General features: G+C 40.2%; 8 protein-coding genes across 10 annotated transcripts in view; 2 read left to right on the forward strand and 6 right to left on the reverse strand.

Moving 5' to 3' along the window:
• Positions 1-2,292: 2,292 nt before the first annotated feature.
• tex36 (testis expressed 36) lies at positions 2,293-3,313 on the reverse strand. The gene is made up of 4 exons (XM_041050386.1): positions 3,263-3,313; positions 3,019-3,159; positions 2,727-2,801; positions 2,293-2,613 (listed from the first exon to the last, which is right to left on the reverse strand). The coding sequence occupies exons 1-4, from the start codon at positions 3,311-3,313 to the stop codon at positions 2,293-2,295; spliced, it is 588 nt and encodes a 195-aa protein (XP_040906320.1).
• Positions 3,314-3,754: 441 nt separating this feature from the next.
• On the reverse strand, positions 3,755-7,049 carry si:ch1073-143l10.2 (uncharacterized protein LOC565165 homolog). Of its 2 annotated transcripts, XM_041050255.1 has the most exons (7): positions 6,844-7,049; positions 6,690-6,753; positions 6,499-6,583; positions 6,070-6,143; positions 5,336-5,587; positions 5,083-5,204; positions 3,755-4,334 (listed from the first exon to the last, which is right to left on the reverse strand). In XM_041050255.1, exons 1-6 carry the CDS (start codon positions 6,929-6,931, stop codon positions 5,120-5,122), a joined length of 648 nt encoding a protein of 215 aa, XP_040906189.1. In that variant the 5' UTR covers positions 6,932-7,049; the 3' UTR covers positions 3,755-4,334; positions 5,083-5,119. The 2 variants fall into 2 exon arrangements, with proteins under 2 accessions (XP_040906189.1, XP_040906188.1); XM_041050254.1 differs by having other exon boundaries at positions 3,755-5,204.
• A 928-nt stretch (positions 7,050-7,977) lies between these two features.
• On the forward strand, positions 7,978-18,181 carry edrf1 (erythroid differentiation regulatory factor 1). Of its 2 annotated transcripts, XM_041049577.1 has the most exons (25): positions 7,978-8,489; positions 9,071-9,279; positions 9,491-9,557; positions 9,651-9,776; positions 9,917-10,041; positions 10,183-10,330; positions 10,525-10,626; positions 10,717-10,838; positions 11,230-11,341; positions 11,439-11,586; positions 11,688-11,799; positions 12,243-12,354; positions 12,713-12,988; positions 13,110-13,181; positions 13,291-13,438; positions 13,635-13,826; positions 14,048-14,248; positions 14,477-14,695; positions 14,913-15,139; positions 15,324-15,482; positions 15,590-15,739; positions 16,018-16,171; positions 16,753-16,868; positions 17,000-17,172; positions 17,272-18,181. In XM_041049577.1, exons 1-25 carry the CDS (start codon positions 8,391-8,393, stop codon positions 17,429-17,431), a joined length of 3,729 nt encoding a protein of 1,242 aa, XP_040905511.1. In that variant the 5' UTR covers positions 7,978-8,390; the 3' UTR covers positions 17,432-18,181. The 2 variants fall into 2 exon arrangements, with proteins under 2 accessions (XP_040905511.1, XP_040905512.1); XM_041049578.1 differs by lacking the exons at positions 7,978-8,489; positions 9,071-9,279 and having other exon boundaries at positions 9,683-9,776.
• Positions 18,158-24,673, reverse strand: dhx32b (DEAH (Asp-Glu-Ala-His) box polypeptide 32b). The gene is made up of 11 exons (XM_041049580.1): positions 24,197-24,673; positions 23,855-24,048; positions 22,882-23,257; positions 22,558-22,794; positions 22,270-22,363; positions 22,044-22,193; positions 21,009-21,200; positions 20,764-20,904; positions 20,431-20,621; positions 19,786-19,976; positions 18,158-19,156 (listed from the first exon to the last, which is right to left on the reverse strand). The coding sequence occupies exons 1-11, from the start codon at positions 24,476-24,478 to the stop codon at positions 18,994-18,996; spliced, it is 2,211 nt and encodes a 736-aa protein (XP_040905514.1). The 5' UTR covers positions 24,479-24,673; the 3' UTR covers positions 18,158-18,993.
• Positions 24,674-26,295: 1,622 nt separating this feature from the next.
• adam12b (ADAM metallopeptidase domain 12b) lies at positions 26,296-98,342 on the reverse strand. The gene is made up of 23 exons (XM_041049579.1): positions 97,885-98,342; positions 85,115-85,236; positions 82,501-82,574; positions 66,123-66,201; positions 63,650-63,726; positions 62,659-62,848; positions 61,604-61,669; positions 60,731-60,802; positions 60,135-60,304; positions 59,567-59,651; positions 56,753-56,901; positions 46,232-46,409; positions 42,994-43,083; positions 41,605-41,800; positions 41,384-41,492; positions 40,680-40,878; positions 39,079-39,156; positions 36,953-37,061; positions 36,396-36,534; positions 35,345-35,453; positions 34,068-34,319; positions 29,080-29,255; positions 26,296-28,206 (listed from the first exon to the last, which is right to left on the reverse strand). Exons 1-23 carry the CDS (start codon positions 97,997-97,999, stop codon positions 28,155-28,157), a joined length of 2,886 nt encoding a protein of 961 aa, XP_040905513.1. The 5' UTR covers positions 98,000-98,342; the 3' UTR covers positions 26,296-28,154.
• Positions 98,343-100,506: 2,164 nt separating this feature from the next.
• Positions 100,507-109,027, reverse strand: LOC121189760 ((E2-independent) E3 ubiquitin-conjugating enzyme FATS-like). Its single transcript, XM_041050193.1, has 6 exons — positions 108,944-109,027; positions 108,281-108,453; positions 106,855-107,035; positions 104,825-104,888; positions 104,152-104,251; positions 100,507-101,839 (listed from the first exon to the last, which is right to left on the reverse strand). The coding sequence occupies exons 1-6, from the start codon at positions 109,014-109,016 to the stop codon at positions 101,810-101,812; spliced, it is 621 nt and encodes a 206-aa protein (XP_040906127.1). The 5' UTR covers positions 109,017-109,027; the 3' UTR covers positions 100,507-101,809.
• Positions 109,028-136,032: 27,005 nt separating this feature from the next.
• LOC121190068 (indoleamine 2,3-dioxygenase 2-like) lies at positions 136,033-140,313 on the forward strand. Its single transcript, XM_041050634.1, has 10 exons — positions 136,033-136,220; positions 136,888-136,983; positions 137,138-137,257; positions 137,591-137,709; positions 137,898-137,912; positions 138,038-138,137; positions 138,312-138,429; positions 138,535-138,586; positions 138,834-138,982; positions 139,146-140,313. Exons 1-10 carry the CDS (start codon positions 136,131-136,133, stop codon positions 139,511-139,513), a joined length of 1,227 nt encoding a protein of 408 aa, XP_040906568.1. The 5' UTR covers positions 136,033-136,130; the 3' UTR covers positions 139,514-140,313.
• A 2,068-nt stretch (positions 140,314-142,381) lies between these two features.
• The window catches only part of insyn2ab (inhibitory synaptic factor 2Ab), a 13,543-nt gene continuing 11,745 nt past the window's right edge, over positions 142,382-144,179 (reverse strand). Inside the window, exon 3 of the mRNA XM_041050313.1 lies at positions 142,382-142,679. Coding sequence (XP_040906247.1) covers positions 142,496-142,679 — 184 coding nt within the window. The 3' untranslated portion in view covers positions 142,382-142,495. The remainder of the gene's footprint in view (positions 142,680-144,179) is intronic.

Raw genomic sequence — 144,179 nt, forward strand, 5'->3', positions numbered from 1 at the left:
AGATTTTGTTTGACAAAAAGTGATTTCGCTGTGCTCATAACAGAGTATGTCAAAACAGCAAGGCAGCCTTTCTGAGAAGAAAACACACACACGCATACACAGTGTACCATAGCAACACAAATCTTCCTTCCGTTGCTGTTATTTTGACTGTCTGGCAAATCCACCTCTTGTTTTCAAAGCATTTTTTTCTCTAACAGGTGCAAAACCTCTCAACTCCACACATCAAAGAGACACATGCACCTGCGAATAAATCACAGCAAATGGTAAGAATCCAGACTAGGGCCTCCTAACACCAAAGAGGTAGGATTCAAAGTGTCTGATTTAATATTCATGAAGTGCAAGGCTTTGGTGGTTGAATGCTTGTTTACTGGGATGTGTCTTTTGTCCTTGGGAGAAGATTTGATATTCCACCAAGAAACTGTATTTACATATACTCGCCTCTACATGATACAACACACACATCTCACTTAATGTGGCATGTACATACAGTACACACCACCACATACTGACTAATGACTGACACACCGTTTCTGTAACCTCTTCTAAGAGTTAAAGCCTTGCTTCTATTCTGACAGAGCTAATGAGAGTTTCAGATTATGGAGTGTTTGTGGCTTCTGTGCGGAGGAGTTGTTCAAGTTGTGGCGAGTCCAAAATAAAGTGTAGTCTGCAAACTGCACCCACAGGGACAGAGGTGGCAGACAACCGGTCGGCGCCAGACAGAATCAACCAAACACAAGCACAGGTGTTTTCCAGTAATAAACACTTCCTCCCCTCTCGTCAACACCACCTCACCTTTTTAAAAAGTGTTTTAGATTAATTAAGGTATGATCTGACCACCAAAAATGTTTACCAGCTACACACAGTAGGCTTCTGTTTCAGTGACATGGCAAGGAAAGGGTTAAAATAGAGCTGGTAACCCTCTTTTTTCATCTGTGCACCTGTTTTTTTTTCTCTCTGTTTTATCAAAGATACGGTCATTATAAAACCCTGCGCCTTGTAGCTTGGTGTCATTCGTGCACCTGCATCCAAGGATCAGTTTTTTTGGCAGCGATGTGTGAGATAATCTCACAGTGAAATCACAAAGGGCGGCTGTTCCAGACAAATGTCTCTCAGCTTTCTTGTCTTGCTATATAGAAACTGTGAGATCTACTTCGGCATTTTAAAAGTGAAACAACTCCTACAAGGTCGGCGCTGTATGTGGATCAGCTAATTACTACAGCTGAAAGAAAGCTTGTGAGAAAAACCCATCTCCCCAATGAGTACTTAAAGAAAGAAAGCAGCTGGTCAGAGCATACTCTGGAGAAAACATCAGCTATTGGAGAGAGCGGTTGGGGATACTTTTCACTTAAGTGCTTTTCTCCGAGCAGTGCTCTCTGTCATTCGCTCCCACGCTTCCTCCTCTCTTGCATGGGCGACACACACACATGTATCCATCCCTTTCATCCCCAGGGGTGAAACAAACCCATGCATTATGACTCAAATCAAGCTTAATTTATTTCACATGCTCTAATTTAATGTCTTCATGTTGATATGCATTGAATAAAAATAGCTGGATTATTTTTCTAATTATTTCCCCCCACATTTTCCCTCCCAGAGCATGCACATTACACAGGGGTTTTGGTTATTACATTTCTCACACAACTTGGCTGTTGAACAGCTCAGTGGATCCTCAGGCCAACTGATAACTCAGCAAATGATGCAGACCTGCTGCCCTCTGCTGGCTAAACTGTGAACCCCTAACAGTCTTCACAGGGATCCCACTGTAGGTTCTGTTATAAATAAAACCATGACAGTCCATAGGCCGATTGTTTTTAGGTACCCATTTTTACCCTACTTTGTACTTATGCTAGACTTTTTGAAGAAGGTCTATCAAAGGATACATTTGAGCTGCATTATGGGAAATGTAGGCTCTATTGATTAAAAAGTCTGTATACCTCAGCCTCTGCTGCTTTGTCTTTGTTTTGTGCATCTCCCAAGTGTGATGCCCAATCAGTGGAGCGCTCTGTTAGATATGTTAATAACATAACTGAAAGAGTAATTTGATTGCACCGAAAGTTACATTTGTATTATAAGCAGATTATTAACAGTCCACTTTCTAGTCTAATTAGGGTTGTTGTGGAATAAAACCTTGTTTGGAAGGTTTCTCTGTCTGGAATACAGCTGTCAAAAAACTCTCAAAACTAGACAAAATGCCATCTGATGTTTCTAATTCAGTTCTTTATTTGAAAGCCAGATCCAGCTGTACTATGTCCTCTCAGTGATGCCATCTAGTGCCTTAAATGTAGGAGTACCTTAGGGCCTGGAAGATGCTGAGCTGTTGGTAGCTGCCAGCACTTGCAGGGTCTCCGGGAGGTCAGAGTCGTGTCGTCCAAACCACATCAATTGCTCCCCTGCCTGTCCTAAAGCTGCCTCTGCAGACTTCTGCTTGTGGTTGCGGGGGAACCTTCTGGTGCTGTTTGGAACATTAACAGCCTGCTTCGCCATAAAGTCAGTCTGGTAGGCTGTGAGGTTCCCCCCACTCTCTGCAGTGCTGCTGTCAGCTCCATCCTGGCACAGGCAGAAGTGGGAGTTGTGCTGTCTGCGATCATCAAGACATTTCCTGCGTCCCACACCCTGCAGTACACCAACATGACACGGATACAGAGGAGATATGGTTTCCTTTCAAGCTGTAATATGGTGATAGATCTTAAAGTTTCATTATGCCCTGAATTTCTCTTCGAACTCACATGAGTAAAGACAGAGATGTTGTCTTTTAAGGAATGCTTGTTGTCATGGTCTGAGAATGGATACTCTCTGGATTTCTGTGAAGAAAGCTATAAAGCTATAAACTCCTGTTGTGAGGACAGTCTAACACAGCTGAATACAGATAAGATGAGGAGGCAGTTTCTTTCTTAGCAGAGGTGCTTTGATAGGACGTGCATTGAAATCTTCCAAAGCCCCTTGGCCATGACAGTACTGTGGTGGGAAAAAAAGAAAACAGTCATGCCAAACACCCCATTTTCTACTGTACATACACACCTGCTGAGGTTTCCATTTAGGATAGCGCTCAAAGTTCAGAGCCTCAGGCAATGATGATTTAACCTGAGTCAGCATGATCCCAGTGCTTGTACAAGTCCCACGATTCCTTGTCTCATTTTCTGGTAAAACTGAATGAGCAAACTGTGAAGAAAATACAAGCTAATTACACTTTGCAGGTTTGAGTGTTACAATTTGTAATACTCTGTTCTAATTATGTGATTTAAAAAAATCAAGAATTTCTTACCCATTTGCCATCATTGCTCATTGAAGAATATCGCTTTCCACCTTTTACCATTTTGATACACTTTAAGATCTTGAGCACTTTCACCACTACACCACACACATACACAGACATGCAGTCCAACTTAACAACTAGGTAAATGCAAACACTGGTGACTATGGAAACATGCTACAAACAACCAACCTGAAATCTGAAACCTGAAAGCTCAATTTGCCATGGAGATGAGGAACTAGAATTCTGCCAAAAAACAAAACAAAACAAAAAAAACCAAAAAAAAAAAAAAAAACCAAAAAGAAAAAAATTTGCAGCCAAAATGCCGTTAAACTGATGTGCTCCACCAATGTGGTCATGTGTTTGAGAGTTACAAGGAGAAAATCTTCCTCTGATGGATGACAGAGGTAATTCACTTAAAAAACAAACAGGATTAGCTTACAAGTGACTTTATTTTTCAAAACAATAGAACAACATATTCATCAGGGATAGAGTTTGGTTTTTCAATTTTTAATAAGAGATGTTATTTTAAAACACATTAAAATGTAAGCTTAGGTAAGGTTATTAAATTCTTTTCGGATACACTTCTTGACCTAGCAAGTGTAAGTGAATCACAAGATTTTCTGTGCAATTAAACATAGTTAAAAGTTGAAAATGAGCACACAGACACTAATAGCAAGGCTTGACTGAAAAACAGATTAAAAATTCTTTACTGAGGGGAGTCAATCAAGACAAAGTGAAAGTAAAGGGTGACTTTAGTTAAAGAAGTAAATGTAAAATTACGTACTCTAACAAAATCTACATTTAACAATATTATTAGAGGATATGGTGGATCTTTAAATCACTTTAGGTAAGTTAAAAAAAGACAGATGAGAAAACATTTCTCCTTGCACTTCTAGTTTCAAACAGTCACTCCTTGGTCATAGTCCTAGCATTACATACTGAATGGGCAATTAGTACTTCAACGTCAAGCACTGTGGAAATGTCGCCTCCAGAATCCCATGGGAATGTTAAACATTTGCCACAGTTGAGACCTTGTTGTGGTCTGAGTAGCCCTGGTGTATATCTGTTGTATTATTGATCCCTGAGGACAAGATAAGCATGACAAAAAGGCTGCATTACATGCTTTAGGTTACATTCCACACAGAGGTAAGAAGGTTTCCATCCATTCCTTCTACACAATATTATTTTGAGGATCCTGACAAGGGCACTAGGCAGTGTTTTAGAGATACTGAGGCCATCAATTTGAAGGTGTCATTTAATCTGCATTTTATGCCGTAATGAAAATAGTCATTAGTTGCAGCCTTATATAAAATAATTAAAAACTAGCTCCACCTCAAACAGCTGCGACAGGAAAATGTTCTTTACACATTAATGCATGAGTAACAATAATCTAATGATATAACACAGTCACAGGGGCCATTCTTCTGCACTAAGTACGCCTTTCTTTTAATACGTTAAGTATATTTTCCTGATTATAGTTAAAGAGGAAAGATTTTCATTGCAGGACTTCACTTGTAATGGTATTCATATTTCTTGTTAAGTAAAGGATCTCAATACTCCCTCCACCACTATGGAATCCCACTGAGTTATTTGATGAAGGTTAAACAGTTAAACACTCTGCTAACACTGTTAAAAAGCTCGTTTTGTCTTGACCTCATCAACCAGGCCCTCTTCATTAAGAAGGTAAAAATACTGGCCTTGATGAAGGCTCTTGGTACCTAAGAGGATCCATGTGTGCAGCACTGAGGTGAATTAATGTCATTAAATTAAGAGACAGCCATTTTACTTGCATTAAGCAGTAATATTTCAAAGAGAATGCTGATTCTTACTCTGAATAACTGATGGAGACGTTTCTGTTTTACCACTTCAGGGGCTCGTCAATGCTGGAACATACTCTTTTCCCATTTCCCTATGGAGATGCTTCTTGAGTTGTTTTGTCAAACGATGCAACCTGATGAAAGGCAGTAATCACGGACAACTTAAAATCTCCAAAACTGTGGTTATTTTATCATTCAAAATTAGTATATTCATATTTTAAGGTTTATAAGTCAAATACCATAATTGCATATTTACTTTTCTTACCTTTCTTGTGTGTCGTTGTACTTATTCAGCCTGTCTGCCTCCTCCCTCTTCTCCTCCATCCATCGCTGTAAGAGTTCCTCTTTTTCTCTCCTAGCCTGTGCCATCGCTTCCTTTAGTCCTTTCTGCTCTGCTTGCAGAGCTGCCAACTCTTTCGACTGACACTCTAAGGTGAACTCCAGTTCTGAAAGGGTTGCCTTCAGGGTGTTCCTACCTTTAGCCAGAGTATGGGCCTCTTGACGGTACTGGGATACACTGAAGCAGACAAGTAATGACATTTTGATTTATTCTACCTTTGATCACCTTGTAGTATTATTACTTCACACTTTTAGATGTTCTGCTGTCACTGTATGATCTAACCTTGTTGATTGTCAAATACAGGAGCAACGTCAGTACTCTCTCCATTCAAAAAGAACATCTGATGTTGTAAACACAAAACTGCCTAGTCCTTGAATATAAGATGAATCTAAGTTCCAGAAAAAATACTGTCTTTTATTTGGACCACTTCGATAATATTTTCACTGAACCCACTCCCTGACTTTGAGAAAGTACTGCTAAATAATAAATTCCGAATAATTTTCATATTGTGCCTAAATGGGACCCAAGAAACAATATGAACAGGCCAACACATATGTTTCTTATGATTATACTTTGTTGTGTTAAAAGAAAGCAGGGAGCATACTCTGATGACACTGACACTGTCCACTGACAGTGGTGTTCTAAAAACTTCAAATTACCGTGAATTCCAGTACTGCAGTTCACCTTCTTTCAGATACAGGACAGCAGTCAGGTCAGAGACAGTCTGAGAGAGCTGTCGAGACAAGAAGCAAAGGATAAATTGATTGAGTGGTGGATAATGGGAGAACCTCACAAGCTCATAGGTCAACACCTGCACACAGTAACCAAAGAAGGATCCTGCAGGCCAGTTTTTTTTTCCTGCTGTAATCTAACTTACTGACTTCCCTTGCAGGCTTATGCTTGTTTTACAAGCTTAAGCCTAAAGCTATCAATTAATTTATTTTCTAATTAACAGATGTATGCCTGAGGTGTACAATAAATATTTGTGCAAAATGTTGTAGCTTATATAGTTAAATAACAGCTTAAACTTCTTTCTTATAGCTGGAGGCTCGTGCCACGGTGTAATCATTACTCTTCATTTATCTCACCTTCTCTGCCAAGTGTTCACTCTCTCTCAGTTGGAGTTGAAGGAGTCTGGTGTTTTTTCCAACTTCCATTCCACCTCGTTCTAAACTGAAAATAAAAATCAGTGTAGGGATTTAAAATTTTGGTTTTTAAAGTTTTATACATCAGGATCAACAGAAAGGCCAGATGCTGGTTAAGTGAAAATTTGCATAACCTCTTGGAATGAACATCATCCAAAACTTGTTTGCGAATTTCGAAACGTTCTTCCAGCTGAGACACTAAAAGAAAAACAGGCAAATGTCCTTATAGGCTCAGACAGTGAGAACATCATCATTGCAAACACTGAGATATAAAAATATTCATCTTACAGCTTGTGAACACGCCAGCAAAGGGGAGTTTTTCAGTTTGGTCTCTCCGTAGCAGTCGAGCGCGCACGTGACTCTTCCAGCTTTCCATTGTGACAAACACGAACTTGTGTGACGTTCACGGTCCCCAAAATGTCCCACAGCGGCGGGTTGGCGTCGTTTTCCGCTCTCACTTGATTTTGGTCGACGGCGGAATGACTGTTAAAATGTAGCCATCAGCATGGAATGAACCACCCGCAAAGTTTCAGAGCTCCTCCCTGTTCAGTCGGCAGGCAGCTTGACATTCCCCTGCTCTATATAACCTCTGAGCATGATCCCATCCCCTGCACAACATAACATAACATAATTCAGAAAAAGGATTTTCGTATACAAAACAAGATATTATTAATACTGTTGTTGTTGTTACTGTAATAAATAATAATAATTCATTTAACATATTAACACTGGTGGAATAAGTATTCAGATATTTACTTATGTAAAAGAAGCAATGCCACTTTGTTACATATAAAAAAACAACTGCATTTAAGAGTTAGTATCTAGTAAGTATTAGCATCAAAATATACTAAAAGTATCAAAGTACTCATCAGACAGAATGAACCGTATTTATTTATGATTTAATGTGTAAGCACCCCTACCTCCTTAGCTGGTAAAGGTGGGGGTAATTTTCACAATTTTGTATTAATAATCTGGATGTCCACAGCAGTTAGTGACTAAAGTTGTAAAATAAATGTAGTGGAATGATAAGCACAATATTTGCCTTCAAAATGAAGTGCAGTAGAAGAATAAAGTCGCAGAAAATCAATGGTCAATTTAGACTTAAAATCAAGAGTTTACAGAAACAGTGGCGAGAACAGGCAGTGGTACAGGCGATTAGTCAACAACGGCTTGTCAGTAAATTTCAAAATAAAAGACGTCAGATCCAGAATGTGCTCAACTTTTCTACAAAGAGGACCTGCCAGTTCTGAAAGTACTTCCGGTTCATTAATGTTTCTCGATAAGTCGCTGTTGCTGAAATATTTTCCGTAACATAAGCTAATATTCAGCGTTTCCAACTATTAAAAAGTCTCTTTTACATTTTCCCTAAAATGCGGCGTAATTTCCATGGTTAAAAAGAAAGAAGATGAGCTTTGTAGGTGGAACAGGAAGTTGTTCGCTAATTGCTCGCACTAACGTGTGCAGGATGGAGAGAGGCTCCAGGGTCATGTAACTAGTAGAATACGGGGTAAACATTTCCGAGGTTAACAAAGCCACAGCGGTCTCTCATGTGACTGTCGCTTGGATTTAATTTAATAACAGTGCTGTGTAACAGCCCTTTCTTGTTTTCATTTTTTCCTACAACTCTACGATTTAGCATTGCTCTTTGAAGGAGCTAGCCTGTCAAGCTAGCGAAGCAAACTAGAGACATCAGAAACTTTATCGACATAACAGACCTGTCCCGTCTGTCATCTGGGTAATGTACATATTGTCCATGAGTTAACCGAGCAATGGACAGGTGGTCTAGATGCTAAGAAATCGCCAGTGTTTGATGGATTGACGGTCGTGTGTCCAGTATGAGCGCATCAGCTGGGGACAGAGAGCCTGCGATCCCCTTGGAAAATGCAAAGGAAGAAATATGTGGCCCTACCTGCATAGGTGAAAACAGCAAACATGTAAGTAACCAGACTGATCACAGAACAAGGTTAAAAACATAGTTTATGCATGAAACTAAATGATAACCAAGGTGTCTTTCTACACGCCGGTTTGCTATAGTTGTTTATAGATTCATAAAAATCACTGCAAAACGTTTTCCAGCCAAAGCCTCATGTAGAAGCAGGGCTAGATTAACCACCTTGGGGGCCCCTGGGCCCTCTTGACCACAGCTGTACATGACATTTTCATTATTTATCTTCACATAACCAGAGACCAGCCACTGCTCAGCCATTACCTGTTAATTAATCAATTTGTTGTTTGAGAGACAGTTAATTTGCAACAATTTTGATTACTGATTAATAATTTAAGTAATTTTTAAAAGCAGAGTTGATAAGAATTCTCTGGTACCAGCTTCTCAAATGCCGATATTGGTCAGTTTCCAGTTTTTACAACTTTATGACATTTTATAGACTAGACAATGAATTGGTTATCAAAGAAAATAATTGTCATGCATATTGAAAATGAAAATAACTGTTGATTGCAGCTTGATACCTCTACTATGACAGAATGATACAACATCACGCTTTATGTTATTTTGTAGGACTCGGCAGTATGCTCATGCAACACGGAAATTAAGAGCTGTGCCGTGGTCAAATACTCTGCTGCCCCACCTCCTACCAGCTATGCCTTGCTTCAGGAGAAGACAGACCTGAAGCTGCCTCCTGCCAACTGGCTGAGAGAAAACCCCCAGCTGGGCACTGCTGGCACCACTATATTAGGGTCCAGCAGCAAGAGCAAGCCTTTTTCCAGGTATAACATCATGAGAAACATTATTACATTACTACTACAAGAAGCACTGGATAACATCTCATGGCATAACTGAAAGTGCTAATAATCCTAAATCAGATAGATTAATACTGTGGTTATCAGTGGGTAAACCATGAATACTGATGCTACTGGACTCTAATCCCTATCTCCATTTGAAAACAGTTGTAATTAAATTCCTTTTCTTCTTTTGTAGTTTTGGGATGGCCTACGACTTCATTGATTGCATCGGGGATGATGTTGACGTAGTGTCAGACTCAGAGGTTTGTGGAGCTGTTGCAAAGCTAACGTTTCTTTCTTTGTTTCTGAAACATACACATACAGCTAATGTTAACATTATTTTCTGTCAAATTCAGAACATCAAGAAGCTTTTGAAAATTCCCTACAGCAAGTCCCACGTCAGCATGGCCGTTCACCGCGTAGGCAGGACCCTGCTTTTGGATGAGCTGGACATTCAAGAGCTCTTCATGAGGTCTTCTCAGGTACAGGGGGGATTTTAATTTTACAAATCAAAGATAGTCCCTTTTCCCTTTCAATAATTCTTGTGCCAAGTTTTTAAAAGTTCTTCATGACTGTAAGTGGTTTAAGCGATTTCATTCTCCTTGCTATGTGTGTTTTGTAGACCGGAGATTGGACGTGGCTAAAAGAGTTTTATCAGCGGCTAATAGATCAGAAATGGCAGAGGAAAAAGAAGAGTAAGGAGCACTGGTATCAGAAAGCAATCCTGTCAAAGTTCCTCTACTACAGGTGAGTTAATTGTTGTTACTTGAATTTGGAAAAAGAATATGTAGAATTTACCATTAGAGTTAGGTCACACTTCATTGAAAGGTGCATCTTTCTTAGCCCTCTTCTGTCACCACTTTGACTCCATCCCTGTGTTTCCTGCAGTATAAATGGTGATGGGGCTGCAGAGCCTGTACCAGACAACCTGAATGAAGGGGAGGAGGAGAATGGGGCAGAGCAGTTCAGCTCTTCATGGCCCACCACCTTCACCAGCACACCCTCTGACGCAGAAGAATCAGATGCTCCCAAGCAGGTACAAAAAACTGTGAAATTACCTTTTGTGTGATCACAACTTTCTGTACTTAATGAGAGGAAATGTTTTAGCAAATAAGTGACTGGTGTTTGTAGATTTAAAGTATCTCTTCAGTCACTGCTAACCTTGATGTAAGTGAGGGCTTTGGTTTGTAATGCTTTTCACTGACATTATTACTACTGTAACATATGCAGGAAAGTGTTTCTGTGGACAGCAAGTTTGCTTTGGGCCAAGTGACATCTGTACCCAAAGAGCAAAACCTCCCTACACTGTTCAACGAAGGGGAGAATAGCCAGGTATTACAACCTTTTACTTTTACTCAATGGTATATGACTGCATTTGGTAGCTTATGCCTAATATATATTTTGATGTTACTTGTTTGACAGGGTTTAAGAAATGACTTTGTGCGAAATATCATGTGGACATTCGAGGATATCCACATGCTGGTTGGGTCCAACATGCCAATTTTTGGAGGTGGTCGCTATCCTGCCGTCAGTCTGAGACTCAGGTTGGAATTTGAATCCATTTGCTCCCATCCAGAAAATTTATGCTCATTTAGAGAGAGAAAATGATAATGTGTTCCTAGAATTTTAATTGTATTTCACTTTATGATTCTGTGACCTTGTGTTGTCATCATACATTACATGTCTGTGTCACCAAGATACTGCAAATGTGCACAGAAAATGACTAGAAGATAGGAATGGTGACGTACAGTATGTCTATGCACAGTGATGGATGGTAGAAATAGTTTCTGGCAGGTTAGTTTAGCTGACCTCAGGAGATGAACTGGAAAGTTAATTTTGGATGCTGCAGCCTCATCAGAATTATACAGCAGTCTAACAAGATTATTCTTGCCCACATGTTCCCTTATTCTTTGTCTTTCTTTCTGTGTTTTTCAGGGACAACAATAAACCAATCAACATTCTGACAGGTATTGACTACTGGCTCGACAATCTGATGTGCAATGTCCCAGAACTGGTCATGTGTTTTCACGTTAACGGCATTGTTCAGGTAAATTGCTGCTGACTTTTGTCCAGTATTTTCATTGTATAAACTGTCATTTTAAAATTGGCAGTAAAATTGTTTTAATATTGTTGATTTTTTGCAGAAATACGAGATGATAAAGACAGAGGACATCCCTCATCTGGAGAACTCGACTTTCTCCACGAGGGTGGTGAAAGACATCGCTCAGAATATCCTGTCCTTCCTCAAGTCCAACTGTACCAAAGAGGGTCACACCTACTGGCTTTTCAAAGGTGGGAGACAGATGAACAAGAATTCCTCAGTCTGTACTTGCCCTGTATGCTATGGGCCTGTCTAACTTGATGGCTTCTCATTTTATTTCTTGAACCCACAGCTAGTGGGAGCGACATTGTGAAGCTTTATGATCTTACTACTCTGTGTGAGGAGGCTGAAGAAGAGAAATGTCAGAATCCCTTCACTCTTCCTGTGGCTGTGTTACTGTACAAGTAAGTACCTGGGACAGACTCGGGACAGGAGCAACTTTGTGCTTCAGGATTCCTACAGTTGTAATTACATTTTGTTGACCTCCAGGACTGCAAAGATTTAGTATAGATAGTAGATTTAATATCTATTTTTATGATTTTACAATATTTGGTCAAGTCCAAATCTATAAATTTATAGTTGGATTTCAGGTTCAGTCAGTTTAAGTGGAAGTAGTAGGCAGCCTAAAGAGTCAAACTGACCATTTAAACAGGATCATGTTGTTGAATATTTAAAAATACAATGAATATGAAATCATTTAAAATGGTAAAATGATTAAATTGGCCATTTTTAATTTGACCTGTTAAAATAAAATAACATTTTACAAGTGAGCCATTAAATCGTGATTAGCATTCAAAATGTGCAAAACTGTAATGAGTTCTTGTCTATTTTATGCTTTGTGGTGCAGAGTTGCCAGCAACTTGATGCTGAAGGGGAGGCAAAACAGAAAGCACTACGGCACAATCAGAACTCTGCTTTTAAACTGCGTCAAACTTCTGGATCAGGAGAGGCATCCCCAGGTAAGAACAAATTCTAAATTACAATTAGATAGAGGAAGGAAAGAATTAGAGGAAGAGGAGAGGACATGAAACAAAAGTCCTGGACTGGACTTAAACCCAGACCCTTCATTTGAAGAATGAGCTGCCAGGTCAACTGATAGGTAATACAGACAGAAGAATCCTTCTTTAAATACTTTGATTAGTCATCATATGTCTTAATGAGTTCAGTCTTTGATTATAAATTAGTATAATAAGCGTAGTATTTATATTCAAACAACAGAGAAAGCAAAAAGTGAAATCACTATTAAATCTGAGAATGCATTTAGATTTGATTGAACCTGACTCCAGTCCTGATCCCCTCTATCCCCTGTGTGCTCAGATCATTGCCTCAGCCCACTACATGCTGTCAGAGCTGTTCCAGCTCGATGAGCCCCCTGAAGAAGATGGAGGGGAGTCGCTCAGGGCTGGTGGCTCAGAGGACAGCTACAGCGACGAAGACAGGGAGGAAGATGAGGAGCTGACGGAGGACAGCGATGAGAACAGCTCCTACAGTAACTGCTCCACCTCACAAGATGATAGTAAAGCCGTGGCTGTGATCCGCTCTGTGGGGGAGCTGTCGGTCCCGGAGAAATACAAATCCACTCACCAGATCAGAGTGAGTGCCTCACTAAATGTTTTTCCTGCCCACTCCTCTACACAGACCTAAAGGGAGAGAGTGGGGAGAGAATATGAGAAACATTAAAAATAAATAATCTTCCTTTCTTCAATCTCTGCAGCCAAGTTGTGCTTTCCCTGTTTCTCAAGACAAGGAGGAGAGATGCAGGCATGTCCTCTGCTATGTGCTAAAGGCGAGTCTCTGCATGATGTTATAAATTTAGCGTACATACAATGCTAACATGACTTGTGCCATGAAATTTGTCATCTGCCAGTTAGTAACCTCTGTAATGTACAACACAGGGCCTGAAGGCAGTGGATGGCAGTATTAAGAAGGAGAGTGATCTCCCAGCTGCAGACCCTAACACACCCATTCCTCTCAAATATGAGGACAGAAGTGCTATTGGAGCCTGCTCTGCAGAGAAAGGCCTCTCTCTTCTTCTTGAAAGAGGTCAGTTTCAGCCATTATTTCAAAGGATAACTATAAAACACTGCATAGGAAAACAGGAAAACAGTAAGCTTTATCGCATACGCTGTGAGTAAGATCTGATTAGTTTCAAGTGTTTTTCTGACAAAGAGGGACTGTTTTCATCTTATGACCTTGCATGTGTCTTTCTCTTGGTCTCCCATAATGTGTGTGTCACCAGCGGGGCCCTTGCAGGCAGACCAGAAGCACCCGACACGCTCAGGGATGATCCCAGGCTCGTGGCAGCACCGCATGAAGCTGCAACTCTTCCTCAAAGCCTCCAAGGCCTACTACGTCCTGTCCGATGCAGCCACTAACTTGCTAAAGTATGGGCGAGCCTTACGCTACATCAAGCTATCCCTGCAGTGCTATGGTAAGGTTATTAAACTCACCACAAATTTATTAAGAAATCAAATAAGAATTGATAAGAGAATGGAACAAGCTAATAATGCAAAAAAAAAAATGTGCTGGTGGAAAAAATCCATTTCTCTTTTTTCCTTTTCTCTTAATACATCAGTACATCATCATTTTGTGAGGCAATGTTGTAATTAAACTTTTATTTCTCTTTCCCACTTCCCCTACTGTTTCCTCCAGATGCCTATTGCTCAGTGAGCGATACACTGCACCCACAGGTGCTGCAGTTTCACAGCCAGTGCCTGTCTCTGTGTGGGGACATCCAGCTGATGTTGGCCCAGAATGCCAGCAACAGAGCAGCTTACCTGGAGGAGTACAGCTACCAGACCAAAGAGGACCAGGAGATCCTGCACAGCTTACACCGAGAGAGCAGCTGCCAGGGTGAGTCACTAAAGACAGATAATCATACAAATCTTAAATCACGGTGTCCGGCTTTCTTGCCACATGTATTGAAATTAGAGGTGTTGGTAAACACATAAAGGTCTGCTCCATAAATAGTCTACAGTGTCATCTTATCCATGTCAGTTCCACCAATAAAATATCCTACTATTCTTTTCAAGTTGTCATTGATCCTGCAGTTTGTCAATTCTTTTACTCTCTACCCATTAGCCTTCAACATGGCAACAGACCTGGCCATGGACCCGGAGTACCAGTTGTTTGTTAGCAGTAAGTGCTACGAGGCAGCGTACGAACTGCTCGTGTCGGAGGCTTTGAAAGACCGTGCCTCAGATCAGCTGGCTCAAGTGCTCAAACGGCTGGGAAACATCCGCAACGAGATGGGAGTGTACTATATGAACCAGGCTGCAGCCATGCAGACTGAGAAAGAAGGTACAAACTTCAACTATAATAACTGTAGTGACCAGTATAATTTTACAGAATACTGGCTAGTGACATAGAGCATTCATAGAGCATTCACTGCACTTGGATGAGTAAAAAAAAATGAACCAAACCCAACTTCAAAAACCCCACTCATTTTATATTGTTGTACTTACCTTGTCTGTTCATATTGCTGTGTTGAACTGGGCTTCTCTTTCTTCCCCTCCAGTAAAGAAGTCGGTGTCTGTAGCAGAGCAGGAGATGTGGAAGAAAAGCTTCGCCTTCTTTGAGAAAGGCATGAAGGACTTTGAAGCCATCAGGGACAGCACCAACACAGCTTTGCTTCTGTGTAACACTGGCAGGCTGATGAGAATCTGTGCTCAGGCCCACTGTGCTATCTCTGCCGACCAGAACAGAGGGGAATTCTCACCTGAAGAGGCCCTCTACTACAACAAGGTGCCATGTCAAACCCTTTATGTCTTAAATTCTTCACTGAACATTCACACTGAAGCAATGGAAAACTGTTGGTACTTTTGCAATCTTGTTGATCTCTATCTGTTGCTTTTCAATCCTACTACATCCTGACCCTTCCTTATCCCGCTATTAATTCATTCATTATCTTCATCTAATTTTAACCCAGGCCATAGACTACTACTTGCGGGCTATGAAGTCACTGGCGAGCCGAGAGAACCACCCAGCAGTGTGGGACAGTGTAAACTGGGAGTTGTCCACCACCTATTTCACCCTGGCTACACTTCTGCAGGACTATGCCCCACTGTCCAGAAAGGCCCAGGAGCAGGTGTGTTTGCACTTTTGTCTCACATAGTAGTGAACAAATAATCTAAATGAAGTGTAACTCTGAACGTTTATATCTTCTAAAAGTCCATGTTTCACAATTTTTCCCAGATTGAGCGGGAAGTGACTGAGGCCATGATGAAATCCCTCAAGTACTGTGACCTCCAGACTGAGTCGGCTCGTCAGCCCCTCTACCAGTACAGAGCTGCCACCATCCACCATCGCCTGGCCTCTATGTACCACAGCTGCTTCCGCAACCAGGTAGGAGATCATGTAAAATCCTACAGTAATGTAAAATCTATTTCTTTATGCTGAATATCTGTTTGCTTTTTGTACTAATGATTCATGTGTCTTAGCTCACTCTGAGCAGACTTGTTTTTAATTATGCCAATAGATAAATGTTTTATTTTCTGTTTGGAAAAGGAACTACAGACTGACTGGCATAGAATCACTGGTGATGGGATGCCTGTATTTTGTACTTATCATAGTATGATACACACTAAAGGAAGTCTGTGTTTCTGGCTGTAATTGTGTACCAGGTGGGGGATGAACACTTGAGGAAGCAGCATCGGAGCCTGGCAGAGCTTCACTACAGCAAGGCTGTTTGTTTATTCCTCAGCCTCAAAGATGCACCCTGCGAGCTGCTCCGCACGCTTCTGGAGAGGGTGGCCTTTGCTGAATTTACTATGGCAGGTGAGGAACTAGTCATTTCTCCCCTTTTTATGAACAAAAACACACAAAAAATCACACTAAAAACAGATTTATACTCAACACAAAACATACAACATACAGTATAATCATCCAACCCAACAACCTAAATAAGGAAACAGACATTTAAGGATATAGAAAAGGAAATGCTGGAGCAGTTTATATTTACAAACAAATATATTAAACTACTGTCTTACACATATTTTACAAAGCTTCAGCTCCCACCTTTCACCCAAGTGTTTTTAAATGTCATTATTTCAGCTTTCATTATCCTTCCAACATAAAATAATGAAATGTTTGACAAACAAAGTATTTAAGGAGTCCACCCCAGCAGCTTTAAAAATAAATCTTTTCCCTAACAAAATAGATTAGTAGTAAAACTTTGTCTCTGTAACATCACTGAAAACCACTGGGGAAAAATATGGCTGAAAGCACAGCTTTGTTGCATTACACATCTTTTGAACCTGCCTCCCGAAGGCAGCTATGTCTGGTTTTATTAAAAGAGAACATAATAGAATTGCTGTCCACATCCTCTTGCTGTAATGTTTCATATTGTGTTTCCACAGGTCAGAGCAGCAGCGCGGCTAAGCTGAAGAGCCTCACCGGAGCTTTAGAGATCATGACAGAAACTCGCCATGCTTTCCAGCTGATTCATAAAGAGCTGCTGGAGGAGCAGACAGAGGTACGTCTCAGAGTAGCAGGTGGAAAATGCTCTCTTATGCTCATTCATTTTCACAAAGCTTTGTTCAGTTGCCCCTTCTTGTTGACACACTGCCACCCACAGTATCTTTTCCTTATCCTTTCGTGCCGTAGTTGAGTGAAAAAGGCCCTGCTGAATCAGCAGAGTCTCCTGATGTGGCCAGTGGTCCCACCTCAGGACTGAACCTCGAGGAAGTGATGAAGCTAATTGGTGTGTTTGAGCCAAGTTTCTCCTTCCTGCTGCTGCAGCTCGTCAAACTGATGACGACGATGAAACGGAAACCAAGGTGAGCAAGAATCTAAAACCTTTATTGTATATCTAGCTGTAAGTGTATCTAATATCCTTTAAACTTTCAATATGCTCACTCTTGATGCGTTTATTACAGCAATAAGGATGAGGAGCTGTTGAAAACCTATAAGAATGTGTACTCCAAGCTGCTGCGAGCTGAGAAAAACGCACCTCTCCTCAGCCGTGTCAGGCTCTACATAGAACTCCTGCAACAGTTGACCCCACAAACAGGTGACGACACGGGCACACATTCATGATAAGTAAGACCCTCAAAACTCTGACTTTGCTCTCTGCACCTCGCCGGACATTCAAGTTGCATTCTGGGGAAGACTTGACAACTGACTACGCAAAAATGCTGTGACAGAAAACAATGACTAATAGACATCATTATTAACAGGCACATCCTCAGGCAACACTGTCCTGCTCTGAATTACAGTTTCAAAGCTAATTTCACCTCCTGCGCCTTGAAAACAAATTCATTTTTTTCTAACCTTTGAATCACACATTGTGAATTGTACATTTTTGTTGTAAATTTAAGAGATTATTATTTAATTTTCTTATTGCTTAAGCAGTTATGGGTCATATGTGGAGCTCCTCTGTGTAGGATTTGTTGCAGAGTGTAACAAACATCACTTGGATTGTTTAATTTTTCTAAAATTTCAAAGATGGTATAATCACATACAACTTCTACACATGAGGGCTTAAAAAGCGATAAATCGTTAAGCACAGGCTCAGAAAAATGATTATTAAGTTTAATATCATTGGTATTTTTGATATTCAATAATACCAAAAATGCTGTGAATAAAATAAGATTGAAGTGTGGTTGAGGGCTGACAAGCTTAAATAAGCTCAAACGCGTTATTTGCTTTCCAAAACAACATTGTGCAATAGTTTGCCAACATTCAGTGCAAACTCAGAGGCTAGTTTGTCCACATTGCTGTATGTATAAATGTGAATTTATATCAGCATGGTTTGCTGTGACATGAAAATAAAAGGTTTTTAATTTTTTTGCAGTGTTTTTCTGTAGATGTTCTGTCACTCATAATACTGTATGTTTCTCCTAAAGCATCTCGAAATGCTGGCGTGGGATAGATAACAAATCTGAAGTATGATCTAACATACTAGGCTATTATTTCAGTTTATTTATTCTGATATTTGTCAAAATGACCTGTGCACAGCTGCTTTTCCTTAAAAAAGACAATTGAGAGTGAAAAATTTTAAGTGGGTTGGATGATACTGTTGCCTGTTGGTTCTGGCATCTGGTTCTTGCTGCACCGTTCAACCTGAGTCATTGACGAGGGGACATGATTTTTTTAATGCAGTGTCAGTGAACTGGGTCACTCCACTGTTACTGAGCTCTATCCACAAAGGATGGAGCTGCAGGGGGACCCAAACTGTCCCTGCACCTCATTAATCAGGTTGGACCCTCTGTGCTGTGTTGGACAGTGACTCAAGGTAAGATGTGAAATGTGGGTAGTGTGAATCTAAATTATAAACCCCACTGGAGTGGAAAAAAAAATGAAGTAGACATTTTAAATCATGAGAGAATTATTCTTGGTAATTTAGTAACCAGATTGTTCTGTTGAATAGGATGATTAAGTGCAAATATAAATTAAAAAGATGCTGAAAATCAGCAGAAGAACTTTGCTTAACTACCAAAGAAAAATACAGCAAACGTGATACCTGTGGATGAAGGGCACAAATGAAACTCCTCCAAAAAAAATTATGATCAATTATACAACTACCCAAACAATGTGATTCTGTACAGTAGAGTGTAGTGTAGTGCAATACATGCTTACTGGTAATACTGGTCAGTCAGTCACTGTATGACACAGCGGTCATTAGTCTGGTCCTCTTGGGAGGTTGGAGGTGTCTCCTCTTGGTATTGAGAAGCTCTGTGGTTCAAAATGTCTTGGAGCATGTCTTTGCTCTCACTAGGCGGTAGATTGTAGAAGTAGTACTGAGGTGCCATCTGAACGAACCTGGTTGGAGAGGACACAATGTTAAAAGGAAAACTCTTTCAAATAATGGGTTACAGGTTTTGTGCATCAGACTCACTCGCTCTGTCATTTCAGTGAAACAAACAATTTTTTTTGTTGAATGTATTGATGCAAATTATATTTCAAATTAGCAAACTTGTTTTCAGTTCAAGTTAGTGTTGAATGGCACTTTTGTTGGAGAGAAGACTTACAGTATATCCGGCCTCACATTATTTGAGTGGCAACACATTTCAGGATGTGGAGCCTAAGAGAGCATGACAAAGGCTGCAGGGCTTTCCCCCCACCCCCCGACCCCCTCCATTAAGCTGCAGCTCCACATTCCTAGGCATCTGTGCAATCCATAATCCCCTCTCCAACCAGCAGGATTATGATACCTCCCTCCAGAACCAGCCTGACTAGTCTCTGCTAAACTGGGGCTTTACATCTGGTCCAAAAGCGAAAGGGAGATGTGTTTGCCTGATTACTTTTAAGCCTCCTCTGATGCGGAGACATGAGGGTGGTCTGCTTGGTTCTTTTAAAGCAAATATGATCAGTTATGTGAAAACTGACCATATTTGTGAAACAAGTGCTCAACTTGAAATTAACGAAATGTCAACAAGGCTGAGACTTACTCCTCCGGTGTTATGTGGGTAACAGTGCGGAGACAGTTGTCCTCAGAGAAGGAATGCTCGTGGAATAGCACCCACTCCGGCAGGCCCCGCTTGGGGCTCTTGGCTCCATAACCAGACATAGGATGAATCTGTGCCACATGCTTATGGGTCATGACGAAGTAATTCCCTGATCCATCCACATCTCGTGCCACCTGAAGGGGAACAGAGCCAGACACAGTCGGAGTCACTTTTTTAAATAAGCATAAGAAGAAGGGAGTATCATAAAAAAAATTAATAATAATAATTGCATCTTAAGACTGACAAACTCAATGTCAGTCAATCTTTTCAGTCAATTTTTAATTAATATTGGCCCTTAAAAAGCAACATTATATTACGGTTTCTGCATATTTTTTCAGCTACATTCTAAATGAACAGAAATACATTAATATTTAATTAAGTCTATGTTCTAAGATCATTAATTGTGGAAACTAAATCACACTATAATTACACATGATTAAATCACACTCCACTTTGCTGCATTTGTTCCACTTAGAGGAGTTTAATAGCCTTTCAGAGTCTTCAGGAGCAGTGTGTGTTTGATGTAAGCTATCATTGTTGATCTGCTGTGTTTTTTGTTGAGTGGTATAATAAAGTTAAGTATCTGACCTGCATGAAGAAACCTGCCAGCAGGGCTCTCTTAATGCTGACGGTGTTGCTTCGGGAACCGAAGGCGGGCACTGAGACGGGCAGCTCGATCCTCTTCAGAGTGTCGGTGAGCTCGGTACGAAGAGCGTCAGCCATCAGCAGAGAAGTGTGGTTCAGGTAAAAATCCTGGCACCACTTCTCCACATCACAGTCTAACAAGGGAAGAGAGGACAGAGCCAAAGAGGATTACAGGAAGGCAGAAACAGTGATGAAGACACAGGCATGACACTAACATAACCATCTCCACAGCATCTGTTTGTTTGTGTGCATGTAGGTGATACTCTCTAAACTTACATGGGTCCTGCTGGCACTGTTTAAAGGCCTTGTAGATATTGATAAGGGTGAAGTGGTCTCCCTCTGGGTGCTGGAACTTCATGTGGCACTGTGTCGCCTCTGGCCTCAGGTCCACAGAGGGAACCGTGAAGCAAACTGGTGCTGAAAAAACCCACAAGACAAATGTGATGTTTGGAATTTGCCCTAACCTGATAAGATACAACAGAAAACATGGCTTTGTACATGTATGTGCCAGCACACGTTACCTGTTAGCATGGCAGCAATGATGACCACCTCGCTGACACAGTCAAACTCACAGGAAGCGAGCAGAGTCTTGGCCATTTGGGGATCCAAGGGAAACTCGGACATGATGATACCAATCTCAGACAGGTTACCATCATTATCCAGAGCTGCCAGGTAGTCCAGCTCCTCCAAAGCCTGCATCAGGCCTCCAGGATCTGGATTGATAAGAGTTTTGGATAAAATACCTTGTTTACAAAATTAAACATTGGTTAAAAATCTGGGTGAAAACCAAATCCAGCAGAGAAAAAAACAATGTTTTTATGATTGTCTGGTATTTAAATTGAGATTTTTAATTACAAATAAGTACACTTGGCCAAAAATTTCTAGAGATTATTTTTCTGTTTTCATGCTGTGTAAACTGTAATCCAAAATTGTGACCCACTGGGACAATCCCCCCTACAGTATACTAGCACGCAGCAGCAGATTAGGATTTCATAATCCTCACCAATATCTGCCATGCATCACTATACAAAATGAAGTCTTTTGTGGCGTACAAGGGATTTTCTGCTCTGTCTCTGCAACAAACATGTTTTTCGATAAACATCATAATGAAAGGAAAAGAGACACGGGCACAGAGACAGGGACGGAGACAAAGGAAAGAATAACATCCACCTTGGATGTTCTCTGTTATCATCTACACCCCCACACACCAGCACTAGTATGCCTACTCTCTAATCAACTAATGAGAGGCTCAATGTGTGTGTGTCTGTGTTTGTTAGTGGGGGTGAATAAATCCGTAGGAACAAAAGCACGCGGAAGCAGGTCAGCTCTGAAAGGATGCTCGCGGAACAGGAGCTGTCAGTTCAGCTCAGGCACGGCTCACTGACCTCCAATAAAAAAAGTTCCTGTCTGCAGGAGCAAAAGGGAACGGACTGACTGAACCCAAAATTCATGTTTTCATCACTGAGGAAATTTAGAGAACGACAGGGGCTTATCCAGTACAAACTACCATAAAAATATTCTCTCTATTAATTTTTATCACTTGACGTAAATCTCACCTGGCCGGTCGATAAAGTTGCAGTGGCCCAGCCCAGCGATCTCCATCCTCTTCAAGAAGAGCACAGTGGAAGTGATGTCAGATTCCACAATATGTGGTCGTATCTCGGCAGGGAGCTGTCTGTCCTCTGGGTACAGACAAAAACACTTGCCTGCAGGATAGAAAGATCTGTTGTTGAGACTGGGTGGCAGCAGGGAATTGAAGTGTTCTAGTAACAGTTTTCTCACCTGTGGGGCCCGCCAGCTGTTTCCGACTCTCGGCTTGACCTGTGCTGATTGGCTGAATGATGACAGAGTTTGTTCTGATCCTGGGGTTGTAAACCTGCAACAACACAGTGGTCGAATTTAACAAAGCACATTTACTCAAATATTAATACTTCATTACATTTCAGAGGCAAATTTATTTCTTCCTCCACTACATTTATCTGACAGTAGTTGCTAGTTATTGTGCAGGTGAAGATTTAAAATATAATGCATACAGATAATATAGTATAATATACAGGACTAGAGACTTACATATCTTTTCTCAAGCCCGGCATCAATGACAAAGCCTACTGATCTAACAGCCCAGAAGAAGTCCTCGTTTGGGCTGGATGTGAGGAAGACTCTGCGGGTCCGGCCGGTGTCCTCCTCCCCCAGGATTGGTAGATTCCCAGTTTGGCCAGGGTGCACAGCAACAGGCAGGAGCTCACCCAGATCAGGGGGTAAACTGTGTCCCTCATGACACAGGATATCATGTGCTAGATCTATTTCCTGGTAGAGAGTGAACAAAGAAGAAAGTCAGAAGAAGACACATTCACACACTGTTGTGTTCATTCGTCATAGAGTGCTTCTTTTTACCTGTGTAGTCACCAGAAACACAACCACATCTCCTTCCTCCTCAGAGTGGTGGATCTCCAGCACCAGCCGGAGAGCAGAGCAGAAGTAGCTGTCACCTGTGCTGCTGTGCACCACCTCCCCTGCACCCGGGCTATCCAGGCGAATCAGAGGCACCGTGGACCCAGTGAAGTGGGCCAGCTGCTTGGGGCCGGGTTCAGTGGAGGTGAGGAGGACCACGCGGAACTCTGGCCTCTGCAGGGCAATGTCCTTCAGCAGACCCTGGAGTACGTCGGTGGCTACGGTCCTCTGGTGGGCCTGGTCCACAACTACCACACCGTAGTGCTCAAGCAAAGGGTCTGACATCATCTCTCTCAGCAGCATGTCATCTGTGCAGTACCTGTGGTGGGTGATACAATGATGCTTAACATTAAGAAGGAGAATCCACAGAGGTACTTGACACAGACTGTATTCCTAAAAACCTGAAATAAATCCTCACGTTTCTTTAATTGTAAGCCCCTGAGCTGAAATAACAGAGCAGTATATTCAGGAAATCCATTCAGCATACCTCAGAATGGCATCTTAATGAAAGGCACTTTGTCTACACTTCAGCTTTGCCCCCATTAGTGTAATTTACTCTGATAATTAGTCTGGGGAGTGGATCCGTTCATACTTGCCGGCTGCCTGTTTATCTTGTCGCCCTCCCCTCAATGTGCTGAGTTTCTTTATTCCCCCAGCTGACTTACGAGGGACTCGCATGAGGGAGCGCGACATATGGGCACACAGGGAGCCAGACAGCTGTGCAGGAGCCCCTGAAAAGAGCCCCCTCAAGCCTTTTGTTCGCTTCTCTCTTGAGAATAAGAAAAGGCGGGGTGATTTAGCTGTGTGTGTGTCATGACTGTGCAATGTTGTAACCCGGCAAGCGGACTACCAAGAGAAAGTAGCAGTGAGAGAAACTCTGGATACACTTGCTTTAGGAAGAGCTGCTTTAACATACCTGAGGACTGTGTCAGTAGTGCAGCAGGTTTCCAAACGGATGCTGTATCCGACTTCATGACCAATGTTGACATCCATCTCATCAGCCACTCTCAAGGCGAGATCTACAGCCTGCTGCGCTTGAATCTGGGTGCAAACCACCATGCCATGCTGGAACTGGACTGACAAGCAGAATTCAGCGCACCACTGTGGAATCTATTTCAAAATAAGAGTGAGACAAGTTGACAGTAAGACGGCTTGAATATTTCCCTTTAACTAAGTTCAGTTAGCTATTGCATGAATGAAATGAGCAATATTTTCCATGGTGGTGCAATCTAAAGTGTCAAATGCCCACAGTACTCACTTGAGAACTCCTCCCAGTTTTAGCAGAACCACTGACAACAACAAATTGTCCTTTGGCCAAAGTGTCCATGAATTCACATTTTGCTTTCCACACTGGCAGCTCTTTTCTTTCCTCCAGCAATTTGTAAAACCTGGAGGAATAAGGCAGCCCATCAAACTGATTAAGCTCCAAAATGTCATCATATTCTTTATCCCCTTGACTCAAAGCGTCTGCGTCTGAACAAAGGGCTGATTTCCCCTCAAAATGGTCCTCTCCAGTTAAACTGGTAACGTCCTGCGCCATCACAAGTGAGCTCTCGGTCTGTCCGGTTTAGACTTCATTTAGAGATCCACAGGAATGAAGTTTGGAAACCTCCAGCTCTCAGTAAACTGTTGGACAGCACACAGACCGCCTCTGCAAGTGAAGCCAAATGAAAGGCTCACTAGGCGGCCAGCCCAGGGTTGTCATGTGGCCATTAATCCCACAGAAGTGTGGTCATCAACAGATGACACACACACACAGACACAGACACACACACACACACACACTGGTGTGAGAACAAAGATAGATGGGCAGGGACTCAGAGGGGTCTGGTGTTTACAATGAGAACTGGCTCACACGCAAAGGCCACAAGCTGTACATAGTGTAAAATGCATTTATTCATCAGCTGTGGTTTAATTTGGTAATTTAAGAATTAATTATCTCAGTGGTTGACAAACTGAAATGATTAATGTCTACATCCAAAAACCAACGATTGTGCCAAAAAACGAAGAGCCCATGAAGGTTGGCACAAATATCTGCTGTGCCTGTAGTTTTTCAGTTGTAGAATCATATCAAAGACTAAGACAAAATGCTTTACTTTTGTCACTTTATCAAAACAATATTTGAAATATGGGCCTGTTATGCTTATTTTTGAACAGTTTATGGCTTCTCTGTACTTTCCAACATGAAAACTTGCCGATCTGAGATCTCTGTGTTTAATAAAGGTTACAAAAAAATAATGTATCATGCTTTAACTTAAAATTAGCAGGGACACTTATGTGGCAGGATTTGATGCTTAGCTCGTGTAATAGCGAACTGAATCTCTTTGGGTGTGGACTTTTTTGGTCATACAAAAGAAAACATTTGAATATGTCACATGGATTGTGTTGAAGTTGTAACTTTTAAAACTTGTAAAATTGTTGTTCCTATTCTTCCCATTCTGTGGCTTGTGTTTTCTTCACAGTTGTGTGAAGAAACTTTTACAGTTTTTAGCTGATTATAGATACTGGTATGGACTCTATTCATTTTCTTTCAGTTTGATCATGTTTTTTAGATCAGTCCAAGGACGATTTAGAGGTGAGTGTTATTTCCTGTTTTTGCATTTCTTCCCAGTCACGGTCTAAGTTAATAAATGTTAGTGGGAGCTGATCCTTAATCAGGACCCAAGGGTAACTTCAGCCTGTGGTTTGATGGAGAACATTAGCAACAACAACAACAAAAAAAAACTAAAGTAGAGAGGGAAGTGCTTCAGTTTTTGTAATGACCAGTGTTGTTTGACAGGTGGCAGTGTTGAACAATGAGGACAGATTGCTCTGGCAGAGGAGACCCTCATGTAATGAATAGACTGGTGATACACTTTCATGCAAAAAGTAATTTAAGTGTTTTTCTGACATTTCATTTTCAGGCACTAAGAATCAGTATTTGTTGGCTGCTGAAGAAGAAAGGAGAGCAAAGCAACTTAGTTTTCTTATTGTTTTCTCATTTGTATGCAGAAGTGTTGTTGTTGTTGGTAGTTGTTATTTGGAATGACTCTGATACAAGTTCATAAGTTTCCATATGAGAATTTTCCAAATAATCAGAGTCCTTGTTTGTCATGGTGACTTTCTGGTGGCTTTATGAGGTGGGCTGCATTTTGGAGACCAAGCTTTAGGCACACTCATCCTCTAAGAGGGTAAAAGACAAACAACAACAACAAAAAAGTTATTATAGAATCAGTTAATTATTCATGTTCTTCAAATGGTCCTGATGAGCCCTTATTTATCTCTTTAACAGGCTTAGTTGTAAAAAGCTTCTCTGAAGCTCAGCAGAGAGAGAATGAAAAAAAAAACTTGCTGTAAACAGTCATAAAGGCAGTTTTATTTGGCTCTGATTTCATCAATCAAATCTCTCAGCTTAAATGTTATCCTGAAACATTTGTCTCTGGCCTACAACTCATAGGTTAAAAGTTTCAAAATACACTAGGATTTCACCACCTAGTGTAAACGGTGAACGGCCTCAAAGCAGTTCTTATTTTACTGTGCTTGTAAAAAAAGAACATAAAAAGAAGAGAAATGATTACTGACATACAATATTTACACTTTACAATGTTACAGTTATGCAAATAAACACCGTACATTTAGGATTTACAAATGGCATAAACATTTAACGACTAACTGACACACCACTAACAATTTTTTTTTTCCCAACAGAGAGCAGTTACTCTGATCGTTGAACACGTGAACACTTCCAAAGCAAGAAAAAAAAGCATTACTTGCCCTCTTATGTACACGGATGCAATGCAGGTATGCAGGGCTTTACTGACTTCAATCATTCTGCAGTGGTGAGAAGACAAGTACTGCAAGTGGATACACTGCAAATACAGAATGCATTATCCAAAGTGAACACTGACACAGGGAAAAGAACTGCACCGTAAAGTTTTTTAACAGCTGAATCCCTCCTTGTATAACAGCAAGTCAACAACGAATAACATCAAGGAAAGTGCCTAACTCAAAGTGCAACGGCAAGCTCTGAATCTAATGAACAATGCTGGGAGTGCATGTATAATCAGAGTTCAAGAATAACAAGGCAGTACAAAATCAAAATGGAATGTTATGAAGGCAAAAAAAAGAGAGAAAAAAGAAAAGGACGGGACAGATATGGTAAAACATCTTGTTGGACATGGGCGAGGAGGAGTTTGGAAAGCTCACAGCGCTGAAGTCATTCAACTTGGCTCGCACACTCAAGGACAAAGTGAGCGTAAATGTTAAACATACAAACACCGGAGTTAATGTTGAATTATTTGGAGTTGGTGTAATTCTCTGGAACACAATCAGTCTGTCAGATCTGTTGAGGCTCTGTAGTGTCTGCCAGTATTGGGAGAACATGCTGAGCGTCCAACACATGCCGCGAGCAGTGTGTCAAAAATGTGTGAAAAGCGCTTTTCCTGTTTGTACTTTACTGCGAGAGTGAACTTATAAGGAAATAAAAGAGACTTGACTGTGAGACTGTAAAATGAGCTGCTCCGATGCTTTAATATAAGTTCAGCTATTTCAATCCAGCTTTTAGATTATGCTGCTAGAAAACTGTTGTATTTTCCGTACTGTATTTAAGAAAAAAAAATGGTTTGATTAATCTTTTTTTTTTTAGCACCGTGGTGGCATGGATATAAAAGATGTACTTGGTATTCAATACATCATAAAAATGTGAAAAACTGAATAAATAACTTTGCTCTTTGGCCCAAAAGCTTTGCTGACAACTTGCCAAGTTGTGCTCCATTTCCCTTATTATCCTCATTTAAGACCAAAAACAAACTTTTTTGTGGTTCTATTATTCAAGCTACTTCACTAGTTAATTAAAAAAAAAAAAAGTCAGCATTGCATTTGAGAAAAAAAAAGTATAAAAATCACCAAAGAATGCAAAAGAAATATTCTAAATGACACTGTTTCTTTCTTTTCGAAACTTTTCTGTGGGGAAAATCACTCTTCATCGGAGTGCCCTGTGCACAAACTGGTGATACTGAAGTTAAATAGTTAAATAGATAAATAGTTCATTGGTACCTGAGCGAGGACAACAAAGCACCTTTTGGAGGCATAGCACTGAGATGTTAGCCCCCTTTTCACTAGAAACCCTGCGACGCTTCCAATTGTCCGAAAGGTCTAAAAGAGTCTCAGTAATTAGTGCAAATCAAGCAAGTTTCCATCTGTTAACAGGAGATCTATTCGTCCATGACGTCAAGAACTCAGCAGTCCTTATGAGTCTTTGGTGGTCTGTAGGGCAACACTGGCACAGGTCTGAAATGTAAGCAGAAGCATAAATACATAACATCATAGTGACAGTAAAGATAAAATATTCAGTAACTGTTCCCAATCAACAACACAACACATGCTTGATTTTCAATTTGACTGATATTCACATTATTTTAATCTGATCCAACATGTTGGTCTCATCTCTATATATTTTTTAATTTTTACTTAAAATTCATGATGGAAATCTCACTAGATCGGACAAGCTTGAACTGACTGAAGTTAGATTCATGTAAAGGCTGAACAAGGCTAAATACAAAGAGGTATTAAGTGCGTGTCTTGTTCACCTTATGAAGAACAATGTCGTAAACCTGTCACTTAATTGTCACCTCTTATGCACAACAAAGATAACAGTGGTTTAAAAAAGCAGGAATCACTGTGAATGTGAATTTTAATGTTCTTAGATCATTCTAGAAAAGATTTTTTACCTCTTGCTGTGGTGGGGAGGCTGAAAAAACTCTTGAACAAACACAATAATATTCAGACCAACTCTATCAAGTGGATGGATGAAATTATGAATATCAAGGAAAACAGTGAACAAATTGGAGTTTAATCAGTAACGAGAGTCTAAAAAAAAATGATGAAACTGATAAGAAAATCTATTAGGGTGAAAAAAAGGGGGGTAAGTGTCCCTCATTCTCACAATGGTCAATAATTTATAATTATTGAATTAAATGGAAAAATAACTTGAAATCCATCTATGATGCAGCCTGTGACAGAAGACACTTCCTAGATATCACTGCTTTCCCTCACTGCACTGCACTTCTGTGCACCAGGTCTCAAAAATCATGCATCATCATCATCACCATCATGTAACAGACACATATGTCAGCATGACAAAAAGTGCCACATGGTACTGACCTGCTGGGTAGAGGGATAGTGGGTGGAGGCCTGGGTACAGTGGGGATAGGTATGGGAAGGGGTCCAGTGCCGGGGATGTGGACCCCTGCTGCTGTGGCACTTTGACCTAGCCGAGAGCTCCTTCCTATTGGGTCTGCAGGTAGGGGTTTCTGGGGTGGACTGGGCTTCTCAAAGTCCTGAAGAAGAAAAAAAAAATCAAATTCAGTCCAACGTTTACTGCCAAACATTAATTTAAAAACAAAAACAAAGGACACCTTCTTTCTCCCTTTAAATATGGATTAGCTGTATAGACACTATCTGGAGACAAAAGCAGACAGGTATCACTAGAGGGCACTGTGTTATCAGCATCCTCTCTGAATTCCCACAGCTAACAAGAGACGAATCCCAAACTGCCTCCTCCTCGTTTCCATCTCGTCTGTGGCAGTGCTGTGTGAGTGCAGAAGGTTATCTGAATGAGGTGCCATCATGTGTTACTAATCTAGAGCGAGGAGGCGAGGCAGTGATAAACATCTGCTACCATCACACACACACATACACACACACGGCACATGCACAAAACCTCCCCACACCCACTCTGACCACACCACACACTCAGAGGAATACATGGACAAACTGAAAGAAATATGCAGACAGAGAGCGAGAGAAAAAAAAAAGTTTTCCACATCATGCATGGATAAGGCTTAGAGAGGTGGAAGGTTTAAAACATTCATGAATGCAGCCAAGGCGTGACTGAGTTTGTCACATCAACATACAGACCTGTAAACCTCAGAGTGTCTGCTGCTGTGTGGCCCAGAAGACTCACACACTGCGATGACTGCATGAAGGTGATTTCTACCAGAAATGCCCAAGTAAGCAAAGAACCACTAGAAAGACTGGATGTCATCATGTTCCAGTTTGAATGGCCAAAAGTATCTAGACACCCCTGAATACATACTTTTATGGTCTGAAGTTACTTGTCATGATTTGGGTCCCTTAGTTCCAATTAAGGAAAATCTAAATACCACAACAGACAATGATATTTTAGACAACAGTGTAAAAGTTTGGGGGAAAACCCTGACAATGTCTCCGTGGACCATACAAGGTCCATAAAGAAATGGTTTTGAGTCTAATTGCGGGAGAACTTGACTGGCCTGCACAGGGCCTTGACCAAAACCTCATCCACCACCTTTGGGATGACTGGAACCAGAAAGACCTTATTGCCCAGCATCAGTAATGCTCGTGTGGCTGAACGGGAGAAAATGACTGCAGACAGGTTCCAGATATAGCATGATCAACACTCACATATGGGTATAGAGGTAAAATCTCCACCTACTTTGTTCGGCTGTCACATACTTTGGTGATTTAAAAAAAATGTTTTTTTTATTACAGGGTGAACTAAATGAAGAAAATATAATTTTAGGGCTACAACTTCTTGATCCTTGATTTAATTATTTAATTTAAACTTTTGGTCTGTAAAAAGGCAGGAAATTTGGTGATTTTTCTTTTCTTTAGAGAAAAAAATTATTTTTTTTCAAAACGCAACCTTTGCAAAACTCCCTGAATACAACAGCCCAGAGCTCTTCAGATGCAGTTAAAAACACAAGATGCCCCACAGAGGTTGAAATATTATGATGCTTTAATCAGATTGAGCTCTTTTAACTGCGCAGCAGGTTTGTTTCAGTTAAATTCTGCATTTCAGTCCCATGTGGGTGCTGTTCTTACTTGCTGAGAATTTGGGGGTAATAAAAATGTACACAGTAGGGGATTCCTGTGATCCCATTAGAGGAACCTGTGCGAATATTAACTGAAACTAACAGAATATTTCACAGACTTCCACTGTACAGTGTACCACCCACAATGATCTTTAAGTGCAAATTCACTCCTGACAAACTCCTACATGTGTAAGTTATGGACCGTTTAGTTTCAGTGAGAAATGACTCCTTCTCCAGAAACATACGAAATCCGGCTGCTCTTCAGAGGAGAGGAAAAACAAAGATGTAAACGGACAGATGCATCCACTCAAATGCAAGAATGATCCAGGACCCATGTGCATTCTAATGCCGCTCTTGGCAGAAAACCTCACACTGTAACGGGAGTCTTGGTGGTGTTCACATGTCTTAATTCAAAATGAAGGATTGCACTGTCCTCTGTGGCTTGAGAAAGATCTATGAGCCTTGGGCTTACAAGCACCTTTCAAACCCCACCAGAGGAACTGAAAAATGCGTGGTCGTCTGGCCAAAAACAAAGCTATTTTTCTAAGTTCCTGAAAAGATGACATTTTGGAAAGGCATGACTTTCTCTCCTCAGCAGTGTGATGCTGCAGTCTACCGAACGGGGCCGGAGCTTATTCGCCTCACTCTTATTTGACTCTACAGGTATCTGATACGTATTTTTTTTTTCCTTCAGCCAAACAAGATAATAACAAGCAGGTCTGTTTATGAAAATTCACAGCTCCCACACTGTTTTCTTTTCATACACTGCCTCATTGTAATAAATGCAGGATAGGCTTTATTCTCCTGGAAACCCTTCAACATTAATAGGGTGCTGTCGGCATGCAGGCATAAGACAGCCTGGGGAAAAAGTCTCTTAAAATAAGACATATTGGCACAGACAGCAGGGGAGGTTGTGTCAAGTATTACAATAAGCTTGTAGTACACTTTCTCTTTAAGGACTGATGTCCTCTACGTCCTTGCTGGCCTGTTATTAAATCTCAACAGAATCCTCTCTTCTGCTTCTGACCTACATGTGGCATCTCTACTCGCTCCATCTGTTTCATTACAGTGAAATGAGCTAGTAGATATTAGCAGGTAGCAGGGTTTCATTGTTTTGGCAGGCCAGTGAGCAGGCTATTTATAAAGCAAACTGTGGCCTTTCAGCTAAAGTGCATCTTTAGTTGGCACACGTTCACAACAATCAAGGGTGATATGCTGGACACCACAAAACCATCCAAAAGCTGGATATGATGCCACTTATTTCTGCTGCTCAATGCACTAACAGGTATTCAGATCATTTAAGTAAAAGTACCAACACCACACTGTAAAAATACTCTATTACAAGTCCTGTATTTCAAATATTACTTAAGTAAAAGCACTACATTTAATTTGTTGATTTGATTTGATTCATCAGTGCGTAAGAAGCATTTTACTGCTGTATCTGGGTGGTGGAGAGGTGGAGCTAGTTTTAACTACTTTATGTACAGTTAGGTAGTGCAGTCCATAGGCTCTCAACCTAGGGGTCAGGCCCCTCCAGTGGGTCACCAGACAAATCTGAAGGGTCATGAGATGATTGTTGGGGAAGGAAAAAAGGAAAAAGTTCTGCAACACAACACTGTAGTATTGTTTGGATTTTCAATCTTTTGCTTTGTGTGCAATATTGAATAATTTTACCTCACTCACCTTTGCATCACTTATATGACTTAAATGAAACTATTGAAGAATGGGGAATTGAACTGACATCTGAAATCTGACAATGTATTGCATTTTATAAGATTTTTTTTTCAGTGTAAAATACTAATCTGAAAAGTAAGAAGTAAATGTAGCTGTGGCAGACATGTAGCAGGGTGGAAAGTAGCCTAAAGTACTGGCTAAGTAAATTTACTTAGTTACTTTCCACCACCGCTGCTGCTCATCTAAATGATTAACGTTGGAGGTATGAAACTGGATCTCTACAAGCTCCCCTCTAAATCCTTCATGCTCTGGTGTCATATCTGGGATTATGTTCTGCTCTTTATCCAACAAAGAATCATATCACAAAGCTAATGTCTTCCGCTTTTTTTTTTTTTTTTCCCTAAGCAGCACACATCTGCCAATTTCCCGTACACCCTGCTGTAGCTCACAGACAGCCAACATCCAGCACAACTCTCCTCTTGCTGTGTTGGTACATGAACGGATCAGGATTTGGATCCACCACCACAGCAGACAGATGGATTTACTATCTCCACTGCATCCAATACTGCTGGCTCAGCAGAAAGCAGCGCCTTACTCAGGAGTTGGGTCACAGGGAGGGAGACGGATTGAATTTTGCTGTCGATATGTGGGCAAGCAAGCTGACCGCAGTGCAGAAAAGCTGTGAGCTCTGGTATCCAGCACTTTTGCTACAACCTTTAAAAATGACCATACAGGTGGCTGCGCAAGTTTAAGACCATTAACTACAATTTGCATATATTCCACATTACTGCAGAACATTTTTAAAGAATATCTAGGTTTTCAGATTGATTTCCCACCTTCCATTCCATCTCACTGGTTTCTATTAATTTCAGTATGGTATGAAAATCATAGACTTCAAATGAGTTTGACATAGGTAATCCATCACAGTGAGTACGTCTGCCTTATTTATTGTTAAAATTAGATTACTGTCACGTGGCAATGCAGTGGATTTTAAAACTCTTCATCAGAGTGTCCAAGGAAGCTATGACTTCTGAGAAATTAGTAAATTATTATTTTACAAACACCCATATTTGTTTATCTCATGGTTTTGATTTTCCAACAAATCTTCTTGATCTTGGAAACAGTAGTTTATTTTGTCAGCTCCAGGACAGTGAACCTGTTTTGTCAGCAACATAGCCCATGATTGCAATGCTTATTTTTAGCAGCTGACTCAAATTTCTGATGTCAGGGTGTCCTTAAACGCAGCACCAAGGATGATGATGTTCACGGTGACCTTCGAGCAAGTTTAAAGTCTCTGTGGGTTCATTTTCAGGCTTCATTTTCAATATTACATGAAACTGACACTGTAGAAAATCTATGTAGAAACCTTTGGCATTGTTTAGAAAACGGTCAGGAGTAATGTAGGTGAAAATATAACGCATGGACCATTAAAGCTGTGGTCTGCAAAAATAAATTCCCCTTTTGAACAATTAAAAGACAGATTTATGACCAAGTAAAGGATACAAACTTTGTAGAATTTATGAATCCTTGAATCAACAAGCAGTAGAGATTTAAGTCATATAACTCAGGTTGAGGGTTTTGGGTTTTTTTTTCAAAAATTCATCAACATTTTTGCACACAAACCTGGTCTACTCTGTACGATGACTGCTGGCGAGGCAAACTGAGAAAAGGCGGCACTCGAGGTGGCGAGAGGGACGTGTGGGCAGGCAGGACCCTGTGGTGGGCTGGGAGAGGAGGCAGGGTGGGCTGGCCCACACTCAGAGACACCGGCATGGGCTGGCTGATGTGCAGGGGCTGGTAGAGGGGCAGTCTGCGCAGGCTGTGAGAGTGGAAGTTGTGTGGAGGGAGAAGAGGCTCGGCGCCCAGGAGAGATGGCTGAAAAGAGAATAAGAGCAAGTCATTTTCAGTGATTCCTTGACTAAAGTGTTTTCTGTTACAGCGCTGCTGAGGGTGTTTTTCACAGCAGCTGTTTTGACTTTGTCACAGCAGGAAAGCACAGGTGTCACTAAAAACATTAATGATGGCTGTGTTTTATTTTATTCAAGTGTCCCAGTAAGGCGATAAAGACAGTAAACTGAGGCAGTAAACTGTGACAGCTAAATGGAACTCAGCTATCAGTAATTCATTCTTTATACCTCAGCTTTTCCTACTCTGACCTGTCAAAATGTCTTCTGTTTCTTTTACACACTCTTCCACTCTCACTATCCAAGATAGTCTTGTAGCCCTTAAAATTTATTGGTGATTCACAGCAAATTAATGGACAACCATTTAAAACCATAATTATTTGTCAAGCAAAACTGCAAAATATTTGCGGATTCCAGCTTATCACTGTGAAGTGAATACCTTTTTTTTTTTTGTTTAGTTTTAGTTTAGGTCAGAACAAAACAAGCTACTGGAAGCTACTGCTTATCATTTCTAACAAACAAATCAAAGCCTATTTTCTTCCTCTGCCTGATTCAATCAACTCTGCTCCCTCCTCATAAAAAGGAGGGAGCAGAGTTTTTTTTTTTTCCACAAACAAATATTAAAGGGGCTCACAAAACAACCTCCTGAGTCTCATTTAATGGCAAAAGCTCTCAATTAAAGTATTTCTGCCTCCTGTCAACAATAGCGCAGTAATTCATATTTCGTGAGGCTGAATCAATCACCCAGCTTGCCGTCATCTTGCTTTGTCAACAAGCCTGAAAGCATGAGAACTAAAAACCCCGAAGGCTTGGCTGCAGGTTAGTGAAAGTATTTTTACAAAAGAAATCAAACCAAATGGCTTCTGACAGAAAAGAGCACACAAACTTATAGCAAATATATGGGTGTATATGAACATGCAGTATACACCCATACACACACATCTGCCAAGCAGTTTGACAGATGCAGCAACAGACAGATTGTAGGGAGGGACTCACCTTATAAATGCTGGCTCCAGAGGGTTTGGGTGGAGGTTTACGCTGAGGTGTGGGCCTGTACATGGACTGAGTCCTTATGGGACTGGTCGGCCTGTTGGCCTCCACAGATCTGTAAACACAACAAAAGGCCCTGAAAAAACTATGAGCTGCTTCTTATGAGTGATGTTGTTCTACATGAAAACACAATTTTCTGCCAAAGTTGGATGAGATTTGTTATTTCACATGACAGATGTCTGTATTTGTGTCTTTCTCCTTGTTTTTTTAGCTGGTTTGACGTGGGCTCTCTTGGAAAAAGGTACTGTTGTGTATTTCTGTGCGCCAATCAGCATTATTCAAGTCAAAATCTGATGACCGTGTTGTCCGGTTGGTGCCAATCAAATCCCTAGTAACATAATCCTGATGAAGCAGATTAGCTGAGTTTTTGAGTGTTAAACTCTTCATAGTTGTTATCTTCTAAGCTGATATTAATTTAAAAAACAGACCTGTCTGTACCCTGTTTATGAGCATTACTCATTAGCAGTTTGCAGCAGTTTATGAGTATTACTCATAAACAAGAACAGTTTCAGATAAGCCATATAAATTACTGTATTTAAGCGTCAGAGTTCATTCTTGACCTCTGAAATACTACTTTGACCATGTATTAAAAATAATTTGAGTGAGAACACGTTCCAGCCTGGCCTGTAATTTCCTAATAATTTTCACAGAAAGAACTGTCATTTGGTTTTAATTATGGGGAAAACATGAATTTCATAAAAAACTAGGAGAATATTAGGAAACCTACAGGGCAGGGAAACTGTTTTCTACACAAAAAGAAGCATTATGCACACAAACTAAAAACTGATAAAAAGCATTCATAAATCGCCATTTGTCTAAAATAATACACTGGAGTGAAATTGTAAGGCGTTACCTCAAAAGGTTTAAAATTAATGATTTAAAGCTTTAAAATAATGCATCAGTTTCACTTTAAATCAACACAGCAGGAACAGGAACATTAGTTCTTTAGTTATTGTTAACCCAATAATTAAAATTTCACAAGGGAAAGAGGTGTCACCTGAGTTTCTCCAATGTGCTCTTCTTATTGGTGAACAGGAGCCGCAGTAGAGTCTTCCTCTTCAGAAAGATGATTACGGTGGCTACCAGAAGGCTGACCAGGGTAACCAGGATTGCCACAATAATGACCACACTGTCGGCTGATGCCATATATGACAACACGCACATTAATACACACACACGCACATCTACAGCACAGAACGATGACAGGACATAACGCAAAGACCGTTACAGCTAGGCCACGGTCAGCAGCACAGTTTGAGATACACATTTCTCTGCTCATTTCTGTTCTTCACTTGAAGGACTGAAATTCAGTTTTTTCTCTTTTAAAATCTAAAGACTCTGCAGTGCAATGTGTTGCTGGGTGGAAGGGCAGTTGTGTTGCTGTAGGAAAGTTACACCCCAGTCCAAACCACACATCAATCTAGCACTGACTCCACAAGAAAGAGGTGTGCAAGGCGCGACCTGTGCAGCTCTGTGTAGCTGTTTATTTCTGAGATAGTGCTATCGTCTCTCTGACTAGATGAGTGAAGGTAGAAATTAAATCGTCCTCCCTACCTGCTAGTCTCATTGGCCCGCTGTCAATGCTCCCACCGAAGCCGCCTTTCTCACAGAACGGAGGCGCCCAGTGTGCTTCACAGTGGCAGTTCTTCTTGTTGTTGCACACCTGCAAAAAACATGGTGGTTTTCAGGTTTATTACATGCTATGTTGATACTTTTTCTTCTGCATCAAATAGTATCAAAAGGCATTTGTATTCCTACCAGCTCTGATGCACTGCCCCTCTGCAAAGGGTCTATTCCCAAATAAGATGAAAACTGAAATGGTTTATTTTTTATAAATGAACAACTCTGGTTTAGTTAGTCTACGTGACTTTCAATATAAACGGACACTGGCTGTGCATGTGTGTGTGCAAGTGTGTTTCATAATAGATATAACATGTGCATGGGAGAGTCCATCCCGTAAAAGCCTCAGGTTTCCAGTGCAAAAGTTAGATCCAGGAGGATTCCCTGGCGAGGTAACGCAGTCCAGCTGTCAGTTGAAGGGAGGGTGGAGGAGGGAGGAGGGAGGGAAGTGCAGGGGGACTTGTGCAGCTGTAGGGGATTTACATTTAGCACAGACGTACAGTCAAGTGCCTTCCCTGCCTCCAGGCCATGGACACTTCTTCGCACAGGGTGACAGGGTTAAGAGGCGCTTGGGGGCTCAGAGGGAGGAATGATTTGGGGGAGTTTTATGTGTGCATGAAGGGAAATGTTTCTTTAACACAATAAGACCAAACACTGGCACCTGTTAATTTAATCTGAAGTCAAGGGTAACATTATCTCTCTCATCTTTAATGTAGAATTAATACTCAAGATACACAAAATGGTGACATGTAAGACGGCATTTAATTCTTTACAATTCTGCTGGGCTACTAAGAAAGAAACAAATTCATTCAATTCATAAATCATTTAATATACGTAAGGACATTTCCTATATTTGAAACTGTAAATGGATCCACAGTCAGTCACTGACTGTTATATTGGGTCTATATACAGAGATCCAGCTTTAGGGTCAGTCTCTCATACCAATATATCTGCTATATCAGAAAAGGTCACGTTACAAACAAAAGAAGAAAACATATAAAAGCTAAAGCTTTAAACAGCTGCTTAATAAGCAACAAATGCAAATATCGATGTATCTGAATACAGTCATTACATGCCTTGCAAGATGAAGTGAGTTAACTTGCAGGCAAAGAGTATTCTTTAAACTCCCACGGTAAACTTAGTAAATTGTTTTTTTTTTTTTTGTTTTTGTTTTTTTTTTCCAGTCAGGTCTCGTACTGTGCGAGGTGTTTGAGAAAATGTCAGACAAATTGATTTGGCAGATATTTCTGCAGGAGGGAAGATGCAGCTCAAGTCCACACTCTTAATGGGGAACCATTTCTCTAAAAGTCCAATTCTCTTGCAGTCATTTTTTATGTGATTATTTTTGTTACAGTGAGTCTACTGGCAGCTCCAACTTTTTACTTGCTGTTATTCTTTATTGACGGGCTAATTTGGTGCAGGGCTGTTCGGTCAGTTACAAGGTAATAAGAACAAGTTTAAGGAATATACAAGTTTAGGATCAAAGCTTCGATTTCTCATTGTATATAATCGCTGCGCCATAAACAACTATAATTGACAGTGAAGATCAGAGGTTACTGCAAACTAACGTAGCCCCTGGTGAGTGTTTGATTTGCAGAACTAAACAACAAAGTAAATAAAACATAAAAGCACTGCCTGCTGAATTATTGATAAGAGAGAAAGGTGAATGTTTCTTGGCAGGAAGTGTTACTTTTATACTGCAACAGAACTATAATTGTGGTCTCCCCCTGCAGTGCTGCTCTGTATCTTCTCTCTATACAGTCTAAAGATGATGGACAACACTTAAGTAGACCATAAATGATGCTGTTAAATTGGACTGATTTAACCTCAACTGGATAATGAAGACTGATCCTACAGAATATGAACAGATGCTGTAACTTACAAGCTGCACTGTACATACACTGTTGTTTTGCTGTTGTGTGTAATTATAGGGCCTTAATTTTGCTCAGCTGGTCAAAAAGTGACTGAATAGATGAATACAGAATCCTCACCGGCTGTTTCACAGGACTTGGTGCATAGTTTAACATTAAATATTGAGCTAACAGGTACTTTGGACTCACCCCACGTCCATTGCACTTCCCAGAGCACTCATGCACACCAAAGACACTGACATTCTGGCACTGCCGATTCAGGCACACCTATGAAAGAAGGATGATGAACACAGAAATGAAGACTAGACTAGAAAAGAAGAAGTGTGTACATCTTTATGCCACAGCTGGATAACATCTGTCCTGCACATGCACAGGTTTAGTGTCTTTACCATAAAGCAGCATGTCCATGACTGATACCTGCTGCATGTTCTCTGCTCAAATAGGAGGATACAGTTGCAATTTGCCCATCTATTACAGAACAACTTTAATTGAGAATACATAGATTGGCAAAGTTTCTGCTTTAGGCAAAAGTGCAGAGTGTCACTCAGGCAGTTGCACCTCACATATCAGGAGGCAGAGACGCAAAAGGCACAATATGCTGTGTATCCTCAAGAGCAAAGAACAACATCCGACCGGAAAAAGCCAGCTGTTGCTTTTATGTAGAAAATAAGGCCTGCATTAGGCAAAGCAGTTTCAAGCTCTCATCTTCTTCAAACTGCCACTGTTGTGTGGGCTGCCAACTTAATGCCCCGACTGGCATGGAAAATAGAAAACCTTTTTGAGGAGAACAAAGGCCCATGACAAAGACCCACCTTCAGGCCATCAACATTTCCAGATAATGTGTGGAGCTAACCCGTGATTTGGGAGACTGTAGCTAGGAGACAAGCTGACATGGCAGACAGCCATTCTGAGCACAAAGCCCAAAGGTCTTTTAGCACTGAGGGCAGGTCCCCTGAGGTAACCAAAAGAGCCTATGGGGGCTTGTAGGACACCTTGTGGGACACCACTGCTTTGGTTCACAACGCTAGCATGTTAGGCCAAATTTCAACCACACAGGCAGAGCTCTGGCCTTTCACAAGTTAAAGACATAGCTGCAGAGTGTTTGGCAAATGCAACTTCTGCATTACTGAGGTTTCTGGGCAGGGACACTAGCATACAAAGTTTGGGGTTAGTGAAACTGTCCATATGTGCTCCATATCATATGATCTCGCAACCTGTTTGACATCAACATAGGACTGAGTACAGGCCTTGTAACCTCACCCAGATCTTCAGAGCTCCAGCCCAAAACTAGAGGCCTCTTGCTTGACAGAAAAAAAGCCCCAATGTCACTGGTGTGGTGAGAGAGGTTTTGAGAGTGGCACGTAGACAGAGAAAAGTTGAGGGGCACACCTAATAAAATAACCGGTTGCATAAGGGTCTTTTCCAGCCCTAAGCATGATGTGTACTGCACATATGGACCGCTGGATTCACTCAAGAGTTAACTTCATAAGCTCTTTTCTTTAGGAAGGGCTGCTTTTCCCTGCCTGCCTTGCCTCTACACTGCAGTAGTATCTGCTTAGTACCCAAAGAACACTATTCTAGACTCATACAGTTGTCAGTCTTTTGGGGTCTCTAGAGAACAAGTAGTCTACAGCTACCTATAGCAAGAACATTAATCAGAAAATAGCAAGGATGACAGAGGTTTATACATTTCTGGTGAATATAAAAGGCATTGGGCATTGTATGTGCTACTCAGGAAGAATTAAATGTAACCCCGTGCTCTGTCGCTTCACAATTAAATGATCCCTCACCATGCCGTCTCCACACTTTGTACCAGCCAGAACCAGCCCAGGGTCAGGCATGTCATCACCCAGGTACACGTGTGTTCCTCGACACAGAATACGCCCTCCTTCTTGGAGGGGGATGTTGGTTTCAATGGAAACAGCGTTCGTTCCGATCACTGGTCGGTTGGCTCCTCCCTGGCATTGAATTTTACCACACTTTGCATCCCTGCATACAACACACACAGAAACACGTGTGCACACACACACACACACACACACACACACAAAGAAAAAAACACACATAGTAAGACACTTCATTAAAAAGGCCTAACACATAAGGCTTGTCAACGCAAGACAAAGATAAGTAACTATAGAGGAAGATGAAAGACTGCTGAAGAGAGCTGGAGTACTTCAGTCCTCCGGTCATTAAAGCAATTACATCAATTAACAAAGAGCTTGATTACAGAATTCACCCAAAGGGAGAAGATCTTTAGAACAATTAGCCGACAAGAATAGCATGAAATGATTCATCAATACTTTCTTAGACAGTAATTAGCTACTATCTGCCTCAAATTACATTTTTCACCCATGTAAACTTTTGTTTCAAGACCACATGTCAGATTCCACAACATAATGATGATTGCTAATGACACCACTTAAGCTAATCAGTTGTGTTTTGCACAGTAATTTCTCTGTTCCTCTACCGCATCAGTGCAGCTGCAGAGTCTTACCTCGCATCACATTTGGCAAAGGAGCCTTTGGAGTCCTTCCCACAGTTCCCATAAGGGTCCCCTGCAGAGTTGACTCGCTCAAAACAGATCCCAGGGGCAGGCTTGGCTCCTGCACGCAAACACAAATAAGGAAAATTCAAAATACATTAATCAACACGAAACAAAGGATATAAAGCGAGGATTATATACACGGTACAACTTATTAGTAGCAGTTCATTTACCTGGTCCCCACAGGGTGATGCATTGCTGCTCGTGAGTCTGGCAGATGCCGTTGTAACAGTAGCCTTCAACGTTGTGGCAGGCGTGCCCATCATGCAGGTAAACGTTAGCTGGGCAGTGAGGATTGGCACCAGTACAGAACTCTGGCAGGTCACAGGAGTTACTGGACTCTCGACACAGGGTGCCAGCCGGTTTGAGCTGTAAACACATACAGCAAGCAGTCAAATTGATTTTAAGAGACTTTAGAGAAGATTTTTAGATTGATTCTAATTTAATTTCTATTTGCTCACATCCTCTATGTTAAACACTTTGCTGGACTTTACTGTTGTAATCACTCTGCGTGCATGAATGTTGACTTTTTTTATTGTGATAATTATTGTATTTTTCAAAAGCTGATTTTCCTCTGGGTGGGAAAAAAAAAAGTCATGATTCACGACATTTTATGGCCTGATCTGACTTGAGAAGAACTCTATACAATGTAAATGTACCTTTTGTGCAATATTTTGTGGTTATTTTCTTTCTTTTCTTAGTGCATAAAAAAGAAGAGGACTCAAATTTAACACAGTATTTCTCCACATATTTAACCTTCCTCTGGTCTGGCCTTCACATTGAAGAAATTCCAGATTTATGTTGTGCTGCAAGTGTTACAGAAAGATCTGACCCAGTGAGACTGCCGTCATGACTTCAATGGAAAAATGCTCTTATTCACATACTGTATGAGAACGAGATGTAAAATTGCGAGGCTGTTTTCATGTACAGCAAAAACATTTAGAGCATGAGGCTCTAGCTTATGTAGAACAATGTGCTATACGGATGTCTCATGCCACGAGGTCAAACCTGCTTTTGTGTAAAGCACAGGAAAGGACTCATTTGCCTTGAAATGGAGGTCTGAGCAAAACATTTTTAAGGAGACATTGAGCAGAATCAATGCATTTAATCATTTCCAACAAATGTTCCAATAAAGGACACACATCTGACATACTAAAAAAAAGGAAAAAAAAAAGATTTCTATGTGAAATAACTAGGTGAAAGCCACATTTATGCAATCCTACTTGAGAACTTTCCCTCAATTGAAACCTTCCCATTGAGATAAAATACACAAAGTTGAAATGAACTGACCTGAGATAATAAATTATAAACGAGGACACACTATTATGAGTCTCTTAATAACCTACCAGAGAGAACTAACAGTGTTTCAGAAAGTTTTAGGCCTTGTTCTTGAGTTTAGAAATGAAAAATGTGCATTTCTGTGGAGTAAAGCTTTGAATTTACAGTTTCCAAAGCTTTTCAGCTATTAGAACAGTATAAGTGGATTTAAATTGGGAAAAGGAGATCCAATGTGGAAGGAGAATACATGAGACAGATCCAGGTCTGCATGAAAAAAATCTTACCCTGCAGTCTTCACAGCACTGTCCGTGGGCGCACACGGCGTCTCCCTTTAGGGTGCATGTGGTGGCGTTGCAGCATGGGTTCATACATTCCTGACATGAGGGAAAGAAAACAAAACAGTTAACAACATGTGGACCTGATCACTGCTCTGAAGATTCTTTGTCAGTTGGCCCCTGTCAGATCAAGACTTCCAGGTCAGGAGAGCACACTTCCTGTCCAGGGATTCCACTGTTTCTTGCCCTGACCTGGAGACCTTTGGACACATTAATTGAAGCTCATGTGTTCTGGATTTGGGAATTCTCGAGACCGCTGCACTAGTGTGAATAGGAGTCTGTTTAGTACGTTGGCCACTGCAAGGCAGAGGAGCAAACGATAGGAATCAGGTGTAGCAGTTGAAAGGCTGTGTGTTAAGATCTTAAACTGAGATTTGATGTGGAAAGATGTGACAGAGTTGACTATTAGGGCATCAAATAAAGGAGGAGGAGTGGGGTTTGAAAGCCCTTAAGAGGCAAAGATTGTAGCCACTTCACCACAATGACAAGATCAGCTAGCTGCTGGCAGAAAACGACAAGAACAGAGAGGATACATAAGGAGAAGCTGAAATGGGAATAATGCTATAAAAGACTTCAGGGAGGTGCTGCAATGTTTGTCTTTTATTGGATGCCAAAACACATCAGCTTTGTTTTCCAAGTAATGTCACACTTTGCACGCACACACACACAAAAAAAAAACCCAACAACTCCCGCCATCATTTATCTTCTCTCAACGTGGCTGTTTCGCTCGTGGGGCTCTAAGGTAATGAGAAGATGTGTTGAAGAGTGGAAACTGGAGGCAGCTGGATTGTTGGATGTCTAATTTTCAGTTGATGTGTGGTTTTATGAGCCTGGTTGTTTACCTCTTGGCCCTGATATAATCTTATTGTTTGGAGAGGAGAGAAAAGGTAGCTTTCATCTCTCAGCCTAAGTGAGCCGGCAGATCAAACAAGCAGACCCTCTGTGGCGACATTATGGAGGTTATGGAGGGGCAAGCTGGCCGAGATGGAGTTGGCAAATGTAAATTATAAAGCTGGTTCGTTGGTGGTCAAACACAATAACTCCACTAAAATACTACCCAGAGTTGCCTCTAAAATTATGGCGTGCATAGTCATAACAGCACTTTTCTAAATAATAAAACACATTGTTGAGTCAGTTGGGTTTAAAGAGTTGGTTCACAAAAAAAAAAAAAAAAAAAAAAAGTATTACTCTCAAAAAGCAAAGTCTTTTTCAAGGAACAATACTCCATCCCATTCTGGATCTGGTTCCCAGCTGATAATATGCTGGGATTTATTAAGTCCCAAAGCTAATGAATTTCTTATCAAACCTATTCTCTCTTTCTCTCTCCTTCATTCGGATAATGTTAACAGGCTCATTTAAGCTGGTGCAGCTGTAGCTGATTATCGTTAATTTGGTAACAGCTAACATGAAACTTTTTTGTTGACCGAGTTATGCGGTCATGGTAAGTCAGTGTATTTACTCATCAAAGATTGTTGGTGAGGGCAAGGAAGCATCAGTCTGTCACACTGCTCTGCGTGAACAGACACAGAAACTGTTTTCTAGTTTGAGAAATTATACTGTTGATCACATCACATTAGTTTCATACAAATCTGCAAGTTACTTTTATACTTGTCAGTATTTTAAGCTTATCAATGTGAAAGCTCTGCATCAGGACCTTTACTATTCAAAGGAAGTAGCTTGAGAATAATAAGGCATAAAATTCAGTAGGCTACAAATGTTATTTCAATCTATCAGATACATATTTAATTAACATTTCACATCTTGTGCTGATCTCATTTTCAGGTTGTAGCCACAGGTTGTGAATAGTAATCAGGCTGCCTCTAAAATCTATTGTGTTTCTTCCTTCTCAGCCAACAAAGAGGTAATTACTGATCTGAATCTTTGAGTTTTAGTTATCTGTAACTGTAGTTACCTACAAATGTTGAAAGCTAAATTATAATATATAAATTATATTTATCCAAAGGATTCAAGGAACAGATAATCAAAAAGGGCAACATGAATGTGTCTGATGTAGTGCTAAATAATTAGTCAGTTAATGTACAATATTTGATAATAATCAGAAGCAGTTTTCACTCATTGCTGTTCCAGCAGAAATGCTTAACATTCAGTGGTTCCAGCTTCTCAGATGAGAGGATTTGCATCATTATAAATTGAAGATTTATGGGTTTTAGATGTTGGTTTTGAGGCATTTTTTACTTTTTTCCCACCAAATATTCTCCAGGAACTCCAACAGCCTTGAAACATTTTAATGATATATTCAACATCTAATCCTCCTTTGGTTTTAGGATCTATGAGACACACAGCTGCACTGGCTGCAACTGAGTGATACCTGCTTTCCACATGTGATTCTCACTCCAGCTCCCGAGGCGCCCTGCGCTGTGTGTGAGCGGATACATGCATTGGTGGGTTTGGGTGGCGCAGCCAAAGAAAGCTTAGTTCAGCTTTGACCCGATTACACATTTGTTTGTTTCCTTTGTCAGAGTTGGACAGTGGTTTGATTAATGAGCCTTCAACAAAGGTATGACATCACCGTGGCAACCTGTCAGAGCCCTGTTCGGCACATGTGGGAGACTGAGCTAAGGTGTGATGTAAATGAAGCTATTATTGGGTGTCTCAACAACGTCAGTGTCAAAGCAAGTTTAACTTGAAGTTTGTTGTGGTTTATGGGGGTGGGGTGGGTGGGTTGAGTGAGCTGTTTAAACTTTAAGTGGTTCTGGATGGTTACCCTTGTTTTCTTTGGAAAATGGGTTTTGTAGTGAGAATGTAAAGTGCACGTTTGATCTTTTTTTCCCTTGATTCATTTCTACCCAGTCTACCTTTGCTTACTTTTGAATATTATCACATTGATTTGAGGGTTTTTTTTACTTTAAGAATAAATGACTATGCTAAGAAAAATAAGGCCTGTTTCTTTTTGGACATTTCAAGGCAAGGACTGCCCATAGAATTTTTTAAAACCATATTAACTACACTTCACTGAATCTTGACTTGAAATCGATTTTCTGAACAGCTTTTGTGTTTTAAATTTTATTTATCCAGCAAAAACATCTTTTCCTTTTTTTTTTTTTTTTTTTACACACTGCTTCACATTCACATAGTTATACTAAGCCTCCCAGTACAACCACAGTGTTGAAGATTGATCCACTCCCCTGGACCAGGGGAGGATGAAGGCCAATGCCCCCGACCTTACCTCTGGCTCTCCGCAGTCGCACTCCTCTCCCTCCTCCACGTAGCCATTGCCGCACTTCTGCCCACCGTAGAGCACCTTGACCTCAGGCATGTTGTACAAACACATGCCCACGCCTTTCTCCAGACTGGCAGCAAGGTCCTTCTTACTGCATGTACTGAACACAGTTGGGAATGGATATCTACAAGATGGATGGAAGAACAAGGTTGACTGAAATGAAGGCATGAGGAGACATGATATTAAAAATTCAACAAATTTACCAGAGATGCAGAAATCCTGCTTCATGTGTGCTTTTACTGTTCAGACACCAAAATAATCTCAAGAAAAGTGGCCTCAATCATTCTGCTCAATCAAAATACAGACAGAGCTTTCACTGGAGCCTTTGTTCAATCTGCTCATTCAAGAGGCCTTTTCACACAAATGTAATGGTCTGCTGACATTGTGTGAGCTCCAGGACAAGAGATTTTCAATCCTACTCAATACATAAATGGGCCATCGAATGTCCAGAGAAACATTTTCTCTGGCAGCCACATTTTCAAGAGGCATATCCTGGCTCGAGCAGGACAATTCAAGCAACTGACTGGAGGGAAGAGCATTAGGAGTGGTATGCTGGATGTGGATGTCTTGTGCGTGTGGGTATGTGTGTATGTGAAACCGTGATAAAATAGCAAGCCCGAAACCACATAATTTCTACTGCATTAATTTCACTCCCTGGTATCGCCTACCTGAAGTGCTGACTAATGTCTAATTTAGTGGGAAAAGAAATTGGATTTTGTATTGAAAACGAGAAAATGTTAAAGATGAAACTGTGCGATGTGCCAACAACAGCTGTGAAGCCTGAGGGAATGGTGCTCCTGCAAGAGCGAGTTTCTGCGAGACTAAGAACCAGGGGCCAGAAATAAAAAGGAAGAGAGGGAACAGGAGATGCTGAATGAAAAACAAAAACAACATGTAGACAAATAGGAAAGAGAATTACACACAGTAGTGGCAGAAACAATCCACAAGACATGAGGTCTGGACAAAGGGATGGAAAAACATCTATGGAGAGAGAAAGGGAAGAATAAATGAATATGGAACATGCAGAAAAATGGCAGGAATCTTGCTGTTTAACCAGGGGCAGGGTCAGAGGGGTGGCACAGGCCACAAAATGACCACAAAGAGATGCCAAATGACCAAAAGAGATGCAAAATGACTACAAAGAGACACAAAATGACCTCAAGGAGATGCAAAATGACCACAAAGAGACGAAAAGGGAGTAATGAAAACATGGACCATACACAAAAACAGCAGGAATCTTGCTGCTTAACCAGGGGCAAGTACAGACAGGTGGCACAGGCCGCAAAATGGCCCATGACTATGGGTTATTTGGAGTTAAAAATAGCAGGTATTTATATTTATTATTTCATATTAGAATACTGAAAGTGGTTTATTTGGCACTGATTTAGTACATGGAATAAACAAATGTAACTATTAATAAAGTGAAGTAAGAACCACAGCTTTAAATGGGAGTATTGAAGCCTTTTTAGGAATTTTACAGACTATACCCCCCACCACCACCACAGTTTCAAACATTTCTAAACCCATCTCTGTGCTTAACCTCCTCTAAGGCCTGTGTCCTGCTTCAACCTCTCTAAGCACACTGGCAGTATGAAAAACAAGCCACAGGACATACAGCACAAAAACACAGTGTATGTTAACCAAGCCTCGACCTCATGCTCTGTGCCAGCTAACAAACAAGAACAGAATCACAAAAGGACTGACACAGAAAAGCAGGCTTTGGGGTGTAAAATGAGTATCTCACACAGTCATGGTGGGACATAGTCTCGCTTCAAAAAGAGGACGTGGAGGATATGGGGTAACAGGGAGCAATGGCCAGCAGAGAGGATTGGCAGACATGGCACAGAGAGAGGCAGCTGGCAATGGATGCCTGACAAGCTTGACTTCAGACAGAACCATGTCATACACGCACTTATGCAGCAATAGACTGACTGGGGTCTTCAAACGCATCGGGGTGTGGAGGCTGTCTGCAAAGCTTGCGGCTTGACAGGGCAGATTTGTGAAAATTCAACATTACACAGAATATGTTTGTGGAGTCTGGCATTGGACAGAGGTGGGGGGAGGGGGGGAGGGGTGTGATGCTTTGCCTTTGCCTAAGGGGGATTTGGCTGCTGCAACTGCATGGATATTTCACTGCTGTTAGTTGACTATAGTGAAGCTCCTCCTGAGGGGACTGGAGATAACGGTGGAGGCATTCAATGGGAAAGAAATCTGTTTTTTTTTTTTTTTCTCCAAAAGAACACATATTTCCCAAGAACACAGAAAAAAACATCCTCTTCTAACAGCCACCCTTTGGGTGAAACTGCTCTGTCCACTTCACTCAGATTGTCCACCTTTGAGTGTCGGCTACTTTCATCTCTCGCTGACCAAAAGCCAATCGACCTGTCTCTGTCGTCCCTCGTCTGCCCCCATAATCCACTTGTTAGAGTCTTTTTACCACCATAACACACACACACACAGTCAGAAAAAGAGCTGCCCTGTGCATGGGGACCCTGCACCAAATCAAGGATAGACAGATTACAGACTATGCAGATCAGACTATTGCACAGGGCAGACCAAGCCCCTTGTAAATAACATGGGCTGCCACTGATAACAGAACACAGGCATGGTTCAGGATCCGCATGAGTGGATGGAATGTGGGTTAAACACAGTCTGTTCTCAATAAACTGGCATTAATAGTAAGAGTTGGGACAGTTGTCAGTTGGAGATTTCTTTACTGAGGAAAATCAGGTTTGTTTGGACCAAATTAGGCCCACATGGAAAGTATTAAAAGCATCCACATGTATGTTAAAATCAACATGAATTCAGACCTGAGCTCCATCATTATGTGTACAACCTTTCTTTGTCTGAGGCAAAAGCAGGAAGAGATTACATGTTTTGCAGACTGACTGATTTATCTACTAAAACACTGAGAGTCTGAAACAAAAACGCATTAAATCATCAGGGTCAACCTGTCCAACCATCTGTCCACAACGATCATTGTCATGTATTGTGCAACTCCCATTGGTTTCATGATGTAAAACTAGGGCTAATCTACTTTGGATTTGGTTTCATTTAGTTTGTTTACTGCTTAGTTTCAGTTATTGTTTTTTGTTGTTGCAATATTGTAGTTTAATATTATAGGATTTTGGTAGATATATTTTATATAATTTTTTAAAATCAGACCTGTTCTTGTTGAAAGAGTAGTTTGGCGATATTCTTTGTATAGAGGGAGATCAGGGAGCTGTTTTTGGCCGGTCTGTGGGCTGGAGTGAACCTCCCTCAATGCGATGTGAGCCTTCATTCCACTGTATCAACTAAAAATCTTCAGTAAAAAACAGAAAACAGCCCTGAAAACCTGTTGGGACTGAAGCTGCTCTTCATTTCACCACTCTGTACATGTCTGAACTGCTGGTTGTCATCTTGTGAAAGGGCTCCCCCACCAAAAACACAGTACAGATGTAAACAAGTAAATGTCAGCCAAAGTTTACTTGCATAAACAGAAACTAAGGTATTATTGATTAATTTTGAAAAACTTAAATGACATTTAAAGCCAATTAAACACAACTCTGTACAAGTGAGCAATTAAGATGTGCTCTGTCATTTATACGCTTGACTGTTTAAAGTAGAAGGCACCACAAGAAGCCGCAGTGAGAGCCACGAAAACAACCTCTGATGTCCAATGTGGTCGGTGATTGCGTATGAACAGGCCTTTGATAATTGAGCTGCACCACTAATTTGCAGCTGACATCCCTCCAGGTCACAGGTGCCCTCTCCTTCCTGCTAACAGATGAAGTGCCAGCCTGAGAGGGTGTCCAGGGACACTGCGGGAATGTCTTACTTCTCTGTCACCCACTGCCAGGTGCAGTCTGTAACGACAACGAGCAGATAGCCCAAGGAGTTTACTGCCCAGACGTGGATGAGCAGAAGTGCACAATAAAGGACAGAATTTGATGTGGTGCTTTTTTCAGGGGTAGGACGGAAATTAATTCATCACAAAATGAAAAAAAAAAAATCAGTTAAACTTTTGTGTAACTTCATTATAACCACAGCTAGATTTAAATAAGTACTGTGTGTCAGACAGTTGTAAGAAACAAAAAGAATCAAAGTCTACAATCACATTCACAGCATCAGGAAAAGAAGTCACAGTTTTCAATAAACCTATAAAAAGACACACCAAAAACCAGCATTAAATAATATGGGAACAGCTCCAATAGACCCACATCGAAGGTATGTATTATCACAGCTGAGACCACACGGCTGCTCTGCTGTCCAGGAAATTAGCCGAGCAGAGAGTGTAGGTTTCCCTGGATAATATTAGCTTAAAGCCCTGCACCCTCTCCAGGTGTAGTTTGCTGGGGTGGAACTGATTTGTCTGTGCAACAACAACAGTTCTATAAAATCTAATTAGGCAGCCCATTTTTGGCAGTTTTTACTGTTCTAAAGGCAAATATGTCTCTCACATTGAGAATAACTCACTAGAACTACATCTCACCAATGTCACACATCCTCACTCATTTGTGATACTGACAGAGGAAAATGTGAGGAATTATCTCTGTGACGAACAGAAGAGAAAACATCCAGTATTATCTGCTCTTTTTCATAAATCTAAAAGAACATTTCAATTGTTGCCCTTTTCGTTCAGTATTCATGTTTAAAGAAAAACAAATATTTACCACACCCATGTTGCTTGTCTGCTGCTTTTCAGATGCAGTACATGCTTCAGTCCTGTTTTCTCACATAATGGACCGTAGATGTTATTTGGCGCTGGATAATGTTAAAGGGGATGTTGAATAAAGCCAAACTTTCAGCAGATGTTCATGGAAAAAACAAACACACACACACAAAAAAAACAAGGCAACATAAAAGAGAAAAACTCGCAGCAAGCTGTCACCAACTCTCCTACTATACCTGTGACCTGCCTTTTACCCCCATGTCAGAACATACCATCTGCTCAGGTATGTAGGGTATGAACCTGACTGAAACAAAGCTTTCAAAGAAAACACAATATCAAACAAAACATTAAATTACAATTTTTCATTTACTTCTGATAATAAGAGACAATCTATGGACACATATGTGCAAAAATGAAAGCACCAGTCTCTACTGTAAAACAGTTTTACCCTTCCTTTCCCCACCTGACAGCCACTCAATGCTGAAAGGACCTAATGAGGTGCACCTGCTTTCAATATACTTAACTGAACAGCTGATCTGCAGCTACATCACAAACAGAAAAACAACCACCTGATCATACGACTACACAGCTACACAAACTAAAGAAGCCTGTGTTCTGCAATTTGCACACGACACAGCTTTCAAACCTAACTTTCAACTGAAACACAGGCCTTAAATAAATTATTTAAAAGTGTACTTCAGTGATTTAGTGCAGCATCTCCATAAAGCTAGGAGACACACGAGAGACAAATAATTTTAAAAAATGGACGGTCAAAATTGAAGCAGCAGTTGAGATATCCCATTTTTTGTTCCTAGTGTGGATCAAAAACTCAGAATTCTACATTTCTCATTACATTATAACGTTTTAGTTTTTCTCAGGTTGAGTGGTACTCCTTGAGATGAATAAAGTGAATTTTGTGTGAGATTTGGGGAGCAAAGGAGGCAGCTTTTTCATATTAACATACAAAATGATCTGGTGGCATTCAGCTGAGCTCTTACTGACAGTGTACTGAGATGCAGAGATAGAGTCTCCTGTGCACCAAGCGTCTTTTCCTGGATCTGAAGGCATATGTGCAGCGCAGATGATTCCTGTCAGTTTAATCATCTCAGCGTGTGAGGCCGGTGGGTTCAGAGGAGGAGGAAACGTCAGTCTGGATGGAGACCGAAAGGAGTCTGTAAACAGTGGAGGCATTGGCCACATGAGGGCTATGAAGGGCTCTTCCTTTTGTTGGCTCTTAGACTGACATCAGGCTGTCTCTGTTGCTCTCTAAGCTGCACCACAGACTGACATGCATTTAGTTCTAGCTAAGCAGGACAGACATGTCTGACCTTTCAGCAAATGCTAGGCTGCAACACTGGCAGGAGCCTACGGTGATTAAATATCAGGAGTAAAAGCAAAACACAAGCTAAATTTACTGCAAACATTTACCCACTAGCAACGTAACTAGCTTTCGCTCTCCTCTCCACAGCAGATTGTCTTCAGATAATGACGTTTTGTACCTTCTCTCCTCACTTGCACTCTGTCATTTCGACAAGAAAATAACGAGAGTCACAATCTCCCTTGTACTGTCTTGACAAAGTATTCACCTCTTGGCCTCAAAGTCCCACGATAGCTCCCTGCTGTGCTTCACCTTTCTTCCCAGTTACACATATAGACACAGGAAAGCAGTTTTGAGCTTTCTCCACACGTTCATATGATGCAACTCTTAGCTCAACTTCTAAAAGACATCCCCACTTCAATATGTCCATGTAAACTCTGTTCCTCTCCTCTGTCCCTCACATTTCCACTCAGTGTTATGACACAAGTCTCTTGTGGCCAGTCTTTCGGCTCATACGCCTGCCATAGATGTCCATGTGTACCTAAATAATTCCTTCATTGTCATCTTTCTCCTGTTTGTCTCTCACTCTCACCTCTACCTCTCTTTGTGTTTCTCTTCCTGCTTTACCACTGAGGGAGATAAAAGGCAAATAAAACCAGTGCTTCCTCGCTCTGCCTGTCTATCCAGGCATAAAGCACCTCTCTGCGGATCTCTCTTTGTGCCCTGGCCCTGATTGCAGCTGGCAGCGTCACTGATAATCATGTCATTTAGATGCAGCCTGTCCTCTCCTCCATTAGCAAGTCTAAGCTAAGAGTATCGCAAACACACAGTCAAACGAGCTACACGGCTTTACAACGATGTGTTTAACATTCTGGAGGCGTCTGGGTTGAGGGTCAAACAAGGTTGCTAATATAAAAAAAAAAAAAGAAAAAAAATTGAATTAAAAAAAAAAAAATCTTGGATAAGTTCATAATTTTCACCTTTCAATGCTTGCTCAGAAACTCTGGCAAAATGTTTCCCATGACAAACTTCAGACTATGAGCTCCACGGCTCACAGTCTAATGCAGCTCAACTGATACCATCTGAACAACAACACTGTCTAGACAACACAGCTGATCTCTCACCCATAAATTAAAACAAAGGAAGTTTATGTAAGAACATCATTATGAGCTTAAAGCAGTAATGTTAGATTCTTTTTTTTTTTGGCCTCTTGGAAGCAGCTGTGAATGATCTGTAAACACACCATGATGGTGAATGTCTTAGCAAAATAAATAAATAAATAAATATTTCCACATGCAGCAGATTCATAGCAACATTAGTGTTTATCTGACAAATTTAAGTCCAATATTCACTCACAGTCTTAGCTCCCGAGGGAAGTATCTGGCTCTTTAACTCCTAAATGTTCCCCAACTAGTTGCTTGCTGTGCCAGTTTTTTGTTGCTACCTTGCTGTTAGGTACTACACAGGTAAACACACTTGCTTCACTTTAGCCTTTGTGGGTTTGTTTCATTACACAGTCATCTGATCCATTGCTAAAGGAACAGTAGTAAGGGTAAGCTAAGTTTAGCATTTAGACTGGAAATAAAAATGTCAAACTAATCCTATAATTATAGAAAAATGTTGACATATTGAGCTTTAAAGATTTTCCCCATGTGAATAAACAGACATGTTGATACAGCTGAACTATGATATTGATGAACTATGGTATTGGACTTCACAAGATTATGCAGGTGTACCTAATAAATTCAGTGTCTGACTTCTTAACATGCTCTATTATGTTCCCATTCTCCGGTATTATTTGTTGCAGTAACTGGGATTGTTTGCCTGATCAACACCATCCTAAAAATCAATGAACTCCGTTAAATATTGTATTCATCTTCACTGAGTACAAACTTACAGACTGAAGAACGGTGGTCAATGAGCAATTAAAACATTAATAATTAAATAGGGAAATATTGATATTTGGAGTCAGTGTATCAACACAAGATTGTCAAACAAAATGTCACCATTCAAACGCACAGTGTATGGATTTATCCCGCACCCTTTGCTTAGCAAACAGAGGAGCGAGTTTCAGAATGAAAGGTCACTGATCACCTCTCTCAACTATTAATGTGTCTAATCTCATAATTATGTAGCAGACAGTGCTGAAAAGCAGACTGTGCCTCATTAACCTATTTTGTTATGAAGAATTCAGTAACACCGTGACTCATTCTAACACATTTAGATCAGATAGTCATTTTTCTAAACTCTCCCCATGACAACATTAGATATCTTTGGCCGCTGACGAGCTAAAGAAAAGTCACGTCAGAACACTGACTGCATATTTAAAAACTACACTGCATAAATCCAGCGGTGGTCTGTGTGCATTATGCATTTTTTTTTCCTCTGAAATAAAAGCTGTAGTATGAGAACAGCAGGATGAGCTCACTGTTGCCAGTGGCTGTACAAACAAACACCCCCCTCCCCTCCTCCCAACGGTACTCTCCCTCTTTTCTATTTGTACAGTAAAAGGTCATTCAAGTTTTTCTGGGCCAATTCTGCAACACAGCAAAGTTATATATTCATGTGTTTTTGTGGCATTTTGAAGGATGTGCTCACAAGCCACCTGTGGTTTTCTTCCACTTTGTCTGTGCTGATTTATGAGCATAACTGAAAATAGCTTTTCTCTACTTTTAACGTCAGGTTTTGATGACAATAGCCAACAACACATATCCACAGGGACTCTTCACAGATTTTAATGTTTCTCCTCACTGCTCAAAACTCAGGTTCTCTGCGTCTTAGATCTTAGCACGATTATTAATGTAATTTTGAACTGATGGCTGTACTGTGTTTACCTACATTTCCCTATATTCTTCTCTTCTGTTTGTCCACCTAATTAACATTTCTCCTTTCTGGGCTCACAAATATAAGAAATGTCTTTGCATTTAGTAACTGGTGTTGTTCAGACTGTACCCTGACTGATACAATATTTTAAGGCCAATACAGATATTGATGTTTGGGAGTTTTAAAAATCCTATGACTATAGGATATGTTGGCTAATAGTACCACTCATGATATGGATCACTCAGATTTGTTTTTTCTTTTTGTAAACTTGGCACCCACAGTCAAATATTTTCTTCCTGCCTGCAGCCGTAGGATTTCTTGCTCAGGTGTTTTTAATACACTTTCAAGTGTATGTGGCACAGATCACAACTAACTGAGCTATAGCTGTGGCCTTCTCTGCACCGTTTGCTTGGCAACTGATTCCCCTCAAATGGAAAAAGACTCCATCACCATCATCTCATAAACACTGGCTGGGGGATGTAATGGCACACCTTAAACTTATGAACATACTACTCTTGGCTCAACCAGGACGTTTTATAACAACCTTGGCAACCTTTCTTGCTATATTGGAAAAATTCATGTTAACATACATGGTTTTTACCTCCAGTGATATTATGAATGTGTGGGACAGATGTAGGCTGGTGTTGCTGTTGGTGTGTGTAATGTGTGGGTCTGAGTGAGCTGTTTCTTTGTTTTTTTTTCTTATTTTGAAAACTCAACAAAATATTTCAACAACAGCAGTAACTGTGTCTTTCAGCCTCTTTTTTCCTGTCTTCTTCACAGTGTTGTGGAATTTATCCTGACCACATTCATCCGTGGCTTACGGGACTCACCATCAGACAAACCAGTCTGGCACTAGACCAAGGGTGAAATCTGGTATTGCGCTCTGGGTTCGCCTTATCTGCTTGCTGTTTACTAACAGTCACAGAGTCCATCACTTGCAGCAGCACTGTTATCTCAGCGACCCAGGCAACACGAGTAGAATGCTGGAGCAGCTGCTATAGTCGCAAGCCAATATGTGTGTGTGTGTGTCTGTGTGTGTATGTGTGTATCAGGCTTCTCTCATACATCAACACAAAAACAATGGAGCATCATGTACAGATGAAAATGATCCAACCTGTGCAACTAGTGGAGCTTAATTAATCTTTTTTGACTGCTCAGGTGTAGAGGAAGTCATTATTATTCAGAAAAGTAAAGCCGATAAACATTTTAAACCTGGAGCTATGCGACGCAAGGCTATTAAAGGGTAAACGTTTAATAGCTCTAAATCAATGTGTCCACTACACAGAAAAAGCCTGAAGTCACAATTTTAAACCTTCGTCTGAGCTAATGTTTTTAAATCAAAAGCCACTCTTACCAACTTCACTGGGTCCACAAAATGAAAATTGAAATTATGGAAAACAATAATCAAATCAGCCTAAAACTACAATCTAAATACATATATAGTGATGAAATGCTAAAAAAAAAGAAAGAAACACAACCGAAATAATAATTACAATGACACTGAGGTGCAGAGGACATTTAATTTTTTTCTACAAATCACAGCTACCTAAATCAGTCCAGCAGCATAAACATTTGTGTCCCATTCGTCTTACTGTTTTAATCATTATAGCTTATTATAATCTCTTCATGGATACTATCTTATAGATAAAGTATATCACTAGGATCTCACCCTGTGGAGGGGGTCATGATGCATCCTCCACGATCGACGGTCATCCTGCAGCCACAGCCACGCTCTGGGGTGTCGTGGTTCATACCAAAATTGTGTCCCAGTTCGTGCGCCAAAGTCACAGCAGCACCCAGTGGGTTCTCAGAGTGATCCTACAATGGAAAAAAAAAGGTACCCTCAGAACATGAGAACATGCCAACTACGTGTAATCCTGTATATTGTAAGTTCAATCAGTCACTTGGAGAAGGTTTGAGTAAAAGCCACACCAAACTGAAGTGAAGGAAAAAAAGAGCAGAAAGAAAATGCAAAGTTCAAAGCAGACAATTTTGCAGCTGCAGATGCCCAAAACAGTTCAGTTACTGTCCGAACTGCCCTCCTCATCCTTCTTCTATTACTCATTCTCCTCATGGAGGCCTGAATTCATCTGCCATTCCATTGCCCCTGCAGACTCAATCATACCTGCTGCCAGTGGAAACAGGTACTGCTGGAAGCTCCATAAACCTACCGCTGTATGACTCGCTACTGCATTGATAAGCGAGACAAGGCAGACAGAGATGAAGAATGACGAGAGAGAGGTGGAAGTTTCGGTTTCACCTTGTTTTGTGGACAGAGACATGCTGAGAAGGAGACAGAGATGAGGGGGGAATTTGGTGGGTGATTGAGAAATTAAGTCAGTTTAGCAGACAACAGTGCCAAAGTGAGACTAGAGCGGAGACAAATGGAGATGAATGACACAGTAGTCATTTCCAGTGGATATATGATCATATTGTGTCATCATTTTATTTCTGGTTTTGAATACATACAACCATACTGTAGGCTGCAAAGACACACAGAGGAGCCTACACACACACAGAGAAAAAAACAAGTAAACTACAAACTCAAAATCCATTAAAAGTAGAAAACTCCCCAGAGAAGCCTGTTCCTGACTTGAGACAGATGAATGCTGCAAAACTGATGGCAGGGCGGTTACAGATTGAACTAGAAAGGCACTCAAGAGAGGGCTGATGTCCGCCAAGGCCAGCGTCAAACACCATACACCAGAAAAAAAATTCAAATTCAAAGTAAATGATCTGGATCTGCCCCGAAATTTAATGGGTTCTTCCCTGGCGCACGCCCCATCCCTCCACCAAGTTCTGTGGAAATCAGTTCAGTACTTTTCTGCACAATCCTGCTGACAAATAAACCAACAAACAGACACGGGTGAAAACATAACCTCCTTGGTGGAGGTGAAAAGGCTGATCGATATAAAATAACCCCCAAAGACAAAAAAATGCACTTGAATGTAAACCCTTAATAATCTCGCAAATCTCAAAACCTTTGAGACAGAGGCCCCCCACGTGGCTACTGTGCTTCTTACTGTGGTCTTCGAATATTCTCTATGAGAAAATCACACGCTTCCTTTGAAGCCAAGGTCATATGTCAAAGTTGAGGGCAAGCTGAGCTATTTTCTGCTCTGATTACAGAGCAGCATCATGGGGAGCTACACCAAGCCTTTTAACAGGAAGGATGGGAAAACTTTCATCTGCTTCTGTCATATTTATCAGTGTGTGTCTCTGTGTGTGTCCGTGTGTGTGTGTGTAATTCATAGTTGAGTGCTTCCTCACAAAAAAAGTGTAATGTCAGAGTCAGCAGAAATGGGTGAAACTCTTAGAAGCCACAGTCATTACTCTGAAACAGTTATAATCCATTGTGGTGATGGTGAAAATTTGATAGTGCTGGTTACAACCAAGAAATACTCCTTCTGATATCATTTCCAGTCATGTGAGAAAATAACTCCCAGACATTAATACCACATTTATATATATATATAAAGTAGATGCTGTTAGCTGTCACAGTCTAAACCTAAGCCTTCACATCTAAAGACCCATGTGAGCCTATTTACAATAAATATAATATAAATAAATAACATTATGTTTAAACTCAAAGAACATGTGGACCAAATAAAGAATTTCAGATTGATTAATACATGGTAATGTATGGTTTGGGAAATGGCTCATCTCATCTGGCTGCCCTCTAACTGGTTACATGGCCCTTTAATCTCAGTCCAAATCATCTGCCATCTGTAAGTAATGGGGACAACAAACATCTGGAGAAACCTCGCCTCAGCCACGGCCAGCAGAAAACATATCTATTAACGGGGGATACACATGTGGGCTGAGACAGAATGGCACTGGGCTGATAACCACTTTGTGATTTGGCACAGATGTCAAGAGCTACAACAGGCAGAGGAGCCCAACGGGCAGCTAATTTACTATGTGCAATAATTTAATGTACCAATGGGTGATGCGCAGTTGTGTGTAAAAAATGCATTTTGATTCAAATGTGTGCTCTGTAAGAGCTGGCATAAACAATTTATCAGAGCTCATAAAAATGTAAATGTGGTTTGTTTAAACGCTGTGGCCTTTGATTTCACCCCCATGCCCCACCAATTCTTTTAGAGGTATCACAGGAAAGCTTGATTGAATGACTGCAAGACTTCAAATGACCTAACAAGGGTGTGTGTATTTGAAATACAACCCCTCTGAGAGTATATTTTTACATACTCCTTTGAGCACTTAGGTGTTTGCAGCAATGATGAGAGTATGAATGTTGAGGGAGCTCCAGCACAAAATCATGCTGTTTAAAAATCGTGACTTCCTGCCAGACCTGTCAGTAAATGGCCTTCCAGCAAACAACAAACACCTTTTCTGTGTAAATCCTGTCTGGATTGTGTTGGACTGCTGAATCTGAACAATGACCACTCTGATACAATCAGGCTATGCAGAGGAAGAAGAGGGTGGAGGCATGGTGGGAGCAGCAAGAGGGTTTTATACTCACCATGACAATGCCTCCAGACTGCTCAACTGTGCACATGCTCATAATGGGCGCCATGCCAATGGTGGTGCCCTGGAAGTAAACCCCGCTGCAAAGGGCAGAGGTCAGAAGTAGGGTGGAGAGGAGATAAAAACATTAGAGGAGAAAAGTGTTGAAATCTGCGATATCATACAGCATTTTTTAGTCTGTTCACTATAAAGTGTGCATTTATTGCAGCAGCTGGTTTTCCAGAGTCTTTGATTAATTTCCTAACATGTTAATTGACTTCAACTGACTTGAACTGAGTGTTCAAGTTTCTGTGGGCTGATTTACACACAGTAAAAACACACAGTGAACAGTAAAATTAATGGAAAACAATGGCTGACTGGGTGGGAAATCAGTGTGTTAAAATCCATGTTATCCTCTGGAAAATGGTTAGCACTAATGTAAACTGTGTGTGACTTTACAGCTAATGGGCTGAGACATGTACAAGCCCTAGTACGGCCCTTTAAAGATCTGTTTTCGTGCATCAGTATAAACATTGTTTTGCTCATTTCTGGGCTCCATTTGTTCTGTTAAATTAAATTTCCACCTTATGAGCTGAGCATTGTCGTGAGGTTTCTGGGGCAGCAGTTTGACTTTCCTCCAGTCTAGGAACTCGTGCAGGGTGGTGAAGGGATCCTGGGTGATGGGACATTTATCAGAGTCACTCCACACCTCCAGGCCCACCAGTGCCACCCGGATGTTCAGGGCTCTGTAGAACTGAAGGGGAGCATATTGATAAGCCGAGAGAGACAGCGTGGATAAAAAGGCCAGAGGATTTACAGAGCTTAGATTACATGGACGATCAAAAGACTTTCAAAAAGATATGTGAGACACTAGCCTTTTACCTTTGGGTTACTCAGTTGACTGAATTACATTACACTTCATTATGGCAGCCCTCAATCCTCCCCACATGCATCAGTGAGAATGTCTCTTTTCATGTTTTTCACATGATCAGAACATGTCTTTTCCACGTCTCTATCCATGCTTCCCTCAAGTAGGGAGGTTTTAGACAGACTAAAAGCAGCTGTTTTAGTGGGACATTAATATATCACACAGTCATCCCATTTATCTCTGCTGCCAGCAATATTTCTATTTTAAAAAAGTGATTTATCCCTCCTGTGCGAAGGGGAGAAGATGTTTTACCTTGTCCACATAATTGGCTATCTCTGCCAGTCTTTGTTTCACCTTGTCCACGTCCTTCCCCTGTTTCTGAAACTGCAAACAAAATTACACGTAATCAGTGGTGAAAATTGGAGCATTTACACCCACAGTAGTTGTTTTGCATGAAAACATAGATGATGCTGTATTTACAGCCATTTTCAGAACCATAAAAGCATGAAACAACTCAGAGCACCCACAAAGGCAGTATTCTGTTTGAATGAGATGCTTAAAGTATTCACAGGCAATACGTTTTACTGTGTGTTAGGCAGGTTGTCAAGCTGTGACCATCTGGATCTAGAAAAATCTCCTAGTGCTAGAGAGACGAATGGCACGGCTGCAGGGAGCAGGTATATTGGCAGATCTGACAGCCTGAAAAGCTGTGGATCCAAATGGCAGCAAAGTAAGACCCTCTATTTCCACCCTACTGTGAATCTGCATTGGCACTGGACTTCAAATCTGAGCTTGACAACACACTTGATCTCTTATTCTTTTTTTTTTTCCATTTCCTTTCTTTCCAATCAGGTCAGTGGCATGAGCTGCCAGGAGGAAACCCCACAATGAGCTCGTCAGCGCTTACGGGAGACTCCTCTGTATCCACACGGCTTTTTCCTGCTTCCTGTCAGCTCCGGTGGGGAATCGTTCAGCACTTCCTGTCAAAATGTGGCTGCTGCCACCAGACCACACTGCTTGCTGCACACTGACCTAATTCTGCAACTCCAGTGGGACCTGCTTTACTGTTACTACAGCTTTCCCAGCAGTTTTTTTCTGCTGTTTGAAGGGTTTCTGTGTTTTCAGTGTTTTGTCTCTGTTGTTCAAACACAGCATTTGTGAATGGAAGCAAGGCAGGTGCCTTACCTCTCTGTTGTCTGCGACAATGATCAGCTCGACGTATTTGGTTGTCTTCTGAGCATGCCTTTTATGCTGAAGTAAGAACGGAGATGCTGCATGTTAGAAATGAAATTGCTTGGTCCTACTAAAGATCTGTCAATTTTATATTTTAAACACTGGCAAATATCACAAACATATAACTGATGATCAGCGTTTTGGGTGATACACTTTCTTGCTGAGAGTTACATAAGAAAATCAATACCAATCTCATGTCTCTAATATCTGCTGTCTTAACTTAGCATCAAGACTGTAATTGAAAGAACTTAAAGGTAATTAAACAGCTAGCATGGCTCTGTCCAAAGGTAACACAGTCTAGATAATCAACATCTAGCTGCAGCCACATATTTAGCATAGGGATACAAGAGAGCCTCATCTAACTCTTGGCAAGAAAGTAAATGTTTCCTAAAATGTCAAACTATTTTTGAAGTAAAAGCTGCAACTAAGCGACCAGAAACTTTATCTCATGTCACTATGAGCATTGTAAAACTTAGAAAAGCCAGAACATCACACAAAAGCGGGTCATACAGACATATTCAGTGATCTTTTTGCCCCAATGTCCCGTCTGTTAAGGCAGAACTGATGCTCCCGTGAAACCCCAAAGCGCAGATATTACTCGAGGGTCATTAAGTACTGTATGTTGGTAAGTTTCACTTCCTGACTCAAATGGAGTTTTTAATGCTTGGGAATAGGGGCAGATGGATTCTGCACCTGCTCCATGCAAATCAGAGGCCAAACCTTCTGCATGGGCCCTCAACACTGGGCTCTGAGCGCGGATAAAATGAGTGTCAAGCCCAAGGCAGCACCCTGAGGGAACTTATCCAAACTGGTCTGCTTGCCAGTTTGCTGATCTTTGGTCAAAAACCCATTTATGATCCACCAAGTGCTAGTCTTACCCTTTGGAAATGTTTGACAATTAAATACTACCAAAAATGCTCAAATTGATGATAAAATAGCTCTGAACTTTGATATCTAATTGCTCTGATATAAGCTTTGCCATAAAAACATCATAATACTAATCTCACCCTCGAGTGGAAGGACTGGAAGGGGCTTTTGATGTAGTTTTCAGGAGCAACAGAGGACATGTTGAAGCCGTGGCCACAGGCTCCTGGTGTCAGTCTGAGTTCTTCCACTCGGTAGATGAAGTGGGAGCCTGTGTCTTGGCCAGACACCGGCTCAATGATGAATGTCTTGTTTTCAAGTGCGATGAAGCCTCTGCAGAGACAGCAGTGCAAGTTTGAAAACAAAGCTTCAAAGCATAACCAATCTCCCAAATACAGAATTTGATTGAATGTGGCTCTCTCTAATGCAATATGTGACAGCTGAGGTAGCCCTCAGCCCACTTTCACTGAAGCCTGTTGAAATTTTAAAACATTTTTCTTTAAAAGGGCCAAATCACACAGAGCTTCTAAACGCCAGCCTTGCCAGGGTTAAAGCTCCTAATGGCTTGGTGCACAAAAGCTCTTTCACAGTCACAAGTAAGTTCAGTAGTTTTTCACACCAGCTTCCTCATGTGTAGTTTTTCACTGAAATGACCACAACTCAGATCAAGAATATTTACAGTCCAAATCGTTAATATCTTTAATGTTCTTTGTCATTAGCTGTTATTTCATTGATTAAAGGTCGTCATCACAAACTAAACATTTTCTGCTTTCAAAAATGTTTCCTAGCTGTTTAATTAAGCAGAAGATGACACTGTGTGTCTTAAGACTCGACTGAAGCCCAATTCTCAGATCTTCCATTTGTGCCTGGTCATTAGCAGCAGCAAGATACCTATTACTGTCAAAATGAGAGCAGATATTTACTGGATGCCTCTGTGGACAAAGACAATGAGGTGTGACATTTTCTATTCCTTCGAGTCACACGCCAACTTACTGACAGCGTGCTTAAGGGGCTTAAGAGCGATGGGCTGCTGTGCAGTGACTTAATTAAATATAAACATTGCTGTGGCAAATAGCACTTAAAGGGCAGAGTTGAGATGCCGCTTGAATACAAAATGGTGGTTACGTTTCTTACCGAACGCCTGAGCAGGTGCTGAGGGTGACATCAGAGTTTGGATGCGCCTGCACTTTCCCATGGTAGTAGCAGTTATTCTAAAAAAGATTTTTTTTTTTTTAAACAAAAAAAGCCTTTACATAATGGAGATGAAAACATTTTCTGCAAAGAAAACTTTACCCACTGGATAATTTAATTAAAGTGCTCACCCTCCACAAAAAAAAAAAAAAAAATCCTCTAGCAACTGTTCTTACCTGACATCAAAAGAGCAAAACAGGACAAGATACAGTGGAACTGCGCTGATGGCTGTCCTAAGTTACGTTCATTTAATTTACCATGCTCTGTGGAGCAGTATTTCCTCCTCTCCCTCTCCATACAAACAGGCCTTTCCAAATTAATGCAACCTACACAGTTGAAGGGAGAAGCAGGGAAAGCGATACGGATGGGAGGTGACAGTAATATGGTAATTGTTTTTCCTTCATCATTCCACCAGGGTGGTCTAGTAAAAGGGAAAGAGGACATTTAAGGCTCCTCAGACTCAGAGGAAGCACTGTCGTCTGAGCACAAGGAGAGCAGACGAAACGACTCTTGTTAAAAGGGAACACAAGCCTACATTTGCTGTCTAGTAGCACTCCAGTCCTCTTAAATCAGCCCTCATTAGGCACTACGCTGAACATTTCTCATTCAAAATATTGAACTGGAGGAGGAAATACTTTGGGGTGAGATTTTTTTGTGAAAGAAAAATTCAAGAACAGAAATGACAAGAACAGAACACGTTACTGTGCCAGGTGCTGATGGAATCAAGATTCATTACATTAAGTGTAAAAATAGAGCAGCTACAAAGGCTTTGTGCTTAGGCTATGGTTGACCTAGATTTGTTCACCTTTCATAAAAGAAAACACTGGGCAGTGATAGTGACTGTCTTTCTCAATTATCCTCAGTGTATCTCTGATTTTTATAGCAGCTAAATGCTTTCAAAGAGAATCATTTAATTATAAGCTCATTTTTAGAAGATTTCTTGAAGAAACAAAAAACAGAACAGAGATGAAATCAATCTTGGTTAAAACTCATTAACATCTTGTCTTCCCCTTTAATTTCCTTTTAAATATCTTCAATTTTGGAAAAAAAAAATCTTATCTTATGCTGAGTAACAGTAGCATTTGGGACATGTTCTTCTACATTGAAGCTTTTTGATGTTTAAATTGAAAGAAATATTTAAATGAAAACATGTATGCACTAAAAACTAGAGTAAAGTGCTGTGGGTTTTAACAATGTTTGGCTGCACATGAGTTTGTAATGACCCACCACAAAGCTAATTGTTTAGTTTGTTTTTGATTTACAGCTTCTGCTTATGGTTATTTCATGGGTGCTAACTTCTATGCAAGAGGAGCAGCAGAAACATCATTTTATTTTGAATGATTCTTTTGTTTTATCAGATAATTCATAAATGGATGGATTTCTTTACAGTACACGTCTTTCCACTGATCCCAGATTAACATGTGGCTGATTGCTGAGTTCAGTGACAACAGGTACTGCAAGTGTGCAGCTGCGTGAGGCTTATCTAAGACAATACAGAAGGTCTATTTGACAGCCTGATGCAATGCTTGTTACATCCTCCCACTCAAAATTAGAGGTGAGAGAGGGAGTGGAAAACACTGTTTGCATAGCTTTGCGGGAAATAGACTTGTCAGTCATTGCCGAATTACCGAACATTTCTCCTCCAAGCTGTAAGCGACCTGTCAAGCTGTCGCTGTTCAGTTAAACAGTGATTTCAATCAAAAGGGCAAGAGACTGTTAGCTCTGTTTAAAAAGAGAGAGAACGCTTTTCAAAGTCACAAATCGCAGGTTTCTCCAAACCCACAGAAATGTTATCCCTCCTCTACAAGGGCTGCTAAAAATGCCTCCTTGTTGTCATGCAGTGAAACCTTATTTCTACCTAACTTGAACTAAAAATACCTTCATCACAGAGAGAAAAACTGATTTCAACCAACTACCCTAGTGAGTGGCCTTGATAAGTACAAGAAATTCAAAATGCGCATCAGTTTTTTCCTGATTTTCAAAAGAGCAGCAGGCACTTTGCTTTACATAGCTAGCGCACATATATAATATAAAACAAGCAGTCAGGAATAGATCAGCTGCTAAAAGGGGATTCTATGATGAAATCCTGATGGCAATGTTGGCTTAAAATCAGCCAGCATAAAGCACGGCTTATAATCAAGTAGGCCACAGGATAGATGTCCTGCTCAGCAACAGCCAGGGGCTTTCAAATACACACTGGGTCACACTGTATAGTGATTTAAAAAATCAAAACAACCACTATCTAATTGCAAATCCTAAATTTGATTTTTGCCTAAAATACAGTGTAGATTATCATCTATCATACTGATTCTCCAAAAAAATATATAGTCAGGGTCAGTTTTTACAGTGTCACTGTGGAGCACCACTGGATGTCAACTTGACCATAAATGTCAAAAGCACTCGAGTGTCACCGTACCGTGAAGTTGTGAGCACCGGTGACTGCACTTCCATCCTCTCGGTAATGTGTCTCGGTGTAATGGCTTGCAAAAAGACCCCTAAGAAGAGAGAGAGAGAAAAAAAAAAGGAAAACAGACACATCAAACACCCAGGTATTTTTTCCATCACTAACTCTGAACTGATTTCAAAACGTCTGCGTTTTAAGATGACAATGAAAACTCGACCCTTAGTTGACTTTTAATGTAGATTCAGTGTTGCTTGTAAGGATTTGAGGGATAATAAGTCAGTGATAGTTGAAATGCTTAACATTCTGAGGCGAGGAGAGAGTTTTTGTGAATTTATTAGGTGATTTGTACGTGTCCTTGAATCCCCTGGCATTCAGCACGACTGAGTAGAATCCCTGCTGAGGTAATTATTTTGTGCATGTGGGTTTCTGTGCATATGTGTGTGTGTATCTGTAGACGTATTTTGAACTGTGTGTCAGTGTGTGTGTGTGTGTGTGCGTTTTCCTCCTCGGGCCATGAGCAGATGGACACAGTGAGCCCCACCCCGAGCACTGGCAAAGGACCAGTAGGAACACCCATCTTATGCAGCTGCATAATCACACTGACATCAGGCAAGATGATCTCAGGATGTGTGTGACTGTGTGTGTGTGTGAAAGAGAGGCCCAGAGCGAGTGCAAGAGAGAGAGAAAGCCAAGAGAGAAGGTAACAGCAAACACGCAGAGAAGTGACAATTACTTCTACAACTTTGTATGTGACATGATTAGTGGACATTTATGTCCAAAATACAACAACAGCTCATTGCACAATGGACACTGTACATACATGTATGTTTGTAAGATATGTAAGTGCAACACAACAAAATAGTCAAAACAAAAAGTTTCACAAAAGTATCACAAATTCCTTGATTGTTTTTCTAAATAAAACATGGGATTCACAATGACAGAAGAGGGGATGGGCTGGATTTAAAAACTGGAACGCAGCGTTTGTCCAAATCACAGTGGGAACCATTCATATCCTACAATACTGTGCCATCCCACACAGCTTGCATGTACCAAAAATCAGAATTAGATGAGAGAGTATATTAAGCCAATAATGTACTTTTTTTCATACTTTAGGACCATTTAATATCTTATCTGAACATTTAAAGTTCATTTTCTATGCCCTGTTTAAAAAAGGATCAATCCTCTGTAGCCCAGGCCTGACCACATTTAACTTCATTAAATACTTATTATCTCTTTAATGTGCCTTATCATGCCATTAGCACGCTCTAAACCAAATCTGATAAGCCAGTGCCAGTAATCACTTTAAAGAGGCCGGTATGTCTCATTAAAAATGGATGACACATCAGAGGATAGCATTTATTTAATGGAAAATCCCAAAATATATATCCTCATACTTAACTTGTGTTGTTCCTTATACTTACTTGTGCTTAATAAGTGACGCTTCCCCACGACACCAGCACTCCACACTATGATGTTTTCATTGAAAGGAAGGCAAATACAAAATGCTCTAATAAAGGATGTGTTTGCAGCAAAGATGGGATTTATGTCATGTGAGTGGTAATTCCGAGCAAATGCTCCCGTGCTACATTTTGGGGGCATGTTTGGGAAAGCCAGCTTAGGGCAGCATGACCGCTGATACTACAACACACACTGTATTAAAGCTGTGGGTTTTACATGACGGAATCTTCCTGTAATCAACTCCTTGGCATAAGTACACAGAGTTTATAAGGCCACAAATGTTTACTGCGTGTCTGAAGAGAGATTCCTCTGCCCGCACTGGTTACCTTTCAGCTCTGTGGTGTGGGATTGTGCATCTTATGCATCTGAAAGTGACCCAGCTGGTGATCATAGGCCCAGTACAGCCAAAATAAATCTGAGCTTTGGGAGTTATTATAACCCTTTAACTCTTTGGAGCTTATGTGCACTACAGGTCAAAAGGTCAGAAGATTCAAAGATTCCTTGTTTTTAAAAATCTCCAGTTGTTTAATTCTTCTATGCTTTAATTTCAGAAACACTGAGACAAATAACAGCTGGAAAAATTAAGGTGTTCTAAAACTTGACCGGTAGGGTACATTCATACAAAGCTATGCATTTAACGTTTTGATTGAGAGCGATGAAGGAACGTCACACTCGCTGCACCTGAGATGTGACGATTGTGTTTTTCCACTAAACCGCAGCAAAGGACGAGAGTGAGGGTGCAGTTTCTCTCTGAATACCAGAATACTTCCATGTGATTATACCTCTTTTCTTAGCAACAACTACCCACCTCCATCCCTATTTTTGTCAAGAGGAACATGCAGCCAATGAAATGTAATTTAGATGGAAAGTGGCAGATGAGTATTGGTCTGAAAATTGCCACAGTTCTCACCAGAAACCCAGTGTGAATTCTCCAAGTGCTGCTTTGAATTTTCCTCAAGTATGTTAAGAGACAGGTGGTGAAATTTATGAATGGAGCAGAAATGCAGAGCTTCTGATGGATGTGCAAAATTATTGTTTTTTTTTTTTTTTTTAAATGTCTTCACTCCATGTGAGACGGATGATGTTCTAAGCCTCATTTCTATTGTATAACTCCCATTGTACAACCAGTAGACTCATGTTATTTTACTGTATGTTATCATATACTTTTCTCACAGAACTTTCCAATTTTCTTTATCAGAGACGTTGTATAAATCTCCTATAATTGCTTGAGTCAATAACCATTGATTCAGTGCTCCTATATGTGTGTTGCGATTCATTAGACACAGTCTAACATCTAATTAACGATTCTCTAATAGTCGCTCAGGTTAATTGTGATGAACGAGGAGCTCTTTAATAGCGCCTCAGTGAGGCAGAAAATACTGTTATTTGTCTTAAAAAATAATCTCCCATCTCTTTTATTCACCATCATACAAGTGGCTCTTCAGAATACGACATCTAAAATCGTGGTAGATGGAACTGTTGTCATTGCTGAACCATACGTGTTTCGATGGTTTTCGATGGTTTTCATTTGAAAAGAACAAATCAAACCTCGTGGCCACAGACTCGCTATAACAGTGCAATCGATGTAGCCGAATCTTGATGTGTCACACGTTGTTTACATGAATGACTGTTTTTACTATCATCCTATTCTCAGGCATCCAGAGAGTACTATGTTCTGTGAGAATTTAAAGCGCTGAGCCTGATTTACATACTGTATATGAGACTTCATGCTTCATGTAATAATTTACCATTACACAAAGCCCCTTGAGCATGAAACCATTTGAGAGAAATGTGGCTCCTCTTGCAGTCTCTCTGCTTCCTTTGAAGACTGCTAACTTCAGTGATTTCTTTTAATCCCCTCTCCCCCACAAGCCTAACCCTAAGCCTTCCTATAGCTTCTACTTATGGTACTGTACGCCTAACTCGAAAAAGGGCAGACTACTACAGAAGGAGAGAGAGATGAAGAAGAGAAGAGGAACTAAAGAGGTGTGGTTGACAAGTCTAATTCTATTTCCACATGCGGCTGCATTCCAAATTGATTTACATACAGCTCAGCGTCCCTTCAGCTTAGGCTTGGCTCTGGCAAGTGCGCTGGAGTGTACAAAGCCAGCAAAGCCAGAGAAAACCAGTGAGAGGCAGGGATGAGGGTGGGAGGAGTGGAGCAAAGAAAAAGAAAAATCCCGCTGAACTACAGAATGAAAGAAGTGCCTTCCTTCACTCCTCCTCTGGCTTTGTAAAAGATTACTCATGTACATTTGAACTTGTCTTGATAACAAGCACATAACTGTAGCTCATAAAAATTCAGTAAGTCATAACATGAACCTGTTTTTTACAGGTGTCAATTTTACCACTTTAACCACTTTAACCACATAATCAGTTTGGTTGTTCTCTAGCATATTTTTGTCCTAAATGTTGTCTCACTAAGTTGTCTCACACACGGTGCTTTGAACTAAATGTTAACATCAGAATGCTAAAATACTCACAAAGACAGTGCTGAAATGCTGATGTTCATCAGTTACTCAATCAGAGAAAGACTTTCAGTAAATACTAATACATCTTAGCTTAATAGTTGAAACAGTTGATTAATCAGTCTGCAACTATTTTGAATTAATAAATTAATTTGTACCAAACTTTGTGCCAATCTATCAAGTAAATGTGGAGGTATTTTACTGGAAAATTGAAAAATATTAAAAGTCAGCTAATGGCACCAGATAGGGTGTCAGGGGATCAACAAACTCATTATGAAACAGCTTTGTGGGCCCCTGGCAAATACACACTACAAGATTCTTGGGTCTGGACTACGTTGGCGGACTGATCACCTGACCAGGCGTCTGAGTCCTGCTGCTAGCGTGGCTAAAAAGTCACATTAATGAGAGAGCAGAGTAAAATTTTCCAATAAATGCTCCAGAAAGCAGCAGACTAATATCAAACAAGCAAGCTGATGGGCCAAGCCTATTTAAATATTGACTGACCAAAGCAAAGATAGCTCCTTAATGAGTCAAGGTCCAGCTTTGCTTAGTTAAAAGTCAAAGAGAAAGCAGCTTGTCCACTTTTAAATCATTCTGCAGTGAGTTCACAAGGGTCCAGATGACGACGGTTTTCCTAAAATAACATTCTGATCTTGGGCAAAAGAAACAATCCTTAGACAACAAAAAAGTCATTTCTACCATGTTGCTTTTAGAGATTAAAGACACAGAAAGTGCCCGCAGATACTAATGTACCAATGACTCAGTCTATGAGTGTTCAAAACACATACGAGCTACAGTAATGAGTAAGAGTTCTATAACTTGCATCCACCTTATTGTTGACATTCAGTTCAGATCCAAATGAAAACTTTTTTGCCGTACAATCACCAAGAGACTCTGCTCAAGCATTCTCCGTCTGCGTCCCTCACCTCAGGTTTCATGGCTGTGTGTGAGATGTGGTGCCCAAGGCGAGTGAAGTCATCACATCAGTAAAACAAACCGCAGAGGGAGAAACAAGGCCCCCTACACTAGAAAGCAGAGGTGAATGATGAACCATGGGATAGCGATACCGTTAAGGGAGGCTGTCTCTCTCTCTCTCTTTCTCTCACCCAAAGGCATTCACGGGGTAATACATATGCCTGATAATGACATTCTCCTATTTGAGCTACATCACTGACCATATGATTTCTTTCATGCCTGCTTGACTTGTTAGCAATGAAGAATACAGGCCCTGTCAAAGATAATATATATAGGTGCTGACAGAAAGTAACGAGAGGCAATGATAGTAAGTGACAGTGAAGTCATATGACTTTTCTCCTTGGGGGATGGGAGACTGGTGATGGCCAGGGACTGTTGGGAAATAGACAGGACCTACCTAAAAGGAGACACTTTGATAATGCTGATGTACTGCAGGTACCTCTATTGGATTGTAGCACTCTCCTGGTCTCTCCACAGCACTAGAGTGAAGGGTGGCTGTATTACTGTGCCAGATAAATGCCTTAAGATACATGTAGGTATCCATAGCATGGAAATTCTGCATCAATTGTCAGACATTTTTCTAGTATGTGAGAATCACAAGAGCTCACAGATCACTGGAGTTTCTTTCCTCTGGATATACTTTCTCCTTTTGGCATATCTCCTTACATCTACAAAGCGTTTTATTTTCTTTTATAGCATGGCAATAGTAACCTCATCTTTTATGCTTCCAGATATTTCTTCTTTTTACCACCCATTGCCTTTTACTGGCACTGCTTTTTACTAGCATAGAGCCTTACAAAGTCTTAAGCATTAACAGCAGAATTTGGGTAAAAACTCTAGGCTGCAGGTGCAAAACAAAGATTAAAAAAGCTGTGGTGTCAAGCCCCAAACCTTTTTATGATTGTAATGAAAGCACACGTCAGTTTGGGTGTGAAACACTGCAATTTGTACTGTTATTATTTCCCTAAGTTGTGAACTAAACGACAACCACCACAGCTAACAGCACTGAGGTGCAGCAGAGCTGTTAAAGAATGAACTGCTTCATAGCTGCTGGCCTGAGCGTCCGGAATATTTAACACCATAAAACAATTCCCACACTAAACATATTTTTCCTCATAACTATACAAAGAGCATGATGTCATTTTCCCTCTGCACCCTTTAAAGGGAATAGTTTGTCAAATCAGTGGGAGGGAAAAATGCGCTCATATACAGCACAGTAAGAGCAAACCGTGTACATGAATCCAGGCCAATCATCTAATTTCTCTCTGGGTATGGTCAGCTGCTAGAGCGCGGACTTTAACCAGTCCATCTTGTGCAAAATTAGCTGCTGGCGTCTGTATCCTCTTCACATATTGCACCACTGAGGCTGTTTGTTGTAATTAATGCCCCAAGCTTTCACAGCTGAACTTTCGACCATTGTGAAATGTGTGGCTAAAGGAGTGTATGAAATCTTTATCACGCTAACAAAGGACGGCAGAATATTTCTGGGCACGGGATGATGACGGTAGAAACTGAAAATGCCTGGAGGCAAAATCACCACCACTAACAAGCAGTGAACCATAAACTCTTTATATGATAAGTTGTTAGAAAAATATGCTCTTGATGGCAGAGTGCTGAATACGTGCCTGATCAATTTATTGGTATTCGATGGAAACTGTAAGAGGCCAAATGCAATCAACCTCCTCTTAGCTTCTTCTCTGCATTTAGAAAAAATTTAAACTGCAAAGTTCCACTGACAAATTCTATAAGAGAAGGTATTCGGCTATCGTTTATATTGAGCTGCTTATTTTTTTTTTTTTTTACAAAAAAAAAAGAAAAACCATGTGAGCACAAGCTCTTTATGTCTGTTTCCATATTAATTTTCTTGAGGGAAAAGAGATGTATAGATTTAGTCCTTCATATTACATCGTTCTAAAGATCATCTACAGTTAAAGATCACACATCTAACAGAGCTTATATTATATGTTGAACTCATTTAAAAATGGTGTGAAGGCTATAAAAAACCTAAAACACTGAGAAATCTTCTAAAATTAATCACTTCAAACAAATATTGAACAATATCATATCAAAATTGTATCTCCTGCATTATTTGCCCAAAGGGTGATCATTTGCAAGCGTGTCAAACAGAATACAAAAGGCCATTTAACCTCCTCTAATGTTCTTCTGCATACTGAAGATGATATATGGATAATAAGTGTGTGCAGTAGCATCACATCTTCATTAAAAGTTTGTGAGAAAGAAGTGTTCTAAACAACCTCTGGAAATAGTTTTTGTATGCCTGCCCAGTACTGAGATGAACTGTTTTTTGCTTTTGCTGCTTCAATATTCCCATCCATAACAAGCTACACACCGGAACTAATGAGTGACTAGGGATCTTCAAGGGAGGTGGTCTATTATTATTCATTGAAAAAGAGTAAACAAATGCATAAATGTTAATGTCAGAGGGTTCCTATCTGTCCAATTAATCTATGGTGGCTCCCCTGGGCACCCTCATTGTTCAGCCATACTTTTTTTTGTCTTCAGGGGAAATATGCAATTAAGAGCTGTGCAGAAAAAATATTAAAGATGTTTTTGTCTTTCATTTTTCTGCCCTTTCCTTTTATTTTTTTTTTGTCTTCCTTGCTGCCTTCTTCTTGCAAAAAACAGCAAATAACTGGTGCATATCAATATGAACCATCCCCTGCTCTCCCACATTCACGTCCATCCATGCCACCCACAGGTTTGCTCCTTTCTGAAATCCTAAAAGTCGACAGACAGACATCTCAAACCTTCAAACTGTAAGGCACACTTGTGCCGCATAAGACAACTGCTTTAATATAGCATGTCGTCGCTCCGCTGACTGCACACATCCCAGACAACCAGCTCTCCAGTCCCAGACTCCGTGAAGCATTCTTCCCCTCCTCTTAAAAACCGTCTCACGTCATTAAACCCACTCTTAACACTTTCATGGATGCTGCGCTGATTCTCCAATAAGATAATAGCACACAATCTGTCATTCTCCACCCCATTACCTTGAAAACATGGTGGAGATGGAAACTTTCACTTGGCACTGATGTATCATTTTAACATAAGGATCAGGGTGAGCAATCTGTCACTGATGCTGATGCAGTGTAACGAGAGTCATCATGGCTTCTGGGTATTGAGCAGGAGATGTCAATTATTGGATGGGCTACGGGTGGTAAAACAACAAAGTGCTTCTAAGTTAACCAGAGCAGAGTCCTGCATGAGTGCAATTTTGCAAAAATGTACCAGCAAAGCTTGGTACTGGTACTGGCTACTCGCAATAATCTTTAAATAAAAACTAAGTTTATCTAAGTCCTGCGACCCTAGCTGACTGACTGACTGATCATTGGACTGCTCATGTTTTTTTGGTAATCACCTGAAATTATTCTGAAGACTCTACCTTTAAGACTCAGATTACCCGTATAAAAACACATTTCACAATTATAAATATGAACAATAAATGTATAATTTCTTGTTTCTATCTCAAAAGAACCTATTTATCACTTTCAGTACACATTTATCTGCTTGTCTGCAGATTTGCATGTAAAACAAATCAGCAGCAATATGTTACTGCATTTTTTTTCCATAGAAAAAAGTTCCCTCTGGTTTCTGCGTTTATACAAACAGACCATGGATTAATTGTGCTGCTGTTCCCGTGTTGTCAAGTTCAACATGGACCCAGTACAGCAAAAACATCCCCTCTAGTGATGTCATATGATGCACTTCCCCTCTACCTTGTTTTCCAAGGCACATCTGGATTTATTGTGAAAACACACTTCCTCTTGTGTCCATGTGTGTACAGAGCTACCTGATGTTTGCGTGTGTGATGTATGTAAACACTCCTGACCTTTTGAACCACTGCATGCAAACCTTCTGCTGTGTGTTATGTGTCCTTGCAGTGCTCTGAAGGGGCTGCTGTGCATGCAGGTTGTTACACATACATGGTGATGTGTGTTTAGTTGAAACACGTGACACGTTTTAAAGAGGCAGGATCTGGATCTGAATGGAACATTTATGACCAGCTGCCTTAGTTCAGGAGCAGCAGCATCAGCAACAATTTAAATAATCCCTATAATCTGTATCTTATATCAGCTGATGGCATGGTGAGCAATATTGGTGGCATTAACCATATCAGATAAACTCCAGTGAGAGAACGAAACAGCTGCTGAGCTGTGCTGTCTCAGGCAGAACTGTCCTTATTTCTCATGGGTTCCCTGCAAATGACCCATTCTCTGTGCCGTGCTGAGATACAGAGGAGGTGAATGTGAATCACACACAAAGCAATCTCTATGTTGGAAAGCATTTCTCATTAAAGTTTTTATATTGAGCTTTTACATCTAAGGGTTTTGGAAGGTTGTGTGTGAAACATGATTATCTTACAATGTACTGCAGGCTGATTCCCTGGCCTAGGAATTGTAATTTTGTGACACATTGCACACTAATGGCTGTATCCTGCCACAGACAAATACATGGAAGTACATTATAATGTACAGTTCACACATGCATTTTATTATCTTGAGAAATCTATCTATATACAGCGAAGTAATGCAATAACTCATGTACCACACTCTCCAGGATGTGTTTCCTGCTGATTCAGACAAATGATGCCTGGGAAAAATATGGATATTATGCATCATCAACATCTGTAGGCCCATTACACCATATCAAAAACTCCAACGCAGATAATAAATTTCCTACTCACCTACACCGAGGTAATAGTTCATTCTACTGACACCACACCAAGTCCCTCACCAAGCCTTATTCAAAATAAAAAGTGCTACAGCTTTTTAAAGAAGTTTGTGAACAAGGCTGCAAATGCATCAACCCTGTGCTCTAATTTGGAGGCTCTTAGTCTCTGTTAGGCGCTCAGAAACGAAACAGAAAATCGCTTATGCTCACAGGATCCTAATTGTTCTGCAAGCAAGCACTCTTGACAGATGACCTACTCTCTGTACAGTATATGTAAAGTTAAAAGCAGTTGAAAATGGTAGATGTTCTACTCTGTTCCTTCCCATGAATGAGAAATGAGCATATACAAAGAGACACAGAGAGACACACAGAAACACAAAACATAACCTGACCATATTGGCTAAGTGCTGTGACAACACCCTCACCATCCCCTCTACTGCTGCAGGCCTCTAAAAATAGGTCTGTAGCAGTGAACAAAATAGATGATGCCATATGCTGACATAGTGCATTACAGCAATAATGTATTTAACTGTTTCATTGAAAGCAAAATTACAGCGACAACTGGAACACATCTAATTTTAGCAAATCATTCCTCAACATTCTTGGCATAATATGCTGCAGGTCAACTTCACTTTCAAGCTGTTGTATTGTACTAAACATATTCTAATAAACACTCAGCTACATAACCACATAAATATGTGAATAATATCATGCAGAGATTTTATGACTGGTCAGAAGTATGTGATTTGCTTTCAACTTAAACTATCACTTGGCCAAAAAAACTGGTTTAACACTGATCTCCCCCAGAGATCTCCAAATCTGGAGAATCAATCACACTTTTAGGGAACGAGGGAGGCAAAGAGAGAAAGCGAACCTAAGATAGTGAGAAAAATTAAAGATAAAAAAAAATCCCGAAGACTACAAGAGAGACCTAGTGCTAGCTTGGCTCCGATGCTTGGCTCTGATCCCACTGGTCAAAAAACGACCACTCTAATCTTTTCCCCAAGCAATGCCTAAGACTCTCTCTCTCTCTCTCTCTCTCTCTCTCTCTCTCTCTCTCTCTCTCTCTCTCTCTCTCTCTCTCTCTCTCTCTCTCTCTCTCTCTCTTTTTTCTTATTGCCCTTCAAGATCAGGCCAACTTTCCCCAAGGGCGCTCGGCTTTATCCACAAACTCTTTAGCCAACTAATTAAAGATGGCAGGAGGCAAAATGTGATTACTATGTGCTCTATGTTTAAGAAAACTACAACTACAATGTCATTAGGGGAAAAGAGGTGAAATTCACAGTTGGATCAATATTCAAACAGACAAAATATGTGTTTTGGGATAGTTTCCACTGCACATGCACACAGTATGAAAGGAGAGCTGGAGTAGTCAGGATGTGACTGCCAAAGTATTTTGTTTCTCAATCTGAAATGGCAAAAAGCTAGCAGCAGGTAAAGGACTTACAGCCCCTGCAGTTAACCGCTATGAAAATCTTGGATTATGATGGTGGGGGGTTCTATTTCAGGTACCACTGAGACAATCAAATATGATCCCGGGAAGGACGAATTCAGAGATAGATGCATGAGTTTGGAGGATTATCAGACACCAAAATTCTGCACAATCGTTCACATTACTATGAGGAAGAATTTTACAACTCTGGAAGGTTATCACAGCAGCATTTTATCCTCTGCTGCGACAACTGCCAAGTAAACAGTGGAAACACACTGTTCATGTTACAAATGAATCTACCACAAATGTGGGCATGTATTACTTATATCTGACTGGCCAAATCCGGGCCGTGCCCAATGATGCCTTGTTTTGCAGCAAAAGGTAAGTCTCGTTGGCCCTGCAATTGTTTGCTTGATTTTTATTTTTTTTGGGAGGGAGAGGTTAAAGCTAGAAGAGCACTGTCCAAAGGTAACAAAATCCACCTATCAGCACCACTAAAGTGCAGTAATTAACACTCTGTATCTCGATTGTTTAATTAGTAGAAGAACCAGTATGAAAACTATAATTCTACATTTTACAAGAGGTTATGCAGCAAAGTAATTTCTTGAGATCATTTTTTTCACAAAGTGCTGCTGTCTGTCTGAACACGGCCTGAATAGCGTGTTCTTCCTGCACTGTTTTCAGTGAGCAATAACATTATGAACACTGGACACCAGTTTTCCCTTGTGCACTGAATCAAAACAGGAAATCAGTGAATAACTGGCGTACACAATGAAACAAAGTGCAGCACAACAGCTAATAGAAACCCTTGCTTGTAGGTGACTGGGGTTTAACCTTGTGATAATGCGTGAATTGACTGCGACAGGCAGAACGTGGAGAGCGTGGGAGGAGGGGATAGGAAGAGACAGCAAGAGATATGGGGGAGTAGAAAAACCTGGATATAGACAGAGAAGCAGCGAGACGTGACACGAAGAGAGAATCACAATAACTTGATCACAGACAAGGAAGTGGGAGTGATGCAAGAGGAAGCAAAAGAAGAAGAAGTAGACTGCCAAAGTGTCCGGTCATGAAGTTTGCTGCTGCTCAGCATCCGTCTAGTTTCTGACCTCATGCAGGTCATCAGGTCAGAATGGGTTTATTTAGACTGCATGGAAACCCATCATTACTGAGCAGTTACACATATAAGAGGTCCTTTTACAGCCCTGATTAGGCATTGGAGTTGACAGCCAAACAAGCTAGCAGCCAATTCTTTTCCACATAAATAGTGCTGCTGAAAGACAGAGCCACATACAGGTCAACTTATCTCATACTCTTGACAGATCCAATTAAAGTGCAAAGGAAACCTGGGATCTCTCTTTGTCTGGCCCGAGACTCTCCTCATTGAACGGACTTGGTAATAATATACCTCCTCTATGGTACCACACACTGACAGGGATCTTGGCATTGTCAGCTGTGTTATTGAAATGGGGTGCATCTTCTTTCCCATAGAAAACACACTGAGAATGTTGCTATGGGGATTTTTCTTGTCAGAAACATAATGATGTTGTTTAGATGTGGCCATGTGTTTCAAAGGAGCTCTTTCCTTCTTTCTTTCCTGTCACAGAAGAATGAAAGGAAATGTTCTCACTGGGAAACGCATGGTCTTGTGCAGAGTCTAGTTAGAGTATGAACACATGCAGCTCATTGTGTTTCAAGGAGAAAAGCTGAAAAAAAGGTATTTTAATAATAGGACTGAAGTGATTCACCATGATAATACATCCAGTATGTCTTAAAAAAAGAGTATCATTAAGTGTTTCTGTTCTTGTATTAAGTTTATCAAAAGCTTTGCAAACAGTTCAGTGGCACAGATTATGTAATATTCCAATGTAACTGTACTCTCTATACAATTGATAGTAACTCCAAATAAAATGCTGGTCAGATTTGTATTCTTGTTTATCTTTTAACAGAAGTCTGCTTTACTTTTGAAAGAGGAAATAACACATTCTTTGCCTTACAAGTGAAAAATTTAACTAATCAGCAGTAAAACACACTGTTGCTTAATTCAGTACAGTAACTTATGGCGACTGGTGTTAGCTAATGTTAGCAAATTTACATAGAGACCTCTGACTGATTTCTGACTGTCTGACTCTCTTCTCTACTAGCTATGATAAAGTAAATGTAGAATACTTCACTAGATGCCACTTCTTTCTGTCTCTCTCACACACTCACTCACACAAACATATGAGCACCTCAGTCCCCCAGACAGTGCTATTGAAGTCTTTAATCAAGACTAATGTGGAATGTCCCATATGACCACCATTAATCATTTGAAGCTGGCCAACTGTGCCATTGATCAATGCTATACATCAAAGCAGCTGCTGCTGGCACAAGTCTGCATGTCTGTCCAGCTCTGTTTGCACTGTACAACCCGTCGAGCCTTAAATATTGTATGTGACGCGGCTGTTCCCATTGCTCTTGCGGAAAAAGAAAACACGACAGAGTTACGGAGAAAACATTTTCTCCATTTCAGCCATGTTAAGAAACCAATTTTAAATGAACTGGAAAGTGGAAAAAAGTGGTTAATACGTAATGACATGCAAGAGAAGCCAGTCTAAGTCACCTCCCAATGAGCTGCTCAGGGACCAAGCTGACATGATGATGATGATGATGACACTTGCGGTGATACCTTGTAAAAGTGACACGTCTGTGAAATACAGAAGCAGTCCACTCACTGCCTTCACTCTATTATTTTTGTCCAGACAGTTTGACCCCAGTGGCTATGAAGGACACAGAAGAGGTGGCCTTTGTCCAACCGGGTAGATCAAATTCAGCCCAAACTGAGGTGGTTTTTTTTTCCCCCTCACATATAGACCCACTAACAGTGGAATCCCACTAATTTCTCTCCTCAGTAGATCTGTACTTGTCCTGCTGTTGCTGCTGTAGTAGTAAGTTTTCCTGGGACAGGGCCAAGTGGCTAACAAACAGCAGTTTATTAATTGGATCTGGTGGCGTGTTTGTATTGGTGAGGACCCAGATCATTTCAAACTGGCCTTGGAACAGGTGTGCTGCTGCAGTGGCGCCAAATAAGCAAACTGCAAAGGCTCAGCAGATTCAAGCTAAAAAAGGATGAGCCTTCACAGAAAACCTGCCATAACTCAGCACAAAGAGGCACCACTTACTAAGCTTTTGAGTTCAGATCTATTCACTTTCACAACCCCAACACTTAATGGTTGTTAGTTCTTTTTCCCTTTACTCAGCATTTTTTTTTTTTTACCTTTAAACCTTCAACATTTTCACCACATTTCTCCGTAAGCAGCAAGTTAAATAACTTCCACACTGTATTACTTCTAAGTTCCTAACCTGTAAGGATACTTCAAAGCAAAACCATGCTTACATTCCGTTAAATATTTGAGATGCTATTTTGGAGCATTATATCAAAACTACAGATGTGCTGGGCACAATTTCATGCATGTTCCTTGTAAATCTGTTTGGAAATGTGATTTGGACTAGAATTAAAGGACTTTGAGGATCTGAACACTGCTTGGCTCCTCAAAACACCTTTGTGACAATGACTTTGGATCATTTCTGGATTTTGCTGCTGCTGAAAAGGAGTTATACATTAAAACAGACAGATCCTGAAATAATAACTAAGACCTATTATCAGAGCCAAGGGATTTTTACTGTATAAAAATCATTAAAGCCTGAACATTCTCAATGAGTTCCTTTAAAAGACAAACTTTTCCTAACACGCAGCCTTGTGGCATTAAACATGAAAACTGGCATGAAAATATAAGATGTTGGAATATTCAATGATTTCTGTGCTGACATTGTGCATCAGTGAGCGAAGCCAGAAGGGAGGCTTTGGGTAAAAAAAGAAATTTGCGTACCACATCTCTAAAAAAGTGAAATTCACACCCTAAAAGAAACCATTTTTCTTAAAGCTGAGCAGTTCACCAACCAGGAATATCTCAGCTACATTGGCTTGGTTCAACGCCTGTAAACGAACTTGAGATACGCAAGGTGCAGATGGGAAATATACATTTTGGAGCAGAACTCCAGTGTGGCCAGATATAAAACACTGCTGTAAATTATAAAGGCATCTCTACATCCTCAGCATTTTCCCTTCACGCGCCCTCATGTTTACTTCCTCTCCAGACAGAATGGTTGCAGCCTCGACAAAACAGACACATGTAGAGGTCAGAGACCACCTGTTCTGGGTTGGCTGAACTGGTGAAGCGATATCAGAGGACACATCTGGCCTGACAGGGAACAGGCCGGATGGGGATGGCAGCACGCTCCCGGGCCTCGGCCTGATGACGGATGACTCACAGCTGATGCTGAGGTCACTAGAGGTCACACGGAGAACGGGAAACGGACCGGTTTTTTGGGACAGTTGTTTTCTAAGGAGTGTTTAATTTTTGGACTGTGACATAAAATTTTTAGTTTGTTTGGCAAGGAATTTGAATTGTGTTTGTGGGGGTTGGCAGGGTACCCTGAATTATGGACAAGGGGGAACAAGATAGTGGAGGGATTTTATTTTTTAGTGACTTATTTGTCCATCTTCTTACATAATATACAATTTCTGATTGACAGCCTCTTAAAATCTTTCTGATAGTAGTTTCAGATTTCAGTTTCAGATGGCAGCAGTTGTTTTTCATTTTCAAATTCCCATTAACGTTCATTCTAGAGTTGTGAACCAAGTCTACAGCTGCAGAGCCAATATCTGTATCTCAAAGGAGCAGATAAAATATTGTGTCTCCGCTTCCTCTGAACAAGAAACACTGGCAAACACAAGACCTGAGTCAGTGATGCCATTGTTCTTGTGAGACTGTAAATTTCCCCGGATATGTTACCTGACCTTTTACGCCCTTTTTTCTGACTTTACAAAAATCTTTCCTCTCTATATGAAACAGTATGTGCATGAGTATGTGTGTGTATCTACATGTTTATGGACTCCACATGATCCCCGCCCCTCGTTTCACAGTTCACTGTGTTATTTTCTGCAGTCTGGAAGGGAGTGGAGTGATGAGGGGAGAGAAAGAACAAAGGACGGGGGGGACAAGCATGTCCTCAGAGCTCTCTTCTGCCTTATTCTTTATCAGCTTTCATCTCTTGGCCCTTCAGAGAGACTGAACCATAAAAGAGTCCAATCACTAGGGGACATATTATTTTCTACTTCCTTGACTACACTATATCACAGCCCAGACCCATACAACTTCTCCTCCTCTTGCATATATAACTCCAGCCAGCCATAGCTGGGAGCGTGGGTTTATCTATTGGCTCTGTGTGTGATTAACATAACAAATATCTAGTTTCCTCTGTCATGGTGCTCACGATGAGTATGGGCAGAGAATTAATCGTCAGAATTAATCAAAGGAGAACTCACTCGTTTTTCTCCAGCATCAGTATCAGCTGTTCACCCTCTGCATGTACCAGCAGCTGGAGAGACGCAGGATAACTCTGAAACACAAAAGGATGACAGGAGTGTTGAGGTGGTGGTGGTGCCTGGATCTCTCCCATCCTGTTTGAGGATCAGCGTTTGTGTGAAACCTCACCTTACTGTGACACATCCACTGCACACAAGGGAGGATGTGACAAGGCACAATAGTTTTAGAGGAACAGGAAGAAAGCCTCCACATCCGACCTGAGTATTTTGTGCATGACACAAAAGTAGGTACATTGGGCAAGTTTCTCAACTTAACCAACCAACCACCCTTAGATTTTTATGAAATCAAATTTTTCATTTTTGCAATGAAGTAATGAGACAAGAATGAGTGGCCACAGTGAGTCCCTAGATGAAGAGTTTCAAACAACAGGCTGCACACCTCCAACTCCTGTGCAAGGTGACCAAATTTAGGGTGCCCTGCTGCTGTGAGGAAAACAGTTCATGCCGTGTGCAGCATGAAATCAGATTACTGTTGTTAATGACATGATGGAAATAGCTGATTGTTGTTTGATTTGTTTGTTAAACAGTCTCTGTTTGTCTGGCTACACTGTGAACAGATTCACCACTTGCACTCCCGTTATATTTCTGACAAAGCAGCTCCTCCATGAGTGTTTGCTGTAGTATTAAATATTATTACTTGCTGTCACCACAGAAAACAAAGCAGCCAGGATGAAGGACTACAATTACAAACTGCACTTTCTGTTGCAAATATTTGGTACGATAGACAATCTTGTCTGCAAATATAAAGCAAAATACTGGACATGTGCAGAATTTCATTCCTTAACTAGAACATGAGTGCAGTATTTGTCAGACATGAATCTGTATTTCAGTGCAGGAACAGCAGTGATGAGTATTTTTGGTGCCAATGATTTATGGCGGCAACAACCTGGAAAATGAAGGTGATGCAGGAGATTTCGTTCATAATGCCAAATGCCAGTCTGAGATTTAATCCTAAATCTCAAAACAGCAGTTTCCCCAGACATGGCTTTAAAATGACTTTTCGACACTTTTCAGAAAGAGTTATCAGAGTGAAGCAGTGTCCTCGCAGAATGACAGACTCAAAGTGCGTTAATGCCTGAGGACCATGATATCATCAGACCCTTCTTATAACACAAATCAAAAAAAACAAACAAGAAAAAGACAAAGAAAGACAAGGAAAATTTAAAAAAGGAAAGGAAGCATCCTAGCCTGCAGACCAACAGAAATGGTCAGACGTGCACAGTGAGGAATTCATGTATCATCAGTTGATATTTCAGACGTACTGTGTCCTTTTCCCTGTGACATTTCTTGTGTCTGCTGACCGATGCCCTCGGGCCAATTCTTTTTCTTTGCCAGGCGGCCTTCAGCTTTATCTGAGAGTCAGTGTGTCTGTGTTTGTGTATAAGTGTGGCTGAAAGTAGGTGTGTGTGGAGAGTCGATGTCACATCACAGGTCCAGCGAAGACTGTAAGTAATGACTCTGCAATGCTTTACGACTGCTTGATAACCTTCTATTGGCACAAGGAGCAGCTATATAAATCTGTTATCCAGGGAGGTTTAAGTCAACACAGTCTCTGATAAGACAATCACCAGCTGCCCTGGCGGCCAGTTTAATTTTGAAGGGTAGGTTTATAGATAGCCTACTGTAAAACCACTGTATCTTCCCAACACAAACACCTTGAGTCAGCGTTTGCTGATGGGTAAACATATCTGACATAGGTGGGGTGGGGTAAGTGGGGCGCATAATTAACTCATTTCCCTGTGACATGTTTGTGATACAATTCATGCAATTAACATCACTGATCTTCCACTAATGACTGACTTTGAGAAAGAAGCATAAGGCTGGAAAAAAAAAAAAAACTTCTCTCAGATGGTGACTTCCCTGCACCAGGAAAAAATGTTTGATTTCACAGGGGGTTTTCAACACCTACGCATTTCCCTGCTCTGGAAAACTTGTGGTGGGGGATGCCAAATTTCAAACATTTTCTTTTCCAGCTGTAGCCAGTGGGACAGACTGGTTTTCCCTACCTGACAACACAAATCCAGAGAGTTCAGAGAGGGCTGAGTTCACTGTGCATATGCATTCTATCTATGCATCTTTTCATCTAAAATATGTGATGTGAAAGAAATGGCACAATCCTCAAGGTGTTGCAAACCTGCTACAAACTCCTGAATCTTTCTTATAGAGTCTGGCCGGTGCACTACTGATAGGACTTTTGAAAGGCTGACGAGTTTCAGGAATAATTTCACAGAATGTATTGCCAACGGAGCAGGCTCTTATTCCACGAGCAAATGAGGACATATTCAAAACAAAGGAGAAGGAGCATGCGAGGAGAGAGACCACATCAGAGAGGATAATCATAGCTAAGGAAGGGACTTTCTGCTTGAGAAAAACAAGCATCCAGGGAAGCAGGCAACAGGGGAGGAAATCACATACTGTGATTAGGTCAAACGAAAAGCCAGACATCTGTACTTGGCTGAGCTCTTGTAAGCACACTGGCATCAGCTAGGCTGATGTCTGAACCAGTATATTAGCAATTAAGCTAGTGGTGCTAAATGAGCTTGTGAGTATTTACCCCGGCAGTGAGCTGGCTGAGAGGTCTGCACTCCTTGCCCTTCAGCAGCAGAGGTACGGTGGTCCCGTGGCGTTCTGCTTTGGTTGCTTCCCCACGCTGTTTAGCCTTGTCTGGACTACTTCCTGTGAAAAGATCATCAATGCAGATTCATTTGATTTGAATGATGAAATTTAACACCACGCTACAAACATCCCAGATGCTTATGCAGTAGATTTTGTTAAACTGACTTGCAGACAAAGGGGTCAGCAATATGAGTCAAAACTGCTTTGTAATGTCTTTATTAATTCAAGCACAGCAATAATGTTTTAGACAAAAAAAACCTCCCTCCAACAAAGGGAGGGAAACCTCAGACACACAGCGCAGCACTATTAAAGATTGTGCACTGTGTAGCTTAGAAAGAGTAATAGCTCACTCTTGTTCCTGTGAGGAGACGTGCTGTCCCCCAAAGGGCCTCTGCAATAGGGCCACAGCCACAGACAGAGCATCAATAATAGATGCTCTCAAACAGTTTATGAAGAACTCAGACTTTACGATATCTCCAGACAGGAATGGAGTTTGAAAAAAAAAAAAGAAATTGGCAGGATGAAATTGTCCTTTCCACTTTTTATTTTTGTTTCTATCTTTCTCTCTTTCATTTACTGTATATAATGGGTCAGAAGCTGGCACTGCAGTCTGCTTCTTTTCTCCTCCTTTCTATTTTTTCTCTTAAACATATCATTTTACTCCTTTTTTAAACTCTTACTAAAGCGAAATTAACAAAGTTAGAAGCCAATTCTGCTAATTAGCTCTTAAAAAACTGCTCATTTGGGAGGCAAACAGTACGGGATGTATATACTGCAAAGGATGGAATATAATAAACCAGATCAGTGGCTTCAAGCAGAATGTGGGAATCATAGTCGCAATTCCCACTGCACTCGCAGTGTCTCTCTCAGCTCTTCTCCCACAAAAAACCAAGGCTGTCCCTAATGCTCCCACGGTCTTACTGAGCATGTCTATATTTTAGCAGACCCAGCAGGCTTCCTGTGAAGCCCAGAGAGGAGCTGTGGAGATGGAGCAGAGAGGGAGTGTTAGAGGGGAGAGGTTGTTTGAGGTTTCACACTCCTGCTATCACCAAAGGACGAACTGAGAGAGCATGTCTCTGTTTACTGTGTGCCTAAGGTCCAGGCCTGTTCCCTAATCCCTTGAGACATGCACGTAAAGCATCTTCGTCGGCATGTGCGTGTGTAAAGTCATGCTGGGTACAACAAGAGTTCAGTAGTACACCGAGCAAAGATACTATAGTCTAACATATTTTGTTTACTCTGCTTCCCAGCTGGAGATGTCTTCTTTTTCAAGCACTCTGTCTCTTAAAAGTCTGATGTTTCTTCTCTTTGAAGATAAGATTCAGTGATGACCTCTGCGCCACCACAACTGCATTTCTTACAGCTTCAAACTGCCTGTGGTGGCAGCTGCCCTCTGCTCTCAGTGTGGCCCAGACTCTCCATTTATCCACAGTGCATAATAAGCTAACAAGGGCGTAAAAGGGACCTCCTATATTTAATAGGCTATTTGAACATGTGCCGATGGTAGTTTGTTGGTTTTAGTGGTGCATGAAAACCACGTTAGACAGACAGAGCAGCATGACTTAGACCACAGGCTGCGGCTAGAGTGCCATTAAAAAGGAGCTATAAAAACAAAGTCAGCCAGACATCTTGTTAATAAAAGACTTCAACACTTCCACCGGTGTCCCTCGCAATTCATTTAGACCTCTCAGATACCGAATGAGCTTGTGTTAATTAAACAATACCAATTCAGGGAGGAGACTGTGCTCGAAAACAAACTAGCTCAGAAGACGTGCCGTCCCACCACATCTGAAGGCCAAAGTGTTTATAGCTGTTCTGAAAAGCCACACTTGAAAGCGCGTCCAAAAAAGTCTGTAGTCACGGAGGCAGCAGGCTCCATGACAGAAGCCACTTAGGGTGTTACACTTATTTGTTCACACGGAACGTGATGAAAGCAATGTGAGGGTAAGACAGAGAGATTGAGAGTGAAGTTCAAATTCTGGCTACCTTCTCACTTCTGCACACATTTGCTACGTGAAGTAGGCATGGTCATTAGACTGCTAGTTTCTGAAAATGAAAAGAAAAAAATGTTGTAGTCCCTCCCCCACAAATTTCAGGGGTTTCAGACACTGTTCAACAATCTGACAAGCACTTTGTTTGACCACAGTGACCCTTTTAATGTGTAAATGAATGTGTTTGTGTACTGTGTGTGAAAGAGTGCTGCACGCTGCATGAGTGCTTTTCAAGGTTTTTGGGGTATACCAGGCCTCAGTATTAGCTTGGATAAAGATTAAAGTTTGTAACATCCGTCATTGCTCCCCCCAAAAGAAGCACTGCCTTCAAACAGCAAAGAAATATGACATTCATGATCATTCTCATGGGCTTTCTCCTCTTTGGGAACCTTTGAAATTCAAACTAAAACTGGGTTAATCCCATATGTTTTCTGGAGAGTATCTTGATTACTAAGCCAACCACAGTTGTATCCCCATATTGGACACAAGGGAGAATCAGCTGCGGGTCATACATCTAAAAAACACAAGTTCTATTTGGCAGCTAAAATCATCTTTCCCCCACTCTCTCTTTAAATAGCCTCACAAACCAAATCTCTTTTAAAGCTATCTCCATTTTGATGATCTAACAAGGGTGATTTTTTTCGTCTGTCGTTTTAGCATTCCATCCCGTGCATGAGATGTATTACTAATTAACTGGTGGGTAATGTGAATTCAAACGGGACCTGAGGTCCACTTTACTCAGCAGGGAAGTGACACAGCCAACAATATAAACAAACAAAATGAGCTGCAATTACTTCAGTCAAACAGAAGGCGCTGCTGGACTCAGGACAAAAATCAACCTCATTAAACACATTAGGTATGTCACCTGCTGCATCAGAGAGATTTCCTGATGACTTTCACTTTTATTCCTATATCCATTTATCTTTATCTTTTGGAGGAGAAGGGTGTACATATTGTGGGGATGATTACAGCGAGGAAACTATAGGTGCATAAATAATACACTGAAAAATGCATTTGTGCAGTTTTATCTGCATTCCTTTTAGTCTATAGTAGAAACAGAATACGCTGCTTTGCATTCACACCTAATACTGTGTCTGCTCAATCAGCAGTGTTACCACACAGTCCCTCTCTTGAGATGAACGAGAGAATAAACAATGTAGGCAAGGTCAGAGCAGGAGGATGAAGGACGTGGTAATCTATAGGCAAGGTGTTCAGAGACTACAAGAGAGAGAGTTAGCGTCACCGTGGTACTTCAGAGACCTCTTGCAATATGATTAGCCTTAAATAATATTTGCATACAAACCATGTACAACATAGTTTGGAAAAAAATGATTACATGTGGCATATTTTGACTTTTTAGTGTAAGAATGAAGCAGTTCACTGTTAACCTTGGAAACAACAGTTAAAAAAAATAATCCCACCGCAGTTTCACAATATCATGCGATCAAGACATATTACAAAATTGTGAAATACTTAAATTTAAAACTGTCAAAATCAGATATTTTATGCTGCATGCAGCCAGATAACCTCTGTCTCAGCTGCTCTGAAACACACAGGCCTGGTCTCAACAGCTTTCAACTGAGGTCAAATGAAAAAAAAAATCGAGGAAACACAACGGGGCCCCGGAGACATGACTTTTCAGCTATTTCTCAACACGGAGAACAGGCCTTTAATAATAGTGGATCAGAGGAAAAGCACTCTGATTATGGATTTGATAATGGCGAAGATTTAATGTTCAATATCTGCATGGCAGCTGCATAAGTAGCCCCGCTAGCCTCTAATCAAACCCCTGTGATACATCTGGAAATGTCCTCAAAAGGTGAATCTCTGCCAACAGTGACTCACTGAAAAAGCCTCTTTAAGCAAAAGGAAAGGAAGATGAAGGTACCATGATTACACACGACGACAAATGTCTTTAAAAATAAAAAAAGAAAAAAAAAAAAAGAAAAAATAAGGCCTTGTGCCAAAATGCTGACAAGCAAAAAACAGCAGAGGTGAGTTCTGTTGTAATTGGATTTGATGGAAATCTGGATGTAACCCAGAACCATTTTTGGGAGTGCCTACCATATTGATCATACATATTGATCACAAAATGACAAGATATTGGGCCAACCTGAAACCACTGCATAGACGTGAGACAGATGTTATTATCATTGTGGACAGATGTGCTGTTTCTTTAATGCTTTTTTCATTTTGCTGACATGATGATGAAACACATGAAATACAAAATAGGGGCACCTTAGAATAGAACAGAATACAACACAATAGTTCTGCATTGTTTCTACGTGAAACCTAATGAAATTCTTGTTGAGAGAAGAGGTACAGATTCGATTCACCTGTTATATACAAATCAACAACATTATGAACTTTACCAATAATAAGCTTCACAAAAGTACTGTGTATTGCAGGGTTATTTATCATTTACCATTCTAAGGTGTCCCTGTTTTTAACCGCCCTCATATATTTATAGCAAGGCTTCACATTTACAAAAGTACTAAAGGAATAGTTCAAAAGTGTTGGAAACTTTGTTTTAGAAGCTTTGCTTTCCTTTGGAGGAGAAGGTTGATAGCATTCTCAGTTCTGTCTGTTAAGCATGAAAGCCAGCAGCCATTTAGCTTAGCTTGTCATTTACACTACAGCAGGTGCAGGTAAATATATTTCCAAGATGTCAAACTATTCCTTTAAGTTAATTCAGTGCTTTCACATTCATTCGTTGGCTTCCATAAGGACAAAAGTAAATGTTTTGTTGATTCAGGCTTTTTAAATGGCATTAACAAGAATTCCTAGATGGCTAAAAGGGTCTTTGGTAAGGCTAGGATCATTAGTTGGTATACTATACCAATAACAGTATCTATACTTCCAAATTATGCATTTAATAAACTGGTGAGCATAGTTGTGATGGAAAGTGCAGGGGTTTCTACACATCGCACACAGTTACAGTGGCTGCACATAACAAGGAAGGCAAGGAAGTACAAGAACAGTAGTGCCTGACTGCTTTGATTCTTGGTGTCTGTAGCATTTTCTTACTTCTGCCTCACATGCCCCAGGTTCTACATTCTCTTACCCAAGAAATCAGAGGATTAAAGATGCTAAAATGTTTTCATCTTTTAGGTCAAAGTGGAACAAAGGAGCTATGCAAACACCTTAGTGAAGATTTCTGTATACATCCAATTACCAATTCTGTATGAATCTAAATATGGCAACGGATGCTACACCTACATTGTGCCCTCAGAAATAAAGAACCCTTAACAAAGGGAATGGCGAATGAGGCTGCTTTGAAACCCAGAACAGCTTATGACTATCTTAACAAGTAAAAATGGCATCTAACTATTCCTACAACATCAGTTTGACAGCGATACCTGTGAGGTTGCCCTGACATTTATTTAATTAGCAGGAAGTGTGAATCACTCAGAGAGACAGAAAGACATCAACATAATCGTTAAGACTGTCTGCAGTATTACAGTCTGTTACACGCAGTCTTGTCACAGTGTGAACTGAGCACCAAAATAAAGCCTGGGTTTCCTTTCATAACAAACCCTCTTCCCTCCAGCACATGAAATAGATCCTTTTACAATTACTCCTGTTAAAAGGCTCCTGATGAATCCTAAAAAAAATCACTGCTGCTGACAGTTCATTTTCAGTATGATGTTCTTAGACTGATAAAAGACTTGCAAAAGTAGAGATGCTAAAAGCAACCTAAAAGAAAAGACTCCTTCAGCTAGAAAGAAGCAAATAAGCATTCTTGAAAATAAGTCATCCAGTGAAACACATGTATAGGCTTCTTTTCTCCATAGAGAGTAAATGTACAAATGGATTTTTCATCTCTGCGTTTCATCTTGAGAAGCATAATGAACTGGCTAGCTTACACTATGTTGATTCATGTTCTCCAGCAATAAGATGGAAATTACAGTATATTCAACAACACAAGACACTGGACAGAGCTGTAATTTCCAGGCACTTGAATGTTTAAAGGCAAACTCTGAAAACCCTCTTCACTAGTGTTTTTACTTTTTTAGTAGACTGTTTTAGAGATAATGTTAGAGGGGATAAACTATGAAATTATGTTTCTCCCTGACTCCATGGATATCCTTTTTCTGTTTTTTTTTTTTTTTTTTTTTTAAAGCTTTTAGGGTTTTTTTTTTGTCTTTTCAACCTTTTGTGCTGTATATTTTTGAGATGCTTCTCAGTAATTCTTCTTTTATCACAAGATGCTTTGACATGTGGGACCCAAGTGGCTGGATTTGAGTAGAAGTCTACAGCCATGCTAGTGGCTCTGTACCAATTTCCCTGGTAATCTGTCTAGTCTATCTAATCTATCTCTGTTTGAGTACTTTTTTCTACTCCTGCACTGGATATATGAAGTTACAGAAAGAAAGAGGGGTGTACACAATTTGACTTCCAATGAGGAACATCATGAGCTTCTTATTCACAATGGGTGAGACCATGGTGAGAGATAGAGAGAAAATGGGGCTGAGAGGCACATAAAGAAAGAGGAGTCTCAAAGCCTTTCACAGGAGTTGAGAACATAAGTATGCCCTCACTGCCTCATTTCAACAATCCCTCCTTTTCAACTCCCTCATCGCCCACTTTTCCTTGTCATGACACACCGGAGTAATTAGGGCTGAAGTTGAGAAGGTGTTAATCCTGGATGTGGGACCCCCTAGATCCATTCCAAACAGAGCAGCCCATTATTGGCCTGAAAGAGCAAGCTACGAGGTCAATGGCTCACAGCAAAATAATGGTAACACGAGACTTCTCGGGGTGGGGCAGTGAGATCTACTTGTGTGTCCCATTCCTATCCTGTGGGAGCAACAGTGGAAAAGCCAATTCCCATCTTGTCCTGCACAGATTTGGGCATTATGTCTCAGAGCTATGGGGATTTCAGCTTGGAGGATTTGGGGATTAACAGGAACTTATCACACTGCTGGGTCACCTAACAGCCATTCGTTGAGGAGACGGGGTTCAAGGAATATGGATTTTTAACCATGCTTTCAGCATGGCTCTGTGGATGGCAAAGTCAGTTAGTCTGTCAACCGCTTTGGTCCTTTCCCAACAACTACTGGATGGGTTGTCATGACATTCATGGTCCTCACAGACTTTAGTGACCCTCTGTCCTTTACTGCCATTATGAGATTGACATTTGTAATTTGAGTGAACTGTCTCGAATACTACTGGACGGATGGCTATGAAATTTTATATCGATATCCATGTCCCACTCAGGATGAAGTGTAATAACTTTGGAGATCTTCTAACTTTTCTTCTGGCGCCACCATCAGTTCGAAATTTTAATTTTTCCAGTACAGTTTATGACCAAATACTTGAAAAACTAAACAGAATCCCATTACCTTTAGATGTGCTTTGTGTTTAGTGCTAATTAGCACAGCATATTAGCATTTTAGGATGCTTACACACCAAATGAAGATTGTTGACATGGTAACATTCCACCTGCTAAGTATCTGTATGTCATTGTGAGCACATTAGCATTTAGCTCAAAGCACCACTGTGTCTCAGTACAGCATCTTGTTTTTATTTATGTTGTATTCATCTAAAATGGGTATAATCCATATAATATATTCATTCACTATATACTAAAACTGTACAAAAAAACACAAACAGCTGCACATTATGTATTTGAATTTCCTTACTTGCAAAATATGCAAGTAAGGAAATTCAAGTATATGCACCCCCGTAACACACACACAAACACATATGGGGATAAAGAGGTCCCAAATTGCTGCAAAGGACAACCAACCTCAGTCTCACAGGTATTTCTCTACAAAAAGTGTTAACTTCATATAGTATTCTCTCAAAACAGCTTCTATTTCCTTCATCAAAAGCTTCCACAAACCACAAAGGCTGGTGGTTGAAGAGCATGGCTGGACTCCAATCAACAATGTCTCGCAGTAAATACACTGACACAGAGGTGTGATGACCTTTCTGTTGTGAAATTATTGATGTAGGGCGACCTGACGGTTCAGCCTGCTGTGCAGCTGTATGCGTCTCAAACCCAAATCATGCTGTTGCATCAGTCCGCTTTCTAGGTCTGTCCTTACTCTCATCCAAGCGATTCCTAAAATTTCTTGACAAAAATGCTCTGTCAAAGAAAACCAAACAAGTTGCTGTTCTGAAAAATTCATATGTTCACCAGCTCTTTTGAGTAAGCCAAAATATTCTCTAGTTCTTCTGCTACACCTCTAGCCTTTCATTCATTTTAAATATGACAGGTGACGACTGCATGTGTGCACCTCTCGCAAATCCAATATCTGCCTCCATTCTGCATTCTAGCATAAATATCAACAGCTTGCTGTTCACAGATAAGTTGTGACAGCAGTGACTCCCTGTTCCCTTCCTACTCTACATCTATTCATTATTCCTTTCTTCCTCTCTTCGCGCTACAAAAAAAGTAATATTTTTTTCTTTATTTCAGAGAAAATTGTCTGTCCCACAAAGATATCTGCGCTTCACAGGAAGTACGAGACATTCAATGACTGTGGTAAATTGATGAGAGAGGTAGGTGACTGCCTTTGCACCTGCCTCATCGTCTCTTTGGTCCTCTTCAGGATGATGCCGACTGGGGGAAATGTACTCTTCATCTATCCAACCCATGACTGACTGATGTCTGTCAGGGCTTTGCAAGTGCACCCATATTTCTCACAGTTTTACAATACATCTCTCACATACTGTCTTTTCTTCTATCCTTCGTCTTCCTCTTCTCACCCATGATAATCTGGAATTGCTCAGAGCATAATTCCATGTGTTCGTTTCTCAGATTATCACACAGCAGTACGGATCTCTGAGTTGTGTATGCCGCCGGTTCGTGTGCTGTGTGTTATGCTGCCGTCTCCTAACATCCACTTATCAATTATATCTGTGATCCCCGCCATCCTTGGGCAGAGCAGCACATTGTGAGCAGGAGGAAGCTAAATCACACTGATGGCTATAATGACCAGTGATGCCTAACAGAGGGAGACGTTTCTAACTGTGTCTGTTGTTCCCTCACGGCCAACAAATCAATGCCATACCGTCCTCAAAATGTCAAACCCCAAGGGTTTGAAAGAGAGACCAGGGTGAGGTTGTCTCCTAAATGGCTTTAGCAGAAAGTGGTTGTTTTAACCCAGCCATACGTCAGCGTTCCACCACATACTGGAGGATGGGTGTGAGTTACATCCCAGGAAACTGTGTTGAAAGGTGGTTGATGCTCCTAAGTGACCAAAGGGAGTGCGTGTGTGCAAATTTCAATGTGTTTCAGGTCATTCAGGGCAGGTTTTATTCTCCTCTCCACCAATTTCTATAGACAACACAGACATTCTAATCTTTCTAATTAATTCTGTCTGATGCTGCCGTCTGACCAGATGATATCCTCAAATCTAATCCAGGTCATTTGCTTTTGTCTCTAATTATTTATTGAGTTTTCTCTGCCCAGAAAAAAAAGATCAGACCCCTATAAAAGCAGCTGATATGCAGAGGAGAGACAACGGGAGACAGGCAGAGACAGAGAGTTAGAGACAGACCGATTTATCAAAGATTTGTAAACACAGCCTGCTTGATTCTCTTACGGGACTTTAAAAAAAAACAATTCTATAAAAGTTCAGAAGGCAATTGAGCCTTGGAGGGCAAAAACACAAATGTTTTGTTTTTTTTCCAAACGCACTTAATAGTCTAGCCTTACATATAAACAAAATTCTTTGAAAGCTAATGAGCAGATGGCCAATCCTCACCTGACTTTAACTTTGTGGATTCTTTCACAGACTGTTGCAAAATTTAATTACACCAGCATTTTTAGAGGTTACAGCTGTTCTTTTAGCTTTAAACAAGAAGTGTGCTTCTATTATAAGAATCACTCAAGGAGCCAGCAGTCAACCTTTTGATAATGATAATCGTTCTAGTTTTAGGCAGTGGGAGATTGACAATATGACAGGGTGAATTATTGTAAGATATATGTGAAGGCTACAATGACATAAATTCTGTATACAGCCTTATTTTCCTCTGCAGTGTTCAACACTTTAGGCTTTTCAGGGTGAAGCATGTTTAGTAGTTGATGATGAAATGAAAACTACCTGCTAACTGCTAACCTAACTTTGACAGTGCCTTCACTTGTTGCATTTTTCTTGGAAATAAACTCAATAGTGCAATACTGCTTGCTTCAAGGCCAGGGTATACTCAATATGACACTTTCAGAATCCCTCCAGAGAAAGTCCTTATTTATCTGATGCATCACTTACTTCAGTAACTGCTAACACAACACAATTTTTGAACCCTATCCAGGTAACCAATTGCAGCTGAGTGTTGGCACACTCAGAAGTGTGCTGGCACTGGAGAACCGAATGTCAGTCGGATCTGGTCCATATATGGCTGCCAGATTTGGAGTTTTTGATGGTGCATACTTGGGCCGATTTGGGTTGAGAATGTGTTTCGGTTAGCAGCACTCATGCTTTGGGCAGGTGCCAGCTCGTGGCACTGGCCCAAGTTTGGCTGATTCTGGCAGGGCATTCACCACAAATCTGGCTAAAGTCAGGCAACCAGTTGTGCCGGATTTAGGCCACTTTTGAGCCAGCCTATCTTGTCCAAATGGATACCTACCACTCAATGCACACCCTGAGCTGCCTATTACTCTCAGGCAATACCTGATATTCTGTCCTGCTTATTTGTCTCTCTGCTATACTTCTACTTAATTTATTACTTCAAAATTAGTCCAAATTGAAATGGCAAAATGGCTTTCAGAATAACACATCTACAGGAAATATTTTCTGATCTGACAACCCTTTCTGCAGGACAAAACCTATGGTTAAGGTTTGGTTTGGTTCAGACAGAAAAGTGACTTGGTTAGGTTTAGGGAAAGATCATGGTTTGGGTTTAAAATAACTTATTGGTTAAAGTGAGGGAGCAATAAAAAAGCCCAACATTTTTTTTCAACCTGATCACCAGACCTCTATACCAGGATCACTCTCTTTCCTCCTGTGGCACCCTTGAACAAGAGCCATGATTCCTGCAGCCGCTAGATGGATTTGTCACTTAAATGAAAATATATATGTTGGTTTTCCTGAAATGACTGATGTCATCATTTTTCCTGGGAGGGTAGTCTCAAATTAGGATCCGCGTGATCATTTTAAAGCATGTGTTTTTGTTGTACTGTTTGCTACACTGCATATATTACTCTCTTTTTGAACTCCATGTTCTTTATACTAGTCCATCTGTATCTGCCACATCTATCATGCATGCTAGACCATAATACAACTGAATATGCCTGGGACAACTTCTTCTACTTACAGCTCCTGTTATCTGCCTCGTGTCTGTCTCGTGAAAAATCTCACTATCTTCACTCAAAGTCCCTGGACACTGGCTCACAAACTATACCACGATAGGGTGGTCTCCACTGAGGTGGAGGGAGGTTACGACAAACATTACAAAGAGAAGCTGAAGTCAGTGTTCTGCTGACATCAAAGAGCTGGTACATACTGCCCTATTTCAATACTCACACTACTCCTTAAGACTATTTTTACTCCCTGCATTCATGTATCACCTAACCCTCTGAGTGAAAGCTTTAATGACCCCACATTGAGATGATGTGTGTGGTAAACATCTCCTCAACTGCATCTTTCCCCCTCTCTACCAGCATGGGTAATTTTCAGGGAAGCTTTGCTATAATTTGTGCGGGTATTAATGATGCACCCTCAGGCTTCGTGTTTGTTACCACCAAATCTATAACAATAAACAGTATGTGCCCTTTTTTTTTTAACAGAAATTGTGGTCCTGCATTGAATTTAACTTTTGAAGGGTGAAATGCATTTAAATTATGAAGACCTGACACTTCTGTTTTTACCATAGCGTGGACATTTTTTATCTTCTCCTCTCAGGTCCTATGGTACTCTAACTGTGATGATGATATGCTTTGTGGTTTACGCAGTACACTTCACAGAGGCAGTGAAAGTATGTATTTGAATCTCCTGAGTTTAAGAGATAATGTATTTACATTTACATGTTTTTTTTTTTGTAATCTTTTTAATATTTGGAGTCTGCTGGATCCCGACTTGCCAAGATGCATTTTTGACTTCTGTCTTTTACTTTGCCATTTTGTCTTGCTACTACACACACACACACATTAACACACAAACATACATTTGTATCCTGGCACGTGCTCTGTCCCACACACACAATACCCCGTTCACCAGCTTATTCATTCAGATTAAATTTAGCAGCAGGATAAAAATAATATCCTGTTTGGTTTATGTTTACAACCTAAAGATAAAGCTGTATCCTCCTGGATGTTAAACTCATCTGTCCATCCTGACAGCAGTCTGACTTCCCTTTATTGTTCCATCAGAGCAGAGAGATGGATATTTTTTTTAAAAAAAAGCAAACTCTGTTTCCTTTCTGGCTGCCTCCAGTGTGATATGCACAGCATGACAATATGACAAGAGATGTCAAAAATGGTTTGTAACAATAGGTATCTTGTCCCATAAAGTACATCTATGAAAATGAGAGAGATCAGTCCTTTAACTCACTTGAAATATCCATAAAACGCAAAGTAGCCCTACTACAAACACAGAGCAGCTCATACTGCATGTACCCTGATGGCACATAAATGAAATCCAGCTCAAACCCTCGAAAAATCATGTTCAGCTGGCCAAATAGTGGCTCAGCGTCTGCAGCACCACATGAAAATAAGCCAACTGACTAATGACACAGATGTTGAACAGGTATGTTCGGCTTTACTTACCTCCCTGCGTGTTGTTAACCGTCTTGTCAGAATTTTCTGTTGCCGTGGACAGGCACCAGAAGCGGAGAGCGAGGATCAGAAAGGCAAAGTTCCTCCGCCGCCTCCAGGTTCTCATGGTGGCTCTCGGTGGGGTGAAGGAGCTCCGGTCAGACTGCGTTTTTAATGCAGCAGGACCAGGTGGTGGAGATACGAGGTCAAAGTACTGAGGAAGGACTAAAGAAAAATAAAATAAAAATAAAAATAAAATAAATAAATACAGGATTCGCCACAAGACTCCAACGAGATGCGGCAGACTGTCACTCCAAGGAAGAAGCTGTCACAAACTTTTCCTTACAACACCAGGCGTTTGGCGTTTGGCGAGCAACGGTCTGAGAGAAAAACAACGCACAATACATGTGATGAATAAATGTTTGTGAGCGAAGGTGTTGCTCATGTGTAGGGTATGGCAGGGAGCGACAGAAAACACAGAATGAGAGGATGTTGGGGAGTTGTGAAGCGGACTTACCATCCCCTCTCTAGTACCAGAGCAGCCACACTTTGCCATGTGCGCCTCAGACTGCGCTGGGTCCTAAAGCCTGACACGCAAAACCAACCATTTGTCAAATCCAGGCTTTGGGATCTACACGCCTCTCAACGAGAAAAAAATCTTAATGCAAACCTAGAAGCATTTAGGATGCATTTTTATTCGATTAATCAAATAGGCACCTGGTGAAAAGGTATAAACATATATATCCCCACCGACAGCCGACCTGCAACGACCTGTATTTAACAACTGTATTGAAACAACAAATGTTGCATGACAAACAACTGAACAGGAAACTCAGGAAAACATGCTGCCAAAAGCAAGGCGTAATTTATGGCCTGTATATGTTGTGCAGTAGGAGTGGTGTCTGCATAACTTGTGATTCTACAAATAAAATTGTAGACATTTTGCAGTATAGAACTAAACATATATACATTTCTATTTGGTAGAAAGTGGCAGTTCTGGCAATTAGTGACGCTGCATTTACCAAAGAGACATTTATTTTAGCAAGTGAATTGTATAACCTGAGGGACAATCAGGTCTCTGCCCCAACCACAGTGGATGGAAGAGTGTCAATGGATGACGCTTCAAATTAAAACGTTTATTTCTTAATAGAAGGTATAACACACTGCCAACTGTAAATAAATAAGTAAATAAGAGCTTTGATCTGTGTCCTCATGTTTCAGTCCCCCATGGCGTTGCTTGGGGTGTGATTTGTTAGTATGAAACACCATGGTGAGTGGTGTAGAATGAATCCATGCATGTATGCAGAGACGATTACAAACTGACATGTAAAAAATATATTAAGCTTTTTACCCGTTGAACCCTAAATTCCCTTTAAAAGTGTCTTTGGGAACACTTTGAACTAAGATTTGAAGCGAAGTTGTGTGCGTTCACACTTGTGCTTGTCTGCACAACAGTCATTTATTGTGGCTGATGCTGACATTATCATTATTTGATTTCAGTAGGAATATTATATATTTAAAAAGGTATTCAGCAATCAAAATGGTGAGTCACACCTCATTTTGAAATACCCTTGGGATTGTCTCCTCTTTCTCTCTATATCTGTGTCCAGACACAAACACACACATACACACACAGACGAACTGTCATCACCCAGGCCCCATCTGTGTTTTGCACAGGGTACCTGGTCTGGTTTAGTCTAATCTTTTTTAGTGTGTGTACGCTGCAGGCAAAAGAGTCACAGATGTCTTTGTGCAGGCGTCAGTTCACTCCACGTCTCCACTGAGGCTACAAACTGCAAGAAAATGGAAAAATACATTGCTTTGCCTCATCTGACTTTGATTGGGTTGTGTCCTTAGAATCCCACAGTGTCGTAGCGTACCTGTGTATTTTCATCTTGTCTCTGAAGAGTTTTAGTAAAATATACACCTTCAGATACACGTCTGTGTTTTGTTCTTCACTTACAGCTGTTGAATTAGTTCTGTTTTGTTTGTGTCTGTATTTTTGAACCCTGGCTGTTCATGCCCACATACATTAAACACTGGAGATTTTAATTGGGAAGGCTATTTGTACTGATGCTACTCAGCTAGCCATGAGGCTAGATGTTCAGATAAAACTGGTGCAGGTGAAATGACTAACTAAAAACATTTCTAATCAGTGGCTCTGATTGAACTTACACAGCTAGCCCTGTAAGCTCAGCCATGGTTCTCCTTTAAGACAGACATATCAGCCTCACCCTCAGGGCATCTAAGTCAGTCAAGGCCATTGGGAAGCCAGACAAGGGGCCTCAGAGCACATAGTCCACACTATGCGGAGATAGCAATTTGACATAGAGACACATGATGCCTCAGAGAGAGAGGGGCTGAGTGACAGGAGCCCTTCTTGTGTCAGTCTGTGCTAATCGTCTGGAACCAGCCTACATGGCAGGAGAGCAGTTCTCCCATGTGGATCACTCCTTTAAATGGCCTTGCAGTGCAGGCACCAGTGAAGTCAGTATATATCAATACTTTTTTTTACAACAGTATATATGTTGCTTTTCATGGACCATGATTTATTATACTGGATGGTGCAACCTTGAAGTACATTAAGACCGGTCAATCACTTTCATCGTGGAAGAAAATGAAAAACAATCGCAGAATAAAATACAACCATTATTCAAAATTTAACTTATCATTTTGTTTGAGGTTTAAAACACTGCTTACTTCAGAGAAATCCACTCACCAAAAATCTGCCGCAACAGAACATTTATATAAATTATTTATCTCTTTATTATATTTATTGATACAGTGGGTTTGTCTGAGACCTGCAGCACACGCTCTTCCCTTTCCCTGTTCTCTCCTCATCCCAGCAGGCTCTGTTTAAATGCCACAGAGATGTCAGTCACCTTCACAGGCTATATGTGGACCCAAGCTGTGTTCAGAAGTCTCCTCTCTTATTACAATGTCATCTCTGGTTTGGAGCTCTGTGACAAAGGCCCCTTTCACAGGCGCTGCGTGTCTCCTGAGTTCGATTAGCTTGGAATTCCACTGTTCCGGATGGGAGGTTCCAGAGGCCTCGAGGCAGAAGTGAGGCCAGTGACGAAACATGGTTCTCCCCTCTCTTGCCTCTCTGCCCTACAGTACTGTACCAATGACAGAGTCATGGTGCTTTGCACAAAGCACTTCCAATTTCCTGGAAAATGACACTGCGTCAACGCAGAATGTCCTTGGAATTCCTTTATTTCATTGTGAGATACTTGAGTTGCATTAGAGGGAAATGATATTAAATTATATGATTAATCTGTGTTGCATTTAATCACTGGGTGTTAATTTGAGCAGGGAAGACAGATTACATTTTCATTGCTTTAATATTTCAACTGTCAAACCCCTCTAATTTTTTAATTATGAGTGTGTCTTTGGTAGCTGAGGAGGCTGGGCTTTGTCAATGTCTGCACACAACGTCAATTAACTTAATACCACACGCCCTGGGCATCATACACAATTTTCATGAATAGAATACTCACAATAATTTTGGTCAACATTGCTTATTTTGCCATAAGCTGTCATTGTGGCATAAGCAGAAATATCTACATTTGTCTTTGTTACACAACAAATCAATTCATATGTACATTTCTAGACATGGTAAAGCATGTGAAGTCGCCTTTCAGATGAGAGGTGAAACGCTTTGAAGAACCTCACGCAAGTCCAGTTGCCTTCATACAGCACTTTGAAATACCCTAACCTGAAGGACTGAGAATCTTCACAGACATGATGAGAGGTCACTTAACAAAAAAGGAATCTCATTAAAATTAATATATATGCAAAAGCATAGCAAAGATTTGCATAGACTATTACAGTAACTGTATTAAATACAAAGTCACTTTTAATATACTGTACTGTACATGGAGGAAAGAGGGTTGAAATAATCGGGAGTCCCCATCTGTCTTTCAGTGTCTCTGGTTTATCTTTGAAGGATCTGATCTAGAAGTCTCTGCAAAACAAGAAAAACAGCAATATCGATAACTTCCCTCCCAAAAAAAAAAAAACAAAACACATCCATCTGCACTCAGACCTCCCTCCCCTCAATCTCTTAAGAACAGCTCCGCATCACACAGGAGAGACTCCCGCTGGTAAATTGGCTTTCACTTCCATCAGCCTCACCCCTGAGGTGGCGAAGCCCAGGTAGGGGGAAAAATTCTAACTTGCTATCTGACCAAACACCCTGCTATACAATCACCCTCCTCTTACAGTACTACCCAACAGCTGGAATCTCATTTCAGCCAGCATTCAAAACCACCCGCCCTCCACCCCTTACTATCAGACCCTACTGTGAGTCTTTTCTGGGCTCCACCTCTCTATGTGTGTTGGAGACTTTCTGGCAAAAAATAAGACCTCTAAAGCACACACACAACTCAGTGTTTATCGGGCAGCAACACACTCCTTTTCTCCCAATCTCAGTGTAGTTGAGGTCGGCTAATAGCTTCATCTGAGAGGTGTCAAGGTCACACTGGCTTCCTAACAGTTGTGCATCCTCCATTTCCCTAGGAAATAAAATATTCTCTCACAGAGCCATTTGACGTCGTATTATGCTCTCTGGTTGCTGACTGAGTCAGGAAACCACAAAACGCTAATTCACTGTTTATTCAGTGTTTCCTTAAAAATGTAAATTGATAGAGGAATGAAGCAAAACATTTTGAGTAAGATAAATTTATCATGATGTCCCAGTTTGCCTAAACGTTGGCAAATGAGAGAGAAACCAGTCATCTTTAGATCATCTTCCAAAACATCTTGGTAAAAGCTCTCTCTCACACATACACACTATCTGAAGCTCCCATGATTTTGTAATTATCTGTAAGAGACTGAAAACATCTCTTCACATTTGTCACATCTCACCTGACTGACAGTGAATTCATTGTTGTCGTTAGGTTATAATGGGGGAGTGAGTGAAGGCTAACCCACAAGTGAAGCTGAATGGATCTGTCTGACACTGCATGTCCTAAATATATCATTCATTTGCAACATGCCACCTCACTGTTGGAGGATGTGGATGCTGCCTGTTAAAGCAGGTTCTAAGCATCATGTCAGCCGGGCCTAAAGAAGGTAATAAAAGGTATTACTGTGGAATTTTGGATCTTTAGAGGGAAAGCAAGTGTAAAAATTAAAAGTAAAATGGCCATAGTTGTGATGCAGTAAAGGTTTAGTTTTGGCATGAATCTTGTTTTTTCAGATCTGCTTTTGAGGAAAACACCATGAACTGATTGCACATAAAATGTGTGGACAGTGAATAGATCCAAATGTTGAGAGCACATTCATTTGGAGGATAATCCAGTGTTATAAATGACAGAGGATGCAGCTTTAACAGTCAAACAGTGACCTCTGCTGGGCGACAATCAAACAACATTTCATTTTATCCTTTCGTACAAGGATAAAAGGAAGTGTGATTTCATTTACTTACAAGTAGTCTAACAACAAAGGGTCACCAAGAAGTCAACCTCAGTAACAACAAAATGATTAAAACATGCTCTGCAATTTTGTTTTTGTGAAAAAAAACAAACACAAACACAAACACAAACAAACAAACAAACAAACAAACAAAACTGCTGTTGTATTTAGGTGTATAACTGGAAATTTGTTTTACTGGTGTAGTTTGTATTGGTGTTATTTTGTTTTTTTTTCAGAGCCTGTTTTCTTTTGTTATTGTTTATATTAAATGTAAATATAAAGTAAATGTTAATTAAAATTTCTTGGTAACGTGTTGAAAATAAATGTTCTTCAAAACCACTAAAACGTTATTTACAAAAATATGTATATATATGGTCACTGTGTGAACACAGAACATTTCTTATTCTCGTCCAGAGGTATGAAATGACTGTGTCCAGCCTTGTTTACTGGAAAATGTATAGGGTTAAAAGTGTAAAGTCTAACTGTAATATTGTTTTCCAACACCGAAAAGTAAGCAAGCCTAACAAGTGCTCACCTCCCGTGTGAAACACGAGAATGACTAGGTGACGCTGACCAACACCCCTAAAAAAAATCTCCTTATCAACACTATCTCTTGTAAAAAGTATTTGAAACTGAGACATAAATAGCACAGATAAAAAGGCATGATACGCCTTCAAGAAGCAGTTAAAGCATTGTGTTGTAAGTGTTACAGCGTTATCTTCTTTTATTATTATTTTGTTTTTGTTGCAAGGTGGTTTGTGTTTTATATTCTTTTGAATTACATTTGATGTTGACAGTTTTCATGTACAGTAATCAGTGTTTTGAACTGATTTTTGTACAAAAATTAAATCCCAACTCTACCTTTTTAAAGACCTCAGCTCGCAGTCTGTTGGTTTGTGATACAGCCCTCTTTTTCTCCTCCTCCTTTTTCTTTGTCACCTCCGGCAGCTTGCTGTAAATCCTACAGACACAAAAAAGGCAAATTCATACAGGGCAGGGGAATATGGTATCAGAAGTCTTAGGGTGGCTGAGCTATGCCAACAGACTGGTGTACTAGAGACAAGGTATTATCTAGTGAGACCACAGCCGGCAAAAACCTGGATCCACTGATAAACAGGTCTCACACAGACTCCTTTTTCACTCCCACAACTACAGCCAATTTGTTAAGAGATCCTCCGAGTCAGATAGTGTCGCTTTTGAAAAAAAATTACAATGGGCAGCCATCATCTGATCAGGTGTGCCTTTCCAGATAAGGAAAGAAAAAAAAGGAAAGATAAGGTATACAGAGGGTAGCTCATATCTTCTGTCAAGACTTTCGGGCATCAAACATCTATTGCATTCATACAGTATGTGGGTGTGTGAATGCTCATCATGTTGCATGGCATGGCATGCATGGCAGATATGGCAAACAAGCTTGACGGGTTGTGCTGACTAAAAAAACAAAAAACAAAAAAACAAAACAAGAAAAAAAAAACAAAGAGTTAGAAGAGACAGAGTGACATCATCTGACGTGGGTTTGGTCAGGAGAACTCACCGCCTGGACCTCAGCTGCATCTCTCTGCCTGATATAGACCTCTCTCTAGGCTTGAAAAGGTTATCTAGGACACACATGCACAAACACACACACACACACACACACACACACACAAAGATGAACACACATGTTGGAATAACAAATAAGAATTAATATGTAAATGACTCTTGAATATGTAAATGAACACTGAGGGTTGTGTGTGATCTCTCTTTTTCAGACAGTTACAAGCTTGACTATTAACACACCCACACATGTGCACACAAGCACACACACATGGACATATATCAAACACACACATATACCGTCCGTTGAAGTGAATTGCCTAACTGCTTCTCCTCAGGTCAACAGCACCTAGACTCTTTGTTCATAATTAGACTTCAGATGTCAGTCAGAGACCAATGTGAGCTTTTCACGGTTCCTACTTCTCCATGACCTTCCAAGATTTAGTTGGGATGCTTTAATTACTGGAGGTATTATGCCTCCCTTCTTTATTAATGTTTTACTCGAGGGTTGAGCAGTCAGGAATCCAGTACAGTTGGATTTGCTGCAAAGAAAAATCGCTGTGATGAATGTGTGAAAAAACATTCTGGTATGATCAGAATGTGTTTAGGAAATTCTGATCTGTGTAGAGAATCTATCAAATTCCCTGTCTGGCTTTTCAAAATCTCATACTTTCCTAAAGCACACAGTAGAGAATCAAACAGTTAGGTTAAAGCTGCTGAGAGAAATGTTGGATGTGGTGTGTGCTCACTTCAATGGAACAAAGCCTTTTCAGAGTTTGTAAGTCTGACAGCTTTGGTAGAAGATGATAAACAAGACTCCGACTTGAATATAAAATAGCATTTCCGGCACAGAAATCATAATCTACACCTTTATGAATATCAAACGATATCACAACGGTTCTGAAAAATACTAAGTTAGACACCCAGTGATGCAGAAGGACAGATGTGGATCTATTGTATTGTTATTTTACTTGGTTGTTTTCTATGAAAAGTTTACTACATTTTTTGTGACAGCCGTGGAATTACAGGCAATTTTTTTGTGCCTTGCTGGATAACAATTTTGACAAATGCTTGTTCGAAGAAGACATTTTGCATTTAAATATATTTTTCTTGATCAGTCTGCTGCACTTTACATCATGTCTGGGTCCCATTTTTTTTCATTGAGGCGTGCCTCCGTTTTATGCTTGATCTAATTTAAGGAATTGATATTTAGGATGTTTTTGTTTTCCGATATGACATTATGAATAACTGCTTGTTGGTCACGTTTTGGATTTTGCAGGGCTAAAGTAGAAAAGAAAACATTTAAAGGATCGTTATACTCTAGATTTACTGGTCTCAAATTGTGTGTATCCCCTACACACAGAGCTTTAGAGAAGAAAATGGTGATCTGCTATACTAGATAATGGCCAGCAGAGAGCAAAGTTGGATAAATACCACTACACTGTAAGGGGAATAATATCTAAAATCACCCCTACCTCATCCCCCCCAAGTCCTGCTGAGGTCGTTGCAGTTAGAACGAATTATTTGAGACACAGTTCATAATTCCTCGAAAAGCCAAAATGATTAAATCTGACCACCTATTTCGTATTCAGGGGATTAAAATGACCACTTGCCACCGGTAAACTACACCCACGGGATAAACTTCAAAGCAGTTCAGGGATTTGATGAATGTGTTGGTTTGTACAGAAGTGATGTAACAACAGATGGTAAAAGGTTAATGTAGAAGATGAAGGCCTGATTTAGACTGGCTCTCTGGAGACTCTATTCTCAGTGCCAGACAGTGAATTTCATACTGTCTCCACCAGGGCTGACGTCACTCTTCTGCTTTTCACAGTTTTCCACTTCCACAACTTTTGTGGACCTTCTATTATAATGACTTACAGTGATTGTTGTGTTATTATTGTTGTCTGACAACAGAACTGAAACCCTCTGATTCATTCCCTACTGGAAAGAGGGGTGACATATTTCACTCAATTGCTTACTTCTGCTTTCCCAGGTCAAGGGGCACAGTTGTTCAGCTCTACTTACTGCTACGTGGATCGGGAGTGGTACAGTTCCTCTTTTGTTTGCCACAATCCTTCCTGGGGCCATGCGCCGGGTCTGGATTGGAGTCTTGCAATGCTCTCCTTCTCTTGGCCCTCTGCTCCAACCTCTTCACCCGACCCTGAGATCGACTGATGAAGTCTGGCCTGAAGAGCTCCAAAGCCTCCTGGGGTGGGGAGAGGGATAAATACAGTAAGCTGCTTGTTGGTGGGAAGAATACAGTACAACTCATAGACACTAATCCTGAGGAAAGAGAAAAAAAAAATCTCAATTGGGTTAAAATCTATTCTGAAAATATCCTTAATCTATTCCTTAACCTTGGAGAATCCTCTTCACAGCCTTGTAATAGCTAGGAGGTGTAGGCAACATGGTAATATTATGCTCAGCTTTAGTGGGGATAAAGGTAAGAGAGCTTTACTCACAAGGGGAATCTGAATCCTTTAGAAAGCCTCACAAACCTCATTGGATCTTTACCCCTTACAATGCTGAGATAAAACTTGCTAAATCAACAGTAAGGAAAGAAAAACTGGAATAAAATAAAAAACAAAGAAGGAAAAAAAAGACATGGAAAACTGTGTAATTGTTAAAGATTTTTTAAATTCCCCCTCTACTTGGCAAAGGCTGTGTCAAACACCAACTTAAACAAAAAAAATCTCTCCAAGTGTAAAAATCACCCCTCAAGAGATGCCGCTGCTGTTGTGCTAATGTTTATTCCAAGAGTAAACACATTAAGATTCTTTGTGTGGGAAACCTTAATTGAAATAGTCTAACACATCATCCCTCAGAAATCAAAGGTACCATATGGCGCATACACTGCACTTTTTCCACATTTGATAATAATAAATAGTTCAAAAGAGATTAGTTTTTGACAAAATAAGCAAGCAAGCAAGCAAACAAACAAACAAACAAAAACCCAGTATTTTGTAACCCAATTTTCATTTCCGATTTCATACTTAGGTCACGTTCTAACACCTGAATCATCTCCATGACAGCTGAGCAAACGCCACGAGTCGGTGGATCACAAAATGCGCTTAAAATCTACCTAAAATTTCCAGTATGTGAACCTTGAGCTAACATTTTTCTGTTGTTGCGGTCAAACTGTTGTTTCCCAGAACAATCATAGTCTCTCTCTGGCTTTCGGCTCCTCAGCTGATGATGACTCTCTTAGTGTGATTATCTGACTTGCTTGCTTGGCAAATTCCTCAACACTGAACAATAGCTTAAATGTTTACTCCCATTGTGTCAGAAGGGTATAGGACAAGACATTTATTCACCCCTCTGTATAATTCAGTTTTTTAATCATGATACCCTGAGCTCAAAGTCAGGTTTGTTTTGGAGCACTGAACAGTATTTGCTCTTTTTCATTGTGTAGCATATTTCTTGAAAGATTGTACAGAAATATGGCTCCTACTTTGAGGCTGAGAGCCTTGGGTGTTCCTTCCAGACAGTCAGCCTTCAGTCGGGAATGATAATAACAGGTCTTATCCAAAGCAGAGACTTCTTGAGGTTCTGTTGGACAACCATGCTCTTGTTGCTCCTCTGTTTTGTCAGCCACTGTCTGTTTCTTCCATGTTCTGGAGGCCACTTGAGAGACACAGAGAGAAGGGAAATGAATGTTCAAATTCAAATTCAATCCAATCCAAAAAATAAACAAAAAAACAACCCAAAAAAAGTGGATTAGATTACAAAGAGCAAGATCATTTTCACAGGGAAAAACATTTGAAGTTGATGTGAGTCTTACAGTTTCTTATGTACTTTCTGTTCTGTATTGTATAAAAGACATAGATGTAATCTAGATGACTGTATTCTTCCACTCGCAGACAAGTTACAATTTTTACATTCCTCAGTTCCATCGTAGCTTTCATGATCTGGAGAAACAGGAAAATGAACTGACCTCAAACTGACCCTAACACACACCTACACACCTACATACCTACACACCTACACACACACACACACACACACACACACCTCATAGAGAAAAAAGAAACCCAGAGGGAACATGAGTGTGGCCTATGAATAATGTAAAAGATGACAGTGCATCCATCCTGAACTCGTAACCCCATTCCTCTACCTTTTATGGGATATACCGTATATCTCCATCGAAAACCCTGCCATGAAGGTGTGCCATGTAGATAGAGCATCATCACATGCACCGGGAAGCGTACGCAAAAATGCAGTGCTGCCGGTCAAGCTGTTTCTACAGTATGTGTCTTGCCCTTTTGGTATCGGAATAAATCAACCGGTGAATCAGAATAACCCAGTGAAAAGGACAAAGTTTAACAGTATACACTGGAAGAAAAAGCTATGGTACTGCAGAAAATGAGCGTTGTAATGAGTGGAGAGAGTTGTTTAATAATTAAAAAGTGCTGTTGTTGTTGTTGCAAGAGCCCATAAAACATGAAAGGCGGGCAGGTAGTACAATAGCTACACTGTATATTCTGTGGGGAGTCTTATGGCTCACTGCAAAATCAATACATTCGTTCATCTTGCCCTTGCCATCACACTATGCCTCAATATACAAGAAATAGTTGTATATTTTTGGAAACATGCTTATTTGCACCCGTTAGTCTGAATTAGCATAAAGACTTAAAAAGGGGAAAAACGACCAGCCACACTATTCCTTGGCTGGGCGCAGGGACAATGAAATGAGATATAACCTGTTATTTTGTGAGCTTTAGAGGTGCTATAAGCAGATTTTGTTACCTTTGCACAGAGCCAGGCTAGCTGGTTCCCACCTCCTACTTCTCCCTCATTTCCAGTCTCTATTCTAAGATAAGCTAACCGGCTGCTGGTTGGAGCTTCATATTTATTGTGCAGACATGAGTTGTGTCTAACTCTCCACAAGAAAACTAATTTCCCAAAATGTGAAACCATTCTTTTGATAAAGTACCTACCCCCAGAAGACCAAAAATGGAGTGTAATGCAAAAATCTCATATGTGTTGCTTTGGGATGAATATGTTGTGGTAGTAACCAATTAAAACACCTTGTAGAGTCTGTAACCAACAATGTAATGTGACGTCAACCAACAGTAATCTCCGCAGTGGGATAAAACCACTGTCATAGACCATTGTCTGCCATATTACTTAATACATTTCTCATATAACCTTTATCTTATTCTTACTTATGTATCAGGAAATCCTAAGAAAGATTCTCCAAAATCATGCGAATACAGTCTAGATTTGCAACCCATAGTTAATATATGCAGTAGCAGTTGCTAACTTTAGATTTTATATAGAATTGTTGGAAGTCAGAGGAGGACAAATGAAAGCGTTTGTTCTTTATTTAAATCTGCAGCTGAACTGTGTGTATATATCAGCTGGGACTTAGTTTAAACATTGCGAATGTACAGAGGGAGAAGTGGGGTGGGTGGGTGTGGGTCCATTAGGAATGCATGAGGTATAAATCAAAATGTGAGAGGCAGAGTAAAAAACATGAGACTTTCCACCCTCTAAGACCACCCTGGCACCACATACAGCTTGCTGTTACGGCTTGGAAATGTGATCTTATCTTCAATAGCTTTAGAATATACGAGCCACTGAAAGGAATATACAGATCAATTGGCGTGGGTACTTTAGATTTTCACTTCTGAAGCAAGGTGATGAAATTCATACCTGGACCAATATTGAAAGTGTGCTGCCTGTGCCTGAAATTGCTCCGGGAAGGGAAGGTTGCCTCATCTGCATTCCCCTTCTGCCTGTCAGCCTTTGTGTTTGAGGGGCTTGGCCCTCTGAATGACAATAATCCCAACGTGGAGCTGTGGTGCTGTGCGTCTAAATCATCAGCCTTGTTGTTAATAGCACGAGCGGGTGCTGTTTGCTCGACCTTGTGGCCCTGCTGCTTTGATAGAGGGTCTCTGCAGTGACCCAAACCACTCTTTCGGCCATTGCGTTCGCTACTATCCAACATGGCCGCTTTGGTTCTCCCATAACCCTCATTTGTTTTGGCTGGTTTGTTATCTGTAAAGGATCTGCAGCAGGATGAGACACCAAGGCGAACAGACAAGGTGGACCTGTACAAAGCGGGTTGATCTGCTCTTCCTCTTTCTAGTTCCACAAGGGAAATAGAAAGTGACTTGTCCAAAAACACTACTGAGCTAGTGGACCTCAGAGGCACCTCATGATGGACACAAGACCGGTAGGAAGGCTGTGAGCACAGGTTCATTAACGAGCCACCTCTCATGTCTCGCTTTCTGTTGCCTTCTGTGTAGCTCAGTCTGCGCGGTACAAGTCGTACTTTCCTCTTTCCTGGATCTCTCACAGCCAATCCATCAGCTGGTGGGTAGGCCTGTCTGGCTTCATTTGATGTCACAATGGTAGGATTCTGTTCGCACACATCCGGTTGGGAATTGGAGACTCTCATTGTGCTCGTAGGTACGGGTAAGGCTCTTCTCCCAAAAGATGAAGTTGATACCTTCACAGGTCGTGTTGGAGCTGCTGGATACACAGGCTCCTCAGAGGTGGAAAGCGATGGCAAAACCTTCCAGGCTGCAATGGTGATGGAAGAAACTGGACTCCTTCCCACCACATCTGGGACGCTTGCAGTCCTGAATAGGTTGGAAAATCCACCACAAGATCCGTTATCTGCAGTCTGAGAGTAGCCAGACTGTGTTATTGCTCTAAGAGACACACTCTCCTTCTCCTCTTGCCCCCTCCGCACACCCCATGACAGGACATTCCTGTGCAGTGAAGCAGCAATATCCTTACTTGAGGCCTATGAAAAGACAGCGAAAAGAAAAAGCTTCATATCAGTGTGCAACTGACTCCTCTGCAAACTGAAAGATTCTAGATTTCAAATGAAACCAAGAAGGACTGCAAATACAAAGATATTAACCACTGTGATGTGACTGGAAGGACTCTGCTCTCTCGCATGACTTGTTCCATGATCTGTTGCTGTTGCCATGACAATGTGTAACTTGATGGGCAGCACTTGAGGACAAATTATTGATGACATTTAAAATGAGCAATCTAGGGAAAAAAAAACGAAAACCTGCCAGTCTTCCTTCCAGGATTCCTTTTTTAATCTTCCGTAAAAATGGTTTACATTCTTTAACCCAAGTATCAGGAGAGTTTACACAACTGAAATTTGGCTTAAAGAATAACTGTCAATTGTTGTAATGCTGATTATAAATAGATAAGCTATCATACAGTAACGGACACACACTATTTCACTGCATATTCAGACAGAGTTTTTTTAGTTATTGTTACTTGATGACAGTAAAACAGATTTATGGATCAAATATCCACAGTGGCAGTCATTTTAAAAAGCATTTTGTTCAACGAGCACTCTGAGAAAATGTGAAAATATGGTTTTTATTTCACTGTATATCTTCTGCCTTCAGGCAAAACCATTTACATCTTCAAGTAAAAAATAGCAGAAGTAGACAGTAATTGTTTCTTGCCAGTACTTACAAAAAACCTGTTTGGTAACTTTCCAGATGAGTAGCCTATGCCCAGAGCTGTTTACCTCATTGATGTTAGGTGTCGATAGGCTTGGGACTCTCCAACTGTGGAAACCCACTGACATCGACCAGCTGTGTTCTACTTTTTCATCTTTCTGTTCACAAAAGAAAAAGAAATATATTGTACATTAGAGCACCGCAACTTCTGATTTCAGCTAGACCGCACGCACACTATGGATGACAGAAAAAGGAAGTCCACTTCAAAGACATTCCTCAACTTAAAACACAATTATGAAACTTACCTACTCATCACAAAAGTACAGCTATCTTGTCAGTGAAAATAGTCTTTCTGCTAACACTTCAGTATCGCATTATTCACTTCACTTTATCATTCCATCATTTATTCCATGCTTAGAGCCATGTTCATTCCCACCTATCAGCACCCAAAGGAAAAAAAAATCTCTCTCTCTGGCTTTGTGCTCCTCAGCACAGCTGATGATGACTCTCCTAAAGTGATTATCTGCCTTGCTTGCCTGGCACATTTTGGATAATTCCTTAACACCAAACAATAGCTTAAACATTTACTCCTATTGTTTCGGAAGGCATAGGACGGGGCTTATCGATTCATTTTATTCACCACTCAGTATAATTCAGTTTTTTTTTAATCATGATACACCAAGTACACTACTCTCAATTTGGCTGATACAAAGCCCTATGTAGCTATAACAGTCAATAAAAGTGAGATTATAACAAATGGTGGCACAATTTGCTCTTTAAATAAACTTGTCAAGCATGCAGAGCTTTCATTCCGTGTTATACAATGTCACAGTGAGACCTTGCAAATTGAAGTCATGTTGTTGGCCTGTTAAGATGTTTGCATGAATGGTACAGCGCATTTAATACAAGAAGAGTAATTATGTTTACCCTGTGTGTTCTACTTTGAGGTGAGTCACATGGGACGGGAATGCAGGCTTGAATAACAACACTGAAATAGAAATTTAGACATTCACAGTTTCACTCCACTTTTCCTTTGATTTATTTTTGCCCAGCCAGCAAGTGTAATTGGAGGAACAACAACATTTTTATAATGTTGCACTCTACAGAAAGAGAGGTACATAGGAGATAGGGACTATGATCAGGGACCCCGAAGGACAGATGAATTAGAATCGGGAATTAAACAAAAAATATCTAGAATGAAGACTGAAACAATGGAAACCAAAGGTCTTTCAACTGAGGATGTACTGCTTATTTTTTAAATCAAACAGTAGTATGTACAGTATATGAAAGAAAAAGCCAATTAATACTGCACATAGCTGCATGTAATATAGACATACAAACAGGTGACAAATTAAAGGATAAACACGAATAAATGTGTGGGGAAACATAACGAATGCAAATGCTTTTGTATAAAGAACGAGGTTGCGCTGTATTGTTAAAATATGAAAATGATGCCAGTTGTGTTGTATGGCCTTCGCAGTCACCAGATCTTAACCCATTTAAGCACATTTGAGAGACATGTTAAGCAACTCTCAACACCAGCATCATCAAAACACCACAGGAGATTATCTTCTGGAAAGATGGTGTTCACTCAATCAGGAATCAGGAATAAAACTGACCCTCCAAGTATTTTCTATGTAGCCAAAGCCAGATATAACATATTCCTCTGTGTCACAGAGCTCCATGGCTGTTAGAAAACTTCATACAGAAATGATCCTTCATACACCTTTCTGCAGCACACTTCCACATATGCTAGCATACACGACTGGAAAAAGTCCACATCACTATTTATATCTATTTGAGAAACATTTGTTAGAAAATACCGCGCCCATTTCTTTTTTTGGAAATGACCTTTTTCAGAAATGAAAGTATGTATGTATTGTGTATGTATTTGTGGCTGTCTGTTTAATGTTTTGTGTCTTGATAGGAAAAAAATGGCTTGGGGCTCAGCCACAGACCAACAAAGTCTTAAGAGACTGACATATTGTTAGTTTCGAAACTGTCACTGGAGTGGGGACATAAAAATATAAGATATTGGCAGCCTTATCCTCTAAGAGTAAACCTAATGCAACTCCGACCAACAGGTCTGTGAGATAGAGAGAAAAATACGCAGTATGTGTATGAGAGAAAAAAAGAAACAGAGTGTGTGTGTGTGAGAGACAAATAGAGCGACAGCACACAGAGAGTGAACAGGGTTTACACTTGGCTGATGTGACCATATGCTTATTGTTGCATGCATGAAAACCAGTGACTTGAGTAAACCTTTGTGGTCCTGACAGTGCCAGGAACACAGAGGGAGGCCATGGGACCTACAGCTGGTTAGGAAGCAGACGGGCTGTGCAGAGCTGTGGGTCTATGAGAGATAAACGCATCAGCATAGCACAGTGTTGAAATGAGGCTCACTGAAGGAGCCCTTGGACAAAACGCTTGTGTTAAGATGTGTCATACGTGCTGGTGTTAGCAGGTTATTTTTGACATGGACCAGTCTTTTTATCCTGGCTCTTTACTTTATGTACACACACATTCATTTCTTAGGACGCTGTCCTTTGGACCCCACATTCAACCAATGTTAAGTGAAAAGAAAAAGCCCCCAATGATCTTGAAACGACCTTTTGTATGAGAAATATTTACCTCCATGTTTAATTTTCAAAAATGCTCTTGATGAAGGTTAAAGTACTTTCAAACATGCATTTTTGTTCAGTGACTCATGGATTATAAGGACTTACACACTACATGCTCCTTGTTATGAGCTGCAGCAGTTACATACTGGTATCTGCATTAGAGCTGTTTGTCAGACTGAGTAAAGCATGCTATAATGATCCGGACTCTAGGTCCATGGAATGTGGTCACATGGGACGTAATCTGTTTGAATTCACAGTAGGAAAACACACACTGGCATGCCTTAAGAGTCATTTGTAGATATTCAACGTTTATCCCCACCTGAAACAGCAAGAACAAACTATGAATGTTCTACACATTGGGTGTTTTTTTGTTATATCTTTGGCATGAATGCAGCTATTTTTGTCCTGGGATTTTACTCGATTTTCTTTATTTGTGTGATATACTGTTTCTGTTAAAAACAAACTATTACTGAGGAAAATTAGAGGCATAATTTTGAAATCAACCATCCAGCCTCTGTTGTATGTATCGTGGAACCTACTTACCTCATAAAACAGAGAGGATGGCCCAAGACATCAACTGCTCCACCTCTCTTCAGAGGCAATATATCCACTTCTTTCTGCACTGGCCACAGTATGAGCTCTCCTGCGTTCAGCCAGGAGTGGAACAGATCTGTGCAGTCACCAGGTAGCCAAGAGTGCTCTGTGCGCTTTTCTCAAGCCCCTGGGAAAACTCCGCTCAGCTGACTGGGGATCAAGGAGCATCAACTGAGTCAATATGTTTATACAAATGAACCTGTGAGTTTACGTTAGCCCCCTGAGAGGTAAAAGCTAAACATGCTCTGCAAATGAAAGAGAGGACGAGTCTGGGTCCTTGGAGCTTTAACAGTGGCCGATCTGGAGGACACACTTCACTGCATCTTGATATTTTTCTGTTAATTCCATCCCTACACATACCTTTGGTTTCGATATGCTGGTTAAAAAAAAAAAACAAAAAACAAGCAAACACTCACCAGGGACCTCGGGAGCTTCCAGCAGAACCCTAGGCCTTGTCCATATGAGTTGAGCCCCTTTGGCTAGACAGCTCAGTGAGGCTGTCTCCACTTTTTCTCTCCTCCTGCGTCTCCAGGGCCCAGGCTCAGGTAGCAGAACAGGTGACTGGCTCTCAGGTTTCAGGACTTGCATAACAAGTCCCCACTGCGCAAGTTATTAATGGAGTCAGAGGCACACAGCAGCTCCTGCAGTTGCCTTACTGATGCAGCAAAGAAAAAAAAAGATATAAATAGAGATGAAATAAAAAATATGGCTGTTTGCACCCACTTTTATTCTTTTCAGTGCTTACTCAAACCAGTGCTTTCCAAAGATGGTTTCCCCAAGCTTCTTTGAAAAGACACATACATCTTATATGCAAACCTGGATGTGGACAAAAGAACACAGAGTAAAGACTATAAATAAATGTCTAACTCTGTACAGCACTGAAAGTGCAGAATTTTCAACTTTTTGCTTCATCCCTTTTGGAAACCCAGCCAAAGTAGGGTAACTGTAAAAATAACAGTAAAGTACAGTAAGTTTACACTTTCTCAATGATAAATTACCCAGTTACTCAACTATAACAGTAAAAACACTGAGGTATATTTCACTCTTGTCACTATTCATGACCAAGTGATTATAATGATATGAATGCGGAATGAAGCAAGGTGATGATCAACGACTTGTATCTCCAGCTATTAATCTGAGGGCTATGCTGTTACCCTATTAAATGGTTGTAAATATAGGTATACACAGCGATCATTTCCTAGTCATGCAGAGTAGGTGGGATCTTATTGCTATTCATTAGTAATAGAAAGTAGTCTTCTTTAATGGTACTGTTGTTCTTTATAACTTGGTATGTGAAAGGTTCCCTTTCAATTTGTTTCCATGCGGGTTTCATCTTCATTCACTAGCCTGAGTAACATATGTGTAAATAAAGTAAAATGTACTTTCTGTCTGCTTTGTTAATTATAGATTTATGCATTAAATGTCATCTTATTGTTATGAGACAGTTCATTTTGTCTCATTCAGTTCAGTGTTGACCCATTTATGTTTTTAAAGATATATTTCACTATAGAAAAAATGGACTAACTCAACAATTCTGTCATCTGGCGATTGTTTGAAAGCTTTTCTTGCTTTATACTTTCTCTTTACAATCCATCAGTTTGTTCTTTGAAGAAAACTGCAAGACCATTGTTGCTGATGTGTGCAGCTTCACTGCATCGAGCTGAGCTCATCCTTGTACCTCTTCCCACCTCAACCTTTTAAGCCTTTTTATTTCTTTTTGAAATCTTGCTACGGACTGACGCACCCTACAACATGTCTTGAAATACACACACACAAAAATTTTTTTGCTGTTTCACTCAAATACTGCAGTTGGAGAACTCTAAGAATGTACCTGAGAAAAACGGTGAAGTAGGGTTTTCTCACCATGCCTAAAGAAATGTGTAGGGGAGTCTATTTCGAGCTGATCCTATTAAAATTCTTATGTTGTACAGTATGTCCAAGTAAGTCTTCCAGCAATGTCACTTTTCATTTGATCGCCACTGTTTCAAGTTTCAAAGGGATTTGTGCAATCAATAGTGTGCTCTAATGCTTTGCTAGAGCTATGCTCATTTGACAAAATCTTTTGTCTCTTACCCTAAAGCATCCTTTTGCCTAGATCAGAAACACCATGGGTACACTGTACTAATGCTCTCTCCTGTCCATATGCTGTGTTTTTCACACTGATATAGTTGGATTCATAGTTGGAGTCATTCATAACTCTTTTGTTTTAAGGTCACTGCTTCGAAGACTTGTAGTTATGCAAATCTGGATCATGAGTTAAAAGAAACTCCAGCTTCATCCAATTACAGAAGGGTTAGTTTCTAATCACTGGAATGTGGCCTATTTTCTGACCCCAGGTCTTACCCTTCTAGCTGGACAAAAGTTATAGTTACTTTTGTCACCTGAAAATTAAACCAAATGAAAATTTAAACAAAATTTAGCCAGTTCTGTTTGTCATTAACAAAAAACAAAAAAAACCAAAAAAACAATACAGAGAAAATATATGGTCTGTTTATTTGTGGTTTAAAAAGCGGAAACAACGCATAGGTCAAAAAACCCATTTTACTATTAAATTGTAGCATATTAGATTTTCATCTGATATGCTCTGGGGAGCAAGCTTATGCCAGGAAGGTCGCTGGTTCAATTCTCAGACTGGCAGGATTAAATCTGGCTGTGAAAAAGCAGCACTTATCTATCCTTCTTCCACACCACTGTTGTTCTCAAATTTAGGTAGCACATTGTCTAATAATGTTAGAATGAAAAAGCAAATTGCTTTCACCTTTAGTTTCATTATAACTATGGCAGGTTTATTTTCTGCACTACAGTGCTTCAGTGATGAGAAAAAAAATCTGATCTTAAACCTTGCCTAAAGTTATTGAGAAACACAAAATCACATACACACAAAATGAGGAAGTCTAGATTATCTATAGGAATCTCACACATTTTTGTGTTTCTGATGAAATTTGAGGAGGAGGCAGCTGGGTTTTGATTTCTCAATGGTTTGCCTGATTTTGCAATTATGTATGTTGTGGGTCATGTGGAGGGCCTGGATCAAGAAGATGTTGCTAAGCACCTGTCCTGTTCATAAACAGGGTCTATGAACAAGACATTAACTGCTTGCATCTACAACTCTTTCTATTTCACAAACACAGGGTTGCAAATTGAAATACATTAGTTTGAAAATGGTGCTCATGAAAAAAAGTGGAATACATTTTGTGACTTTTTCATGAACTTCTATGATGCTGAGTTGCACCCACCCACGCACGCACGCACGCACGCACGCACGCAGGCACACACACACACACACACACAGAGAACAGTGGAACAAATTTGAACAAAGAGTGGAGTTAAGCCTAGTTTCTGCAGCATCTTGTATCCACTGTTTACTTTGAATGACAGTTTCATTAATATATCAAGAGCAGAAAATGAAAAATCAGTCTGAACAAATAGACATGTACAGAATATGTCCTGGGGACGATACACTGTGCTGTATGTGGCCTGTTGATCTTTAACAAACATGTCACATTTTGCCTCTGGGTTACAGTGAAACCTCCACAAACACAAAGTCAGAACTGTGAAGTTATCACAGGCACAGTTGTTGACAGTCAGAAGAAGGACGTGCACAACTGTGCCTTACAAAGTTTGGTCAAATACTTTTTTATTTGGAAACTGCAAAAAAAACTGTAACAGTAGTCAGAACCTTCAGTTTTTGTCATAACAAGGTGTTAAGGGTGGTTAAATGGAGTGACAAATGCCTAGCACTATAGATATGGACCTATGACTGCACTGAACCATGTTAGAACATTTTCTGGCCTTCATACGTGGCCTTCAGAGTGTCTTTTTCAACTGCAGGCTCATTAAGGGATCTGTTGTTGACACAAAAGTAATATACTGTAAAAAAAAAATGGATTACTTAATTTCTATCTTTTTTTTTTTTTTTTTTTTTTTAGATTTTACATAAGACCAGTGGCAAGATAAGATTAATTTAATTAATCAGGAAACTTGGGCCTTCACACTCTTACACAAAAAGACAGGCATGTGGGAGAGTACTTGGAGGCCTGTGCACCATGTAAGGTGTTTATTATATTTATACATTTTAAACCTTGTTATTTCAGCATTAACTCAGCACAAAAGTCATCATGCAGCTGGTACGAAGATGCTGTCATTCTTAAATTTCAGGCATTACATTGTACTTTCAGTGTCTTGATTTTTTGCCTGATTTTTTATTTATTTATTTTTTTTTAAAAGGAAGAAGCTTTATGGTTTAATCCTCTGGCAGTAATCAAACAAGCCCCAGGTGATCGGAGGTCTGGAACATTCATCAGAGATGTAATTTGGTCTCAGACCATTAAGTGCTTTGTAAACAAGTAATACATTTTTAAAATCAATCCTCTGACACTGAGATAGCCAGTACAATGAGGTGAGTAGTAGAAGTAGTGTTCTGTTTCTTTAGCAAAGGTAACAGCTTTTGTGCATAGATCAGTGAACTGTCAGCAAGTTGGATACAAACCTTCTATTTCTTTTAAGATGATCTTTTAAGGTATAGTCTGATTATCTAACTGTCTTTGTGTGGTTATTAAAATCTAAGTGAGAGTTTTCTTACTTTATTAGTTTTCAGTAGTTTCCAGATCAGAAAGAAAAACTTCAGTGAAACTGAAAAATGTATCACATTTTCCATGACCCATGACTATGTGACCAAGATACTGTAATAACAGTGTCATGTTTTTCAACTTGTTGTTCCCTAAAATCAGCACTGAGATGACACACACTTCACTAGAAAGTTGCATTATTAAAATGTAGTGTTGCTCAATCAGCTGCCAAAAAAAAAGAGAAAAGACATTTATTCTTGACTAAAAAAATATGTTCTTGACCAAATATGGTGGATGGAGAGATTTCTTTAGGTTTACCAGTCGTGAAAGTCATGAGTCAGCACATCGCTTTAGTGGTTTTTCAGTATGACATATTGTACAAATTCTGCACCACTTGAGAAGCCATCTGTGTATGGATTGATTCTTTTAGCCCAAGAGATAATGACTGTCAATTGGGAACCTTATGGAGAAACAGTTGCTTTTCCGAAATCAACATTCTGTTCGGCTTTCTGTCTCCCTCTAGCAAAATATTGATTAGAGCAACTGAGTCTTTGCAGTTTGTAACCCCCAATCCCTTTGCTACCATTTGTCATCATCCTGGGATCTTTGTGTGTATTTGTGCACGTATGCACATGAAGGTGGTCAACACTCACACAAAAAATTGCTGTTCTTTTTTTTTTTTTTTTTTTAAACTGCCTAGCTGACCCTGGGAGTGTATTTGCTGTTGCACAACTGAATGACTGTGGGCAGAAGAGGCTCATATACTACTCACTGTGCTGCTGTGGTGGCATGGCTGAATGTTTCAACAAAATGAGTCAATAGGTTGAAACGCTGATGATATATTTTAAACTGTCTGTACATTCACAATCTCATTTTGTGCTGGAAACTCAAGTGGGATTAAAAAGGTGACAGTTCAGAAATGGTCTCTGGCGGACGCTTCTCAAATGTGAAGCTTTGCTGCTTTCCCCTGCATTATATAATTGTAAATTAAATATTTGAGTTTTTTACTGACACGCAAAACAAGTAATTTGAAGATGCCAACTTGAATGGGACGGACCAATAAAATAAAGTGTTGCCAATATTTTATAAAACAAACCAAATTCAAATTTGCAGATTAGTTAATAATAATAATTGAAAGCCTAGCCATTTACTCTTTCTTTTGGTCTGTCACAAGATTTCAAGGACTTGTTGCTTCTGCTTAGCTATATGCCTAATTCTTGCCATTTTATTTTTTTGCTTGACCACTTCTCTCTGCTGAGCTTGAGGATGGCTGGCAGATGCCTGTGGCTCAGCATGTTGTTGTTGTTCGTCTTTCCGCTGCTCCCGTCAGGGATTGCCAAAGTGGATCATCATCCACATATTCGATTTTGCATATGTTTTTACACTGGATGCCCTTCCTGATGCCACCTGGGTCCGGAGGAGTCAAGAATCAAACCGCCAACCCAAGGAACAGTGGCCAACCTGCTCAACCCCCCACAGCAAAGACTCACCATAAAGACAGAAACCGTAGCAAGCTTGGCTTTTCTGGAGCGTTGACATGAATCAGAAAATAACTGGCCTGGGTGTTTTGACTTGCATTATATGCTGTAAACTACAAAGTCTTGAGAGGTCAATCACTTGCATCCCTTGGAAATAAAATACGGGCAGAGCTTGGTTCACTGTTCTCGCTCTTGTTGCTGGGCCAGACACAAGCTAAAGGTAGCTCATTTTTTACAAGGCAATGTTAAACTACTTCAGTTAGATGGCAGAATTTCAAGTAACAGCAACTGAAAACAGCCCATGTGGGTTTTCAGGTCTACACAAAGCATTTGGATGCTGAGAATTTCATTCAATGAGGCAAACTTCACTAAAAGATGATGAGTTTGCAGCTGTGGACCATTTTTAAGAATGAATCTTAAAGCAAGCTGTAAATGATGCAAATCATGTAAAGAGTGGAAGCACTTTTTAAATTAGATCTGGCAGAATTGCTGGCTGCAAGAGAAGAGAGAAAGTAGAAATTCTTTCTCCAGCAGTGAGTCTACGGCGAATGAGAATGGTTTGCAAGATTAATACTTGGATACCTGCTATCAGGAAGATATGCTTGGCAGGTTTTATACATTGCTTCTCTTTTCCAGCTTTAATATGAAACCCAATGTTGGGGTACACTGGTGTAAATGTCATTCATTTGCTCTCCACAACACTCTTGACAAAACAGCAGGTCCAGGGCATAGCAAGGCATGGAGAAGTTTCTTTTTTTTTTGACTGACAGGCAGGGAGGAGATGCAGTATGGCATGACGTGTCACTGACCTGACAACCCTGGGAGAGTTGAGCTTATGAACTTTCACAGAGAGAAAGATATGTGGAGGAAAACACACTTGACACTTGTTGTATTGAGCCTGTAATGACGTGATTGCTCCCCAGCTTTGGTCCTGAAAAAACAGTAAGAATCAATATAGCTATATTTTGGACAGCTTATTGATTCAAATCAGTAATTCATTACACATTACTGATTTGCTTTACAAGCTGTAGGAAATACTACTCAGTTGAAGTTATTGACTTTATTGTCATTTTGTTTACAGTCATTTGTTACCTGCGCAGTCGCTGTCGTCATAACAACCTGGTTGCTTGCACATTTTGAATTGACAGTTGACCTTTTTAATTATATGCAGTATTTCAGTTCAATTCAATTCAATTTAATTTATTTCAATTCTAACAGCTCATTAACTAGTGCTAAAGAAATTGCATTAACTCAGCAGATTAGACATAGTACACCTCCTCATATCTGCCGTGAGGTTGAGCCGCCGTTGTTAACACGGATAAGAAGCGTGACACGGTGAGCGGCTGACAGGATTGGCTGTCATGCCAACTCAAATCGCTGGGCATGTAAGTGTGTTTGAATTGGCTAGACGGAGGCTGCTTGTTACACTCCTCACCTGTGACAGTCATGTCTAGAGCACGTGGGAGAGAGACTCTTACTCTACAAACATACAGACACGCACACACTTTCACAAACACAGCAGCCCTGGCAGTTCTCCGGTTTATTATCAGTGCCTTACCAAGCTGAGAATGAATCTTTAAAATGTTGTGCTAGATAACTACCGTATTTTTTTTTTTAACAGTATCTCAGTAATACAGCGATATGCCACTTTTGCCAATAGTTGTTTTCAGTAAAACAGTTGGTTTGCATTGTAATGCATTTTTCATGAGAACAACTTTGAGAAGTACCATCTGTTCTTTTCCTTTGCCTGTTATGTTCATATGCAGAATGTATTATTTGCACCATAAACTAAAACTGTCTCATGAAAAAAGGAAACAACAACAGTAATTGTCGGTGTCGTACGAGGAAATCTCCCTTACACTTCCTCCAACAGACTGGGAACAGTCATGAAATGTGAAGTACATGAAACGTTGCAGGTACAGTGATACTCTTACATTATGTTCAGCAGTCAATGCCAGGTCAGCAGCTCTTCCAAAACCATCTAAATACTAGAAAGTGGTGGATGAGCAGGTACACCTGCCAAGGCTGTGCGGTCCTTTATATTTGTTGTGGTAATAACAGAAAATGTGCAGGAAGTTTAATGTCAGAGAAAAGCAGAAAATGGCCAGAAATGCCTGTATTTTGCATCATTAAGAAATAATCACCAAAAAACTAATCACTTGTATTTCTATGGGGCATGGCTAACATTTGCACCACATTGAAAATTAAGGTTAAGGAGGTTAAGATGAATAAATAATAAAAAACAGATTAAAAAAACCCCAGCTTGCATAGTTTTGGTTATCTTGTCGTGTAAGACTTTGATAGATAACAAGAGAACAAGGAGAACAAGAGTTCTCAAAAATGGCAAGATAAATAACTAATGAATAAAAGTAATCTTTGGCTTGTTAAAAGCTTTGATCGGGACAAAGGGACAAAGAGGTTCTTAAAGTCTGCACTTGGGGACTCTAAAGTGTCTGCCTGAGGAGAGAAGCTGGTACTCATTTAACTGAAATCTGTTTCAGCATTTTTGAGATCCCCTGCTAACTAGTGAAATGACAAACAAACGGGACTGAAAACATAACCTCAGTGGCAGAAGTAATTACACTGAAAGTATAAGGGAGGCAGGAGAGCACGTAATCAGTTTGTCAGCCTTAATAAGACCTTGCTCCCACTGAGAAGAAGTAATCTACTGGAAACTGATTTGACTGATGAACCTCCAAATAAACCACCAAGCCAGTGAATCCATCACATTATACAGTACATTATCCTGCCGTTATTATGGTGATCACAGAGGTTACAGTACATAACCTGTCTGTCATAACTGTGGCAGTTTAGTGATGATATTACACTGTAGATAATTCATGATATGACACCAGGTAGTGGAGAAATTAAGCAGTGCACAATAAGCTTTGTATCAGCTATTTCTTTGCTAGACTTAAATCTAAAATGAATTCATTTAAAAACGACATTTATGAGATGCAAGTTGACACAGAATGCAAAGTAGTTTTATTAAAAAAATGTTTCTAACTGGCTTACTACACTGCACTTCCTGTCAAGGTCAGTCAGAAATGACAAGTCTAATTTTTCTTCTAAATTCAATACCATAACCAATTTCTGTCTAGTGTTTTAAGACTGATTATTATCTACATTCATACAACACGGATTGCAAAACACTGAGCCTTGACCTCAATGAGATAAACGATGGACTTAAAGAGTTCGGATTGAAGTCGAGGGCCAAATGACATTGTGATGTTCAGAATAGCATCATGGTAATTGCTCTTCCCCACTCCCCTTTATTACTTTTTTAAAAGGATTAAGAGAAAAATCATACTGTTGTGAATCTGACTCTGCTAATCATGATCGCTTAAACCCCTTAATGCAGGGCGCACTGACAGAGGGTTCACAAATTACAGATAGCCGAATGTGCAGTGTAACATGATAAACATGCAGTAAAGGGACCATCTGCCCATATGGCTGGCAATTACATTACAGTTCTAGCTCTACAATGGTGATTGAGTGAGAGAGAGCAGTAGAAAGATACACTGTGCATGGCAGGTAAATGTCCCCTGTGGTCAATATGTGTTAGAACACATTTGCTGGCCCTCTTTGGGATGCCTCACACTGATTCCTGTCATGACTTTCTGCTGCCATGCACTCTGTGAAGAAGTAGGTAAAAGCCTGTTGTGTATGCACAACAAGGAGGAAGACAAGGAGATTTTAGTGAATGAGAGTCATTTTAACAAAAGTGTCTGGTGGCAATTGGTGACAATTGTTTCGCACAGGGAACAGTTGCCCCTGTCCTGGCAGCGTTACACAGGACGGCCATCTGCAGCCCACATGTCAGAGAGCAGCAGCCAACGTGGTGGCACATAATTGGTGAGGGAGGAGGGCTGGAGCAGGAGCATGGGTCTAAACCTACTTAAATCAATCAGCAAGAGTTGGACTAACAAAACAGTCTTAACCCTGTGAGACCTGAACTATGAAAGAATGGTCAGAAAATTCTAATTTTTCAAATATGAACTCTTTATTTGTCCCTTTGACAAAATGTAAAAAAAAAAAATTAAAAAAAAAAAATTCTAAGTATATTTTTTGTTTGTATCACACATGTCAAAACATTTAGAAAAGTGAGGAGTGTCTACCAGGAGTCAGTATACGAGCATAAGAGTTCATCTAAAAGGGTTAAATGCAAAGTTTATGCTTGATGGTGATGCAATGAGTCCCAGAAATGTGGGTATCATATATGATACGTACGGGCTCACAGGGTTAAACACATTGGTGTGCATGTGCTCACACCCACACCTCCCGCTTACATATCCTCCATGCATTCTACAGTATACGAGAGGACCCTTTACATAGATTCACTGACTGTGAAGGTCTCTGAGTTATTCATGGCCTGAGGGGGGCCATCACTCTTACACTTTTCACTGCACCATTTGCTTCCATTTAACATCACTCATGTGAGGTAATGACAAAAGTCAATATGTAAAAAGAAACGTGGAAGCACTACTGCAGCAGGACTGTTGACTCGCGCAATCTTCATGCACATTGGCAGCAAAGAGCTGTGTATAGCTCTTTTGCATTCAAGTGAGCATTTGAATGAAGTTGTGTTATTTTGTGCCAGGCCAGAATAACAAACCATAAAGATAAATAACTGATTTCCCATGTCATGTTAAAATGGATTTACGTCTCGTTCGAGGTGATATTTCTGGATACTAGCAGTCAATTTGGTGGTTGGCATTTTTCAAACAGCACACATTTGTTCTTGAAGGAACATTCTCCAGTATTGTATTGTGAAGTGACAACATTGTCCCAGAATATCCAGAAACAAACACACCCAGACAAACACACACAGGCATATGCACCAAGAGCTATCACATAGTGAATGACAGACAATCTGTCAAAACGTGCATACGTCTCATTTGTCTGGGAATTAAAACAGGAAGACAGCTGAGGAATCTCAGACAGCAATCTATTCCTCAGTCAATATGCTTCCACCAGTTGTATGAGCCAAATGATTATTTACAGCCTGCTGTCAGCACAGAACGTATGAATAAATTCATGTGAGTGCTTTGGACTGCATGAGGTGCAAGAATCAACTTGCGCGTCTTCCATGCATGAATTTGAGGTTATTGATTCACGGTCTGTATTGTCATGGTCTGTATTCTCATCTGCCGCTGATCCAATTACAAGTGAAAACACATCTTATTATTATTAGTATTAGTATTATCAGTGTTTATCTTTGTCTTTATTTTTTTTGTTTTATTTTATTAAATCTTTTCTTTTTTTTGTCTAAACCATCTGGCTTGGAGTCTCTATTGTTTCCAAAATCTCTTATTACACTTCCAGCATCTTCTGAGGCTTTTTTCCTTGATCAGTTTCACTAGCTGTTAGTGTTGATTGATGTTACCTGCTTAGCAGCATTGCGAGCCTGATGCTGAGGAGACAGACCACAGTGTCTGGTCCAGTGCCTCTCTCGGAGAAGTCATGTCAGAGATGTCGGAACTGGCTTTCAGGAACCACTGCTGATAGGCAAAACAGTAACCTTTCATTATCCAACAGCTCAGGGCTGCTGTTTCCTCAAATCACAAGCTAAGAATCAGCTCGCCCATTAAATGATACCTGCAAGTACCAAGTACTGGCTGAATTACTTATATAGCAATTGTGGGTTTAAATACAGAGAACTTAAAAAATCTTGAGATTAATCATCTTTCATCTCAATTATTTTTATATGAATGCATAAAAACTAACAGGGTTACTTCACCTAAAAACATAATAACGCTCCTCAAGAAAACTTACTTATTGCCCAGAGTGCAATTTGTACATCCAGATACTTTTTCTTTATTTTACTGTGGTTAAGTAGCTCACATTAATGCTTGAATTTTTTTTGCATCTGTCTGGAAATACACAAACAGCTTAGTTTAGTAGAGATGCAAAATCTGTTAGCAAGTCTGGGGATTATCATGTGTGATGGCGCCACTGAATCTGGAAAGACGATGTAATCGTTTGCTGTGCTGAACACCACAGAGGAGAAGACACTGAGTGCAGTGTCTTCTCCTCTGTGGTGGAGCAGAGAGATATACAGTGTTTCCCCAAATTTAGGCACATAAAATCAAAATGAACTGGACGAACAGATAATGCTCAAGGCGAGACTAAAGATAACCTTGAATGAGTATTTATGTTTCATTTTCCTTTAAGGTCATTCAGAAATGCTCTTTGTATGGAAACTTCTGCTATACTTTGGTATTATTTTCTGTTCATTCTGCAGCAGCTATGTACATTTTTTGAAAGTCAGCCAATACTCTTATTGTGTGAAGTTCACTTTATCTCAGCCAGCAGCCATGAGATAGAACAGAATAGTTTTGAAGCACAAGAGAAAGAAACGTATTTTTCTCATTGTCGATTACAATCAATGCTACACTGTGACTTCTGGATGCATTAATCATATACTGTTAGCACATAAGGGAGTTTATTCAAGGGCAACTATTAAGTCTGCATTTATCAGCTGTTACAGCACCTCTGACTGTTCAGATGCATTTGTTATAGATAAAAGCCCAGGTCTTGCACTCATACAACCTTTAAAGAAAAATTCTGTATTTATTGTTTTATCTTAAGCTTATCTTATCTTATTTAGCTTTTTTGTTCTCTGCTTGCATATATTTTGACCCTTTGGGGTTTCACACTATCATCACAGCAATGGCATGTTTATGAGTGACACCCTTTGTCATCTTTATGGTAAAGATGGTATGTGTTTTGTGTTTTGTGCACCAGTGGATGTCCATTTCATCACACCAACATGATCAGATGGTAAATCCAACACAACCTATGAACATACAACTGACCTTACTTTGAGTTGTCCAGTTTGCAGTTAGGATTGAAAAGGAACATGTTAATGACGGAAGGATGTATGGCTCTATTTCAATAAATTCACAGCTTCATGATGCATTCCATGACATGAAAGCCACTGAATAATACATATTCACTGTATCACTCTAGTTAACATGACCATAAATAATTATTACATATGTTCCCATTAATCAACATAGAACCTGACATTTTAGTGCGGCAATGAATACTGCAACCTCAACTTTTCCTCACACAGAAGCTAGTTTGCAAATCTTATGGCATCGCAGTTCAGAAAAGTTTTAGTTAGTCTTCATTAAAGACATGAATGAAGACATACAGATTAAAAACTAACCCTAGAAAAACTCGACATATTGTAAGCAGGGAGGTAGCACTGGCCCAGTGTAGAACATCCCACCTATCCTCAGTGCCACAGTCAAGTGGTACTATGAGAAAGGTTCCACGCTGATAATGCAAAGGTCAACATCTAACAGCGTAATGCTGCATAAGCATTCTCACTGCTAATGGCACTGTCAAGGAGAGTATATAAACAAATGCATTTAACCTTTCCACCAGCACTTGCCTGAGTGCCCCCATGTTCAATGTTATGCTGATTATCCATTTAAAAACGTGTGGTAGTTCTGGACATCTTGGTCTAAATGGAATAGCGTGACCCTTGAGATCGAAGATCAAAGTGCATAATCCAAAATTCAGCCTCTTTGTATTGGTCATCCTTGTCCTTTATTGCAGATTTTAAAGATTTTAATGATTGGTTGAAGATGCATATGGGATAACTGCTGATTATATTACTGACTTCCTAACTCAAAATGAGCCTGAGTGCAGCCTGAAATCCAAAAACCAGTGACTGAGCTTTTGCAGTCAAGTACCCTGGACTATAAAATAAGACAATGTAACCTAGTTCGTTATCACCTATAAAATCTCTTTTAAAAGCACAGCGTTTTAGACTTGCTTTCAATTAAAATATGCAATATTAATTAATAATGATATCCTGCCTCTTCACTTTCATTGCATTTCAACTTGTTTGCAGGTTTAGTAATTATCCCTGGGGAATGAAGAGTTCAAAGACATAGCAGTACATAGACAAAGCCTGCAAACAAACTTGTATACTCGTGTGAACATATTGATAAATGTGGCCCAGTTAAACATACAGAAACCTACAGAACTATGAAACTTAACCTATCTGGAACTTACCTGGGTTGTTCCCACACTATCTATAATCGTACATTTTTACTTTGATCAAATATCCTGTGCAATGATTTTCCTCTTCAAATACTGAAATTACACCATCTTAAAATTTACTGTTACCACGACATGAAACCCACTGAAACTTGGTCACTAGAGGATTCCAGTAATTGAAAGTGCAATTCTTTAGCAACGAAACTGACCTGACTGCACTGAATCATTATTTCACTGACCAAATCAGTGGGCTTCCCTCACTGATGAGAGAGTGAGAGTGCCGCTGTTTGCTTAGCTGTGGTACACAGTACGTTACTTCCTCATTAAAAGTATATTAAAAAAGAAAACGCAAAAGCCGCAGGAACAATCATGATCTGATAACTCTGTTGAAAATAATAGGCTGCTGAGCTATTAACTTTATGTGAAGTTCTTGAACTAGCAAGAGACATCAAAACTCCCATTAAACCGTTCAAGCCTTCATCAGTGGTTATTCCACACTTTCTTGCCACAGAAGCAGCAGCACTGCCAAACTTCATACTGTGACTGACTGACTGCTTACAGAAGTGCCCTCAGGTCAGGGCTCCCTGACAGTTCAGTTGAAATATGGATGTTGCGAAAGAGGGACAGAAAGGGGAACAATTCTCTGTTGGTTCCATCATCAGTTCTGTGATAATACAGCTGAAAACAGAAGGGTGCCCTTCTGTACCTCAGAATGGTTACCCCACACACCTACTGACTCATCCTCTGATTAATGACCCATCTTTGGTTGTTTCCGTTCAGAAGGCTAAAAAAGGTTAAAGAGGATGGAAAGGTTATGAACCGGATGGTACTTTAGTGTGTGTGTGTGCGTGCGTGTGTGTGTATATTCTTGTGTTGCAAACTGAAATTTAAAAGACACCTAGTGAGAAATACAAATGGTTGTGTTCTTTATCCAAAACGTTTAGTTTTCTTTCTCCGCTGACATGTCCCATATGTTAGAGGCATGACCAGGAGCAGAGTGGATGCTGTACTTGTCTTATGTGACACCTTCAGGAGATAAACTAGATACAGTGGACTACAAGGGAGACTGATGAATTGGCTGTCATAATTTGTCATACCTCTCGTTGTTCAGCCCAGTCATAGTTTTCACTACTCAGATGGTGAGATTCTACATGCAAAATGATAACATTTTGAAGGTTCTAAAGCAAAATAATCTGAGCTTAAAGATTAGTTATTGAATAATGCAATACCATTTAATGTTTAATGAATGCTTGCCTGAGAGTCTTAAATTAATTTAGAAAGAGTATTTAAAAAGTATATATTATTGATACAGTACATAACTGAAAACAACAAGATCTAAAAGTTGTCTTGCTTGATGTGTGTATGTGTGTTTTTTTTTCATTAAACTCCAGTCACCACAGTTAACTTTACCTGAGATAGCAGTAGGCTTTCCAATGCACTGGTTAGTTCTCCTAAAAGCCTTACTTTCTCTTTTATTTTTCTCTCACTATAAAGTTTAAAGTGGAAACATACTGTTTGAGTGAGAAAGTAGTTGTTAACCAAGCTAAGAAGCCAAATAAAGTTTCTTAACTACATAAATAATTATGTTAGAATGAACTGAGAGTCTGGTCTTTGTCATTTCCATATCATTTCCATTGATCATCTGCTGGTCCAACCTGGAACATGCAGCATTAGCCTCTGTTTTTTAGCCCAAAATCTCTTATGTAGCTATCAAGTTCACATTTGAGAATTCTTTAACAAAATTCTTGAGCTCAAATGGTTCCACTGGAAAGATAAAAATTGTAGTCAGAGATAGGTTTCTGAAATCACTGAAAAATGACTAAGAATTTCAAGCTATCAAAGTAATTACTGTATCATATGAGAACAGAATTTTGTCAAGTGTAGAAACAGTAGATAAGGGGGGCAGGGCTCAGCGAATGGTCAATCAGTTCATTATAATTGTACTCCATGTGACAGCTCATATTATTCACAGTTGGTCACTCATGTTGTATGAACCTCATATTTGTATTATTGATTTTTTTTAACAACTCAATTAAGTAAAATTAAAGTCAATTATTAAAAATTATGCAATTGTGTAAAAAATACACCTTTATAGCAAATGTTTGACTTGGTCCATTATAGTTATTACAGTGTACTCTACATACAGTGAGATTTTTTGACATCTGAACTACAAAGCTTTGTCTGACTCAGACCCTTATTTGACCCTATTTAGCCCCAATTAAGAGCTCCTCTGCACGCTGAAGGGCTGAGTTCTGAATCTCAGGTTGTGTTAGCTCTTAGAGGCTTTCTCAAAATATACAGATGTTGAAAAGTTAGCCAGTTATTACAGCAGCTTTTTAGTCTGATGAGTTACAAGAAAGCTTGTGTCTGGTCAAAAGTATTAGCCAGGTTTTTGTTAATGAGCCCACTGCACTGTGTATCATTTGACACATCTCATAGAGAACATTTAGTCAAGTCCTTAACCTTAGTTTTATTCCTTAGCTTGCCTGAAGCCAGAGTAACTGTTCAAGGGGAATTATTTTGTATGAATAACAAATAAGGCAATTTGCAAAACTTTCCACATGAGGTGACAAAACCAAAGACCTTTTATACCTTTTATTTGTTTAACCAAAACAGTGATTTTAGTTTAAATAAATGTTTAAATAATTATTGTGGCAAATTTGACTCCATTTCAAGAGAATAAAAATGATACATATCTTGCTGAAGAAAGGTTTATAATCTACCCTCACTGGCTGAATGCTTGACAAACTGAACTAAATGCATCTTTAGTTCAGTTCATCAAATCTTTATTAGCAACTTCATATCCCCAAAAAATCATTGTAAATATGCTAATGCTATGCTAAATAAATGGAGAGAAAGACCTAGAGCAGCAATAGCGTGCATTACTGGAATTTTTAACTATAGAAAGAATTAAATACTTTCCATGAACTGTTTATCTCATGCTTATACACACTGTAATGCAGCTGATGCACAAAGAAGTACAAAGAAGGAAAGCATTTCTCTGAGCATTTCTCTTTCCATCAGTAGATGTGCCAGTTGGACAGCATCCTTTTGCCTCCAGATAATGTGGATGAGGGAGAGGAAAGAAAACAAACTGGAGAGAGTCAGACAGTGAATGAAAAACCAAAAGAAATGAGGGATGGTAGGATGAGGGATTTGCGACTGAAACAGTGTACAAATCTACAAGATGAGCCTCAGCTCCAAACACAGAGGCTGTGGTATCCCTTGTTCCCACCTTGAAGTATAACATTGCACAGATGCTGTCCTGATTTGAAGTCCCTTTTACGAATTTATCCACTACTCCCTTTGCAGAGTAAATTTACTGTCCCTTTGCGCCCCCTGTGTGTGATGACTTCGTAAGTGGTCTTGAAATTAATTTGAGCACCACAGCTTTCATCCCTCCTGCTCCTCTCTCCTTCCTGCTGGTTTCTCCTGCCGCTTTGGAGGGTTAAATGGTTTGAGAGATTGCTGGCAGTGGCAGTAAAGCATGCTGACAATGGGAGGCAGAAACTGAGGGCTCACATGATAGGTGGGGGGAGGCGATGGCACTGCTAATGTTGCTGTGATGCAGGCATTTGACAAAGCGGCTCAGATATGGGTCTAAACTCCCGACCTGATCACAAATCCCAGAGAAACAACCCAGTACCTCCCGCTGACAGAGGACAAAACAGCCTCTGTGAAGCAGTCACATGTATGAGCCTGGTTTACCCATTGGAAAAACACTCAGCTGTACGTTTTTTATGATCATTGTAAGATAACACACACACACACACACACACACATATATATTCATCCTGGCTGAGAACAAAATATTTTATCAGAGAAATCAGATATGAAACAGTGATCAAGCCTGGAAAATCATTCTCTTGATGGCATGTTTCTCATTATTTGGACTGAGCTTACGCGGATGTGTAATGCCAAGAAACTGGCACAACCTTCTCAAAAGCTCACAGTTGGTACACAGCCTTGGTCAACATTACAAATTTCACCCGGCATCTAAATGTGCCCCACTGGGCCTTGATTGATGCATGCATTTCAAACAGAGAAAGCAGAAAATGTGCCAGGGAGGAATGAGGCTGTTGTGTTGATTCCTAAACAAGGTCTCTCATTTGATTTCTCGTTTGGAGATGATTCTACATTTTCCTTCACAAATAATGGATGTTTCCTCCACCAAAGCAGAACAAGTGTATTAAGTGCTACTGTGATGTTATGTGTGTGTTTACAAGAGGGTCTGAGTCTGAAGCCTCATGATGCTCATGGAAAACAGGTAAACCCCACACAAAGGGCTGAGGCCAAACCAAGAGCTTTTCAGAAATAAACCTGTAAGACAAAGTTGAACTACCAGTTACTGCTAACATATATTTGCCTACACTACAGTATAATGATTAGCTTACTACAGCCACTACTTCACCATTATTACACCATCTGCGGTCAGTTAAACTTACTACTAATTGTATATCGATTTAAAAAAAAAAAAGCCAAGTTTATTTGTAAGACCTGGTGTCACTTACAATCGTCCTGTAAATGTCTCTTTGTATTTCAAGGAGCACAGGAGTGTGGATCCATCAGCACCAAAGGTAGTCAGTGCTCAGTGCTGAAGTGAGGTTAAAGCGTGTGCCTTTATACATTTTCAAAATACTGAAGAAATATGCTTTACAGATGCAAAAGTACACATTGAATACTTGACAGTCAGGCTCACTTTAATTACTTTAATTATGCTTTAAAAAAATGTGCTGTCTTTGTGAAAATATCCCCAAACCATACAAAAGCATGCTAATTACAACTTAAGAGGTTTCAATTTAAAAGAACTTGTGCGGCTGAACTGAACCAAACCAAATGTACATCAAAAGTACTAAGTAATACATTTTCTACTTTTTATTTTTTCTAAATTTGTGTGTCTTTGTCTGCGTTAGTCAGGACAGGGTCTTAAAATACTGACACTGATCAGTATAAACCAGGAGATGGACGATGAGAAAAAAATGTTTTGGATGTTTTCTCCTTCCTCTGATTCCATTTCAAAATGAATCATTCCATCACTGGCAAAATGAAGGACTGATCAGATGGACACCACACAGCATTTCTAAGGCTTAATGAAGTCTACGGTCATCCACTGAGGACTTTGCGGAGAATATATTACATAAATTATACATAGATTATATTTTTCAGATGAGACTTATTTTCGGGACTACATCGGGTATTGGATTGCAAAATAATGACCACTATAGACTGAAATAGAGAGGTATTTTTTAGATACTTGACCTTCACAGGTGGACTAATATATTCCAGAGACACGAGAAAGAGAGCTCAAAGGGAATTAAAATCAGCAAAAGGTGCTTTGTTAAACATCAGCTGTCCTTGAAATGCAAATAGTGCAAATACAATGTTTGTATTGGCAATAAGCTTGCTCCTCTTAAGATTGAGAAACAGTGATGATGATTCCACAGAATTAGAATTAACACTGAAGATTACTTTTCCGTCTAGCTGTGCAGGCTCGTTTCAAAATGAAATGATGAACCAGCAGTGAATGGGGCACACTGACACGCTCATGCAGGAAATATGTTGAACCCATGCTAAATTAAATTGACAAAAATGTTTCCATCTCGTTTTACTGGAAATACAACGTATCAAAGGATGCAAACAAAACATATCCCCCTAGTGGACTCCTGGTAAATAATTAAATACACACCCAAACATCCTGTGAGCTGAGACAAATCAAATGATGTTTCCTGGAAAACACATTGTTCTGTGCAAAGTTTTTAAAGGTTTCATTGTCCCACTTACATTACTGACACCATCCATTTACACTCATATGACAGTTTTTGGTGTTTTGCTGTGGATAAGATGTGACAATGTCTGGGACACCTCTCTCAAACTAACAGCGTCTGCCGTGTCAGTTGTCAACCATCAGAGCAACACCCAGAAAAAACAGAATACATTAAGGTTTGATTTTCTGGAAGCACTCCATCCTCAGCTAATGAGCTAGAAGGGGGGTTTTGACTATTTGAGGTATTTGGGTTAAGTTTGCAAAATTTAGTCTCAATCTGGTCCTTTAACCATAGGCCTCCATGTTATTGTGGACTTTTCAAACCCCATTGTTGATGAATATCTGAATATTATAACAATATCTAATTTAAATGAAGACAAAGTTGGTGTGTGACATATTTTTGTTGTGGAGCACTGTGAGTTTGAGACTGCAGTTGTGTGAATTGGAATAAATGACTAACACGTGTCACAATAGTTACAGTCATGATATTTCAGCAATTCAGCTATTACAGTCTTGATTTTTCCTGTTTCTGTGGAGCAGCTGCTGTTCTATTTAAAACTGCCCATGATGGGAGTACATCCCATTATTGACCACTGCACATATGACATGTTGCATTTTACAAAAAAGGGAATTTCCTCTGTGTGACTTCACAGTGCAAGAAATCTGATTGGCTCTTTGCTGAGAGTGTGCTGTTAAAAGGGGATATGATAAAGGTAAGGGAAACAGGTTTAGTAAGTTTAGTAAGTGATATCCACATATCAGACACACAGAAAGATTATTCTCTCTGCCAGACTACTGCTGTAGAACACAGAACAGAGCATATGGAGACCATCAACAGAGAAACACTTCAGGCAGACCTTGATGCATTTGATATTTCTGAGGAGCTAGGCTTTCTCCTTGAGGAGCCACTGGTAAGTTTTGTTTCCCCATTTATTAATCAAAACAGATCTGAAACAAAGCTACAAGATGTCATGACAATATTAATACTGGTCACACAGAGACTTTTCTGTTTACCATTGAGAATAATCTGTTGCATTTCTTCAAGTATTTGGTCAAAAGCACACTAATCTCTGTGGGCTGAAAAGGACAGCTATGCTTGTTTTTGAGTAAGGTGGGGTATGGAGGGTTATTGATCCTGTGAAAGCCTGTCTCTTCAAGTTTTTATTGAGCCATTCACATGACTGTGCCTGATCATTTTTGTAAAATTAAATTTGGATGTTACACAAATTTGGATATATATATGTATATATATATATATATAAAAGGAGTGATAATTTAACAACGATTATAAAATTACTAGCAACAGATTCAAACAAACAAACAAACAAACAAACCTGATCCTCTGTTTTCTACTTGGAGAATTTTCTCCGCTTTTTACTATCGCCTCTTTTAAATTGCTTTCACTTTCTGATTGATAGCACCAGTCATTCTTTGACATGCAGGTCAGGCACCACGGCAAACATGAGCTGAGGATGTTACTGATTACATTCTCCATGAAAATCCCCCATGCAAAAAAAAACAAAACAAAAAACAATCAAAAATAATTGAGCAAGACATTTTATTCTTATTATCTTCTAGACTGACCTTCCAGACTATTATCGGGCATGGTTGGACCTGGCAAATAATCTCACACATCTGATAGAATCATGTCAACTGCGGGATCTGGTGCATAAGGTGAGAATGAGTATGATGCAAATACTAAGTACAAACAGAGTTGAGAAACCAAGCACATAAATGTGGACATACTCTTTCATTTGTGTAAACCACTATCGTGTGTGCTGCTCCTGACAAGTGTAAGCAAATTTGTAACAAATCATTTGCAATCCAGATGCCGGTCTTGAGTCCACATCTCCTGAGCAATCACAGGGAGCTCAGGCTGGCTCACCTAGCGCTGGGGTTCATCAGCATGGGATATGTATGGCAGGAAGGACAACATGCACCCGCTGAGGTAAAACGCTAAAGAGCAATGGAATGAAGGATGGTTTAAAAAAATTATTTATCTTAAACAGTGTTGTACGGGCAATGCAATGTGTGCTATGCTAGCAGCTCTGTGTGGTTGTACTTTGGCACAATGATGTTTTGATCTAAATTCCTGATGGTTATGTCATTGGCTTTGCAGGTATTTGGTCATAAACAAGAGAACTGGACAAATTGAAATTTGGATGATTTGCTGGATAAAATTGAATGTTTGAACAAACAATCATTGTCATCACTACAGACATGCCAGTGCCATGGTTAAAAACCTCTGGATTGAAACTTTGCTATTTTGTTTGATTGACAGATTCTACCAAAAGCCCTGGCCTTGCCCTTCTGGCTGGTATCTCGCAGGCTCGGACTTCCGCCCATCCTAACTTACGCAGATTCAGTCTTAGCTAACTGGAAATTACGGGATCCCACAGTGTGAGTAATGTTCTTTTGTTGCTTTACTTAATGTCTTGACTTCATGTCCATAGTCCAAATACTCTCCTTCATTATAATAGGATCCTTACAATAAAACTATATTTTAAAAGTTCAGTAACATAGAAAAATAGCTGGGTACTTCTGTCTCCACTGTTAACACTTGCTACTTTTTTTCATTGTCATTTCAGGGATATGGAAATTGGGTGAGTAGAGAGGGAAAAAAAATTGCTCTGTTTTGAATTCAACTGTACTTTCTCATGATTTTCACAGTCTGATAGTCATGTCATGTTCTGCTCATATATTTCCCAAACACCATTTTCAAAAACAGGAACATGGACTTGATATTTTCCTTCCCCGGTGGTGAGAGTTGCAGGGGCTTTTTCATTGTGTCATTGTTGGTCGAGATGGCCGCGAGTTCAGGCATAATGGTTAGTGCTGGCTGCCGAGACTCTTCCTCTTTCATGTTAACTCTTTCAGTCACAGCCTGATGTTGTTTATCTATTGCCTATGTGTCCCTTTGCTTTTCGTATTGCATTCATACACACTGTGTGTTTGTCCCTTGTCACTTATTGATTGATTGTAAACTTTCCATTCTTAACCAGGGGGTACTGGAGGTGATGCATGCAATGAAAATCCCCGATCACAATCGCATACAGGAAGGCCTTGCCAAAGTAACTCAGTCTTTGAAGAAGATGAAGGAAACTTTCAAACTCATGCACAGTAAGTTTAAATTAAACCTGAATTTAATCAATTTACATGCTGTGCCTTTTATGAAGGCAGGGAAATTCAAGGTAATTAGAATAACTGAATTTGTGCTCTTTCCAGATCATGTGGATCCAACTGCGTTTCATGGAACATTGAGAATTTTTGTCTCAGGGTGGGTTCTACTCCCCATATAATGTCCTGCTTACTGAAGCTATGAATGCTTTTAATATTTATCTCATGTGGTGCAGATTTATCTCACTGGGCATCATAATTGCTTCTACCCCTCTATTGTGCTTTTCTTTGTTCTACACTGCATGTTTAACTGGGCAGCATGGAAAATAGTAGCATGTGTTTATAGTTGTATGTGAATCTATAAATCAAAGATTAATAGTACATGTATGGGGTTTGAACTGTTTTAGGTGGCGAGACAACCCCATGCTTCCAAACGGGCTCTTGTACGAAGGTGTGAGCAAAGAGCCAATTTTTTTATCTGGTGGAAGTGCAGCACAGAGTTCAGCCATTCAGTGCTTTGATGCTTTGCTGGGCATCCAGCATGAGGATGAGACAGGTAAAAATGCATTTCCTTGAACTTTTGACCCCTCAGATGCTTCTCGTGAATGAATCACTCTGTCTCTGCAGTCAGTTGATTGTTCTGACAGAAAATGTTTCCAAGATAGGCTGCTATTTTCTTTTTTTTAGAGGTCTCTTTTCTGTTCTCCTCATTGATCTAGGAGCCTTCCTGACACGCATGAGGGATTACATGCCTCCCGCCCACCGTCAGCTGATAGAAACGCTCTCTGTCCTTCCACCTCTACGAGACTTCATCCTCTCCCAACACAGCTCTGATCTCTACCAGGCCTACAACTCTTGTGTCTCAGCGCTGGTGGATTTACGGAGCTACCACCTCAGTGCTGTGGCCAAGTATATCGTTGTGCCTGGTAACCAAGCCCGCACCATGGGCTGCCCACTCAGAGGTGTGGGCACTGTGCTGAACGCTACAGGGACTGGTGGATCCAGCGTAATAGTCTTCCTCAAGAGTGTTCGTAACACCACACAAAAAGCACTGATCTTAGAGAGGTCAAAAGAAGCTGAAGAGTAATTTATAATGTTTATTATTACATACACAGTACCCAGCACCTTTTCTTGAACTTTGAACCAGTGAGGAAACTGCTTTTCAGCCTTGGTTTAAGTTACGGGAACCGTAAATAGTCGAAAATAAAAATAAAATAAAATATAATAAAATAAAAATAGCCGTGGTGAGCCAAAATAATGATCTACTTAATCAAGACGACTAGACGGTCAATTTACCATAAAGTCATGCTTTTTATGCATTTCTGTCTTTTCCTTTTTGGCTGGTTTGGGCTTCCATAACTAACAGCTCTTGATATTATTATTATATAAAATGCACTTTACTTTGACATAGTACTTTATTTAGCCACACTATATGATTGTAAAAAACTCTACAGACCTTGCTGCAAAGAGGGATTATGTTCAGTGTTGTATTTTATTTTATTTATTCTTGTTTTATTTGCAGGCATAAAATAATGTATGATCTGAAAAACCCAAATGTATCCGTAAACCTTTGAACTGTAATATTATTTTTAGATAAATGACTTCAATTGCATCCCAAGTATTGTAATTCATATTTGTATAAATTTTCAGCATAATCAGTGACTATAACAATGCCTGATAATGTTGTGTAATGTTTTAAAACTATGAAATGTGAAAAAGTACAAATTTCATCATTAAAGTTAGTACTAAACACAAACCTGAAAATGGGAACTCCTGTGTTTTTGACAGTAGGATGCCAATGACCAGTAAGGTGAATGTAGGGAGAACTGTGAGCTGTGGAAAAAATAGAGGAAGGAAATGATATAAGAATGACATGATAGAGAGCTCGTAAAATGAAAGCAAAAGTGAATCAGCTGAGGAGAATGAAAGAGACAGACACAGTGGGGGTGATCAGGACAAAGGGATATAATGTGGGATCAGGTCACTCAGTTTGATCGACTGCGTCTCACACTCCCCTCCCAGTCTTGACTTGAAGGTTGCGACTTTTCCTGCTGTTGAAGACTAATCACATTAGAAGAGCGAAGAAGGAGCTGAACTGCACAGCTGCTGAGCCATGGTTATGGTCCAACTCTGCTTCACTAAAGCACAAAAGATGTAAAACGTGGACTGTTTGACATTGGGTGAATGCAGCTCTGGCTGTAACTACACCCTGCACTGGTGTAGTTTTCTGCTGTCACCTTGCCTCTAGTGCTCAGTAGACATAGAACACTGAATCACTGTCAGTTGAAAATGCTTTAATTGTGATGTAGAAACAGTAGAAAAATGCATAATATTGCACATAATCACTAAATTGCACTTTCTCAAGGTACAGATCTTTGCATGGTAATCGGTGACCTGAATAATGTAATCTACTGCGTGATCTAACAATGGGAGGCCAGTATGTGTCTTCCAAACATTTCTTGAACATTTAACAGTACCATAATCTACATAAAATGAGAGCTGCTGTTATAAAATTATTTTATGAATTCAGTAAATACTTGCTTTGTAACAGCGTGCAAGTTCAGTGTCATTGCTACATCATTAGTTATGTGTTTTTTTATTTTTTTTTAAATTGTACTTAAACAAAGCTGGTGGCTACAAGTCTCCTCTGCTGTAAGATTGCTACCATACTCCTTTAGCACTGTATATAGCCCTTCTGCTCTTGCATGTTCAGTGCACAGTTGTTTGTGTGGGTTGGTAGACAGCTGTTTGGTGGTCTGTAATTGTTTTCTGCGGAGGAAAAAAAAATTTGTTTAATTTTACAAGATGGAATTTGCAGTTGAATGTCAAGATAAATCGATGTTACAAAACAACACTTCAAGTGCTGGCTAACTGGACATGAAACAAATTACTTAAAAATAGAACAGTTTCTAGGCTTCACATCAGAGCTTTGCTGTGACACAGTAAGTGATTGAGAGGCAAGGCAAACTCTTAATGGACTCAAAGAGAAATGTTAAAATAGCCTTTACTTTTTGTTTAAAATTCCAAACAAACAAAAAAAACAAACAAACACCGTTTAAGTTATCATAGAAAATACTCTGCCTTAGAAGTAGTTAAAACATTATATATGTTGTTAAAAAATCTGGCCTAACCCAGAACACTTGACCTGCATTGTACCTGCTTCAAGAGGAGGGGCCCGAACATATATGTTTTAAAATTTCATCTGCATCTTCGCTAAAAAGGGCAGATATTCTAAAATATAGATTCTGAACAATATGTGTCAGTATAGCCAACAGAAAAGGACAAGACACAGTTTAGCACAGTGAGCTAAATGGAGAGATAGAGAAAGGGACAGAGAGAGATAAAGGGACAGACTTACAAAGTGAGGGAGGAGACTTATTAACAAAGGCAGGAAGACGTTCAGTCAGACAGACAAACTGAGCAGTACGTTACCAGATAAGGAGGAAGAGGAGAGAACAGACAGGGTCATAAGAACAGCAGTGACATGCTGTCATGTACTGTACTGTGTTTCAGTCTTTTATGCATGTTCCCCTCAATAGTCAAATGTTTGTGCTTTGCCGGAGGTGGGTCTGATGTCCATTCAAAGATTATAGCTTCACTCATAAAAGGCCCTCCACATGGCGCCTCCTCTTGTTGCCAAGCAATATGCTCTGAGGGGAAAAAGACCAAAAGTGCATTGCATTGGAGGATACAATGAAAAGACGTAAACATAAAGTGAGAGCTGCATTTACCCAGTATATAAATAACATCCGTCTTTACACAGATAAAAAAAATATGTGTACAAAATGTATCCCAAAGCTCACCTAGTTTTTGCAGGTGTGTCGACCCTCTCCAGCACACATGCCAGAAAAAGGTTTGACAGAATTTAAAATGTTTTCTTTTTTTTTTTTGTCTCTGCTGTCCCCCAACTGACTTGACGTGCAGTCTCAACTCAAATGAACTGGTTTCTGTCGTTATCCATTCTCATGGGTTGATTACTCCCTCTGAATATTCCTTCCTCCGTTTTTCGAGAATAACGGGTATTAATGTGCCCAATAAAAAGGCAGTTTCCAAAGCCTTCATGTTTTATTCAAAGGAACCAGAGTTTCCAACGAGCATGCTTTTTGGACTCTGTCTTGGACTTGCGTTTCGGGGTGGATGTGAACACTTCATTGGAGTAAGGCAGAGCAGGGAATTGTTGGCTATCCAGGGGGCAGAGTCTCTTCATCAGGGGCTGTAGCTTGTCCTCCTGCAGCTTGAAGTCAAGCTCGACACTGTGACACAAGCACAAAAAGGTAGAAATTTTAGAATACTTAGATTACTCACTTCCGTATTGTACTTATAACACAAGGATTTGATTGTAGATTTAAGATCTCTTGACCAACAGTAAAATCAGTTGCATTAATCACAAGGGTTTTAAAGTTAGTCATTTGGGTGGCTATAACATTTATGACTCAGTTTTTGACTTATTTTTTATGTTAGTAATCCACTGATGTCCAGATGGAGGCTGGGAGGGAGGCAAACGGTTCAAATGCACTGACAGACATCCTGGCAGCACATATTTCTTGCGGCACACATCCATATTCCAGAACCTCCTCCGAGTAATAGAGTTCCTTTGCATCATCTCAGAATTTTTTTTATGCATGCAGTCAAAGGGCTTTTCCTGCATAGATTATATTTGTATTAAAAAGAGCCAGAATGTGGCTTGCTCCTGACATCAGACGTCCACATCCGCCAGTGTAATCCCAGGCTCCCATCGTCTGATTTTGTTCCGGCACCGTAGTTGAACTCTCTCTCCGATTAAATCTCTCTGGCCTGTGAGATATGTGGGGCTTAATCCCATCCAAATGAAACCATTGAGAGGCCAAGCAGACCTTGATTAACTGCCTGTATTCAGGCTTGGGATAAATGCACTATTATACACCATCTCCTTTCACTTTATTGCTATTGATTTGTACTGCTCTGTTAATGTATTTATTCCTGGGATATGCAATAAATTTTGAAAGCATCATTGTGGAAATAAAAGAGAATGAATCATCTGCTATGTGCCTGCCAAAATGACACTCCTCAACAAACCTTGCCTGATAATGAAATGTTCTGTTGCTTTTTGGTTTGGGGCATTTTTGATTCATCCTTTCTCAATTTTTTTTTTCATCACCAACATTAGTTAACACGATGCATTTCAAAAGCACAGCGAATACTACGACTTTAAAAGCTTGTTCCTGTCAATCAAAGTCTAGAGGATTAAAGGTGAACAGGAGAACTGAAGCTGCCCAAATGAGATGACACCTTACACATCAAGGTCAAACATATAGTCCTCTCCTCGTCTGCAGGCAGACAAATAGATGTTAAAGCACAAAGCTTGGCCTGATAGTGTAACCACTTTGATGGGCTGTGTAATTAGTTCACTGAAGGATATGCCATACTCAAAGTGGCATAATGAATCCTGGGAACTGTCCTCACCCTTAAGATAAGTGTCAGTCAAGAGCTCTATTAAAGCCTTCAGGGTCAGTTCTCTTGTTGTGCTTTGCTCATTCTTCATTTTCTTGTGCATTTTTTTTTCTTATTTTCACTTCAAATGAAATCCAGCACTTGTGAATGCTGAATCCCTGAAAAAAAAAAAAGAAAAAAAAAAAGTATGGTCTGAAGCCTTTATCTCAGCAGAACTGCTGTTTCTTGCAGTATGTGATGCACTTGTTTTACAACATCTCTTATTCATATTATCCGTCTTTTCAATTCCTCCTGATTTTATCTCTATTTGTATCTTTTGTTTT

This window comes from Toxotes jaculatrix, chromosome 11 (assembly GCF_017976425.1).
Source record: "Toxotes jaculatrix isolate fToxJac2 chromosome 11, fToxJac2.pri, whole genome shotgun sequence".
NCBI classification, from domain to species: domain Eukaryota; kingdom Metazoa; phylum Chordata; class Actinopteri; family Toxotidae; genus Toxotes; species Toxotes jaculatrix.

Coding starts and splice junctions, on each gene's coding strand:
- LOC121189760 (XM_041050193.1), bottom strand. CDS start 109,016: ATGATGCTCTATCTACATGGCACACCTTCATGGCAGGGTTTTCGATGG. Junction 108,454..108,943: donor TACGGTATATCCCATAAAAG/GTAGAGGAATGG, acceptor GTGTCTCTCAAG/TGGCCTCCAGAACATGGAAG. Junction 104,252..104,824: donor ATGCAGCTGAGGTCCAGGCG/GTGAGTTCTCCT, acceptor TTGTGTCTGTAG/GATTTACAGCAAGCTGCCGG.
- si:ch1073-143l10.2 (XM_041050255.1), bottom strand. CDS start 6,931: ATGGAAAGCTGGAAGAGTCACGTGCGCGCTCGACTGCTACGGAGAGAC. Junction 6,584..6,689: donor GATGATGTTCATTCCAAGAG/GTTATGCAAATT, acceptor TTTTATTTTCAG/TTTAGAACGAGGTGGAATGG. Junction 5,588..6,069: donor CTGCAGTACTGGAATTCACG/GTAATTTGAAGT, acceptor TGTCTGCTTCAG/TGTATCCCAGTACCGTCAAG.
- edrf1 (XM_041049577.1), top strand. CDS start 8,391: ATGAGCGCATCAGCTGGGGACAGAGAGCCTGCGATCCCCTTGGAAAAT. Junction 9,777..9,916: donor TCTTCATGAGGTCTTCTCAG/GTACAGGGGGGA, acceptor TGTGTTTTGTAG/ACCGGAGATTGGACGTGGCT. Junction 14,696..14,912: donor CATGCAGACTGAGAAAGAAG/GTACAAACTTCA, acceptor CTTCCCCTCCAG/TAAAGAAGTCGGTGTCTGTA.
- adam12b (XM_041049579.1), bottom strand. CDS start 97,999: ATGAGAACCTGGAGGCGGCGGAGGAACTTTGCCTTTCTGATCCTCGCT. Junction 60,803..61,603: donor TTGTCGCAGACAACAGAGAG/GTAAGGCACCTG, acceptor TTTTGTTTGCAG/TTTCAGAAACAGGGGAAGGA. Junction 41,801..42,993: donor AGTGCTGTGAAGACTGCAGG/GTAAGATTTTTT, acceptor ATGTGTTTACAG/CTCAAACCGGCTGGCACCCT.
- dhx32b (XM_041049580.1), bottom strand. CDS start 24,478: ATGGCGCAGGACGTTACCAGTTTAACTGGAGAGGACCATTTTGAGGGG. Junction 22,364..22,557: donor CCGGGCTTGAGAAAAGATAT/GTAAGTCTCTAG, acceptor GTGTTGTTGCAG/GTTTACAACCCCAGGATCAG. Junction 20,905..21,008: donor CATTGCTGCCATGCTAACAG/GTAACGTGTGCT, acceptor GGGTTTTTTCAG/CACCAGTTTGCTTCACGGTT.
- tex36 (XM_041050386.1), bottom strand. CDS start 3,313: ATGGTAAAAGGTGGAAAGCGATATTCTTCAATGAGCAATGATGGCAAA. Junction 3,160..3,262: donor TGAGCAATGATGGCAAATGG/GTAAGAAATTCT, acceptor TTTTCTTCACAG/TTTGCTCATTCAGTTTTACC. Junction 2,802..3,018: donor CTAAATGGAAACCTCAGCAG/GTGTGTATGTAC, acceptor CTTTCTTCACAG/AAATCCAGAGAGTATCCATT.
- LOC121190068 (XM_041050634.1), top strand. CDS start 136,131: ATGGAGACCATCAACAGAGAAACACTTCAGGCAGACCTTGATGCATTT. Junction 136,984..137,137: donor TGCGGGATCTGGTGCATAAG/GTGAGAATGAGT, acceptor TTTGCAATCCAG/ATGCCGGTCTTGAGTCCACA. Junction 138,138..138,311: donor CCGCGAGTTCAGGCATAATG/GTTAGTGCTGGC, acceptor ATTCTTAACCAG/GGGGTACTGGAGGTGATGCA.